Below are 122896 nucleotides of genomic sequence, written 5' to 3' on the forward strand. Positions count from 1 at the left end.
AGGAAACGGGCCAACGGTTCTAGGGCGATATTAAAAAGTAAGGGAGAGCGAGGGCAACCCTGTGGTGTGCCCTTCTGTAGGGGGAAACTAGAGGAAAGAAATCCGGGAGTATGAATTTCCACTTTAGGTTTGTCATAGATAGTATTAATGTATTCCTTGAAAGTGCCTGTGATCCCCACTCTATCGAGCACCATTTCCAACCATCTCCAGTCAATGTTATCGAAAGTCTTTTCGGCATCAATAGAGAATAAAGGAGGGAAAGATGGAGCTAGATTGCGGCCAGAGATTGTGTCCTGTGCCGCTTATACCGTTCGTATGTTAGTAACAGCTGCACGTTTTTTCATGAATCCCACCTGATGTTCACCAATAATTTTGTGAAAGTTAAAAAACTTTCTGGATGTGCTTTTGCAGAGTTTTGGGGGGTGCAGTTTCTGAAATGGGGTGCTTTGTGCTTTCTAACATACTGTCCCCTCAAATATACTTTAAACCTGAACAGGTCACTAAAAATATCTGATTTTGAAATTTTACAGAAAATTTGGGAAATTGCTGCTAATGTTTTAAGCTTTCTATTGTCTAAAAAAAAATTAAAGATAGTTTAATGAATGCCGCCGAATGTCACGAGAAAACAATCTGAGAATCAGCCGGATAGGTAAAAGCATCCCAAAGTTATTAATGAATATAGTGACACAGGTCATATTCAAAAAATTTGTCTCTGTCCTTAAGGCCATTTCAGGCTCTGTCCTTAAGGGGTTAATATAGCTTTTGGCTGGAATACCCCTTTAAGTTTCTCTACTGTTGGAGAAGGCCCCTTATCCAAGTTTATATGCTCCTTCTCCTCCCATACCTGTCCTTACTGATGTAATATGTTTTTTCTGTTATATATCTATGCCGAGACGTGCCTCGGTGAGCACCTATAGCTAAATTTATAAAATAAGAGTTAACATAAGACACTATTAGGAGGACTGCCTACTATATAAGAGACTATGGGGGATGGGCTGGCTACTATATAAGAGACTATGGGGAGGGCTGGCTACTATATAAGTGACTATGGGGGAAGGCTGGCTACTATATAAGACACTATTAGGAGGACTAGCTACTATAAAAGACACTATTAGGAGGACTGGCTACTATATAAGAGACTATGGGGAGGACTGGCTACTATATAAGACACTTGGGGACGGCTGGCTACTATATAAGACACTATTAGGGAGGGCTGGCTACTATATAAGAGACTATGGGGAGGGCTGGCTACTATATAAGAGACTATGGGGGAAGGCTGGCTACTATATAAGAGACTATGGGGGATGGGCTGGCTACTATATAAGAGACTATGGGGAGGGCTGGCTACTATATAAGTGACTATGGGGGAAGGCTGGCTACTATATAAGACACTATTAGGAGGACTGGCTACTATAAAAGACACTATTAGGAGGACTGGCTACTATATAAGAGACTATGGGGAGGGCTGGCTACTATATAAGTGACTATAGGGAAAGGCTGGCTACTATATAAGACACTATTAGGAGGACTGGCTACTATAAAAGACACTATTAGAAGGACTGGCTACTATATAAGAGACTATGGGGAGGACTGGCTACTATATAAGACACTTGGGGAGGGCTGGCTACTATATAAGAGACTATGGGGGAGGGCTGGCTACTATATAAGAGACTATGGGGAGAGATGGCTACTATATAAGAGACTATGGGGGAAGGCTGGCTACTATATAAGAGACTATGGGGGATGGGCTGGCTACTATATAAGAGACTATGGGGAAGGCTGGCTACTATATAAGTGACTATGGGGGAAGGCTGGCTACTATATAAGACACTATTAGGAGAACTGGCTACTATAAAAGACACTATTAGGAGGACTGGCTACTATATAAGACACTATTGGGGAGGGCTGGCTACTATATAAGAGACTATGGGGGAGGGCTGGCTACTATATAAGAGACTATGGCGGAGGGCTGGCTACTATATAAGAGACTATGGGGAAGGCTGGCTACTATATAAGTGACTATGGGGGAAGGCTGGCTACTATATAAGTGACTATGGCGGAGGGCTGGCTACTATATAAGAGACTATGGGGAAGGCTGGCTACTATATAAGTGACTATGGGGAGGGCTGGCTACTATATAAGACACTATTAGGAGAACTGGCTACTATAAAAGACTATTAGGAGGACTGGCTACTATATAAGACACTATGGGGGAGGGCTGGCTACTATATAAGACACTATGGGGGAGGGCTGGCTACTATATAAGAGACCATTGGGGGTTGGTAACTATAAAAGACACTATTGGGGGATGGTTACTATATTCAACACTATCGGGAGGGCTGGCTACTATATAAGAGACTATTGGGGGTTGGCTACTATATGGGACACTATTGGGGGCTGGTTATTATATTGGACACTATCGGGAGGACTGGCTACTATGTGGGTCTCTAATAGTAGGCCTGGCTACTATGTGGGGCACTATTATGGGATTACCTACTGGTTGAGGGATATAATAGGTAACTTTCATGTCAGGAAAATGACTGTAGAATAGGCAGTGTGAGGAACGCCGCACGCTGCTCTGACTGTGCCAGGAACGCTGCATGCACTCTTCATTAAACATCATGGTTGGCCCGCGACTTTGTCCAATTTTTTAATTTTGGCCCACTGTGTATTTGAGTTTGGCACCCCTGATGTAGACTGTTAGAATGGCTGCGACCACCAGAGGGCGCTGCCTCACAGTTTATATGTACACTGATATAATAGCTGCTGCCACCAGAGGGCACTGTCTCACAGTTTATAATATGTACACTGATATAATAGCTGCTGCCACTAGAGGGCGCTGTCTCACAGTTTATAATATGTACACTGATATAATAGCTGCTGCCACCAGAGGGCGCTGTCTCACAGTTTATATGTACACTGATATAATAGCTGCTGCCACCAGAGGGCGCTGTCTCACAGTTTATAATATGTAGACCCCAAACTTTCCACACAGGGGGACAGTTCACTGTCCCTAAAACCGTCGGAGGGCCGGACTATAAAAAAAACAAACTATAATCAAACCCCAGTGCAAAATGTCACAACCCCCCCCCCCCCAAAGTAAAAGCTTCCCTCTTTCTTTCCATCCATCACCCAGTCCCCCCTCAACCCCTCACCCCTCACCTCAACCGGGCTCCCCTCACTCCCCCTTCATCCCCTAAACCAGCCCCCTTACTCCCCCTACACACCCTCAACCAGCCCCCTCACCCCACTTTAAACTCCCCCCACTTTACCCCCTCAAGCAGCACTCAAGCAAGTATGTGGGTTACCCCCTGTATGTAGGATCCCCTGTTGTGCTCCCATATAGTAATAATGTCCCCCTGCAATGTCCCCCATATAGTAATAATGTTCCCCTGCAATGTCCCCATATAGTTATATTGTCCCCCATATATATTATGCCCCTGCAATGTCCCCCATATAGATATATTGTCCCCCTGCAATGTCCCCCATATATATTATCCCCCTGCAATGTCCCCCATATAGATATATTGTCCCCCTGCAATGTCCCCCATATATATTATCCCCCTGCAATGTACCCCATATAGTTGTATTGTGCCCCTGCAATGTCCCCCATATATATTGTCCCCCATATAGTTGTATTGTCCCCCTGCAATGTCCCCCATATAGTTATATTGTCCCCCTGCAATGTCCCCCATATAGTTATATTGTCCCCCTGCAATGTACCCCATATACAGTAGTTATATTGTCCCCCTGCAATGTCCCCCATATAGTTATATTGTCCCCCTGCAATGTCCCCCATATAGTTATATTGTCCCCCTGCAATGTACCCCATATACAGTAGTTATATTGTCCCCCTGCAATGTCCCCCATATAGTTATATTGTTCCCCTGCAATATCTCCCATATATATTGTCCCCCTGCAATGTCCCCCATATAGTTATATTGTCCACTGCATTGCTACAAAAAAAAAATATATATATATATTTATATATATACTCACCTAATACTGTCTTCATCTCTCCTGGCCCTTTTCTCTCCTCTTCAGCCGGTCAGTCGCCGGAGGGATCCCTCAGAGATCATTTCCAGGTTACATCCGGGGGCTTGGTGGTCCGTGCGGCACCGAGGAGGCAGGCGGCAGGGCAGATATCTTGCACTGCTCCGGGATCTGCGGTCCGTTGTGAGGTCCCCCAGTCTCCAGCAGCCGTTCCATGTGAGGTTCCCCAGTCTTCAGCAGCCGTTCCATGTGAGGTCCCCCAGTCTCCAGCAGCCGTTCCATGTGAGGTCCCCCAGTCTCCAGCAGCAGCCGCTCCATGTGAGGTCCCCAGTCTCCAGCAGCTGCTCCATGTGAGGTCCCCCAGTCTCCAGCAGCCGCTCCATGTGAGGTCCCCCCAGTCTCCAGCAGCTGCTCCATGTGAGGTTCCCCAGTCTCCAGCAGCCGTTCCATGTGAGGTCCCCCCAGTCTCCAGCAGCAGCCGCTCCATGTGAGGTCCCCCCAGTCTCCAGCAGCCGTTCCATGTGAGGTCCCCCCAGTCTCCAGCAGCAGCTGCTCCATGTGAGGTTCCCCAGTCTCCAGCAGCCGTTCCATGTGAGGTCCCCCCAGTCTCCAGCAGCAGCTGCTCCATGTGAGGTTCCCCAGTCTCCAGCAGCCGTTCCATGTGAGGTCCCCCCAGTCTCCAGCAGCAGCTGCTCCATGTGAGGTCCCCCAGTCTCCAGCAGCCGTTCCATGTGAGGTCCCCCAGTCTCCAGCAGCAGACGCTCCATGTGAGGTGCCCCAGTCTCCAGCAGCCGCTCCATGTGAGGTCCCCCAGTCTCCAGCAGCCGCTCCATGTGAGGTCCCCCAGTCTCCAGCAGCCGCTCCATGTGAGGTCCCCCAGTCTCCAGCAGCCGCTCCATGTGAGGTCCCCCAGTCTCCAGCAGCCCCTCCATGTGAGGTCCCCCAGTCTCCAGCAGCCGCTCCATGTGAGGTCCCCCAGTCTCCAGCAGCCGCTCCATGTGAGGTCCCCCAGTCTCCAGCAGCTGCTCCATGTGAGGTCCCCCAGTCTCCAGCAGCTGCTTCATGTGAGGTCCCCCAGTCTCCAGCAGCAGCTCCATGTGAGGTCCCCCAGTCTCCAGCAGCCGCTCCATGTGAGGTCCCCCAGTCTCCAGCAGCAGCAGTTCCATGTGAGGTCCCCCAGTCTCCAGCAGCCGCTCCATGTGAGGTCCCCCAGTCTCCAGCAGCAGCTCCATGTGAGGTCCCCCAGTCTCCAGCAGCCGCTCCATGTGAGGTCCCCCAGTCTCCAGCAGCCGCTCCATGTGAGGTCCCCCAGTCTCCAGCAGCAGCCGCTCCATGTGAGGTCCCCCAGTCTCCAGCAGCCGCTCCATGTGAGGTCCCCCAGTCTCCAGCAGCCGCTCCATGTGAGGTCCCCCAGTCTCCAGCAGCAGCCGCTCCATGTGAGGTCCCCCAGTCTCCAGCAGCCGCTCCATGTGAGGTCCCCCAGTCTCCAGCAGCAGCTCCATGTGAGGTCCCCCAGTCTCCAGCAGCCGCTCCATGTGAGGTCCCCCAGTCTCCAGCAGCCGCTCCATGTGCGGTCCCCCAGTCTCCAGCAGCAGCCGCTCCATGTGAGGTCCCCCAGTCTCCAGCAGCAGCTCCATGTGAGGTCCCCCAGTCTCCAGCAGCCGCTCCATGTGAGGTCCCCCAGTCTCCAGCAGCAGCCGCTCCATGTGAGGTCCCCCAGTCTCCAGCAGCCGCTCCATGTGAGGTCCCCCAGTCTCCAGCAGCCGCTCCATGTGAGGTCCCCCAGTCTCCAGCAGCAGCCGCTCCATGTGAGGTCCCCCAGTCTCCAGCAGCCACTCCATGTGAGGTCTCCCAGTCTCCAGCAGCCGCTCCATGTGAGGTCCCCCAGTCTCCAGCAGCAGCAGCTCCATGTGAGGTCCCCCAGTCTCCAGCAGCAGCAGCTCCATGTGAGGTCCCCCAGTCTCCAGCAGCTGCTCCATGTGAGGTTCCCCAGTCTCCAGCAGCTGCTCCATGTGAGGTCCCCCAGTCTCCAGCAGCCGCTCCATGTGAGGTCCCCCAGTCTCCAGCAGCCGCTCCATGTGAGGTCCCCCAGTCTCCAGCAGCCGCTCCATGTGAGGTCCCCCAGTCTCCAGCAGCAGCCGCTCCATGTGAGGTCCCCCAGTCTCCAGCAGCCACTCCATGTGAGGTCCCCCAGTCTCTAGCAGCCGCTCCATGTGAGGTCCCCCAGTCTCCAGCAGCCGCTCCATGTGAGGTCCCCCAGTCTCCAGCAGCAGCCGCTCCATGTGAGGTCCCCCAGTCTCCAGCAGCAGCCGCTCCATGTGAGGTCCCCCAGTCTCCAGCAGCCACTCCATGTGAGGTCTCCCAGTCTCCAGCAGCCGCTCCATGTGAGGTCCCCCAGTCTCCAGCAGCAGCAGCTCCATGTGAGGTTCCCCAGTCTCCAGCAGCCGCTCCATGTGAGGTCCCCCAGTCTCCAGCAGCTGCTCCATGTGAGGTTCCCCAGTCTCCAGCAGCTGCTCCATGTGAGGTCCCCCAGTCTCCAGCAGCCGCTCCATGTGAGGTCCCCCAGTCTCCAGCAGCCGCTCCATGTGAGGTCCCCCAGTCTCCAGCAGCAGCCGCTCCATGTGAGGTCCCCCAGTCTCCAGCAGCCACTCCATGTGAGGTCTCCCAGTCTCCAGCAGCCGCTCCTTGTAAGGTCCCCCAGTCTCCAGCAGCCGCTCCATGTGAGGTCCCCCAGTCTCCAGCAGCCGCTCCATGTGAGGTCTCCCAGTCTCCAGCAGCCGCTCCATGTGAGGTCCCCCAGTCTCCAGCAGCCGCTCCATGTGAGGTCCCCCAGTCTTCAGCAGCCCCTCCATGTGAGGTCCCCCAGTCTCCAGCAGCAGCCGCTCCATGTGAGGTCCCCCAGTCTCCAGCAGCCGCTCCATGTGAGGTCCCCCAGTCTCCAGCAGCCGCTCCATGTGAGGTCCCCCAGTCTCCAGCAGCAGCCGCTCCATGTGAGGTCCCCCAGTCTCCAGTAGAAGCAGCCGCTCCATGCGAGACCAACAATATCAATATACAAGGAGGCGATATCCCCATACATATTACCACCATACTGTTACTTGATCAACCAGTCTACCAAGACCAATGATACCAATAACAGTATACAAGTAGATACAATACAAGATATCACCATACATATTAGCATCATAATGACCGAATATGAGTATACTGATACCAATGTTACCAGTATACAAGGGGTAAACATTACTCCCATACCGTTACTGACCAAATCCAGTATACTAAGACCAATAATACCAACAGAACCAGTTTACAAGGGACAAATATCATCACATACCTCATACAGTGACCATATAGCGGTAGGTCCCAGTTCTACGCAGGCTCTACATACCATATAAGTGATTACAGTGCAGTTACATCTATTGACTCACAGGGGCATCTTCTCAGATTGCAGTCACTTACTTATGCTTTTCTTCTACATCCAGCCTGGCCATCATGAGAACTTCTCCCAGCCATGGTTCGTCTCTGCAGAATCTACCTGACAAATATTTGAGGCTCATCCCTTTACAAGTTCCATATCTATACTGTTCCTTCATATAGTGGTTGGGCCTAGCTCTGTGACCCCATATAGTATGGGGCCCCCTCTATGCCCCTATACAGTAATAGGCATCTCTGTATAGCCCCCATTTAGTAATAGGCACCTATTTGCATCGCCCATATAATATTAGGCCTTTCTCTGGAGCTCCCATATAGGATTCCACTCCTCTGTGAAGCCCCCATGTAGTATTAGACACCTCTGAGCAGTCCCTTTATAATAATAGGCCCCTATGTGCAGATCCCATATAGTATACAGTCTCTCAGTGCAGGCCCAGTATAGTGTTAGGTCCCTGTGTGCAGCCCCTATATTGTAGGTGGTCCCCTCTGTGCATCCCCTATATAGTACTAGGCTCCTTCTCTGCAGCCCCCTATAGTCGGTACTGCCCTCCGTGAACGGCTCCATATCGCCCCTTCTCATGAATATTCATCCAAGTGCTCTGCAGTGATGGGCCCCAGAGTGACATTCATGAGAAATGACTGTAGTGCCCCCCCCCCCCCCCACGCCATCAAAGTACATTTACAGATTGTTGAGGACGAAGCTGAGAAAATTCCCCTTTTTCTCAGTGTTTCCAGCCCTGTGGGAACATAGAAGCAGGTTAGAGTCTTTTGAACATGTGAAAAGTTGATTATGCGGCTGCGAGTTGTTACATGTGTCTCTTGGGGGCTTCTCTAATCTGCTCACACTGTGTCGTTGTTGTGTGGCGGCCATTGTTTGCAGTGGTGCTGTGCCTGTGGGATGGCGTGCCCCATAGTCTGTCAGCAGGTGTCAGAGTTTGCACTGGGACACCTGGCTATGTCTATGGGATGAGTGGGGTGATTCCTAATAGGACGGTCGGAGATCTGAAGAACTAGAAGAGGCTGATAGAATACCGGATCCTACTTTGGTGTCGGAGGTTCCTGAGCTGCCATGGCTTCATCCTAGTGTTGTTGGAAGCTCTCATTCACATGGGCGGGTGTTTTCCTAGGTAGAGAGCTCCTATGAGAGTAAACATCAGATCATACACTTGTCCTCTTGTCTGCTCCATCTGTGGTCGGCTCTTACAAAATCTCAGTTTATCTGCAGCTATTTCTGTGATTTTCTTGTCCGTTTAGAAGTTACATAAACAGTGTCCTCTGTGCAACGCTTCCTGCGGGTCCAGATCTACACCTTACACTAGAAACGCCCTTAGTTCAGCAGAATCACCGGGTGACTGTTTCCTGGACTCTCTGCAGTGAGTAGATACTTTCTGCTTCTCCGCGAGTGTTGACAGGATTGTCATGTTACTAGTCATGGCTTCATTGGTCGCAGATACATCTACACTTGGAGACCAGGGGCAGATGGACAACTCTTCTGTTGAGTCCACCACCTACAACTATGACGAAGAACTCGTCACCGAGTGCTCAAGAATTGAAGCCAAGAATTTTGGGGCCTCGGCAGTGCCAGTCTTCTTCTACATGGTCTTCATGCTCAGTATTCTGGGCAATGGCCTCATCTTATTCCTCCTCCTAAAGTTTGAGAACATTAGAACAGTGACCAACTTCTTCATTTTCAACCTGGTCCTCTCAGACTTGTTGTTCACCCTCCCGCTGCCCTTCTGGGGTTACTACTATGGTCACCAATGGATATTCGGGACGACATCTTGCAAGATGTTGGCTTCCATGTTCTTCATTGGATTCTACAGCTCTATGTTGTTTCTCACCACAATGACGGTAGACCGATATATGGCGGTTGTTCACGCCATCTATGCTGCCAGGACCAGGAATCTGTTATATGTCTACGTGGTCAGTGGCACAGTCTGGGCCATCAGCCTCTTTTCTGCCATCCCCAAATTCATCCTGTATGGGACAAGAGAGAACTTCTTATATGGGGAGTTGTGCGAGGAGACGGGACTCGCCATAGACGAGCTCAATAGCTGGAAGCTGGCGGGTTACTACCAGCAGGTGGTCATGTTCTTTGTGGTGCCTCTTATCATCATCTTGTACTGTTACACGCTGATCATCATCAAGGTGCAATATACCAAGATGAACAACAAGGACAAGGCCATCAAGCTGATCTTCCTCATCGTGTTGGCGTTCTTCCTCTGCTGGAGCCCGTATAACATCATCATCTTCATCAAGGCCAAGCAGATGTCTAAGGGAACCTCAGATGATGACTGCGACAACACCATTGACTTTGCATTTTTTATTTGCCGTAACATTGCCTACTTCCACTGCTGCATCAACCCGTTCTTCTACACGTTTGTAGGGACCAAGTTCCGGAGGCATCTGTCCCATGTGGTGGGGAAGTGGATCCTGTGCGGCTCTCGGTACAGACCGTCCAGCCTAAGCAGCAGGACCAGCGAATACTCCCCCCAGACCGTCTACGAGTGAGGACGACCCACAGGTATCACGGCTCCCAGGACTGAACCCCAACGCTTCATGTCGTTATAAGGGACGGATGGGACGTGATGTGCGGGGGACATTAGGGGAAGCTTAGTGTAATATATACTACATCTTACTTTCCATCACTGGATACACCATCAGCCAAAATATCCAGCTAAGTTTATTTTGGTGTATCTCAGTTTATCATGTGTGATACTGTCTGCTGAGCTACTGTATCTAGTCTTATCCTGTGTGATACTTACTGCTGAGCTGCTGTATCTAATGCTATCCTGTGTGATACTTACTGCTGAGCTGCTGTATCTAATCCTATCCTGTGTGATACTGTCTGCTGAACCTTCAGTAATAAGAGACAGCACCGGCACAGCAGAGGTTACCTTCTAATGAGTGATTCTCTTTACTAGCATGCAAAGGGTGACTACTTGCAGGTACATGGAAAGGGTAAAAGTCCATGTGGGGTGCTCAGCTACTGATACATAGTCTTCAACTTCATAACATCTTAAAGTAGAAAAGTACCGGCACTCACCACATTTGTAGCAATTCCAAGTTCCTTTATTAATTAAAGCAAAACTTCATAACAGCAGGTGAGATGCCAGTGAAAAACAATGTGTTGCTGGTTACAGCTGTTTCACGCTCTCCCAGTGCTTCTACAGACCCCTGTAGAAGCGCTGGAAAACCGCGAAACAGCTGTAACCGGTAACACACATTGGGGGACATGTATTAACAGGCGTACAGGGCTTTTTCGGCGGAAAGTGGCGATTTGCGCATTATTTTATTCCCAAATGGCCGATTTGCAAATAAAATATTCGCAAATCGGCACTTTCCGCCGGGTACGCCGGGGAGGGGTGTGAAGGGGGCGGAACGGAGGGTGCGGACTCAGAGTCCGCGCGATTCACCATCCATTCCGCCAAAAGATACGCCGAAAACCTACTCCAGTCCTTAGCAGTCCGCCTCTACATAAATCCCCGTAGCGCCGGAGATGCGGGGACATTTATAAGTCCGGCGTAAAAAACGCCGGACTTAAATGTCCCCCTTTGTTTTCGCTGGTGTCTCGCTTGCTGTTAATAAAGGAACTTCGGAATTGCTACAAACATGGTGAGTGTCGCTACTTTTCTACTTTAAGACGTCTGCTGAATCTAATCCTACCCTGTCCGATACTGTCTGCTGAGCTGTTATATCTAATTATATCCCCATACAGTAATAGGGCCCCTGTGTCCCCATATTGTATTAGTGCCCCCCATATAGTAATAGTGATGTAATAATGTCCCCTGTGCCCTTATGCAGTAATAGTAATGTAATATTGCCCCCATACAGTACTAGTGAGGTAATATTGCCCCCATACAGTAATAGTCTGCCCTGTCTGTCAGTACGGCAGTGCTCTGGCTAGTCGGGGTGCATTATGATGCTGTCCCATTCACAGATGCATTTAGTCTGTGAAATGTGTCTAGAATATGGACTGTTTCACAGACTGAATATAGCAGTGATCAGGGAACATAGAGATAGCCATTTGCCCTATACACCCATGGGCTGTAGCCAATCACTGCAAGACTTGCGGCTTGTCCTCTCTTGGTTCTTATTAGTTTGCAGCCTCAGGGACTGATGTAGTTAGAGCAATGTGATAAAAGCCGTCCAGGACGGCACGTACCACCACAGGTGACAATGCACAGGGATGCATTAGGCTCTGTAGAGTTTTACCCTGACCTGCAGAATTGTCTTAGAAAGGGTCAAGTCAAGAAAAGAGAAGTTTTGGCCTCTTCGGTGCATCTGAACCCAGCCTGAAACCATGCTCAAGGACCTAGAGGATTCAGCAGCTCAGGAACTGTTCTAGATAAAAACTACCCTTCACACAGGTCACCTCCTGCATCACCATTTACCACCTGCCACCATCTTTTACTGCAACCATTCAAGATCTGTGCCTTTATTGTATGGAAGTTGCTGAGTAAAAGTTACCTGTTGTGCTGCAACCAGCTATGAGTCCCGGTGTCTTGATCTATACTACATGCACAATATCACCTGCACCCACGTACCACAAGGGCCTGGTGCAGACCCCCTGCTGGACTCACGGGGGACCACCATAAGGTTAGGTGCTCCACCGTGCTGCACAACACTACTAATCCCAGCAACCCTGCACTGTAACTTTGCACCACAAGTATATTCTGCTATATATCAATCCATCACAACACCTATTATCTCTTGCGGTACCACAAATCCACAGCAGGGATCCTGATCTAGAGGCCAGGTGACGTATTAAAGTGTAACACCGCTGGTATTCAGTCATGTAAGCAGACATAGGAGGGGGCTGCTCTGTAAGGCTGTAGAATACGGTCTACAATGTGGATAGTGTCGGCCCATTCTATGCTAGGAGCCAGGTCACATGGCCATGGATTCCATTGGTTGTGCATTTGCCATGAGCCAGAATAGACCTGCACTTCCATGGTCGGGGCTCCTAGACTTTCATGCCTCCTCCTCAGTCCAAGTTTGCCAGTAGCCCCCGGATGAGGTTTCCGGCTTAGCTAGAAGATCATGTTGCATCTGTATTCTGATCCAAGCTTACAATATTAAAATATGGAACTGATTGGAGTAGAGTTTCTTCAAAGGACGGGGATCACTCACTTCTGAGACATCCTCCCCAGACAAGTCACCACTTCTGCAGAAGTCTAAGACATTGCTAGGTCACTGTGCAGCTGCAGGGAAGCCATCGCTGCGGCTGCTTCCCTATAAATGAGGAGAGGTTCAGAACATCCTGTGAGAGCTCAGCTATGAGAAACCGTACAGGGTAAAGAGTTATCACAACATCTCCCAGTGTGCAGTGCAGCAGCCTGCTCTGTGCGGTGATAATATAACAGGAAACCAGCAGAACTAGGAATAAAGAACACCTCTGAAATGTAAGGTAGGAGACCTCTAGGATTTAGGTTTCCAAGTTAGATGTAGACGGATAGAATTAACACAGCAGTGCAGTAATACAGACTGCTCCACCTGTAGTAAACCAACACTGCAATGCAGAACTACATACTGCTCCACCTGTAGTAACAATTCACTGCAGCACAGAACTACATACTGCTCCACCTGTAGTAACAATTCACTGCAGCACAGAACTACATACTGCTCCACCTGTAGTAACAATTCACTGCAGCACAGAACTACATACTGCTCCACCTGTAGTAACAATTCACTGCAGCACAGAACTACATACTGCTCCACCTGTAGTAACAATTCACTGCAGTGCAGAAATACATACTGCTCCACCTGTAGTAACAATTCACTGCAGCACAGAACTACATACTGCTCCACCTGTAGTAACAATTCACTGCAGTGCAGAAATACATACTGCTCCACCTGTAGTAACAATTCACTGCAGCACAGAACTACATACTGCTCCACCTGTAGTAACAATTCACAGCAGCACAGAACTACATACTGCTCCACCTGTAGTAACAATTCACTGCAGTGCAGAACTACATACTGCCTAACCTGTAGTAAACCAACACCACAGTGAAGAAATACATACTGCTCCACCTGTAGTAACAATTCACTGCAGAGAAAAATGACCTTTGAAAACTTGATTTTAAATAGATATAGTTATAACAGCAGCTAGGGGATAAATAGCCTGAAAGTGGTGGGGGGAAAACTGCCCCCTCCCAACTCAGATTGTATACTAGGGTAGATGTGCGCTCCATGGCCACCTTACTGCTAAGCTCATGGAGATGGAGGCTTCCGCTGCAGTCTGGTCTCCATGGGATTCATGATGGATAAGAAAGGAATATGGAGAACCGGCCATTATATTCCTGACCCTATATATATGCTTGGCTCATGCTATCTGGAAGATACTGCAATGCTTTCCCCCTTATGCTGGTGTATCTTGTCAGGTTTTTTTCTCTCGTTTTACCTAATGATCAATGTTTCTATGGCGTACACTGCAGTTCATGATGATCTTCTATGGACCTGCTATGGACTCTTTATTCATGTAAACTTATCGCAGGTGTCTTCTTGTAAACTCACTATATTGGACGCATTGTTTATAAAATGTATATTTCTTTAATGAAAATACAGCTGGAAGAATAGTACTGTACTTAAAAGATAACAATACATAAAAACCCTCACTATTCTATAGGAAGAATTGCATTTTATGGCCCTGGGGGTCCAGCAGGTGGACGGCAGGAAGGGAAGTTGATGCCAACCAATAGGTATCACTCTGTATGTTGTCTTCATGCCGCCCCCCTGGCTAAGAGATGGCAATGAGAACCAAAGCCCAATCCTCATAGTGGCCCAGAACAAAGAATAGGAAAGCAATGACGCCCAGGACTTCCCTGCAAGTGTGAACTGATCCCGATTCGGTCCCCAGACACCAGGCCAAGGAATGACAAAAACACAAAAAATTACATTATCACATTTCCCCTCTCCCTCTAAGACAGCCGCCTTCATCAGGGGACTGTGACAAATACTAAAGAAATATGTACAGGGAAAGAAAAATGGAGGCAATGTGTTATACTGTGCTAGGTATATAGTGTATATAGATGTCCAGCTGGATTCTCAGCTTCTAGCCCCTAGTGCAGGTCACCCCAGAGTTGGGGTACAGTAATATCCAGGTAGAGAAGCCAAAGCCAGCTTAGATCCCACAAAATTAGGGACCCGTCCTGTAACGGAAAACAGGTAAATCGGATAAAGGATCCAGCCTGTCATTGCCGCCCAGGATAATTATCCCTGCAGCCAGCACAACGGGGCTGTAACACAACGATTACATTGAAAAAGTGTTTCAGGAGTGTTTGCCCTCCCTTAGGCCCAAGGTGTTTGGAAACTTAAGACCACATATAAATACATCAACACAATCTATTTTGCCCCAGACTCGCTCACTTACAGGCCGTCCTGCATTACATGTTACAATACAGACCTTGTGAAACCCTGTTATGGTATAGGGCTCGCTACAGCCGTGCACCCTGGTATGGTATAAGGCCTGCTGTAGCCACAGACCCCGTTATGGTATAGGGCCCGCTGTAGCCACAGACCCCGTTATGGTATAGGACCCGCTGCAGCCGCAGACCCCGTTACGGTATAGGACCCGCTGTAGCCGCAGACCCCGTTATGGCATAGGATCAGCTGTAGCCATGGACCCCATTATGGTATAGGATCCCATGTAGCCACAGACCCCGTTATGGTATAGGACCCGCTGTAGCCGCAGACCCGTTATGGTATAGGGCTCGCTACAGCCGTGCACCCTGGTATGGTATAGGGCCCGCTGTAGCCACATACATCCTGTTATGGCATAGGACCCGCTGTAGCTGCAGACCCAGTTATGGCATAGGACCCGCTGTAGCCGCAGACACCGTTATGGCATAGGACCCGCTGTAGCTGCAGACCCCGTTATGGCATAGGACCCGCTGTAGCTGCAGACCCCGTTATGGCATAGGACCCGCTGTAGCTGCAGACCCCGTTACAGCATAGGACCCGCTGTAGCCCCGCACATCCCGTTATGGCATAGGACCCGCTGTAGCCCCGCACATCCCGTTATGGCATAGGACCCGGCGTAGCCCCGCACATCCCGTTATGGCATAGGACCCGCTGTAGCCCAGCACATCCCGTTATGGCATAGGACCCGCTGTAGCCGCAGACCCCATTATGGTATAGGATCCGCTGTAGCCCCGCACATCCTGTTATGGCATAGGACCCGCTGTAGCCCCGCACATCCCGTTATGGCATAGGACCCGCTGTAGCCCCACAGACCCCGTTATGGTATAGGATCCACTGTAGCCCCGCACATCCCGTTATGGTATAGGATCCACTGTAGCCCCGCACATCCCGTTATGGTATAGGGCCCCCTAGAGCATGGGTCTCCAAACAGCAGACCTCCAGCTGTTGCAAAACTACATTTCCCATCATGCCTGGGCAGCCAGAAGCAAAGCTTTAGCTGTCCAGGCATGATGGGAGTTGTGGTTTCACAACAGCTGGAGGGCCGCAGTTTGGAGACCCATGCATTATTCTATCAGGCCCATGATACACAGTGGCTACATGGCTAACACTATTCTAATAACTAGTAATAATGGAGATCTCTGCTATCAGAACCCTCAATAGTTCAAGGCCAGAAAATCCCTTTAACCCCTTCAGGACCCAGGGCTATTTACAGTATTCAGATCTGACCAGTCTCCGGAGGCACCGACATTTTATTGAAAATTGAGTTGACGTTTTCATTGTTGCCAGTCTGGGGTCATGTGACGCGGATCGATTTTTAATATTTTGTTTTATATACAATAAATCTATTATTGCACCTAGTTCACGACGTTGTCTGACTGCAGGCCAGCACCATTACCTCATCTATAAACCTTATGGCTCATGTGTCCCCATCTTTTTACTGGCAGCAGACTGGAGGCCTCCACCATCTGCACCTTGTGATCACTCCACAACTGATTGCAGAGGACACCCCCTCCCTGTCACCCTGACCGCAGCATCTAAAGGGTTAAAAGTGATGATCAGCACACAACTCTTGGATGTTGCCAGGTTCCTGTATGGGTTTTTCATCCTGGATATATTGTAACAAACCCTCAGCTGTGACTTATCTAAACAAGGTGGTCAGTGGCAGCAAGCAGAGATCTTGGCTGAGGAGCTGCGCCCCATAATCTGGATATTATATAATAAGGGGATTTGTGGAAATTAAATTATTTTAGGGTCCATTTACACGGAAAGATTCTCTGACAGATTATCTGCCAAAGATTTAAAGCCAAAGCCAGGACTGGATGTGAAAAGAGGAGAAATCTCAGGCTTTCCTTTATGACCTGATCTTTGTCTATAGTCTGTTTCTGGCTTTGGCAGATAATCTTTGTGTAAATGGACACTAACAAAGGGAAATCTACATAGACAAACCTGAGCGGAGCGCTGACAACTGTGAGCAATGAAGGGGTTAACAGGTCACAGACCCCTTCCCTTATAAATTGCCGGGTGAGCATGGCTCCATGGATGGGGGGGGAGTCCCCTACATCCATCTCTCTAGAGGCGATGACGCCGACAACATTGTGTGAAACTCATTTTATTTCCAAGAGGGAAAATGTGACAAAGTCCAAACCATGTGGAGGAATCGTGATCCTCCCTGCAGCTGATCTATGACAGGGCGAGAGTGCAGGCAGGGGTGCGGCCTGCAGGGGGCAGCGGCCTTACAGGTTCAGGAGCTTCTCATTGAGAGCGATCTGAGCCTGGGTGAGGTTGGCGAGATACGTGACCATGAGCAGATCCTGGAGGAAAGAGCAGAGGACGTGTAAAAGTACTGAACAACGGACATGCCCCCCCATTATCAGATGCAGGACCCCCACTCACATTTATGTTGCTGTTCAGCATAGACTCAAAGTCTTCGGGGGCTATCGTCGGTACTTGGTTGACCAGATCCATTAGAAAGCGCCCCACATTGTTGTCTGCAGCGACTTTACCCGACTGAAATAAGAAAAGACAATGAATATAACGTCTGAGGCGGCTGAAGAGGCGGGAATGGAGGGGGGCTCACCAGCACATCCTCAGCGTACTGCAGCACCGTGCTCAGGGAGTCCTGCAGGCGGGTGGCAGCGGAACCCACCTGCTGCAGGTCACTGGTCAGCCCAATGGAGCGGTTGGGGTTGAAGCAGGTTTTTGTGATAAGGTCGACTGAAAGGAGAAAGAAAAGACGTCAGATCTGTGTGCAGTACCCAACACCAGCCACTAGATGGAGCCAAACTCTACAGGACATCCATCACCTGATAGGATACGTGACGGCTCCCGACACTACTCACCTCCGATCCGCTCCGTGTCATAATACACTGACTGCACCGTCAGCGGCGTGAACATAACTCCCATCGTCTTACCGGGAACTCCCATAGGAGTGCTGCAAGGGAAGCACACAACTGAGCAGTCAGGAGGAGAGGGCAATGCTCTGCATAGAGGTCAGGGGTGCAATACTCTGCAGGATATATCACTATGTGTCAGGAAGTAGAGAGGACAGAGCAATGTTCTGCAAATCAGGGGTGTAATAATCTGCAGGATATATCACTATGTGTCAGGAAGTAGAGAGGACAGAGCGATGTTCTGTAAATCAGGGGTGTAATCTGCAGGATATATCACTATCAGGAGATAGAGAGGACAGAGCGATGTTCTGCAGATCTGTAGAGACGTCAGGTGTGTAATACACCGCAGGATATATCACTATCAGGAGGTAGAGAGGACAGAGCGATGTTCTGCAGCTCTGTAGAGAGGTCAGGGGCGTAACACTCCGCAGCATATCGCACCTGATGTAGGCCTTGATGTTCATGCGCCCCCCCTGCAGGCTGGTGTCCACGGTCAGGTGGATGGGGTTGGTGGCCTCGCGGCTGTAATACTCGTGGATGAGCACGGAATGTTCGGTGATGTCGTTTCCTGTGGCGTACCTGCAATACATCATCTGGTCACCATGTGAGGGGGCGCTGCAGACTCCCCAGCAGTGGGGGAGGGGTCACTCACCAGCCCAGGATCTGCTCCGTGGATGACACCTTCTTGTGCAGCTCGTACATGTTCTTGGCAAACTCCATGTCCACGGCCACCTGGAAAACATGAGACGTGAGCGCCCCCTGCAGGCACGGCCTCCCCTCCCCCCACCAGAACCGCAGGTACCTCATCCTCAGACTCATTATGGGGCACAGAGAAGCAGTTGGTCACCTCCACAGAGTGCTTGTCCACCGAGCCTGTGGGGGAGGAGCACAGGACATACAATGTATGCAGTCACATGACCATGTAACACGTCCTAATGTGATATATTGGAGTATTAGTCACAGCCGTCACTGTTACATTATACAGAGGCAAAGGGACTATGGTGGTCCTGCCCCCCAAAAGCTGGACCCCCCACCACCACATCACTGCAGTACATATGTCCTGCCCCCCAAAAGCTGGACCCCCCACCACCACATCACTGCAGTATATAACCCCCCCCACACACACACACTGCAGGATACACCCCATACACTGATCCCCTTCTCTACACCGCCCCCCTGTACACACTGCAGTATATATACCCCGCCCCCCTGTACACACTGCAGTATATATATATATCCCCCCGTACACACTGCAGTGTGTGTATATATATATATATATATATATATATATATATATATATATATATATATATATATATATATATATATATATATATATATATCCCCCGTACACACTGCAGTATATATTATACCCCCCCCGTACACACTGCAGTATATATTATACCCCCCCCGTACACACTGCAGTATATATTATACCCCCCCCCGTACACACTGCAGTATATATTATACCCCTCCCGTACACACTGCAGTATATATTATACCCCCCCCCGTACACACTGCAGTATATATTATACCCCCCCCCGTACACACTGCAGTATATATTATACCCCCCCCGTACACACTGCAGTATATATTATACCCCCCCGTACACACTGCAGTATATATTATACCCCCCCCGTACACACAGCAGTATATATTTTACCCCCCCGTACACACTGCAGTATATATATACCCCCCCCCCCGTACACACTGCAGTATATATATACCCCCCCCCCTTACACACTGCAGTATATATATACCCCCCCCGTACACACTGCAGTATATATATACCCCCCCCCCGTACACACTGCAGTATATATATACCCCCGTACACACTGCAGTATATATATACCCCGTACACACTGCAGTATATATATATACCCCCGTACACACTGCAGTATATATATACCCCCCCCCCGTACACACTGCATTATATATATATACCCCCCCCCCCGTACACACTGCAGTATATATATACCCCCCCCGTACACACTGCAGTATATATATATACCCCCCCGTACACACTGCAGTATATATATATACCCCCCCGTACACACTGCAGTATATATATACCCCCCCCCCGTACACACTGCAGTATATATATATACCCCCCCCGTACACACTGCAGTATATATATACCCCCCCCGTACACACTGCAGTATATATATACCCCCCCCGTACACACTGCAGTATATATATACCCCCCCCGTACACACTGCAGTATATATATACCCCCCCCCGTACACACTGCAGTATATATATACCCCCCCCGTACACACTGCAGTATATATATACCCCCCCCCGTACACACTGCAGTATATATATACCCCCCCCCCCGTACACACTGCAGTATATATATACCCCGTACACACTGCAGTATATATATACCCCGTACACACTGCAGTATATATATACCCCGTACACACTGCAGTATATATAAACCCCCCCCCCCCGTACACACTGCAGTATATATATATACCCCCCCCGTACACACTGCAGTATATATATACCCCCCCCCCGTACACACTGCAGTATATATATATACCCCCCCCCCGTACACACTGCAGTATATATATACCCCCCCCCCGTACACACTGCAGTATATATATACCCCCCCCCGTACACACTGCAGTATATATATACCCCCCCCCCGTACACACTGCAGTATATATATACCCCCCCCCGTACACACTGCAGTATATATATACCCCCCCATACACACTGCAGTATATATATACCCCCCCATACACACTGCAGTATATATATATCCCCCCCGTACACACTGCAGTATATATATATCCCCCCCGTACACACTGCAGTATATATATACCCCCCACCATACACACTGCAGTATATATATACCCCCCACCATACACACTGCAGTATATATACCCCGCCCCCCGTACACACTGCAGTATATATACCCCGCCCCCGTACACACTGCAGTATATATACACCCCCCCCCCCCGTACACACTGCAGTATATATACACCCCCCCCCTCCGTACACACTGCAGTATATATATAGCCCCCTGTATACACCGGTCGGTCCGGAGACTTATGAAGCGATCCCCTCCCAGGCCCTGACACCACACACTGCTCCCCATGCAGCGGGTCTCCTCCTCACCCAGCAGGGTCCCGATCACCCGGGCGGCGCCCTCATTCCTGCGCTCGTAGCTGTCCACTATAGAGGCCAGGACCACGGGATGAACCTTGACCACGGGCCCGTGCAGAGCCGCCGGCATCACCGTCACCGCCGGAGCCGCCATCTTGCTGCTGAAGAAAGAGCGACCAGGGGGCGGAGCCACGGCACCACATCCGCACACAGTATCTGATTGGTGGAAGCTGCGGCTGAACATGCCGCGCCCTGATTGGCTGCAACTATTACCGACGGCTACAGTTCACGAAATAGTGTTATTGTGTCTGCTGAGAATGTACCGTAACCCCGGGGGCGGGAACTACAAGTCTCAGCATATCACGGGCTCCCGGGACACTGACTTGTCCTGACTGAACGGAACAGTCTAGTACCGGCTGTGCGGAATAACAGCGCTCCGGGTGCACGTGGTGTGGAGCAAGTCACGTGATGTGTGCCCCGCCCCCTGTTACGGTTGCTAGGTGACGGCGGTGTACACAGACAGGAGAGAAGGAGCAGCATGGCTACCTACTACAGCGCCAACCAGGTACCTGATGGATGGGGCAATGCTCTGCAGAGTGGGGATGGGAAAATGCTCTGCAGAGTGGGGATGGGGAAATGCTCTGCAGAGCGGGGATGGGGCAATGCTCTGCAGGCTGAGGCTGCCAATGGGACTGGGGCAATGCTCTGCAGACTGAGGCTGCCAATGGGACTGGGGCAATGCTCTGCAGAGTAAGGCTGCCAATGGGACTGGGGCAATGCTCTGCAGAGTAAGGCTGCCAATGGGACTAGGGCAATGCTCTGCAGAGTGAGGCTGCCAATGGGACTGGGGCAATGCTCTGCAGAGTAAGGCTGCCAATGGGACTAGGGCAATGCTCTGCAGAGTGAGGCTGCCAATGGGACTGGGGCAATGCTCTGCAGAGTGAGGCTGCCAATGGGATTGGGGCAATGCTCTGCAGAGTGAGGCTGCCAATGGGACTGGGGCAATGCTCTGCAGAGTAAGGCTGCCAATGGGACTGGGGCAATGCTCTGCAGAGTGAGGCTGCCAATGGGATTGGGGCAATGCTCTGCAGAGTGAGGCTGCCAATGCTACTAATGCATAGCGCTGGAGATTACTGCTCGCGAGGTTACTTATTACCCGGGGTGTAGACATCTGGGACCCCCAGACTGCAGATTGAGGGGTGTTGGGCTGTTTTATAGAAGATCCCTATAGACCCCTCTAGGGGGCGCTATCACCTGTATGCTATATGGAATAACATGGCCGCTCACTGGGGTCTCTTCTTCTCGATCACAGTATAACAGCGCCTTCCGCTCCACCAAGCTACAGAACTGGAACGTCCCCAAACCCTACAAGGAGGTAACGTCCATGTCCTGTCAGTGCTGGGGACTACGACTCCCATCATGTGCTGCTAATTATAGGCTGTCAGGATGATGGGGGTTGTTGTTGTGTAACATTTATAACATTCTGCAGCGTTGTAGTTCACGACTCTCACCATGGCTGGACAATACTGCTGCTAATTTATTTTACAACTCTTTCTAAACTACAACTCCCATCATTGTAGTCATGGAGTTTTTCATTTTACAACATGTGTGAATGTTAGTTTTGCCATAGCATGCTGGGGGTTGTAGTTGTGCACCAGCAGAATCCCTCAGACTGTGGAATGCCGACCTAAGCAGCGGCCAGCAGGGGTCGGTGTAGTCATACATTATACTGTACCATGATGGGGGTTGTTGTATTTGTGACTGCTGATCTAAGCAGCGGCCAGCAGGTGGCGGTGTGGTCATACATTATACTGTACTATGATGGGGGTTGTTGTATGACTGAATGCTAATCTAAGCAGCAGCCAGCAGGGGGCGGTGTGGTCATACGTTATACTGTACCATGATGGGGGTTGTTGTATTTCTGACTGTTGCTCTAAGCAGCGGCCAGCAGGGGGCGGTGTAGTCATACATTGATGTTGTACCATGATGGGGGTTGTTGTATTTGTGACTGCTGATCTAAGCAGCGGCCAGCAGGGGGCGGTGTGGTCATACGTTATACTGTACCATGATGGGGGTTGTTGTATTTCTGACTGTTGCTCTAAGCGGCGGCCAGCAGGGGGCGGTGTGGTCATACGTTATACTGTACCATGATGGGGGTTGTTGTATTTCTGACTGTTGCTCTAAGCGGCGGCCAGCAGGGGGCGGTGTGGTCATACGTTATACTGTACCATGATGGGGGTTGTTGTATTTCTGACTGTTGCTCTAAGCGGCGGCCAGCAGGGGGCGGTGTGGTCATATGTTATACTGTACTATGATGGGGGTTGTTGTATGACTGAATGCTAATCTAAGCAGCGGCCAGCAGGGGGCGGTGTGGTCATACGTTATACTGTACTATGATGGGGGTTGTTGTATTTCTGACTGTTGCTCTAAGCAGCAGCCAGCAGGGGGCGGTGTAGTCATACGTTATACTGTACCATGATGGGGGTTGTTGTATTTGTGACTGCTGCTCTAAGCGGCGGCCAGCAGGGGGCGGTGTAGTCATACGTTATACTGTACCATGATGGGGGTTGTTGTATTTCTGACTGTTGCTCTAAGCGGCGGCCAGCAGGGGGCGGTGTAGTCATACGTTGATGTTGTACCATGAATCTGAGTTCTCGTCTCTTTCAGAGACCGTCCACCCATGACGGCTTCACACAGTTCATTTCCAATGACAGAGGTCACCTGCTTCCGGGGGTCCCCAGGTCAAAGGTCAGTTCATGGCTCCATCCCATCTGCTCTGCTCTCCAGTATCTTCTTCTATGGCTGCCCTCCCTTCCTCCCATCATGCTCCAGCTTTGTCTTTGTCTCCCCCTGCTGGCAGCCATGCTTCTGTCCTAACCTGAGTCTCACTGCTTTCAGACCAGTCCATGGGGGACGTTCATCGGCACCTGGGATATGCCCTCCAAAATCCCCCCCGCTAAAGTGAACCTGACCTCTCGCTCAGCAGACGCCTCAAGACGTCTCAATGACTGGATCAAGAAGTCAGAGTCCCTTGTTAGCGCCTGTAATGGACTGCAGCCAGACGTCACCGGGAAGGTGTGTGCTTCTCCTGGATACTGAAGGTCGTGCTGGGACGTGTAGTGTCACAGGCCTCCCACTGATTATGGCCCTCAGCATAGGACTTGGTCTTCCCTCTTTGGGGTGGCAGACGTCTAGGGGTGATGGGTATCTAAGCATCATGACACCTTATTTATGGATTTACATTTCTGGACCAACAGGTTCCCCATAAGATAGAAGAAGATCCCAAGCAGCTGAGCTGGGGCCCCAGTCAGAGGAGTGAGCGTCCTCCATGCAGCCCCCCCGGCACTGGGAACGGAGGCCGAAGCAGCCGCAAGGAGGAGCAGGGAGACAATGGGAGCAGAACATCCCCCCGTGAAGACCTAGAGGTGGACTCCTGATCCCTGGGGACATCCATGGGGCAGAGGCCGGGACCGGACATCCATGGGGCAGAGGCCGGGACCGGACATCCATGGGGCAGAGGCCGGGACCGGACATCCATGGGGCAGAGGCCGGGATCAGACATCTACATTAAACCTCTTATAATGTTAATGGACGGGAGTGATCGTGGGGTCACACACTACAGAGACCACCCCACATGTCATACAGGAAGCTGAGATATAGGGAGCTGTTTGGTAGTTTGTAGTGGTCGGCCGTTGCTTTAGCCATATCTATGACATACACTATGACGGCCTCAGCCTCTCCCCGTCACACCATCACTATAATAAACAGATCCATCAGTCCTTCCTGTATCACTCATGTAATACACCGCCATGGCCCCAGAGGGCGCTGCGTCATGTTACTGCTGCCATCTGGTGGCCACTGTCAGGAACCTGTTGTGTTTCATCACCCCAAGCCCTGTGTCCCCCTCCCCAGTACTGGGTAATAATGGGTTCTGTAGCCAGAAGTGTGGGAGCCGTCCCGCACCCCATCACATTCCTCACACATACAGTCATCCCTCCAGACAATGCAGCAAGTGTCCGGCCCTGGCCTGAAATTAGACGGCGTGATCCAACGCGGAGGAGGAGGAGGGAATTATTAGTATTTTCTTAAACAATATATTTTATTGAGTTATAGAGAAGAGGCTGGCCTCTCAGTACAATCACATGGAAGCCAGGAAGACAAAATGGAGACCACTCTCACCCTCTGGATATTCCTTCAGGAGCCGCACAAGATTGGGGGGGGGGGGGGGGAGGGGAGGACGGCATGGATCACCGGTGACATCGGAATACGTGGAGACAACTCATTCCCTTCTTAATTACTACAGAGAGTGGGGGGCTTAAAGGGGGGTCTGGCCACTTCCATCTGTGAAGCTTAAGGTGACCCTCGTACTGAGTCCTGCTACATGTCGTGCCAGCAATAGCAACGCCTCAGAACCTGGGGAGCTCGGACCTAAATGGCTCATAGAGACCAGACAGTTCACCTTTCAGCATCTGGATGGAAGTGGCCATACGTGAACATTCCCTTTAAGAACACAGACACAAGGAGGTGAAATGACGGCTGTATGACACTGATCGGACCTGGTTTAAAGGGGATCTATATATGGCCAGACAATAGCCGACCCCATGTGAAGGTGAGGGCATAGGCAAAGGTGAGCAGTCCCTTTAAATTCAGAAGTGGTAATACTGGAGATGAAGCCCCCCATGGGCAGTGTATCACCCCCATCTCTCCACTGCACTAGGCTACATTTGCCCTTTCTAGATTTCCCACACAAATTGTGGAATTTCAATTCCCTTCCCACAATAACTGGGGACAATGGGATCTATTGTGTGGATGACGGACACGGTCTGATTTCATGAGCTACCCCTCATATCACTCACCCGAGACCCTCCACCGCGGACAGACGGCCAGAGACTTGCTGCACGCAATGCAGATGCCGCCATCAATGGAACTTCCCTTTATTAGCCAAATAGTCAAGTGCCCTCTGTAACATGACCCCATGCAAAGCAATGGCAGCGCTGCAGAGGAGGGGCAACCTGTGTCCTATATACACTGGGGAGAAGAGAGAGACGTCTTTGGCACCAGCCTGGGGACATCCCATTTGTGGACCTAATGGGTTACATTATGAGAGAGTTTTTGGTGAGAGATGATGTGCGGTCAGGACGCGGTGATCATAGAGAGGCGATGCCGGCCGCTGACAGGAGGGTGAGAGCCAGCACAATGCAGCCCGACTGGTAAACTTCAGGAATCTTAAAGCCTTTGCCAAGGTCCCAGGCCTGCAAAAAAGAAGACGGTCACCACCTGGAACAAGGACCCCCCCTCCTATATATCACCCCCCACCACGCCCAGCGAGCCTCATGGGAGTTATACAGGTCCTTCTCAAAAAATTAGCATATAGTGCTAAAGTTCATTATTTTCCATAATGTAATGATAAAAAAGAATCTTTGATATAGTTTAGAAGCATTGCACACCAACTGAAATATTTCAGGTCTTTTATTGTTTTAATCCTGATGATTTTGACATACAGCTCATGAAAACCCAAAAATCCTATCTCAAAAACTTAGCATATCATGAAAAGGTTCCCTAAATGAACTATTAAAGGGGTAGTGCGGCGGTAAAGAATTATTCACAGAATAACACACATTACAAAGTTATACAACTTTGTAATGTATGTTCTGTCTGGGAATAGCCCCGTTCCCCGTGTCCCACCACCCCCGCCCGTGTACCCTGAAGTGTGATGTGCATTATACATTACCTGATCCATGTCGAGAGCCGTCCGCCATTTTGTGCCAAAGGTCATGTTCGGACGGACGGCTGAATCCCTGCCGCCGCCCCCCCCTCTGCCGCGTCACAACTGTGCTCAGCCGCGATTGGCTGAGCACAGTTATGCTCAGCTAATCGCGGCTGAGCATCGGATGACGCTGCTGAGGGCGGCTGGCATTCGGAACAGTCGGAGCTGTTCGCCGGCCGGCCGAAGAAGACGTCACTGACTGAAGATCGGAGACGGGTGTCGTCACGTGACAGGTAATGTATAGCGCACCACACTTCCGGGTACACGGGCGGGGGTGGTGGGACACGGGGAAGGGGGCCATTCACAGACATAACATACATTACAAAGTTGTATAACTTTATAATGTGTGTTATTCTGTGAATAATTCTTTACCGCCGCACTACCCCTTTATCATCTGAATCAACTAATTAACTCTAAACACCTGCAAAAGATACCTGAGGCTTTTAAAAACTACCAGCCTGGTTCATTACTCCAAACAGCCATCATGGGTAAGACTGCCGACCTGACTGCTGTCCAGAAAGCCATCATTGACACCCTCAAGCAAGAGGGGAAGACCCAGAAAGAAATTTCTGAACAAATAGGCTGTTCCCAGAGTGCTGTATCAGTTCCCAGAGTGCTGTATCAAGGCAGCTCAATGGGAAGTCTGTGGGAAGGAAAACGCTGCACAACGAGAAGAGGTGACCGGACCCTGAGGAAGATTGTGGAGAAGGACCCATTCCAGACCTTGATGGACCTGCGGAAGCAGTGGACTGAGTCTGGAGTAGAAACCTTCAGAGCCACTGTGCACAGGCGTGTGCAGGAAATGGGCTACAGGTGCCGCATTCCCCAGGTCAAGCCACTTAGGAACCAGAAGCAGCGGCAGAAGCGCCTGACCTGGGCTACAGAGAAGCAGCACTGGACTGTTTGCTCAGTGGTCCTGGGAAGAAGGAAATGCCAAAATGCCTGAAGTCCAGTGTCAAGTACCCACAGTCAGTGATGGTCTGGGGTGCCATGTCAGCTGCAGGTGTTGGTCCACTGTGTTTTATGAAGGGCAGGGTCAATGCAGCTAGCTATCAGGAGATTTTGGAGCACTTCATGCTTCCATCGGCTGAAAAACTTTATGGAGATGAAGATTTTATTTTTCAGCATGACCTGGCACCTGCTCACAGTGCCAAAACCACTGGTAAATGGTTAACTGACCATGGTGTTAGTGTGCTCAATTGGCCTGCCAACTCTCCTGACCTCAACCCCATAGAGAATCTGTGGGATATTGTGAAGAGAAAGTATGCCAAAATCATCAGTATTAAAACAATTAAAGACCTGAAATATTTCAGTTGGTGTGCAATGATTCTAAAATATATGAAAGTTTCATTTTTATCATTACATTATGGAAAATAATGAACTTTAGCACTATATGCTAATTTTTTAAGAAGGACCTGTATGTCTCTAGTTACAGCCAAAGCTGCATCAACAGTTCTGTTTGGCGCCTCCAGTGCCCCCTGCTGGTGCAGTTACACTGTGTGAGGTTCTGTTGTCATCTCCCACAATGCATCACAGCAGAGTACACTGTCTATGACCCCAGTACACAGTCTCTTCTTACCAGGTGTCTGACGCCGTTCCACGTGTGATACGCAAATGGGAAAGTGATTGCGAACTTGGCGGAGTAGATGAGCGCCGGACCCAGGTTAAGGGACTTTATAAGCTCCAGGTAGGAGGCGTAGTCCCCAGGCAGAACCAGGGCGGCCAGGCCGAAGAGGGACACACCTGAGGGGCAGATGAGAGGGGGTTATCTATGTGCCCCCTCCTCTGTGCCAGAGAAGGGGGCGCTGTACTCACCAGCGCTCAGGGCGATGCCGGTGCCTCTGTGTGTGATGGACATCATCATGGGCAAAGACCATCTGTGAGGAGCGAACAAAGCGAGAGGTCAGCCCCGGGCAAAGGCAGCGCGTCACGGGCAGTTACCATCAGCTGGAGCCGGGCTGCCCGTCACACCACGCGTGCTGCCCTCTTAGGAGATCTGACAGCCTGAATTACAGTAAGGAGGTCACATTAACATATAACCCTGCCGGCAGAAGAGAGAAATCCACACAGCAAGAAATCCAAGAGCCGCCATTATATTAACCCACCATGTTCTGTGCAGACTGATCACTGCTGCGCTCAGAAGGGCCATCTGCCTGCTTACTGAGGGATCAGGTTACAGCTGCCTATAGAAGTTAATGGAGAGGGGAGGTGGTAATGGAGGGAGCAGAGAAGCAGCTGAAAGGGTTATATCTTAGTGATGGATTCACTGCTTACACGGCTCAATAATGTCCTCCATGCTGCCAAGTGTCTGCTATAGGCAGGAACAGGATCTCCTCTCTTCTGAGGGTGTGCTATAGAGATATAGGGGAGCAGGATGCTCTCTCCTGATGGTGTGCTATTGAGATATAGGGGAGCAGGATCTCCTCTCTACTGAGGGTGTGCTATAGAGATATAGGGGAGCAGGATCTCCTCTCTACTGAGGGTGTGCTATAGAGATATAGGGGAGCAGGATCTCCTCTCGCCTGAGGGTGTGCTATAGAGATATAGGGGAGCAGGATCTCCTCTTCTGAGGGTGTGCTATAGAGATATAGGGGAGCAGGATCCTCTCTTCTGAGGGTGTGCTATAGAGATATAGGGGAGCAGGATCTCCTCTCTTCTGAGGGTGTGCTATAAAGATATAGGGGAGCGGGATCTCCTCTCTCCTGAGGGTGTGCTATAGAGATATAGGGGAGCGGGATCTCCTCTCTTCTGAGGGTGTGCTATAGAGATATAGGGGAGCAGGATCTCCTCTCTTCTGAGGGTGTGCTATAGAGATATAGGGGAGCAGGATCTCCTCTCTTCTGAGGGTGTGCTATAAAGATATAGGGGAGCAGGATGCTCTCTCCTGAGGGTGTGCTATAGAGATATAGGGGAGCAGGATGCTCTCTCCTGAGGGTGTGCTATAGAGATATAGGGGAGCAGGATGCTCTCTCCTGAGGGTGTGCTATAGAGATATAGGGGAGCAGGGTCCTCTCCTGAGGGTGTGCTATAGAGATATAGGGGAGCAGGATCCTCTCTTCTGAGGGTGTGCTATAAAGATATAGGGGAGCAGGATCTCCTCTCTCCTGAGGGTGTGCTATAGAGATATAGGGGAGCAGGATCTCCTCTCTCCTGAGGGTGTGCTATAGAGATATAGGGGAGCAGGATCTCCTCTCTTCTGAGGGTGTGCTATAGAGATATAGGGGAGCAGGATCTCCTCTATTCTGAGGGTGTGCTATAGAGATATAGGGGAGCAGGATCTCCTCTATTCTGAGGGTGTGCTATAGAGATATAGGGGAGCAGGATCCTCTTCTGAGGGTGTGCTATAGAGATATAGGGGAGCAGGATCCTCTCTTCTGAGGGTGTGCTATAGAGATATAGGGGAGCAGGATCTCCTCTCTTCTGAGGGTGTGCTATAGAGATATAGGAGAGCAGGATCTCCTCTCTTCTGAGGGTGTGCTATAGAGATATAGGGGAGCAGGATGCTCTCTCCTGAGGGTGTGCTATAGAGATATAGGGGAGCAGGATGCTCTCTGAGGGTGTGCTATAGAGATATAGGGGAGCAGGATCCTCTCTCCTGAGGGTGTGCTATAGAGATATAGGGGAGCAGGATCTCCTCTCTTCTGAGGGTGTGCTATAGAGATATAGGGGAGCAGGATCCTTTCTTCTGTGGGTGTGCTATAGAGATATAGGGGAGCAGGATCTCCTCTCTTCTGAGGGTGTGCTATAGAGATATAGGGGAGCAGGATCTCCTCTCTTCTGAGGGTGTGCTATAGAGATATAGGGGAGCAGGATGCTCTCTCCTGAGGGTGTGCTATAGAGATATAGGGGAGCAGGATCCTCTCTCCTGAGGGTGTGCTATAGAGATATAGGGGAGCAGGATCCTCTCTCCTGAGGGTGTGCTATAGAGATATAGGGGGCAGGATCTCCTCTCTTCTGAGGGTGTGCTATAGAGATATAGGGGAGCAGGATCCTCTCCTGAGGGTGTGCTATAGAGATATAGGGGAGCAGGATCTCCTCTCTCCTGAGGGTGTGCTATAGAGATATAGGGGAGCAGGATCTCCTCTCTTCTGAGGGTGTGCTATAGAGATATAGGGGAGCAGGATCTCCTCTATTCTGAGGGTGTGCTATAGAGATATAGGGGAGCAGGATCTCCTCTATTCTGAGGGTGTGCTATAGAGATATAGGGGAGCAGGATCCTCTTCTGAGGGTGTGCTATAGAGATATAGGGGAGCAGGATCCTCTCTTCTGAGGGTGTGCTATAGAGATATAGGGGAGCAGGATCTCCTCTCTTCTGAGGGTGTGCTATAGAGATATAGGAGAGCAGGATCTCCTCTCTTCTAAGGGTGTGCTATAGAGATATAGGGGAGCAGGATGCTCTCTCCTGAGGGTGTGCTATAGAGATATAGGGGAGCAGGATCCTCTCTCCTGAGGGTGTGCTATAGAGATATAGGGGAGCAGGATCTCCTCTCTTCTGAGGGTGTGCTATAGAGATATAGGGGAGCAGGATCTCCTCTCTTCTGAGGGTGTGCTATAGAGATATAGGGGAGCAGGATCTCCTCTCTTCTGAGGGTGTGCTATAGAGATATAGGGGAGCAGGATGCTCTCTCCTGAGGGTGTGCTATAGAGATATAGGGGAGCAGGATCCTCTCTCCTGAGGGTGTGCTATAGAGATATAGGGGAGCAGGATCCTCTCTCCTGAGGGTGTGCTATAGAGATATAGGGGGCAGGATCTCCTCTCTTCTGAGGGTGTGCTATAGAGATATAGGGGAGCAGGATCCTCTCCTGAGGGTGTGCTATAGAGATATAGGGGAGCAGGATCTCCTCTCTCCTAAGGGTGTGCTATAGAGATATAGGGGAGCAGGATCTCCTCTCTCCTGAGGGTGTGCTATAGAGATATAGGGGAGCAGGATGCTCTCTCCTGAGGGTGTGCTATAGAGATATAGGGGAGCAGGATGCTCTCTGCATTGTGGGAATTATAGGTAACTATACAGGGCTGCAGGGAGCTTCCTCCTATAGGGATCCTAGGCTGGTGCTATACCACACTGTATCACCCACAATGCAATGCTGGTAACTGTATGGAAGGTGATACATGCTCCAGTAACTATGGCAGACTATGTGTACCTGCTACCTATGCTATTGTCTAACCCTTCATGGTGAGTGTGGGCACTGGGGGCACACACACATTATACATGGCCTGGACCTGGGTGGGCTTGCATTATCGCTGCTTTATGTACTGGTCTTGAGGGGGAGGAAAAAAATAATCTAGGATCCAAAATTATCCCTGATGTAGATATAAAGGGGCGAGTATGGCCGGAGTCAGGGGTGGGGGCAGCGTTAGCACATTCTCCATGGGGGGGGGAGGGGGTTAGTGTAAGGAATGCTGCGCGGGGGCGCAAGCCCAATCCTCACCCCTTGTCTGCAGATAGCAGAGTTATTCATGGGGCCGGAGGGCTCTGGTATGTGAGCGGGTGGAGGAACAATGCCTGCCGCCGGCCGGCCAGATGCCGCTTGCTGAAGAGACAACTTTCCCCTGGCATGGAGCACTGAGAAGCCCACCTAGTGCCTGCCCAGGAATGTCCGCTGCTGGGGCCCAGATAAAAGGGGGATTTAAAGAAATAAGGTCTCACTCTCCCAATAATTCAGAGACCCCCCCCCCCCCCACCCCATCTATGATTAGGGGGCACCTCCGTGTCTATGAGTACCAGTACGCAACCCCCTCACCCCAGTTATAGCAGAGGATTCCGCGTCACTTATCAGGGGGTCATACAATCCAAACATTATCGGCAAATACATTAATACGGATGGGGGGGGGGTCCCTCTTCTCATTTGTCTATTAACTAAAGCTGAGACGTGGCCGGGACGCACCTCCATCCCCTTACAGGAAAGTCCTGGTCCTCCGCTATCAGAATATCTGACAGATCAGCTGATCATACAGCCATAGGGGTAAAGGAGGCCTCTCCACACAGATCAGCTGATCATACAGCCATAGGGGTAAAGGAGGCCTCTCCACACAGATCAGCTGATCATACAGCCATAGGGGTAAAGGAGGCCTCTCCACACAGATCAGCTGATCATACAGCCATAGGGGTAAAGGAGGCCTCTCCACACAGATCAGCTGATCATACAGCCATAGGGGTAAAGGAGGCCTCTCCACACAGATCAGCTGATCATACAGCCATAGGGGTAAAGGAGGCCTCTCCACACAGATCAGCTGATCATACAGCCATAGGCGTAAAGGAGGCCTCTCCACACAGATCTGATACTCAGGAGTCTGGGAAAGCTGAGACACCCCAATATGGCCGCTTTCCTGGAATCCTGAATATGACAATTGCAACCCGACAGAGACTGTATGGGAAGGCTATGTGACAGCCTGGGGGCAGCCATGCTGAATACTGCTCACTGCCGCCAGGTTTCACGGTTGGATCACCGCGTCTGGTGGTGGTTCTTACCCATAAATAGAGATGTGCGGAGACAATGGGCGGTTCAGGCGAGTGTTCTTATCCCAGAAGCGATCCATCTCCTGCTTGGCCGTCGTCCCCATGGGAACAGCACTGACAACACACAACAAGGGGTTAATACTGCAGAACATGATGACACAATGTCGCCTGTCAGTAAAGTTTATACAAAAGGGCTTTTTTTCTCTAATTTTGCAGTTGTCAAAGATTCTGCTTCTCTTCTATGGGGGCAGCTTAAAGGGGTTTCTGGGACTCTTCATGGATCCTTGCTGCTCATCTGGGGTGATGGGAGTCCAGATAGTCGGCATCAATGCTCTGAGAGCTGACCGTGTAAGCCTGCACAGTCACTGTGTGTAGGGGATTGCTCATATTATTGAATCTAAGGGCCCTATTCCACGGGACGATTATCGGTCGCATATTCGTTAACGATAAACAATCCAAACGACCGCTGTTACGAAAGACCTGAAATCGTTCACCCATTTACATGAAAAGATAATCGTTACTTATGATTGTTCCTGCGGTCGTCTTGTCGCTATTGCGTTCGTCACTACTGCGAACGACGTCTTATTCAATGCGAACGATTTGCGAACGAGCAACGACAAAAATAGGTCCAGGTCTTATTAAACGATCAGCGATTTCTCGTTTGGTGGTTAGTCATTAACTGCCATTCAACCGAACGATTATCGCTTAGATTCAAATGATTTAACGATAATCATCTGGTGGAATAGGGCCTTAAGGGCCAGGCTCCGCACCCAACCACCCCGCACCGGACGCGGGCCAGGCTCCGCACCCAACCACCCCGCACCGGACGCGGGCCAGGCTCCGCACCCAACCACCCCGCACCGGAGAGGGCCAGGCTCCGCACCCAACCACCCCGCACAGGACAAGGGCCAGGCTCCGCACCCAACCACCCCGCACAGGACAAGGGCCAGGCTCCACACCCAACCACCCCGCACAGGACAAGGGCCAGGCTCCGCACCCAACCACCCCGCACAGGACAAGGGCCAGGCTCCGCACCCAACCACCCCGCACAGGACAAGGGCCAGGCTCCGCACCCAACCACCCCGCACAGGACAAGGGCCAGGCTCCGCACCCAACCACCCCGCACCGGACGGGGCCAGGCTCCGCACCCAACCACCCCGCACCAGACGGGGCCAGGCTCCGCACCCAACCACCCCGCACCAGACGGGGCCAGGCTCCGCACCCCCCCCCCATCCCCATCTCCTCGAGGTCCTTCGCAGTAATTCTCAGTCTCATCACGTGCAGCGTGTCTGATGTCACACGGCCGGGGACAATGGCCGCCTGTTCTCAGCATCCCATGGCTGTGGCGGGGTTCACTTACTTTCGGAGGCAGAAGGTCGGCCGGAGCTGGGAGTACAGGCACTGCCGCGCTGTGTGTCTGGTATACAGGGAGAGAACACAGAACAGTCAGGATCATATACACACACAGTGGTCTCTGGGGGGCCTTAAAGGGCATGTCCACTCCAATCCCTCCAGTAATGGCCATTAAAATAAAGATATTGGAGGGCCCAATAGGTTGTCCCCTACACCCCCTCCCCCTTACTCTTCCTATCAAACAGGACACACAGGTGACCCCCAGAACTTTATAGGTGACCTTTAACCCCCGCCCCTCCCCCACTGACTCCCCCCTCTGCAGCCCCTCAATGCCGTCCTTCCTGTCACAGCAACCACATGACCCCCGCGCACTGGCTCCAACCCAATAGTGAGGACTCAGCCCCCCGATATTCCGACAAAAGTCACCTCAATAACAGAGCCGCCATCTTGCACTCGCTGTCAGTGACGTCACAAACCCATGACAAGCCGCTCCGCTCTTTAGCCTGGCCTGCCGCGCTCTGATTGGCAGCATAACAGAGGGGGCGTGGTTATTGTCGAGAGGGCTGATCTATTGGCGGAGATATGTCACGTGACTGTGAAGGGAGGAGGGAGAAGTTTGTAACCATGACAACCAACCTCGCGGATAACTTGTATAAAGTAACTGCGCGTTTTCCGAGAATGTATCGCAAGGCGGACTTGGATTCAAGGTTCAGCAAACAGTATCACACATCATGGGATTAGATACAGTGTCTCAGAAGATAGTATCCCACATGACATACTTAGACACCCAGCTCAGCAGTCACTATCATACATCATGGTTTTGAATACAACTGCATAGCAGACAGTATCACACAGGATAGGCTTAGATACAGCAGCTCAGCAGATAGTATCACACAGGATAGGATTAGATACAGCAGCTCAGCAGATAGTATCACACAGGATAGGCTTAGATACAGCAGCTCAGCAGATAGTATCACACAGGATGGGATTAGATACAGCAGCTCAGCAGACAGTATCACACAGGATAGGCTTAGATACAGCAGCTCAGCAGACAGTATCACACAGGATAGGATTAGATACAGCAGCTCAGCAGACAGTATCACACAGGAGGGGATTAGATACAGCAGCTCATTAGACGGTATCACACAGGATAGGATTAGATACAGCAGCTCAGCAGACAGTATCTCACAGCATAGGATTAGATACAGCAGCTCAGCAGACAGTATCACACAGGATAGGATTAGATACAGCAGCGCAGCAGACGGTATCACACAGGATAGGATTAGATACAGCAGCTCAGCAAACAGTATCACACAGGATAGGATTAGATACAGCAGCTCAGCAGACAGTATCACACAGCATAGGATTAGATACATTAGCTGAGCAGACAGTATCACACAGTATAGGATTAGATACAGCAGCTGAGCAGTAAGTATTACACAGGATAGGATTAGATACAGCAGCTCAGCAGACAGTATCACACAGGATAGGATTAGATACAGCAGCTCAGCAGACAGTATCACACTTGGTAGGATTAGATACATCAGCTCAGCACACAGTATCACACGTCAGGCTTAGATACACAGATCAGCAGTAAGAATCACACATCATAGGATTGGATACACTGTCCCCTCTGACACTGGCAGCAGAATAACACACAGCTCAGCAGAGTATCACACATCCCAGGCTTGGATACACTGCTCAGCAGGGAGTATCACAGATCCCAGGCTTGGATACACTGGCAGCAGAGTATCACACATCCCAGGCTTTGATACACTGGCAGCAGAGAATCATACATCCCAGGCTGGGATACACAGCTCAGTAGAGTATCACACATCCCAGGCTTGGATACACATCTTGGCACAGTATCGCACATCCCAGGCTTGGATACCCTGGCAGCAGAGTATCACACATCCCAGGCTTGGATACACATCTTGGCACAGTATCGCACATCCCAGGCTTGGATACCCTGGCAGCAGAGTATCACACATCCCAGGTTTAGATGCCCTGGCAGCAGAGTATCGCACATCCCAGGCTTGGATACCCTGGCAGCAGAGTATCACACATCCCAGGCTTGGATACACATCTTGGCACAGTATCGCACATCCCAGGCTTGGATACCCTGGCAGCAGAGTATCAAACATCCCAGGCCTGGATACCCTGGCAGCAGAGTATCACACATCCCAGGCTTGGATACCCTGGCAGCAGAGTATCCCACATCCCAGGCTTGGATACACATCTTAGCAGAGTATCCCACATCCCAGGCTTGGATACAGCAGGCAGACATTGGCTTCCTATAGCTGTGGTTGGGCACAGTGCAGCCAGTGTTGGGCCCTGCACCCACTCTCCTGGGATTGGCCGCCCGGGGGGGTGAGGGGGTTTCCGTCCCACCCTTTGGGGTTCTTAAGGCCGGGCCGGCTCTCCCTCCCTGACTCCACAGCGGCCGGGATCTGAGGGTATCGGGGTTCTCCTGTCACCAATGGAGTCGCTGACATCATGCTGCCTGCTGGGCCTTGTAGTGCTCTCAGCTCTGAGTAAGTCTATCACCCTGTGGGAGGCGGTCAGTCAATGTGTGGGCTCAGGTGTATACAAGGCTATGGCTGCCGGAGACCATCAGCATGGAGGCGGCGGCGGCTCCTGCTACATTGCTATGGTTTCCTTTATTATTGTCATCACTGTAATTAACCCTTGAATATCCAGATGATCTGTGACGTCCCCTGTACCTGCACATTGGGGTATCTGTGACGTCCCCTGTACCTGCACATTGGGGTATCTGTGACGTCCCCTGTACCTGCACATTGGGGTATCTGTGACGTCCCCTGTACCTGCACATTGGGGTATCTGTGACGTCCCCCTGTACCTGCACATTGGGGTATCTGTGACGTCCCCTGTACCTGCACATTGGGGTATCTGTGACGTCCCCTGTACCTGCACATTGGGGTATCTGTGACGTCCCCTGTACCTGCACATTGGGGTATCTGTGACGTCCCCCTGTACCTGCACATTGGGGTATGTGTGACGTCCCCCTGTACCTGCACATTGGGGTATCTGTGACGTCCCCTGTACCTGCACATTGGGGTATCTGTGACGTCTCCTGTACCTGCACATTGGGGTATCTGTGACGTCTCCTGTACCTGCACATTGGGGTATCTGTGACGTCTCCTGTACCTGCACATTGGGGTATCTGTGACGTCCCCTGTACCTGCACATTGGGGTATGTGTGACGTCCCCCTGTACCTGCACATTGGGGTATGTGTGACGTCCCCCTGTACCTGCACATTGGGGTATCTGTGACGTCCCCCTGTACCTGCACATTGGGGTATCTGTGACGTCCCCTGTACCTGCACATTGGGGTATCTGTGACGTCTCCTGTACCTGCACATTGGGGTATCTGTGACGTCTCCTGTACCTGCACATTGGGGTATCTGTGACTTCTCCTGTACCTGCATATTGGGGTATCTGTGACGTTCCATGTACCTGCACATTGGGGTATGTGTGACGTCCCTGTACCTGCACATTGGGGTGTCTGTGAGTTACCGCGGTCTATGAGGGGTGTATCGAGAGAACGGGGACAGCTGCTGCTCAGAACTGTATGATCATGGGGGCGCTGTGTGCATAGTGTCATCGTACACCACCAGACAAGGATGTAGTGTGCATAGTGTGATTGTACACTACCACATGGGGTCCTAGTGTGCATATGTGGTGTCCCACCTTGGGTGCTGCCATTGGTTACACCCTTCATAAAAGCCTGTACTTATTGTATACAAGTGGTGATATAGGTAGTGATAAAGTTTCGCCACTAGATGTCGCTGTTATAGATATATGTACACAGATGCTGCATGGCTGAAGTATGTAAAGGTTTATTGTTTATTTGTGTGTCACATATATCTGTGAACCAATGGGAATCTGTTCTTCTCTCCTATCACCTCTCTCTTTACTTCTTCTACTGCACTCTTCACCCACTCACAGCGCACTTTAGATACGCTGAGGAAGGAAGTCACATGGGTGGAGGAAGTGTATAAATCTTTTGTGTTGGGCATTGTAGAGGAAGGACACAAGCCAGACAGCTCTCTACAGTGGTCTTTCTCTGGGCCCTGGCCCTCTGCCGGGTCCCCCTACTCTCAAGCAAGTCAGCCTTAGTCAGGTCCCCGTATGGGTAAGAAGCAAGACATGCAGTGTTAGACTCCTGACAGGAGAGGACAAGTCAGAGACAACCCCAACCCACACCGTGGACTAGGAGAGTCACAGAGCAGGAGAGGAATCCACAGACAGCAGTAAGCTAGGAACTGATCCGGATAGAGCAAAGTTGCTAAGAGCCTAGGAATTCTATCTCACAGCGCGGTTGTCAGCTGGAAATCCTCAGCATTCCCCTCATCCCAGGTAACAAGGTCTGGGCCTTGTGTCACCCTCATAGGACGGGTCCCCCGACACTGATGGGCATTAGGTGGTGTGAAGACCCAAAGGTCAATACACGGGTACAAGTATTCTCTTCTTCTTCTAAGTATTCTTCTATCTCATCCTCCAACATCCCGGCAGAGCACAGTACTACTTGGGTTGGGACTCTCACGACATCCTCCTCTCTGCTTCTTTGTATCTCCCAACACGCTACTCAGTCAGCACGACTGTACCCTCTACTACCTTCCTATCGCAGATCTGGTTGCTGTTCTATCAAGTGTCTTATCCAGGAAACTATCAAGTGTATTATACCCTGTCAATGCAAAGCTGTATAACTCGCTGCACACAAGTAATTCTCAGGTAAAAACATATTTATGGTAAAGAGACTCTGTGATCCTTCACCCCACACCGACACAGTGTGCACTACATCCTTGGGACACTTCCCCTATCTGTGGGTGGCAGGGCCTATAGTCCGGGAGGGTCACTACACCGCTCTGGCCATCCGTGATCACACTAACCCAAGGGACCCCGTAGCAGCCCGGCAGGACACTGACCACAGGGGAACAGGGTACAACCGGCCTCCTAAAATAAAAGCAGGCGTGCCACCACACCTGTGTGCCCAACCGGCACTGGCGTCACAACATAACATCTAAGGCCCGGCTGTATCTCGGCCAACCACCACCGGAGGGGCGTCACACTTCACCACCTAGCAAGTGACCGGCCAATCATCCGGCATAACATCCCAGGGGGTCACCACACATAGTGTCATCATACACCACACAGGGGCGTAGTGTGCATAGTGTCATCATACACCACCAGATGGGGGCGCAGTGTGCATAGTGTTATCATACACCACCACATGGGGGCGCAGTGGGCATAGTGTTATCATACACCACACAGGGGCGTAGTGTGCATAGTGTTATCATACACCACCACACGGGGGCGCAGTGTGCATAGTGTTATCATACACCACCACACGGGGGCGCAGTGTGCATAGTGTCATCATACACCACCACATGGGGGCGCAGTGTGCATAGTGTTATCATACACCACCACACGGGGGCGCAGTCTGCATAGTGTTATCATACACCACACAGGGGCGCAGTGTGCATAGTGTGATCATACACCACCACACGGGGGCACAGTGTGCATAGTGTGATCATACACCACACGGGGGCGCAGTGTGCATAGTGTTATCATACACCACCACATGGGGGCGCAGTGTGCATAGTGTTATCATACACCACACAGGGGCGCAGTGTGCATAGTGTTATCATACACCACCACACAGGGGCGCAGTGTGCATAGTGTCATCATACACCACCACATGGGGGCGCAGTGTGCATAGTGTTATCATACACCACCACATGGGGGCGCAGTGTGCATAGTGTTATCATACACCACCACACAGGGGCGCAGTGTGCATAGTGTGATCATACACCACCACATGGGGGCGCAGTGTGCATAGTGTGATCATACACCACCACACGGGGGCGCAGTGTGCATAGTGTCATCATACACCACCACACGAGGGCGCAGTGTGCATAGTGTTATCATACACCACCACACGGGGGCGCAGTGTGCATAGTGTCATCATACACCACCACATGGGGGCGCAGTGTGCATAGTGTCATCATACACCACATGGGGGCGCAGTGTGCATAGTGTTATCATACACCACCACATGGGGGCGCAGTGTGCATAGTGTTATCCTACACCACCACATGGGGGCGCAGTGTGCATAGTGTTATCATACACCACCACATGGGGGCGCAGTGTGCATAGTGTCATCATACACCACACAGGGGCGCAGTGTGCATAGTGTGATCATACACCACCACATGGGGGCGCAGTGTGCATAGTGTCATCATACACCACACAGGGGCGCAGTGTGCATAGTGTTATCATACACCACCACATGGGTGGCGCAGTGTGCATAGTGTCATCATACACCACCACATGGGGGCGCAGTGTGCATAGTGTCATCATACACCACCACATGGGGGCGTAGTGTGCATAGTGTTATCATACACCACCACATGGGGGCGTAGTGTGCATAGTGTTATCATACACCACCACATGGGGGCGCAGTGTGCATAGTGTCATCATACACCACCAGATGGGGGCGCAGTGTGCATAGTGTTATCATACACCACCACATGGGGGCGCAGTGTGCATAGAGTGATCATACACCACCACATGGGGGCGTAGTGTGCATAGTGTCATCATACACCACCACATGGGGGCGCAGTGTGCATAGTGTTATCATACACCACCACATGGGGGCGCAGTGTGCATAGTGTTATCATACACCACCACATGGGGGCGCAGTGTGCATAGTGTTATCATACACCACCACATGGGGACGCAGTGTGCATAGTGTCATCATACACCACCAGATGGGGGCGCAGTGTGCATAGTGTTATCCTACACCACCACATGGGGGCGCAGTGTGCATAGTGTTATCATACACCACCACATGGGGGCGCAGTGTGCATAGTGTGATCATACACCACCACATGGGGGCGCAGTGTGCATAGTGTTATCATACACCACATGGGGGCGCAGTGTGCATAGTGTCATCATACACCACCACACGGGGGCGCAGTGTGCATAGTGTGATCATACACCACCACATGGGGGCGCAGTGTGCATAGTGTCATCATACACCACCACATGGGGGCGTAGTGTGCATAGTGTGATCATACACCACCACATGGGGGCGCAGTGTGCATAGAGTGATCATACACCACCACATGGGGGCGCAGTGTGCATAGAGTGATCATACACCACCACATGGGGGCGCAGTGTGCATAGTGTCATCATACACCACCACATGGGGGCGTAGTGTGCATAGTGTGATCATACACCACCACACGGGGGCGCAGTGTGCATAGTGTGATCATACACCACCACATGGGGGCGCAGTGTGCATAGAGTGATCATACACCACCACATGGGGGCGCAGTGTGCATAGTGTGATCATACACCACCACACGGGGGCGCAGTGTGCATAGTGTGATCATACACCACCACACGGGGGCGCAGTGTGCATAGTGTCATCATACACCACCAGATGGGGGCGCAGTGTGCATAGTGTCATCATACACCACCACATGGGGGCGCAGTGTGCATAGTGTTATCATACACCACCACATGGGGGCGCAGTGTGCATAGTGTCATCATACACCACCAGATGGGGGCGCAGTGTGCATAGTGTTATCATACACCACCACATGGGGGCGCAGTGTGCATAGTGTCATCATACACCACCAGATGGGGGCGCAGTGTGCATAGTGTGATCATACACCACCAGATGGGGGCGCAGTGTGCATAGTGTGATCATACACCACCACATGGGGGCGCAGTGTGCATAGTGTGATCATACACTACCACATGGGGGCGCAGTGTGCATAGTGTGATCATACACCACCACATGGGGGCGCAGTGTGCATAGTGTTATCATACACCACATGGGGGCGCAGTGTGCATAGTGTGATCATACACCACCACATGGGGGCGCAGTGTGCATAGTGTGATCATACACCACCACATGGGGGCGCAGTGTGCATAGTGTGATCATACACCACATGGGGGCGCAGTGTGCATAGTGTTATCATACACCACCAGATGGGGGCGCAGTGTGCATAGTGTGATCATACACCACATGGGGGCGCAGTGTGCATAGTGTCATCATACACCACCACATGGGGGCGCAGTGTGCATAGTGTTATCATACACCACATGGGGGCGCAGTGTGCATAGTGTTATCATACACCACATGGGGGCGCAGTGTGCATAGTGTCATCATACACCACATGGGGGCGCAGTGTGCATAGAGTGATCATACACCACCACACGGGGGCGCAGTGTGCATAGTGTCATCATACACCACCACATGGTGTGGAACCCAAACATTTTGACAAGTTCACTTAGCAGGATTTTGCAGTTTTTACCAATCGTGTTACCAGAAGTGGATGAGCCATATGGCAGGTAGATGACATTTTCATGTCAAACCATAGAGCTGTAAGAATTCGAGCGGCTGGCCTGCTCGCTGATGGCTTCCATGTAGACTTGTATGGACACTGGGTCACTATCAGGCTGTGTTCACACCTTGTATTTCGAAGCACAATGAGTCTCAGATTTCTCTGGCTTTGGGAACGTTTTGAGCAGTTGTTTTCCTGGTAATCGGTGATATATACAGAGCAGCTGCCAGAAAACGTCCAACAATGTGAGAAAACCAACAGAAAGGACTCAAAACCCGTCCTGGACTCTATTAGAGGGCGATGATGGTGACCGCTGGGCACGCTAGTTATTGCTGCGCTTCTCTGCCTGTGTCTCTGCTCCTAGTAGTGTCAAGGAGGTTCATGGATTATATATTATATATTACACTCATTGTCCGCACCTCCTGACAGCTCTAACATTTAATCAGGGATTTTTGCACAGAAAAAAGCAGTTATTAGACCAAACCCTGTCCAGCAATATATACTGCTCCACCTGCAACCAAAAATAGGGCTAATGCACACGTCTGCTAAAACCTGTCCGGGCACAGACTTTTAAACAGTATCAAAGCTCCTGACGTTATAATTAATTATGATGCTGGGAGCTCCGAGGGCCACTCCACAGGACACCGGCCGTGAATGGATGGGTTTTTGCGGACGGGTGCATTAGCCCATAGATTCTGCCCCACCTGTGCCCAAAAATACTGTCCCACCTATTCCCCCTGCACCTAGCAATACATACTGCCCCGCCTGCACCCCCTGTGCCTAGCAATACATACTGCCCCGCCTGCACCCTCTGTGCCTAGCAATACATACTGCCCCGCCTGCACCCTCTGTGCCTAGCAATACATACTGCCCCACCTGCACCCCTTGTGCCTAGCAATACATACTGCCCCACCTGCACCCCTGTGCCTAGCAATACATACTGCCCCACCAGCACTTCCTGTGCCTAGCAATACATACTGCCCCACCAGCACTTCCTGTGCCTAGCAATACATACTGCCCCGCCTGTACCCCCTGTGCCTAGCAATACATACTGCCCCGCCTGTACCCCCTGTGCCTAGCAATACATACTGCCCCACCTGCACCCCTTGTGCCTAGCAATACATACTGCCCCACCTGCACCCCTTGTGCCTAGCAATACATACTGCCCCACCTGCACCCCTTGTGCCTAGCAATACATACTGCCCCGCCTGCACCCCTGTGCCTAGCAATACATACTGCCCCGCCTGTACCCCCTGTGCCTAGCAATACATACTGCCCCACCTGCACCCCTTGTGCCTAGCAATACATACTGCCCCACCTGCACCCCCTGTGCCTAGCAATACATACTGCCCCACCTGCACCCCTTGTGCCTAGCAATACATACTGCCCCGCCAGCACCCTCTGTGCCTAGCAATACATACTGCCCCGCCTGCACCCCCTGTGCCTAGCAATACATACTGCCCCACCAGCACCCCCTGTGCCTAGCAATACATACTGCCCCACCAGCACTTCCTGTGCCTAGCAATACATACTGCCCCGCCTGTACCCCCTGTGCCTAACAATACATACTGCCCCGCCTGCACCCCTTGTGCCTAGCAATACATACTGCCCCACCTGCACCCCTTGTGCCTAGCAATACATACTGCCCCACCTGCACCCCGTGCCTAGCAATACCTACTGCCCTACCTGCACCCCTTGCCTAGCAATACATACTGCCCCACCAGCACCCCCTGTGCCTAGCAATACATACTGCCCCGCCTGCACCACCTGCACCCCTTGTGCCTAGCAATAGATACTGCCCCACCTGCACCCCGTGCCTAGCAATACATACTGCCCCACCTGCACCCCCTGTGCCTAGCAATACATACTGGCCCACCTGCACTTCCTGTGCCAAGCAATACATACTGGCCCACCTGCACCCCCTGTGCCTAGCAATACATACTGGCCCACCTGCACTTCCTGTGCCAAGCAATACATACTGGCCCACCTGCACCCCCTGTGCCTAGCAATACATACTGGCCCACCTGCACTTCCTGTGCCAAGCAATACATACTGGCCCACCTGCACCCCCTGTCCCTAGCAATACATACTGGCCCACCCGCACCCCCTGTGCCTAGCAATACATACTGGCCCACCTGCACCCCCTGTCCCTAGCAATACATACTGGCCCACCAGCACTTCCTGTGCCTAGCAATACGTACTGCCCCACCTGCACCTAGCAATACATACTGGCCCACCTGCACCCCCTGTCCCTAGCAATACATACTGGCCCACCTGCACCCCCTGTGCCTAGCAATACATACTGCCCCACTTGCTCCCACCAGGCTCAGTGGATTTTGCTTGTGTAATGTATATACAGTGTGTGTATATATATATATTTATATATGTGTGTATTTGTATTTTTTTTCTCCACAGCTCTCTCCCCAACCCTGGCAATTGAAGTTTACACTGCCCGGGAGGTACACGGCACTGTTGGCTCCAAGGTCCACCTGTCTTGCACATTCTGGTCAAGTGAATGGATCTCAGACGACATCTCGGTTTCCTGGCATTACCAGCCGGATAACAGCAGAGATACCTATTCGGTAAGAGCCATAGGCCGATGACAGAGGCAGCGCTACTCCCTGGCCTGTATTCACTTACTCAGCCTACGGAGAAGGATAGCCTGTGACTGTAGTGTCCCTTTAAATCCAACATAAAACTCTTTGTATATGGCAGATATTTCACTACAGCAAGGGACAAGCCCGTATAGACGACACAGGGATGTTCAAAGATCGTATAGAGTGGGTGGGCTACCCCCGGAGTAAGGACGGCTCCATCGTCCTCCACAATCTAGAGTATGGAGACAACGGGACCTTCACCTGCGATGTCAAGAACCCCCCGGACGTGGTGGGAAAGTCATCGTACGTTCACCTGCTGGTGTTTGACAGAGGTAAGAATCCATTACTGCTCCCTCAGCCTGCCATCTGCACATCTGGGGAGGCATTCTCCATCCTGTATAAGTGTGCACCCCATGGGGGGGGGGGCAATACCGGCTTATGTACTTCACCATACATAGGAGACCATACATGTCATTAAAATTAAGCTCCTCCCCCTCAGCCCCTGTCCGCGCTGGCATGGTCCTTGGCATCATTATTGGCGCTGCCCTGGGACTGGTGATAATCGTGGCCATCCTGGCATTACTCATACGTTACTGCTGGCAGAGGAGACAGATCCGGGTACAGAGGGAGCTCAGGTAGGTGCAGGCAGTGGTCGGGGCTCTGGGGGCTCGGCTACGTTACACACACACCCACCGACTCTCTCTCAGCACTCACCTCAATGTCTTTCTCTGTTTTCAGTGCCCTAGAAAGAGGAAAGCTCCACAAGTTATCCAAATTATCAAAAAGTGCCAGACAGGTGAGCCAAGTGTGAACGGCGTCCTACAAATGTATAATCCTGCGTAATGTCATATACTTCCATGACATCCACAGCTATAATACATCTTATATTATAGCTTTGGATGTGATGGTAGTATAAGATATATTATAGCTTTGGATGTGATGGTAGTATATCTTATATTCCAGTCACCTCCAGATCTACATTATATCTCATACTCCAGTCACATGTAGATCTACATAATATCTTATACTTCGGACACTTCCAGATCTATATTATACGATATAATATAGATCTGGAGGTGACAAGAGTATCTGATATAATGTAGCTCTGGAGGTGAGTACTGTATAAGATATAATGTAGATCTACATGTGACTGGAGTATAAGATATAATGTAGATCTAGAGGTGACTGGAGTATAAGATATACTATACTCACCTCCAGAGCTACATTATACCATGTACTCCAGTCACCTCCAGATTTATATTATATCTTGTAGATCTATATTATATCTTATACTCCAATCACATTCAGATCTACATTACATCATATGCTCGAGTCACCTCAAGATCTATATTATATCTTATGCTCCAGCCACATCCAAATCTGTATTATATCTTATGCTCCAATCACATCCAGAGCTGTATTATATCTTATACTGCACTCACCTCCTCATCTACATTACATCTTATACTCCAGTTACCTCTAGATCTGCCGTGTATCTTCCATTGTGGCCAGACAGCCCTAGGTTGGAGATCACTGCCCTAACCAGTCTCTCCTCCATCCTTTGTGTCTTCCAGGCCCCGCTCCTTTCCATGCTAGACCAATCCAGGAGCTTCAAATCCAGCGACAAGAAACCTAAAGGGATTGGAGACTCCCGCAAAGATAGGAAATAGCAATTAGCAGGCAGGGAAGGTACACATAAGGCAGAGTCGGAGTCCCCCCGCAGCTCCAAGGTGGTCTATACCATTGAGATGGAGCTGCGGGGAGACGAGGACGGGGATCAGCCCCGACGAGCCGCTGTAAAGTCTCCAAGCAAGAACAGCCTCAAAAATGCCTTAAAGAACTTAATAAAAAGTGACTCAGAGAAACACCCTTAATCTGTCCGAGAGCAGTGGGGACCTGGGCACGTCCACAGCGGGGTCACACCGCCCGCCCCCCCCCCTCTCCCCACTGGTCTCGCACTGCGGCTAATGCCTTATCATAACATTTCTGTGTAGACCATCGTGTATCGTACCTTTCCCTGCGGGAAACTAGCAAGAACCTTCTGAGAAACCAAGAATTACTATAGGACTCCTCCATGACACCGGGGGGCGCCATCTTATCACCCTAGGGGTGGCTGCAATGCGATGCAATGCAAACTCTACCCAACCAGAGCAGCTCTCAGTTATAACCAGGATCGGGGTGGGCCAGGACTAGTCACAGTGGTAGTCACCCACATCTGGGATTTGTGGTTCCCCGCCAATCAGGTGAGGTTTTATAATGAAGCCTGGTGAGGTCACCCACCTGACTGCCATTCCCACGCTTGTGTACAAGTATCGCCCTTTCCGCCTCTCTCTAGGGCGATATTTCTACAGCTTTAACCCCTTCACCACCAACCTAGGTGGGACGGGCTGTTAAGGCATTAATGACTTCCGTTAACCCCAAGGCTGCTGTATCGGCCAAATGCAACGTCCACTGGGGTTCAAAAGAAGACATTAATAACCGGTACCGTAAATCCCAGAAGATAGGCCCTGGTGGCTCCACCCATCCACAGGGGCATCTGGTAGGGTGATAAATGAATGTAAATATTATATACCCAGCATTTGTCTTTATATCATGATACCGTAAATCCCTGTATATAGGACCACTATAGCTTATCATCAGACAGTACTTGATTATCCCATAAATACCAGAATATAAACCCACCGTCAGTCATTGACCCCAAGACCCCAAGTTGTTAAGATACTTTATATACCACATATCCTAGAATAGTGTCAATCATTACCATCAAGGAGCCTGATTGGCTGTCTATACATAATCCTACCGATACCGTAAGTACCATAGTGGCAGTACAGTTCATCACACTCAAGGGCATCTGACACTGGTTACCATAAATATCAGTCTGTAAGCGCAGCAGTGTTTATCGCACTCCCGTGTTATATGTTACCGTAAATATCAGCCTATATGTCCAGCATAGTTTATCACACCCCATTTTGATATGTTACCATAAGTATCAGACTATAGGGATAGCATGTTCACTGCATCTCAAAATGATAAGTTACTGTAAATATCAAACTATAGGGCCAGCAGAGTTCATCACTCCAGTGTATACCTGTTACTGTAAATATCAAACTTTAACCCAGCATGGTTGGGTGCACTCTGCATTGGACAGTGCGATCCCCATTACCGTAAATCTCGGCCTATAAGCCCAGCATGGTTGGGTGCACTCTGCATTGGACAGTGCGATCCCCATTACCGTAAATCTCGGCCTATAAGCCCAGCATTGTTCATTGACTCCTCCCCAGGGGGTGATAATTCTGAATGGGATCCTGATTCCTCCGGCCTTCTTTAGTTCTCTGCAGGTCTCCAGTCTAAGTGTAGCGTTACTGTCAGGATATCTTAGTGTTTGCGTCTCGTCCTTCATAGTTCACGGTGCTGCATCATTCGCCAGTTTTGTGTCAGGAAACTGATCCAGAATGAAGTTTCCTGTTGATCTCCTTTGTGTATAGAGACGGTGAAAACCTCACAAATTCCTCTTCTTTTCTGTCTTCTGGCCCTTTGTGATTAAGAATTAACCGGATTGACGATCTTTTTGATGTTTCAGTATTTTTCTGAATTGTAGTGATGTGTAATGATAGAAGCCTATTCACAGCGTACAGAACAGACTTGACAATCAGTGAGGTTACTGGGCGTCTCTGACAGCAAAGCATCCTGGGACTTCCAGTATGGCCGCACAGCAAACACTTCCAGTGGATGATGTCTCCGGTGTGGTGTCCATCATCCTCTATGCTCACCAATCCGGGAATCAGCAACCATGTCCGACCCTTATATATATGTGTGTATAAGTGTATGTAAATACAGATGTGACCCCTGTACAAAGCCACAGCACACAGACATCCGGACCATTAATAGTTAATAAAAACTGACAACCTGAACACAGTCTCCTTGCTTCATTAAAGAGTCATCTAGAGGCCTGCAGAACATTGCACCCTCTACCTCTTCACTGAAGGTGATAGGAGTATTACACCCCTGACCTCTCTACAGAACATCGTTCTGCCCTTTCTACCTCCTATATACATAGTGATATTTCCTGCAGATTATTACACCCCTGACATGCAGAACATTGCTCTGTCGTCTCTACCTCCTGATACAGAGTGATATATCCTGCAGATTATTACACTCCTGACCTCTCTACAAATCTGCAGAACATTGCTCGGTTCACTTTTAGAAAGAGACAATGAACTTCTGTATTTTACTTTTACATAATTTTATTAATTAAACATGCTAAAATATTCCAAAAATGTGGTTATCCTATAAGAGTCCAAGGTGGAGTCTGGAAATGTGAGGAGTGGCCAAGGATGAATAGGAGAATAAGGGATAATCTTTGGGGCGCCCCTCGGTCAGCGTGGTCACAAAACAGGCTGACATCTGTGATAAATGAGTAAATCAGCTGTCTGCAACCTGGAACAGGCAGCCAGGTAATGCTGGGACATCAGGAGCGTCCAGGGTGCAGACAGCTTACATGGGACTGCACCAGGACTGATAACATTCTGAAGATTCTGTAGCTGCAAATGACAACCACTAGATGTCAGCAGAGTCCTGCAGTCATTTGAGGAGGACAGATGGAGCAATGAAGGATGCTGTGTCTTCCAGGGTGGACTGTCCGCATCAGGAGGAACACCACACCATTACTACAGGAAGACCCCAGCATCATGATAATCACTGTACCTACAAGGTAAAGCAGAAACATGGAGCAATACTGCCACACACTTCAAGTGGTTATCTATTATTGGCTTAGTCCATGGTGATGGTAGATGACAAGTGCAGGTTAAGATACAGGAAGCATGCAATGATCAGGGTAGGACCCCAAGATGGTCTATACATGCCGGTAAACAAGAACACAGCTGCCGTTACACAGACAGCTGCCAAAAAGCGGCCTTCATGTTGTATAAAAGTCTTTCATCTATCAGACTGACTACGCACAAGATGGCCAATGGGTGGTCTGCCTGAGGGTCACACTGGCCATGGACATAAGCATTCATTATAATTTAAGGTGGGGGAGGAAACAGTGATGTTTGAGGGACTCTAGATATAATGCCCCGTTTTTTTTTTTTCCATCTGGCTCATCCTTTATAGTGAAGGAAGTGGTGTGGTTGGAGGCCACACCATCATGGGCTGGGGTCCTGCTTCCTCTTCTGAAACCGGCGAAACTTGTTCTGAATGGCCAGTGCTGCCTTTTCTGTTTCCGGAGCATTCAGGTCAATATCAATTTCCTCCTCCACCTTCTCAGAGTTCCCAGCTTTGTCTGCCCAGAAGACACAACCAAGAACAATATTTAGAGATCAGCATAACCTGAGCAGCCTCGAGCCCGTCCGAACCCCGAAGTCACAGCATTTAAATACTGGTAGAAGAAGAAGTTTAATGCAGCTTCAGGGAGTCCTGGAAAACATCGATACAGCCTATGACCTATATATGAGTATATAATCGCTCCTATATACAGGAATATAACTACTATAATCCAAAAAAGGAGACAAAGAAGCTTGCACTCACCAAAAAACGCTGCGGTATAAGTCAGTTTTATTTCGTCTAGAAAGACACGAGTGGGGAGGGAAGTGAAGGCAGGGGCGTCCAGTGGCCACTGGACGCCCCTGCCTTCACTTCCCCTCCCCACTCGTGTCTATCTAGACGAAATAAAACGGACTTATACCGCAGCGTTTTTTGGTGAGTGCAAGCTTCTTTGTCTCCTTTTTTGGATTACCCGTATACTTTGTTATAGCTTTGCACCCCTATGCTGCATACCGTAGGCCTATTATCCTCACCCTATATATCCTAGCTTGTGGGTACACATGACATGACACTGGACTCTGGTGCTAACTCAGATCTTCTTCCTCAGTTGGATAACTACTATAATACTGCTCCCTATATACAGGGATATAACTACTATAATACTGCTCCTATATACAGGAATATAACTACTATAATACTGCTCTCTATATACAGGAATATAACTACTATAATACTGCCCCTATATACAGGAATATAACTACTATAATACTGCTCCTATATACAGGGATATAACTACTATAATACTGCTCCTATATACAGGGATATAACTACTATAATACTGCTCCTATATACAAGAATATAACTACTATAATACTGCCCCTATATACAGCAATATAACTACTATAACACTGCTCCTATATACAGGAATATAACTACTATAATACTGCTCTCTATATACAGGAATATAACTACTATAATACTGCTCCTATATACAGGAATATAACTACTATAATACTGCTCCTATATACAGGAATATAACTGCTATAATACTGCTCCTATATACAGTAATATAACTACTATAATACTGTCTCCTATATACAAGTATATAACTACTATAATACTGCTCCTATATACAGGAATATAACAACTATAATACTGCTCCTATATACAGGAATATAACTACTATAATACTGCTCCTATATACAGGAATATAACTACTATAATACTGCTCCCTATATACAGGAATATAACTACTATAATACTGCTCCTATATACAAGGATATAACTACTATAATACTGCTCCTATATACAGGAATATAACTACTATAATACTGCCCCCTATGGGGAGGAATATATTTGTACAGTAGACATGTCTCACCCTTCTCCTCGTTCAGGGCGGCTGGGTTTGGGGACGGGATGTCACTTTTAGCTCGTAGCTGGAAAAGAAAAACAAAGGTTATAATAGGTACAGAAGCCTGTAATAACGCCATCTTCCACCACACCCCCTGTACTAGTGGGGGAGTCATCCAGGGGATATACTATATGTCTGCTGTCATCTAGAGCTGTATATTAATAAGGAGAGAGGACAGAGATGAGACTGCACATCCCGAGGCCCAATGAGGACATTGTACAGAGACAAAAAGAGAGGTGACACTGCCCCATGAAGAGACATGTCTGAGCTGTGGGGGTCCTGGGGGTAGATGATGTATGAGGACAGGCCCCGGCACATGTGTCTCCTGTCATCATCCTCCAATGTGCTGGACATTAATCAGCGGCCATGGATGATGGCCATGTCCCTTTAAGCCCGGCTACCAAACACGGCTCTTCCCCCATCAGATGCAGAGAAATGTTTCCTGGAAGACATCTGCTGGATAGTAGACTTGCTGACCCATCACTGCTATGAGTGATCATCAATAACCCGCTCTATCATCAATATTCAGGAGCGCCGCTCCGGAGCAGAGTGCTGCCCACTTCTTCTATGTATTACTGAGAATTAACTTGTTGTATGCCACTGTGGCTCTTCTGGGAACATCAAAGACTTTCCTTCTGAAATGAGGTTTCCTTAAAGGGGCACTCTACCCTATAGACTCATCTAGAGTCACTGATTTCAGATATAAAACCTCGTTTTGGCAACTGACTAAGCTTAAAGATATTGAGAAAGCTGGGTGACAACCTTTCCAGGCATTGTGTTGAGGCTGTTCTGGTTGTCACCCAGCTTTCTCAGGCACAGATAAAGCTATGATGTGTACAGAGGGGAATGGCGACAATAACAGAAGGAGTCTCCAGCCATGTTAGAAGGAGCGAAGGGACTTATCGTGTGAGTAACGCTCTGCGGCCCCAGGAGACCGCGCTGAGAAGATTAATGGAAAATCCTCATCTAATAATGGAAGATTCAGGCGGCTCATGTCCTGAGGTCTCCAATTCACTTAAAGTGGAGAGCAGGGGGACACGGTGAGACCGAGGAGGCGGCCATGTAATCCTATCACAGGGATTAATTATCATACAAGGTGAGGAGGAGGATGGGAGATTCCTAGTGTGCGGTTACCCATCCTCCCCATGGTGGTCACACAGGTTATGGCTTATGTAACACAATCTACTCATACACAACCACCCCAGGCCCCAAGTGATCCGCAATGCGGCCCATATAACGGCCGGCACACAGAGGGTTACTGAGAGGTGATGACGCCGCATCCACAGCTCATCAACACAACAACATATGTCTCCATTACCGCTTTACTGTCACCCGATAGATTAGATGATTCTTACGCTATCACTTTATTGGATGGTTGTAAAATTATACAGGACAAGTGATGGCAACGTTTCCTGAGCAATATGGGAGCTATAAACCTCAACGGCTATATACTGCAGGTTTATAGTCCAATTCTACATGTATCCTGACCAATAAAGATGGTGGCACAAAGCCACAGGGCAACTCCAATATATACTCGACAACTACTATAATACTGCTCCTATATACAGGAATATAACTACTATAATACTGCTCCTATATACAGGAATATAACTACTATAATACTGCCCCCTATATACAGGGATATAACTACTATAATACTGCCCCCTATATACAGGGATATAACTACTATAATACTGCCCCCTATATACAGGGATATAACTACTATAATACTGCCCCCTATATACAGGGATATAACTACTATAATACTGCTCCTATATACAGGAATATAACTACTATAATACTGCTCCTATATACAGGGATATAACTACTATAATACTGCGCCTATATACAGGAATATAACTACTATAATACTACTCTTATATACAAGAATATAACTACTATAATACTGCTCCTATATACAGGAATATAACTACTATAATACTGCTCCCTATATACAGGAATATAACTACTATAATACTGCTCCCTATATACAAGAATATAACTACCATAATACGAACTGGAGAGAATGGAACGGCTGCACATCCCATCTATGGCTGATACTAATGCCGCTAGGCCTATATTAAAAATCAACACCAGAGTGTCTGTATATGAATTGATCAAGCCATATTGCCCCGTGTACCACCGCGCAGGTCCTCTGGTCCACACGGGTCCCTACGCTAACTCCACACCGTGTCGGTCAGCGACCGCCAACCCCGCAAAGCGTGCACATGCAGGGAAGGGAGGCCATGGAACATCTGTGTCTTCGGCAGATGAGTCTTTGTCTTGGTGAGATGTTGGGGGCTTCCTGTGTATAATGTGGCGGTGACGTGTGAGCGGTAATGATGGTAGTTGCGCTGATCACATCCGCTGGTGTATAATCTCAGTCTCTATTGAGTTCTGGGTCTCCTGCCATGTGGAGCAGCTGTTCGGTTCCTCCCGCTCAGCTTTTATATATACACGTCCTGTTTATGTGAGAAGCTGAGGCGTCGTGTTTCTGCCGCACTGACCGACGTTCCCGCTCTCATCTCTCTCCGCCAGATGCAGCATGTTACTCGCAGGCAATAAGGCTGCCGGGGCCCACAAATCCTTGAGTCACATCCCAGAAACCTTGTGCAGGAGGATACAATGGTACTGAACACTGCCAGGTGCCCTTATAAACCAAACGCTAGGAGGCGCAACTGCACCCTCTGAGGAGTGTCAGCCAATCTACTGAAGCTTCACCCTATGATTAGTAGGAGTCTGGCTTCTGAGACCCCCATAAGGCATAGTGGTTGGCCTAAGGACAGGCCCTTCCAATCACAAGTAACATGTCCTGATTTCTATAACATGACCTTAGGAGATGCCCCTGGCAGCAGCGCTCAGCCGCCACATGGACACTATTCACACGTGTGGTTGTCGCCGTATGGTCGCACCGCACTTTGCCGCAATGACCTGATTACTCAACGCCGATTCCACAGTCTAATTAATTCTACTGCTCAGAACTCACTGCAGGCAAATCAGCCTGAACGGTGACCCTGAGAGCCAGAGGAGGCGCCGAGCAGAGGAGTCCGGGGGTAATAAGGAGGAAATACAGGATTATACACGTCCAGAGAAGTGCTACTGTGCAGTGTCCACATATACACGTTATACAGGGATCGGATGTGTAACTACCTCTCTATATACATGATATACAGGGGGCGGGGCTGTGACTACCTCTCTATACACATGATATACAGGGGGAGGGGCTGTGACTCCCTCTCTATACACATGATATACAGGGGGAGGGGCTGTGACTCCCTCTCTATACACATGATATACAGGGGGCGGGGCTGTGACCCTCTCTATACACATGATATACAGGGGGCGGGGCTGTGACTACCTATCTATATACATGATATACAGGGGGCGGGGCTGTGACTACCTCTCTATACACATGATATACAGGGGGCGGGGCTGTGACTACCTCTCTATACACATGATATCCAGGGAGCGGGGCTGTGACTACCTCTCTATACACATGATATCCAGGGAGCGGGGCTGTGACTACCTCTCTATACACATGATATACAGGGGGTGGGGCTGTGACTACCTCTCTATACACATGATATACAGGGGGCGGGGCTGTGACTCCCTCTCTATACACATGATATACAGGGGGCGGGGCTGTGACTACCTCTCTATACACATGATATACAGGGGGCAGGGCTGTGACTACCTCTATACATATGATATACAGGGGGGTGGGGCTGTGACTACATCTCTATACACATGATATACAGGGGGCGGGGCTGTGACTACCTCTCTATACACATGATATACAGGGGGCGGGGCTGTGACTCCCTCTCTATACACATGATATACAGGGGGCGGGGCTGTGACTCCCTCTCTATACACATGATATACAGGGGGTGGGGCTGTGACTACCTCTATACACATGATATACAGGGGGCGAGGCTGTGACTACCTCTATACACAGGATATACAGGGGGCGGGGCTGTGACTACCTCTCTATACACATGATATCCAGGGGGCGGGGCTGTGACTACCTCTATATACACATGATATCCAGGGGGCGGGGCTGTGACTCCCTCTCTATACACATGATATCCAGGCTGATGTCAGCAGTAACAGCTGTAGTATAAGGAGTGTGGCTGTCTTGTCACTTGGGCTGGGTGTGGAGACACCTCCATGTGTCAGGCAGGGTGTGAAGCTGCTGTCCTTGGTGCTGACACTTGGATCCTCTCAGGAGATTCCTCCTTCTCCCGGTGACATCTCTTTCCTGCTCCTGTTTTCGTCAGTGAACCTCTTGGCTCTCGGCTTATGTCCAGCGGGGGCAACAAAAATAACGCAGAGGCAACATGGGGCCGAGATGAGGGACGCGGCTAACAATAACAGAGGGAATACTCTGCTCCTTCCAGGAGATCTGCCGTGTCCCTGGCCTCTCTGCAAGTTTCCTCTAAGATGACTAAGGAGCAATAGAGAAATCTTTATGGATCCTCGAGTCGTCTGCTTCTATCAGGCTCCTGATACTTTCGTTACATAGTTCTTAATGATGAAAGTCACTTTGTGTATCTGTGGACATTAGACAGGGGCCGTATGGATCTGTTATGGAGATTATCTCAGGGATACACATTATCCTTATATATACACACAGGATGCCCTCCTATATATAAACACATACAATGGCCAATTATATATATATACACATATACACACACACACACACGTGGTGCCTGCTCGACCAGTCCGGGTGACGCCACTTCTATGGTGGTTGGTCAGTGGAATACAGCTCAGCCAGTGACACCAGTGCTAGTTCAGCACACAGATGTGATGGTATATCTGCTTTAATGTATGGCTGGCTATATTGGTCCCCAATGGTCAGTGACCTGCCGGGTTGTGATGGGTCCCTTGGGTATTTATCACGGTGGTCCGGAGTGGAGATATGACCCACCCGGACTGTCGGTACTGCCACCCACAAGTCTCTGATAATACAGGATAGTAGAGTAATATGTGACTGATACAGACTAGCTCCCACTGAATCTCTACTGAGAGTTGCCAAAGTGCTGAGGTAGAAAGGTAGTGCTAGCTTGGTTGAGTGCTGAGTAGTGTGCTCTGCCGGAACTTTAGTAGAAGAGATACTTGAAAGAATACTTGGCTGTGGCTGTGTTTCGACCTTTGTCGCTATAACCGCCTTCTGCCCTGCAGTGTCAGGCTACCCGTCTTATGAGGGTGACACAAGCCCCAGTCCTAGTTACCTGAGTTTAGCAAAGTGTCCGAAATTTTCCGGTGTCACCTGCGCTGCGAGATAGAGTACATAGGCCCTTGGCTGCTTTGCTCTATCCAGATCAGTTCCTCTCTCTAGAATACTGTCTAGCACTTTTAGAGATGTTCACGGCGCAGGTTAAGATGTTCTCTGACTTGTCCTCTCTTTAGTGTTTAGAACTGCATCCTAAGTAGAAGTGTTGCTTTAAGAAAGAAAGTCTCTGAGTTCTCCATAAGTGTCTGTACACTACAGCTGGTCTGGGCCGGACAGGGAACCTGGCAGAGCAATGCTCCTGGCTAAGTCCAGCAGGGATGCCTGATCTATGTGTCCTACTCCTCAGAGAATCAGAGAAGAACTGACTAAGTGTGTACCTACACTTTCTCTGCTCATGTGACTACTTCCTACAGGGTGTATGCAACAGCTCCTGGGAGTGGTAGAGAAGAGAGTGTATAGAAGAGAAGAGGGTAGATATAAGTAGAAAAAAGGAACAGCATCTCTCATTGGTGTACAGAATCACAAGATACAATAATAACCCTTGACTTACCACAGCTGTGCAACATACATAAATATATAAAGTGACATCTTGTGGTAAAACCTGAGAAGGAACCTTCATGACCACTTTACTTTGTAGTACAGGACTTTTGAGGCAGGCACCCATACTGGAAACATCCATAGTGGGACACCACACACACAGAATGGCCTATACACACACACACACATACAGGATGGCCCCCTATACACATACACAGAGGATGGCCCCCTATATACACACACATACAGGATGGGCCCCCTATATACACACACATACACACACAGGAAGGTTCTTATACACACACATAAATAATGGTCCCCCCACACACACACACAGGATGGTCCCTATACACACACAAACACACACACACACACACACACACACAGGATGGTCCCTATACACACACACATAGGGTATAGCTGCAGTGCATGGACTGATAATTGATGGACGGATCCCCCGCTCAGCAGCGCCATTACCCATCACCACCAGACACTTGGATGGAGATTCTCTCCTTGGTTAATTACATTGTTTCCCCCCCATTTACAGGCTGCGGGGGGGGGGGGGGGGCTGCACAGCGCTCCAGTAATCCCATCCCTATCCGCCTGGTAATAGACTGGTAATGAGATAGGACACTGACTGGTGAATAATTCATCAGCGTCCTGTGTGTTCCCTCTGGGGAGGATTCATGATGCCACAGGCCTCCCAGCGACAGCCGCTTACTGGGTGTTACAGAGGCGTCTGATCACCCACAGGTCAGCGCACTGCTTTACTGCACTACAGCCATGTTGGCCTCCACTTCTGAGCTGCATAGATGACACTTGATCTATGGCCCATAAAGCATCTTGTATTATAATGGGCACGGGGGCTGTCACCCAGCTTCCTGCACACCCTGAATGGCTTCTGTATTGTCAGCACCTTCCATCTATAGCTGGGCTGTGTATGTGTCAGTGTAGACTGTCCTTCTGGCATTCTATTCTGGAATCAGAAGGCTCAGGATGAACAGCACTATACATAAGATAGGATGTGCGGGGGTCCTGGCATCCAGCTCTCCCTGTATAAGCCTCTGGTTTCTATAGACAGGAAGGTGCTGGACGGGCAGAGGCGGCTGTCGCATTAAACACTGTGCCCACATGAGCAGCACAACGTGACAGTGTGCCAGGGGGAAGAGCCGCCGTGCCGCTACCCGCTAATTAATCCTACGCTAATTACAGCTGAGGCCGACACGTGATCATTACCAGTGACGGAAGCCGCCCCCCTCCCCCATCATATAATATATCACTATAATTCAGCCCCTCCGATCCCTGATCCGCTCTCATCAGCCTCTTCTCTTGTCCTTCTGCAGTTTCCGTAGAAACACCGGTTGCTGCGGTAACAATAAAAGCCGCAATGCCATATCGGTTCACAACGGAGACCTTGAGTGCCACGGCAGTAATCTCCACTGTGGGGTCCTGATGGGAACAAAAATAACCTCACTGCCCCCCTCCCCCTCTCTGCCAATCAAACAACAAGCACTTAAAGGGATCTGTCACACCGAGCGAGACGTCAATATAGAGTCATGTGGGGAAAGATGCCGCACAACATGTCATTTATTCATATGAGTCTCCTCTATTCTACACCTAGGGGTCCAGTGGGCGGTCCTAATCAGTGACTGATTTATACTCACAGTAGGCCCACCCACTTGACTCCTGATGTTATATATCAATCTGCTGCTCAGCAACTCCGGCTCTATAACTGGATGCCGGGAGATTAGGTATATGTGAAGGATTGCTGTACCACAGTGCATTATGGGCGATATGGAAGCCCCGGCACTATAGGAGAAGTTGAGGTGGTTTCCAGGGACCACGGTTGTCATGTTCCCCCCCAGTCACTTCCTGGTGCCCCCCTGCTCTATATTACGTAATAGACTTATTACATTCCTGGGGCTTGGTCTATTACAGTCTGTTTATGAGCAGCGGTCTCGGGTGATTTGGCCGGAGCTCACCGCGCCGCTGCCAGGACTCCATCTACTTACTGACTGCAGCCATGATTATTCCTTTCTAGGAAATACAAAGTGATGGATATGATAGTGCAAAGTACTAGAGAGACGAACTACAAGTCTCAGGAGACCAGAGCAGTGTAAGCAGGGAATATAGAACACTTTTGGATTGGATTGATCATGTGTAGATAAAGCTGACAAGTCGCCCTGTCTGTAGGAGGCGCCATTCACCTTACTTCCCCACCAGTAACAGTGCATCGGGGGGTAAACCAGGCGAGCATCACTAAGGGAACCATCTATATCCCTCCCATCCTCTATATCCCCTCCTCTGCATGGAGCCAATCAATAACCAATTGTGTCTGTGGCCTGACAATCGCCACCATTAACCATCTCTATAGGTCATGTATGGGGGGGCTGAGAGGAGCGGACCCCCGCGATAAGTGATTGAGCGAGGTCCCGCCGGATCTGTCATTAATTACACCCAGCAATAAGCGGCTCTGCAGCCAATAAAGCAAAAAATATTAGAAGGAGACAAAGCGAAATGAGATGGCGGCCCCGGTGCTCCGCTCTACCAAGGTTTATTGATCCTAGCTGAATTGGATTGTAATTGGCGGATGATCTATGGAGAGTCATGTGTAATAGTGAGAGCAGACATATAGAGGTGTGCAGTCACAGGGCCAGACCCTCCTCAGTGCCGTCCACAGGGTCCGCGGTCACAGCTCAGCCCTCCTCAGTGCCGCCACAGGGTCAGACCCTCCTCAGTGCCGCCACAGGGTCAGACCCTCCTCAGTGCCGCCACAGGGTCAGACCCTCCTCAGTGCCGCCACAGCGTCAGACCCTCCTCAGTGCTGCACACAGGGTCCGCGGTCACAGCTCAGCCCTCCTCAGTGCCGCCACAGGGTCAGACCCTCCTCAGCGCCGTCCACAGGGTCATACCCTCCTCAGCGCCGTCCACAGGGTCCGCGGTCACAGCTCAGCCCTCCTCAGTGCCGCCACAGGGTCAGACCCTCCTCAGCGCCGTCCACAGGGTCATACCCTCCTCAGCGCCGTCCACAGGGTCCGCGGTCACAGCTAAGCCCTCCTCAGTGCCGCCACAGGGTCAGACCCTCCTCAGCGCCGTCCACAGGGTCATACCCTCCTCAGCGCCGTCCACAGGGTCCGCGGTCACAGCTAAGCCCTCCTCAGTGCCGCCACAGGGTCAGGCCCTCCTCAGCGCCGTCCACAGGGTCAGGCCCTCCTCAGCGCCGTCCACAGGGTCAGGCCCTCCTCAGCGCCGTCCACAGGGTCAGGCCCTCCTCAGCGCCGTCCACAGGGTCAGGCCCTCCTCAGCGCCGTCCACAGGGTCAGGCCCCCCTCAGCGCCGTCCACAGGGTCAGGCCCTCCTCAGCGCCGTCCACAGGGTCAGGCCCTCCTCAGCGCCGTCCACAGGGTCAGGCCCTCCTCAGCGCCGTCCACAGGGTCAGGCCCTCCTCAGCGCCGTCCACAGGGTCAGGCCCTCCTCAGCGCCGTCCACAGGGTCAGGCCCTCCTCAGCGCCGTCCACAGGGTCAGGCCCTCCTCAGCGCCGTCCACAGGGTCAGGCCCTCCTCAGCGCCGTCCACAGGGTCAGGCCCTCCTCAGCGCCGTCCACAGGGTCAGGCCCTCCTCAGCGCCGTCCACAGGGTCAGGCCCTCCTCAGCGCCGTCCACAGGGTCAGGCCCTCCTCAGCGCCGTCCACAGGGTCAGGCCCTCCTCAGCGCCGTCCACAGGGTCAGGCCCTCCTCAGCGCCGTCCACAGGGTCAGACCCTCCTCAGTGCCGCCACAGGGTCAGGCCCTCCTCAGCGCCGTCCACAGGGTCCGTGGTCACAGCTCAGCCCTCCTCAGCGCCGTTCACAGGGTCCGTGGTCACAGCTCAGCCCTCCTCAGCGCCGTTCACAGGGTCCGTGGTCACAGCTCAGCCCTCCTCAGTGCCGTTCACAGGGTCCGTGGTCACAGCTCAGCCCTCCTCAGTGCCGCCACAGGGCCAGATCCTCCTCAGTGCCGCCACAGGGCCAGACCCTCCTCAGTGCCGTCCACAGGGTCAGACCCTCCTCAGCGCCGTCCACAGGGTCAGACCCTCCTCAGCGCCGTCCACAGGGTCCGTGGTCACAGCTCAGCCCTCCTCAGTGCCGTCCACAGGGCCAGACCCTCCTCAGCGCCGTCCACAGGGCCAGACCCTCCTCAGTGCAGTCCACAGGGCCAGACCCTCCTCAGTGCCGTCCACAGGGACCGCGGTCACAGCTCAGCCCTCCTCAGTGCTGCCACAGGGTCAGACCCTCCTCAGTGCCGCCACAGGGCCAGACCCTCCTCAGTGCCGTCCACAGGGCCAGACCCTCCTCAGTGCCGTCCACAGGGCCAGACCCTCCTCAGTGCCGTCCACAGGGCCAGACCCTCCTCAGTGCCGTCCACAGGGCCAGGTCCTCCTCAGTGCCGTCCACAGGGCCAGGTCCTCCTCAGTGCCGTCCACAGGGCCAGGTCCTCCTCAGTGCCGTCCACAGGATCCGCGGTCACAGCTCAGCCCTCCTCAGCGCCATCCACAGGGTCCGTGGTCACAGCGACCCCCCTTACTGACATTAACTGGCTCTGCAGTCACAGGGTCAGGCCCTCCTCAGCGCCGTCCACAGGGTCCGTGGTCACAGCTCAGCCCTCCTCAGTGCCGTCCACAGGGCCAGACCCTCCTCAGCGCCGTCCACAGGGCCAGACCCTCCTCAGTGCAGTCCACAGGGCCAGACCCTCCTCAGTGCCGTCCACAGGGACCGCGGTCACAGCTCAGCCCTCCTCAGTGCTGCCACAGGGTCAGACCCTCCTCAGTGCCGCCACAGGGCCAGACCCTCCTCAGTGCCGTCCACAGGGCCAGACCCTCCTCAGTGCCGTCCACAGGGCCAGACCCTCCTCAGTGCCGTCCACAGGGCCAGACCCTCCTCAGTGCCGTCCACAGGGCCAGGTCCTCCTCAGTGCCGTCCACAGGGCCAGGTCCTCCTCAGTGCCGTCCACAGGGCCAGGTCCTCCTCAGTGCCGTCCACAGGATCCGCGGTCACAGCTCAGCCCTCCTCAGCGCCATCCACAGGGTCCGTGGTCACAGCGACCCCCCTTACTGACATTAACTGGCTCTGCAGTCACAGGGTCAGGCCCTCCTCAGCGCCGTCCACAGGGTCCGTGGTCACAGCGTCAGACCCCCCTTACTGCCGATCATAGGCTCTGCAGTCACAGGGTCAGGCCCTCCTCGGGGCCCAGTCATGGGGGCCATAAGTCAGACTATGTCCAGCTCTGTATAGTCTATTTATAGACACACCGCCCCCTCCCCTGCCAGTATTAATGGGTCACATAAGCCCCAGCCCAGCGCCGTACTGGAATCCTCTCCAGCAGGATAATGACAGCGCAGGGAAGCCCGGGTCCTGATGATGATGATGGTGGCTGCTGCGGGAATAGAGATCAGTGCAGCATTAACCCTGCATTACTCTACCTGCTCATAACACACATTACTGTACTGCTCCTCCATACCACCACCAGGGACCTCACAATGACTGTACTGCTCCCCCACACCACCACCAGGGACCTCACAATGACTGTACTGCTCCCCCACACCACCACCAGTGACCTCATAATGACTGTACTGCTCTCCTGCACCTCACAATGACTGTACTGCTCCCCCACTCCACCAGGGACCTCACAATGACTATACTGCTCCCCTGCACCTCAAAATGACTATACTGCTCCCTTGCACCTCACAATGACTGTACTGCTCCCCTGCACCTCACAATGACTATACTGCTCCCCTGCACCTCACAATGACTGTGCTGCTCCCCTGCACCTCACAATGACTGTGCTGCTCCCCTGCACCTCACAATGACTATGCTGCTCCCCTGCACCTCACAATGACTATACTGCTCCCCTGCACCTCACAATGACTGTACTGCTCCCCTGCACCTCACAATGACTGTACTGCTCCCTTGCACCTCACAATGACTGTACTGCTCCCCCACTCCACCAGGGACCTCACAATGACTGTGCTGCTCCCCTGCACTTCACAATGACTATACTGCTCCCCTGCACCTCACAATGACTATACTGCTCTCCTGCACCTCACAATGACTGTACTGCTCCCCTGCACCTCACAATGACTGTACTGCTCTCCTGCACCTCACAATGACTGTACTGCTCTCCTGCACCTCACAATGACTGTACTGCTCCCCCACTCCACCAGGGACCTCACAATGACTGTACTGCTCCCCCACTCCACCAGGGACCTCACAATGACTGTACTGCTCCCCTGCACCTCACAATGACTGTACTGCTCCCCAGCCCGGCCCCAGCTCTCCTCATCCCCAGGGCTTCATACAGCTTAATAATGTAAGTATTCCCACTCCTTAGTGTGCAGCCTCTCTCCATTCATCTCTATCACTCCTTACCCCTCCCTCCTGTCTGCTTTCTTCCTTCCCTCTCTCTTTTTCCATCTCTCCCTCCTCTATCCCATGTTCTCTTTCCCATTCTCTCTTTCCTTTTCTCTCCACCCTCTCTCCTCCTCTATGTTCCCACCAGCTCTCCTCCCTCCATCTCTCTCTTTTCACTTATTCCTCCATTTCCCCCTGCGTCCCTCTCCTCCTCCTCCTCTCTGCAGCCCTTTCAGTTATTTCCTCTTCTTCTTTGGCTCTCCTCTTTCTTCTGCACCCCTCTCCTTGTTCCTCCCTCCTCTTTCCACCATCTTTTTTCCCCTCCTTTACCCCCAGTGTCACCTCTTTCTGTCCTTTCCCTTCACCTTTCTCTCTCTCTCTCTCTCTCTCGGTACTCTTTTCTCCCTCCATCTTTCTCCCTCTAGTCTTTTCTGTCTCTTCTTTCTTTCCCGTCCCATCTCTCCCCTCTCCCCCTTTCATTCTCTCTTGGATTCTACGTCTTTACCTTCATCTATCTCTCTGTTCTTTCTTTTCGCTTCCCTCCACCTGTCTCATTCTCTTCCATCACCCTCTCTCCTCCTCTCTTTGTCCTCCTCACCTTTCCTTCCTTCTATCCTCACTCCATCCTTCCTTCTATCCTCTCTTCCTTTCATCCTTCCTTCCTTCGCTTCTGACTCCCCCCCCCCATCACTCCTCATCTCTATTGCAGTCATCTTCTCTATCTCTCTGTATTTATACCACCCCTGCAATGTCCCCGTCCTCTGACATAGGGAACAGGATAATATTGCAGCTGTCTACTGCCCCCAGATGGAGGGGCAGGCACTGCAGGCAGGGATTGTTATAGGATTATTGGGAGATGCATAGTATTGTGTGACGTAGTGTTTGTCTCTCTCCTGTCTGGCACACAGTATGGTATATATCGGCTGATCTGTCAGACATTGGCTCCTATGTACTATAGATGGAGAAAAGCCCAGACTGCGTGCCTCCCCATTCCCACTCACTATGCCAAGACTGCAAAATACTCTGTGCTGCTGGGAGCCCTGCTCCTCCACAATGTAACTACCTCTATGAGCTCCCACAAGATAAACACATACATGTCCTTAAATACTCTGTGCTGCTGGCAGTAGTACAGAATGTATCTGGAGTACAGAAGAGGTGATGGGAAGTTCACGCTAAAGCAGTAAAAAATAGAAATAATCTGAACTGCATCCAGCAGAAGAAAAATAAATATCCAGAAATAGAACGGCCTGGGAGGGCGCAACCAGAACCCTGGGACTGGGACAGCGCAACCAGAACCCCAGGCCTGGAGGGAAGGCGCACACCCAGAGCCCCCCGGCCTGGAGGGAAGGCGCTCACCCAGAACCCCGGGCCTGGAGGGAAGGCGCACACACCCAGAGCCCCCTAGCCTGGAGGGAAGCCGCACACCCAGAACCCCGGGCCTGGGATGGCGCAACCAGAACCCCCTAGCCTGGAGGGAAGCCGCACACCCAGAGCCCCCCAGCCTGGAGGGAAGCCGCACACCCAGAGCCTCCTGGCCAGGAGGGAAGCCGCGCACACCCAGAGCCCCCCAGCCTGGAGGGAAGCCGCACACACCCAGAGCCTCCCGGCCAGGAGGGCCAGCGCGAACCCAGAGGCCAGCGGCCTGGAGGGACGGCGCACACCCAGAGCCCAGCGGCCTGCAGGGAAGCTGCACACCCAGAGCCCCCCAGCCTGGAGGGATGGCGCACACCCAGAGCCCAGCGGCCTGGAGGGACGGCGCACACCCAGAGCCCAGCGGCCTGGAGGGAAGCAGCGCACACCCAGAGCCCCCCAGCCTGGAGGTACGGCGCGAACCCAGAGCCCAGCGGCCTGGAGGGAAGCCGCGCACACCCAGAGCCCAGCGGCCTGGAGGTACGGCGCAAACCCAGAGCCCAGCGGCCTGGAGGGACGGCGCACACCCAGAGCGTCCAGTGCAGACATTTATCTGCTGTTTCTACAGCTATACATAAGATGTCTCCAGTAACTTTACTGCCACAACTTGGTTTCAGTATAGTAACAGCATGCTATCAATTAGGTAGCGCCCGCACTGGCAGCACGTCAGGCTCTCTGGTGACAGCGCCACTTGCTGGCTGTCAGGTACACAGCACCTGTAATAATTGATTCTGTGCCTTTAAGAGCGCTGACACAGGTTAGATGTGTGCAGCGGCCATGTCATACAATTGCATTTCTGTCAGGCTCCGGCTTCTGTGGAATAAGTGATGTGTTTCAGCATGGACGCCTCGCCACCTTGTAGCCTGCAGAACAGGTATTTACATGGAATGTAATATTAACCCTTCACCTGCCATCATGTCATTCTATTCTGAGACTAAGGAAACCGAGCAAAAGCTGCAAGAGCTGAGACTATAGAGGTGGAGGCATCTCCTACATCCTGACCGGGACGCACATAGTACTAAACACTCTAGATCAGGATAGAACATGTCTAGAGCCGCTGACAGGATCGTGGCCATAGCTGCCATCTAGTACAGAAGGAGGGGAGAAGAGTAAGCCCAGGAGGAGGAGGAGGAGAGAAGGGTAAGCCCAGGAGGAGGAGAGGAGGGTCAGCCCAGGAGAAGAAGGAGAGAAGGGTCAGCACAGGGTGAGAAGGAGAGGAAAAGGGTCAGGCCAGGAGGAGGAAAGGAGAGAAGGGACAGCCCAGGAGAAGGAAAGGAGAGAAGGGACAGCCCAGGAGAAGCAGGAGAGGAGGGTCAGCCCAGGAGGAGAGGAGAGGAGGGACAGCCCAGGAGGAGAGGAGAGGAGAGAAGGGACAGCCCAGGAGAAGGAGGAGAGAAGGGACAGCCCAGGGGGAGGGGAGGAGAGGAGGGACAGCCCAGGGGGAGGGGAGGAGAGGAGGGACAGCCCAGTTGGAGGAGGAGAGGAAATGGATTCAGGCCAAGAGGAGGAGAGAAGGGTCAGCCCAGGAGAAGGAGGAGAGGAGAGAAGGGGAGAGGAGAGACGGGTCAGCCCAGGAGAAGGAGGAGAGGAGAGAAGGGGAGAGGAGAGACGGGTCAGCCCAGGAGAAGGAGGAGAGGAGAGAAGGGGAGAGGAGAGAAGGGTCAGCCCAGGAGAAGGAGGAGAGGAGAGAAGGGGAGAGGAGAGAAGGGTCAGCCCAGGAGAAGGAGGAGAGGAGAGGAGAGGAGAGAAGGGTCAGCCCAGGAGAAGGAGGAGAGGAGAGGAGAGGAGAGAAGGGTCAGCCCAGGAGAAGGAGGAGAGGAGAGAAGGGTCAGCCCAGGAGAAGGAGGAGAGGAGAGGAGAGAAGGGTCAGCCTAGGAGAAGGAGGAGAGGAGAGGAGAGAAGGGTCAGCCTAGGAGAAGGAGGAGAGGAGAGTCAGCCCAGGAGAAGGAGGAGAGGAGAGGAGAGGAGAGAAGGGTCAGCCCAGGAGAAGGAGGAGAGGAGAGGAGAGAAGGGTCAGCCCAGGAGAAGGAGGAGAGGAGAGAAGGGTCAGCCCAGGAGAAGGAGGAGAGGAGAGGAGAGAAGGGTCAGCCCAGGAGAAGGAGGAGAGGAGAGTCAGCCCAGGAGAAGGAGGAGAGGAGAGGAGAGAAGGGTCAGCCCAGGAGGAGGGAGAGAAGGGACAGCCCAGGAGGAGGAGAATGAGGAGAGAAGGGACAGCCCAGGAGGAGGAGAGGAGAGAAGGGTCAGCCCAGGAGGAGGAGGTGGGGGGGGGGGGATTTAGCACAGGAGGAGGAGAGTAAACATTTTAGCCACAAAGATGAAATATAGTGCACTTAGTTGCTTAGGCTATGGTAACACATAGGGGGAAATATATTAAGGTCTCTGTGCCTTTTTTTAGGTGAATAATTGGATTCTTCACCCATCTTTGGTCTAACTTCTATTTATGAACCAGTATTTCACGGGTGAATATTTTTTTAGATGCGACTTTATTTTAAACCTGCTAGTTTTGACTTTTCACCCCAAAGTTCCCATAATCCAAGATTATCGCCCAATTTAACATTTGCGACTTTTTAAAGAGCTGCAGAAACAGGTGCAGGCCTATGTGTGGTCAGTACCAGGGGAATATGCTTGAGCAATTTTTGCACCTTTTTCTGCAACTTTTTCTTGGATGCAGTCACTATGGCAGTGCTACGTTTTAATGAATCAGTCACAAGATATTAAAACAAAATATCCACCGATCCCTCATTAGTAGAGTCACATAAATTAAGCCTCCTCAGTAAATGTCTCCCATAGTATTTCCAGCTTGGTCAGTATTTTTTCAACCAAAACAAGAAGTGGAACTGACAGGGCAAAATTATAATTGATAGATTTGCACCGTTTTTGTGTTTTTAACCCACTTCTGGTTTTGGATGAAAAAAAAAAAAAAAAAAAAAAAAAAAAAGACTGACGGAAATACTATGTGTGAACATGGCCTATGATCAATGTTTGATGCAATGTGGCAGTGTATGTTTTATGCTGTTGTATTCTTAGACTTTATACAGCCGTGTTGTGGTGTGCAGTATATTTCTCACACACTTGCAGACGGTGGCTGAATATTGCATGGCCCGTGTTCAGCGTTTTCTGAGCACAAGCTGTTGTTGATGTCGACACCTTCATGTATTATTTTACATTGTTTTTGTGTCTAAACCTCTGCCTGGATGTCGGTTTTTGGCCCCAACCTACAATTTTATGCATTTTTTAAACCCCTTCTGGACGCGACCTAGTTTACTATGTAATGACGCGATGACTTTTTTGTTTTTATATCTCTGAACTTCTAATGCCTTAAAAGATTTATATTTTCCCAGCGTGGTGGTATGAGGGCTTGTTTTCTGCAAGGTAGTGGTTTTAGGGTATGTCTTATTTAGCACGGGGAGGGGGGATAGAAAACAACTGATATTCCATTAGGCTGGAAACACACACAGCTTTTTTGGGGGGAAAACGGCCACTGCAGTTCTTGTGCCAAAACCAGAAGAGGATCCAACAGAAACGAGAAGTACACGTCCTCCCTTTATATTGTCCTTGCCATTTGAATCCACTTATGGTTTTGGCACAAAAAATTTATCCAAAACACGGCTGTGTGTTTGTTGTTGTTTTTTTTAGAACATTTACCCTGTGGTGAATAACTCACTTAAAGTGTGTGTGTTTTTTTCTTATACTGCAGTGTAATGTTCTGTTGGAGGGTAGAAAGGGTTTGCAAAAAAATCCTGTTTGTCAAAGTTGAAGGTGGACGACAATGCATCAAGGTAATACCAATCCATGTCACAGAAACGTCTGCCTTTAGGAAAGATGTAGGTGTAGGGCCCACTCCTAGGTATCTGGTCCCCGCATTTTATAGGTTGTTACATCAGCGTCACACCTGACTGTGGTCTATCCGGTTGGGGTTGTTTAAGAGCCAGGTGGTAAGGGGTTAAGAAAACAAGGTTTAGTGGTTCAGAAAACATAGGGGTTTAAGCTTCTAATAAGATTTCCATTGTCTTACTTGTATAGATCAAGGCCACGGTCACACTACGTATTTTATCATTAAACAACAGCTGTGAACTTGTGAGACATGTCAAACAACGGCCGATGTTCATACAACGTCGGGCTCAAATGTGTGAACAGTGATGCGGTATCTGAGGTGCAAACAGAGCACCTAGTGGTCACTGGCAGTACTGCAGTCACAGGAGAATACCAGAGGAATAGGGGCCATACAGACCGTCACTTCCTCTCCCCCCAAAGGGGAGTCACCTACTTACCATATAGTAACTTTACCTATAAGTAACCCCTGTATATAAGGATGCTGCAATGTAGCACTTCAACAGTCCTGTGTATAAGGACACTGCACAGTACTACTTCTCCATCTACAGGGGTAACACTGCTATGTCACTATACAGAGATAACACTGCTATGTCACTATACAGGGGTAACACTGCTATGTCACTATACAGGGATAACACTGCTATGTCACTATACAGGGATAACACTGCTGTCACTATACAGGGGTAGGTCACTATACAGGGGTAACACTGCTATGTCACTATACAGGGATAACACTGCTATGTCACTATACAGGGATAACACTGATATGTCACTATACAGGGATAACACTGCTATGTCACTATACAGGGGTAGGTCACTATACAGGGGTAACACTGCTATGTCACTATACAGGGATAACACTGCTATGTCACTATACAGGGGTAACACTGCTATGTCACTATACAGGGATAACACTGCTATGTCACTATACAGGGATAGGTCACTATACAGGGATAACACTGCTATGTCACTATACAGGGATAACACTGATATGTCACTATACAGGGATAACACTGCTATGTCACTATACAGGGATAACACTGCTATGTCACTATACAGGGATAACACTGATATGTCACTATACAGGGATAACACTGCTATGTCACTATACAGGGATAACACTGCTATGTCACTATACAGGGGTAGGTCACTATACAGGGGTAACACTGCTAGGTCACTATACAGGGATAACACTGCTAGGTCACTATACAGGGATAGGTCACTATACAGGGATAACACTGCTATGTCACTATACAGGGGTAGGTCACTATACAGGGATAACAATGCTATGTCACTATACAGGGATAGGTCACTATACAGGGGTAACACTGCTATGTCACTATACAGGGGTAACACTGCTATGTCACTATACAGGGGTAACACTGCTATGTCACTATACAGGGGTAACACTGCTATGTCACTATACAGGGATAGGTCACTATACAGGGATAACACTGCTATGTCACTATACAGGGGTAACACTGCTATGTCACTATACAGGGATAGGTCACTATACAGGGATAACACTGCTATGTCACTATACAGGGATAGGTCACTATACAGGGATAACACTGTTATGTCACTATACAGGGATAACACGCTATGTCACTATACAGGGGTAACACTGCTATGTCACTATACAGGGGTAACACTGCTATGTCACTATACAGGGGTAGGTCACTATACAGGGATAACACTGCTATGTCACTATACAGGGATAGGTCACTATACAGGGATAACACTGCTATGTCACTATACAGGGGTAGGTCACTATACAGGGATAACACTATGTCACTATACAGGTATAACACTGCTATGTCACTATACAGGGGTAGGTCACTATACAGGGATAACACTGCTATGTCACTATACAGGGGTAACACTGCTATGTCACTATACAGGGATAACACTGCTATGTCACTATACAGGGATAACACTGATATGTCACTATACAGGGATAACACTGCTATGTCACTATACAGGGATAACACTGCTATGTCACTATACAGGGATAACACTGCTATGTCACTATACAGGGGTAGGTCACTATACAGGGGTAACACTGCTAGGTCACTATACAGGGATAACACTGCTAGGTCACTATACAGGGATAGGTCACTATACAGGGATAACACTGCTATGTCACTATACAGGGGTAGGTCACTATACAGGGATAACAATGCTATGTCACTATACAGGGATAGGTCACTATACAGGGGTAACACTGCTATGTCACTATACAGGGGTAACACTGCTATGTCACTATACAGGGGTAACACTGCTATGTCACTATACAGGGATAGGTCACTATACAGGGATAACACTGCTATGTCACTATACAGGGGTAACACTGCTATGTCACTATACAGGGATAGGTCACTATACAGGGATAACACTGCTATGTCACTATACAGGGATAGGTCACTATACAGGGATAACACTGTTATGTCACTATACAGGGATAACACTGCTATGTCACTATACAGGGGTAACACTGCTATGTCACTATACAGGGGTAACACTGCTATGTCACTATACAGGGGTAGGTCACTATACAGGGATAACACTGCTATGTCACTATACAGGGATAGGTCACTATACAGGGATAACACTGCTATGTCACTATACAGGGGTAGGTCACTATACAGGGATAACACTATGTCACTATACAGGTATAACACTGCTATGTCACTATACAGGGGTAGGTCACTATACAGGGATAACACTGCTATGTCACTATACAGGGGTAACACTGCTATGTCACTATACAGGGATAACACTGCTATGTCACTATACAGGGGTAACACTGCTAGGTCACTATACAGGGATAACACTGCTATGTCACTATACAGGGATAACACTGCTAGGTCACTATACAGGGATAGGTCACTATACAGGGATAACACTGCTATGTCACTATACAGGGATAACACTGCTAAATCACTATACAGGGGTAACACTGCTAGGTCACTATACAGGGGTAGGTCACTATACAGGGATAACACTGCTATGTCACTATACAGGGGTAGGTCACTATACAGGGATAACACTGCTATGTCACTATACAGGGATAACACTGCTATGTCACTATACAGGGGTAACACTGCTAGGTCACTATACAGGGATAACACTGCTATGTCACTATACAGGGATAACACTGCTATGTCACTATACAGGGATAACACTGCTATGTCACTATACAGGGGTAGGTCACTATACAGGGGTAACACTGCTAGGTCACTATACAGGGATAACACTGCTAGGTCACTATACAGGGATAACACTGCTATGTCACTATACAGGGGTAGGTCACTATACAGGGATAACAATGCTATGTCACTATACAGGGATAGGTCACTATACAGGGGTAACACTGCTATGTCACTATACAGGGGTAACACTGCTATGTCACTATACAGGGGTAACACTGCTATGTCACTATACAGGGGTAACACTGCTATGTCACTATACAGGGGTAACACTGCTATGTCACTATACAGGGATAGGTCACTATACAGGGATAACACTGCTATGTCACTATACAGGGATAGGTCACTATACAGGGGTAACACTGCTATGTCACTATACAGGGGTAGGTCACTATACAGGGATAACACTGCTATGTCACTATACAGGGATAGGTCACTATACAGGGATAACACTGCTATGTCACTATACAGGGGTAGGTCACTATACAGGTATAACACTGCTATGTCACTATACAGGGATAACACTGCTATGTCACTATACAGGGGTAGGTCACTATACAGGGATAACACTGCTATGTCACTATACAGGGATAGGTCACTATACAGGGATAACACTGCTATGTCACTATACAGGGATAGGTCACTATACAGGTATAACACTGCTATGTCACTATACAGGGGTAGGTCACTATACAGGGATAACACTGCTATGTCACTATACAGGGGTAACACTGCTATGTCACTATACAGGGATAACACTGCTATGTCACTATACAGGGGTAACACTGCTATGTCACTATACAGGTGTAACACTGCTAGGTCACTATACAGGGATAACACTGCTATGTCACTATACAGGGATAACACTGCTATGTCACTATACAGGGATAACACTGCTATGTCACTATACAGGGGTAACACTGCTATGTCACTATACAGGGGTAACACTGCTATGTCACTATACAGGGGTAACACTGCTATGTCACTATACAGGGGTAACACTGCTATGTCACTATACAGGGGTAACACTGCTATGTCACTATACAGGGATAGGTCACTATACAGGGATAACACTGCTATGTCACTATACAGGGGTAACACTGCTATGTCACTATACAGGGATAGGTCACTATACAGGGATAACACTGCTATGTCACTATACAGGGATAGGTCACTATACAGGGGTAACACTGCTATGTCACTATACAGGGGTAACACTGCTAGGTCACTATACAGGGATAACACTGCTATGTCACTATACAGGGGTAACACTGCTAGGTCACTATACAGGGATAACACTGCTATGTCACTATACAGGGATAACACTGCTAGGTCACTATACAGGGGTAACACTGCTATGTCACTATACAGGGATAACACTGCTAGGTCACTATACAGGGATAACACTGCTATGTCACTATACAGGGGTAACACTGCTAGGTCACTATACAGGGGTAGGTCACTATACAGGGATAACACTGCTATGTCACTATACAGGGGTAGGTCACTATACAGGGATAACACTGCTATGTCACTATACAGGGATAACACTGCTATGTCACTATACAGGGGTAGGTCACTATACAGGGGTAACACTGCTATGTCACTATACAGGGATAGGTCACTATACAGGGATAACACTGCTATGTCACTATACAGGGGTAGGTCACTATACAGGGATAACACTGCTATGTCACTATACAGGGATAACACTGCTATGTCACTATACAGGGGTAACACTGCTATGTCACTATACAGGGATAACACTGCTATGTCACTATACAGGGGTAGGTCACTATACAGGGATAACACTGCTATGTCACTATACAGGGGTAGGTCACTATACAGGGATAACACTGCTATGTCACTATACAGGGGTAACACTGCTGTCACTGTACAGGGGTAACATTGCTAGGTCACTATACAGGGATAACACTGCTATGTCACTATACAGGGGTAACACTGCTAGGTCACTATACAGGGGTAACACTGCTATGTCACTATACAGGGATAACACTGATATGTCACTATACAGGGGTAACACTGATATGTCACTATACAGGGGTAACACTGCTATGTCACTATACAGGGATAACACTGCTAGGTCACTATACAGGGGTAACACTGCTATGTCACTATACAGGGATAACACTGCTAGGTCACTATACAGGGGTAACACTGCTATGTCACTATACAGGGATAACACTGCTAGGTCACTATACAGGGGTAACACTGCTATGTCACTATACAGGGATAACACTGCTAGGTCACTATACAGGGGTAGGTCACTATACAGGGGTAACACTGCTATGTCACTATACAGGGATAACACTGCTAGGTCACTATACAGGGGTAACACTGCTATGTCACTATACAGGGGTAACACTGCTATGTCACTATACAGGGATAACACTGCTATGTCACTATACAGGGGTAACACTGCTAGGTCACTATACAGGGATAACACTGCTATGTCACTATACAGGGGTAACACTGCTATGTCACTATACAGGGATAACACTGCTATGTCACTATACAGGGGTAACACTGCTATGTCACTATACAGGTGTAACACTGCTAGGTCACTATACAGGGATAACACTGCTATGTCACTATACAGGGATAACACTGCTGTCACTATACAGGGATAACACTGCTATGTCACTATACAGGGATAACACTGCTATGTCACTATACAGGGATAACACTGCTGTCACTATACAGGGATAACACTGCTGTCACTATACAGGGATAACACTGCTGTCACTATACAGGGATAACACTGCTGTCACTATACAGGGATAACACTGCTGTCACTATACAGGGATAACACTGCTGTCACTATACAGGGATAACACTGCTATGTCACTATACAGGGATAACACTGCTATGTCACTATACAGGGATAACACTGCTATGTCACTATACAGGGGTAACACTGCTATGTCACTATACAGGGATAGGTCACTATACAGGGATAACACTGCTATGTCACTATACAGGGGTAACACTGCTATGTCACTATACAGGGGTAACACTGCTATGTCACTATACAGGGGTTGAGCAGAGAGATAGAATCAGCTGAGGTAACTGTGAGGTAACTGTGAGGTAAATGTCGCAGTCAGTCAGTAAATTGTGAGGCGCGCGCTATGTCTCCCGGTGTCCTGTGCTGAAGGGATTATCAGGAAGAAACGGAAGTAATACCGGAGCCGGGACGCAGTAATATACCGGAGCCGGGACGCAGTAATATACCGGAGCCGGGACGCAGCTCACTCATCTCTCTCGGAACCGCAAACTATTGGAGTATCTGGTCGGTATTAACCCTTTCCAGGAGAGCTGCGTCGCCCGGCAGAAGTTCCTCACAGTGAGTGTTCCCGCGCTCCTCTCCCTCACCGCTCTCTATGGCGGCGTTCACACCTGGTATAGCCGCTCTCTCTATGGCTGCGGTTGCACCTGTTATTGCCGCTCTCTATGGCTGCGTTCACACCTCTCTCTATGACTGCGGTTACACCTGGTATAGCCGCTCTCTCTATGACTGCGGTCACACCTGGTATATCCGCTCTCTCTATGGCTGCGTTCACACCTGTTATTGCCGCTCTCTATGGCTGCGTTCACACCTCTCTCTGTGGCTGCGTTTCCACCTGGTATAGCCGCTCTCTATGGCTGCGTTCACACCTCTCTCTGTGGCTGCGGTTCCACCTGGCATTGCCGCTCTCTATGGCTGCGTTCACACCTGTTATTGCCGCTCTCTATGGCTGCGGTTCCACCTGGTATAGCCGCTCTCTATGGCTGCGTTCACACCTGTTATTGCCGCTCTCTATGGCTGCGTTCACACCTGGTATTGCCGCTCTCTCTGTTGCTGCGGTTCACACCTGTTATTGCCGCTCTCTATGGCTGCGTTCACACCTGGCATTGCCGCTCTCTATGGCTTCGGTTCCACCTGGTATAGCCGCTCTCTATGGCTGCGTTCACACCTCTCTCTGTGGCTGCGGTTCCACCTGGTATTGCCGCTCTCTATGGCGGCGTTCACACCTGCTGCAATGCTATGTGACCAGCATACCGGAGCGCTGGGCGGCACTCACCTCGCTCATGGTGCCGGTGTTCTCCGCGCTGCAGCCTCCGGGATCCGCTCTGCCTCCTATAGATGCGATGTATATCCATATATACCGGGGCTCCGCTGGGTGACTGACAGCTCCCTCAGCCAATCACAAGCCTCTCACTCATTTGCTGCATTTCCAAAAAAGGGCGCTGAGTGGCTGCGCGTGAGTGACCCGAGCCGGCAGCTTAACCCCCTGAGTGCCGGAGCCGGCGTCCCTGAGGAGAGAGGGGGGGGGGGGGGCTGCGGCACGGCGGGGGTTAATGCCATATCTGTACTGACAGTGATGGGGAATGGAGAGGTAAGGGTTAATGGACGGGCTCCAGAGATGATGGAGAGGAGCAGAACAGCTGGAGGGGCAGATGCTGAGCCTGGCACCGTCATGTGCCCATCTCTCCGAGGAGGGGGAGGGGGCGCTGCCAGGCGGGAGAGCTGATGAGCACTGCTGTGTCCTGGCAGCTCCAAGGGAGGGGGGAGGGGGGTAATGATCGGCCAGAGGATCAGCTAAACTTACCGGGCACTGCCTCATTATAACAGGGGTCACAGGACTGGTAGGAGATGAAGTCACAGGACTGGTAGGAGATGGAGTCACAGGACTGGTAGGAGAGTCACAGGACTGGTAGGAGATGGAGTCACAGGACTGGTAGGAGATGGAGTTATAGGACTGGTAGGAGATGGAGTCACAGGACTGGTAGGAGATGGAGTTATAGGACTGGTAGGAGATGGAGTCACAGGACTGGTAGATGGCGTCACAGGACTGGAAGGAGATGGAGTCACAGGACTGGTAGGAGATGGAGTCACAGGACTGGAAGGAGATGGAGTCACAGGACTGGAAGGAGATGGCGTCACAGGACTGGAAGGAGATGGAGTCACAGGACTGGTAGGAGATGGAGTTATAGGACTGGTAGGAGATGGAGTCACAGGACTGGTAGGAGAGTCACAGGACTGGTAGGAGATGGAGTCACAGGACTGGTAGGAGATGGAGTTATAGGACTGGTAGGAGATGGAGTCACAGGACTGGTAGGAGATGGAGTCACAGGACTGGTAGGAGATGGAGTCACAGGACTGGTAGATGGCGTCACAGGACTGGAAGGAGATGGAGTCACAGGACTGGTAGATGGCGTCACAGGACTGGTAGGAGATAGAGTCACAGGACTGGAAGGAGATGGGGTTATAGGACTGGTAGGAGATGGAGTCATAGGACTGGTAGGGGATGGAGTTATAGGACTGGTAGGAGATGGGGTTATAGGACTGGTAGGAGATGGAGTCACAGGACTGGAAGGAGATGGGGTTATAGGACTGGTAGGAGATGGGGTTATAGGACTGGTAGGGGATGGGGTTATAGGACTGGTAGGAGATGGGGTTATAGGACTGATAGGAGATGGAGTCACAGGACTGGTAGGAGATGGAGTCACAGGACTGGAAGGAGATGGAGTCACAGGACTGGTAGGAGATGGAGTCACAGGACTGGTAGGAGATGGGGTTATAGGACTGGTAGGAGATGGAGTCACAGGACTGGTAGATGGCGTCACAGGACTGGTAGGAGATAGAGTCACAGGACTGGAAGGAGATGGGGTTATAGGACTGGTAGGAGATGGAGTCATAGGACTGGTAGGGGATGGAGTTATAGGACTGGTAGGAGATGGGGTTATAGGACTGGTAGGAGATGGAGTCACAGGACTGGAAGGAGATGGGGTTATAGGACTGGTAGGAGATGGGGTTATAGGACTGGTAGGGGATGGGGTTATAGGACTGGTAGGAGATGGGGTTATAGGACTGATAGGAGATGGAGTCACAGGACTGGTAGGAGATGGAGTCACAGGACTGGAAGGAGATGGAGTCACAGGACTGGTAGGAGATGGAGTCACAGGACTGGTAGGAGATGGGGTTATAGGACTGGTAGGAGATGGAGTCACAGGACTGGTAGGAGATGGAGTCACAGGACTGGAAGGAGATGGAGTCACAGGACTGGTAGGAGATGGAGTTATAGGACTGGTAGGAGATGGAGTCACAGGACTGGTAGGAGATGGAGTCACAGGACTGGTAGGAGATGGGGTCACAGGACTGGTAGGAGATGGAGTCATAGAACTGGTAGATGGGGTCACAGGTCTGGTAGGAGATGGAGTCACAGGACTGGTAGGAGATGGAGTTATAGGACTGGTAGGAGATGGAGTCACAGGACTGGTAGGAGATGGAGTCACAGGACTGGTAGGAGATGGAGTCACAGGACTGGTAGGAGATGGAGTCACAGGACTGGTAGGAGATGGAGTCACAGGACTGGAAGGAGATGGGGTTATAGGACTGGTAGGAGATGGAGTTATAGGACTGGTAGGAGATGGGGTTATAGGACTGGTAGGAGATGGAGTCACAGGACTGGTAGGAGATGGAGTCACAGGACTGGTAGGAGATGGAGTCACAGGACTGGTAGATGGCGTCACAGGACTGGAAGGAGATGGAGTCACAGGACTGGAAGGAGATGGGGTTATAGGACTGGTAGGAGATGGGGTTATAGGACTGGTAGGGGATGGGGTTATAGGACTGGTAGGGGATGGGGTTATAGGACTGGTAGGAGAGTCACAGGACTGGAAGGAGATGGGGTTATAGGACTGGTAGGACATGGAGTTATAGGACTGGTAGGAGATGGAGTTATAGGACTGGTAGGAGATGGGGTTATAGGACTGGTACGAGATGGGGTTATAGGACTGATAGGAGATGGAGTCACAGGACTGGTAGGAGATGGAGTCACAGGACTGGTAGGAGATGGAGTCACAGGACTGGTAGGAGATGGAGTCACAGGACTGGAAGGAGATGGGGTTATAGGACTGGTAGGAGATGGGGTTATAGGACTGGTAGGGGATGGGGTTATAGGACTGGTAGGAGAGTCACAGGACTGGAAGGAGATGGGGTTATAGGACTGGTAGGACATGGAGTTATAGGACTGGTAGGAGATGGAGTTATAGGACTGGTAGGAGATGGGGTTATAGGACTGGTACGAGATGGGGTTATAGGACTGATAGGAGATGGAGTCACAGGACTGGTAGGAGATGGAGTCACAGGACTGGTAGGAGATGGAGTCACAGGACTGGTAGGAGATGGAGTCACAGGACTGGAAGGAGATGGGGTTATAGGACTGGTAGGAGATGGGGTTATAGGACTGGTAGGAGATGGAGTCACAGGACTGGTAGGAGATGGAGTCACAGGACTGGTAGGAGATGGAGTCACAGGACTGGTAGGAGATGGAGTCACAGGACTGGTAGGAGATGGGGTTATAGGACTGGTAGGAGATGGAGTCACAAGACTGGTAGGAGATGGAGTCACAGGACTGGTAGGAGATGGGGTCACAGGACTGGTAGGAGATGGAGTCATACAACTGGTAGATGGGGTCACAGGACTGGTAGGAGATGGAGTTATAGGACTGGTAGGAGATGGAGTTATAGGACTGGTAGGAGATGGGGTTATAGGACTGGTAGGAGATGGAGTCACAGGACTGGTAGGAGATGGAGTCACAGGACTGGTAGGAGATGGAGTCACAGGACTGGTAGGAGATGGAGTCACAGGACTGGTAGGAGATGGAGTCACAGGACTGGAAGGAGATGGGGTTATAGGACTGGTAGGAGATGGGGTTATAGGACTGGTAGGAGATGGAGTCACAAGACTGGTAGGAGATGGAGTCACAGGACTGGTAGGAGAGTCACAGGACTGGTAGGAGAGTCACAGGACTGGTAGGAGATGGAGTCACAGGACTGGTAGGAGATGGAGTCACAGGACTGGTAGGAGATGGAGTCACAGGACCGGTAGGAGATGGAGTCACAGGACTGGAAGGAGATGGGGTTATAGGACTGGTAGGAGATGGAGTCACAGGACTGGAAGGAGATGGGGTTATAGGACTGGTAGGAGATGGAGTTATAGGACTGGTAGGAGATGGGGTTATAGGACTGGTAGGAGATGGAGTCACAGGACTGGTAGGAGATGGAGTCACAGGACTGGTAGGAGATGGAGTCACAGGACCGGTAGGAGATGGAGTCACAGGACTGGAAGGAGATGGAGTTATAGGACTGGTAGGAGATGGAGTCACAGGACTGGTAGGAGATGGGGTTATAGGACTGGTAGGAGATGGGGTTATAGGACTGGTAGGAGATGGAGTCACAGGACTGGTAGGAGATGGAGTCACAGGACTGGTAGGAGATGGAGTCACAGGACCGGTAGGAGATGGAGTCACAGGACTGGTAGGAGATGGGGTTATAGGACTGGTAGGAGATAGTAGTATTATATCTGCGCACACTATTGCACACTATTAGCACACTATTAGCACACTATTGCACACTATTAGCACACTATTGTACACTATTAGCACACTATTGCACACTATTGCACACTATTAGCACACTATTACACACTATTAGCACACTATTGCACACTATTAGCACACTATTGCACACTATTAGCACACTATTGCACACTATTGCACACTATTAGCACACTATTAGCACACTATTGTACACTATTAGCACACTATTGCACACTATTAGCACACTATTGCACACTATTAGCACACTATTGCACACTATTAGCACACTATTAGCACACTATTGCACACTATTAGCACACTATTAGCACACTATTGCACACTATTAGCACACTATTGCACACTATTAGCACACTATTGCACACTATTAGCACACTATTGCACACTATTAGCACACTATTAGCACACTATTGCACACTATTAGCACACTATTGCACACTATTAGCACACTATTGCACACTATTAGCACACTATTGCACACTATTGCACACTATTAGCACACTATTGCACACTATTAGCACACTATTGCACACTATTAGCACACTATTGCACACTATTAGCACACTATTGCACACTATTGCACAATATTAGCACACTATTAGCACACTATTAGCACACTATTAGCACACTATTGCACACTATTAGCACACTATTAGCACACTATTGCACACTATTGCACACTATTAGCACACTATTGCACACTATTGCACACTATTAGCACACTATTAGCACACTATTGCACACTATTAGCACACTATAGCACACTATTGCACACTATTAGCACACTATTGCACACTATTAGCACACTATTGCACACTATTGCACACTATTAGCACACTATTGCACACTATTAGCACACTATTAGCACACTATTGCACACTATTAGCACACTATTAGCACACTATTGCACACTATTAGCACACTATTAGCACACTATTGCACACTATTAGCACACTATTGCACACTATTAGCACACTATTGCACACTATTGCACACTATTAGCACACTATTAGCACACTATTGCACACTATTAGCACACTATTGCACACTATTGCACACTATTAGCACACTATTGTACACTATTAGCACACTATTGCACACTATTAGCACACTATTTCACACTATTAGCACACTATTGCACACTATTAGCACACTATTGCACACTATTAGCACACTATTGCACACTATTAGCACACTATTAGCACACTATTAGCACACTATTGCACACTATTAGCACACTATTGCACACTATTGCACACTATTGCACACTATTAGCACACCAGTAGACCATATTGTAATATTAATTGCACACCAGGAAACAGTTATCTTGCTTCTTTCTTATTTTATTCCAATACACAGAAAATGGCTGCGCAGTTCGGCACATGCATCCTTGTATAACACTTCATCCATAGAACATATACCATAAGGGACGTTTCGGTCTAGTACGACTGGTATCTGCAGGGTAAATATATATTGCAATAAGTATACATTATATTGGAGAAATTATACAATTGTCACATCCTAATTACATCATAAACATATTATGGCCCAGAGACAGTTTTAGAATAAATCAAAACGTCTAGATGGTTGGAGTGGCATCACAGGATATCTCATATTTGGCCAGGTTTAACATGTTGGTCGTGATTAGTATACACATATATTACGCGGTTTCTCTACAGTAGTTCTAATGGTATACTGTAATATAAGTTGTATCACTATGTCTGAAATATATGATCCATATGGTGGCTATCCAAGTTAGTACATAAAGCACAATGTTGTTATACTCACACATTGGTGGGTGGTAGGAATAAAGGAATGCCTGGAAGGATGAAGAATGAATATAGAGATAAGTCTCCTGTGAAGAAATCAGAAGTGAGAGGGAGAAAAGAGTCTATGTACGGATGGTGCGGTCTTACCATGTGTCTTAGGTGTAGCAGTCGCGGCCGGAGCGGTCATTCCTGCGTGACGTCTCCGCGTCACCAGTCGGCACATAACGCGCGTCCTGGTGACTTGTGCGTTCCAACTGATTCTGACATGCGCACTCGTGATGTTGTGGCTGAATCGCCACCTATGTGTTGATAAACAAATGCAAATATATAAATAAAGGTAATTACAGGGGAACTATGTGTCTGAACTCTATGTCATCATCTTATATAATCATGTTTGTATGTAGATTAACGTTTATAAGCTGATACTAGTGTTTTGTAATGGAAAACAGTATATATGATGAATGTAATAATGTAATGTAGTATATAGATAGATAATATTATTACCAATAATACCAGTATATAGGAAATATCACCATACATATTACCGCCATACTGTTACTAACCAAATCCTGTATACTGAGATCAATATTGCCAATAATACCAGTATACAAGGGGCAAATATTATATAGTCATATAGAGGTAGCCCCAGCTCTACACAGGCTCTATACACCATATACATTACCGTGCAGGTATATCAAGTGACTCACAGGGGACGTCTTCTCTGATTGGAGTTCTTCCCGTTTCATCTTCTCCATCTGTCCTGGGCTGTCATGAAAACTTCTCTGAGCCACGAATCCACAGAATCTGCCAGACAGACATATTAGGCTCCTCACTCACCATCCTCATCTCTATACACACTGCACATCTGTATGGGGCCATTTACACCTTCATTTAGTGGGTAGGCTGACTCTATGTGACCCCCTTATAGTATATGCCCCCCTCTGTGTCGTCCACTATAGTACATGCCCTATTGTATACACCCCCCGTGTAATCCGCCTTATAGATGCCCCCCCTCCCCGTGTTATACTACTACCCCTTTCATCCTCCTGCCCCTCATCATCATACTACAACCACCTCCATCATAATAATACTACCCCTTCATCCTCCTGCCCCTCCATAATCATGCTACTACCCATATCATCCTCCTGCTCCTCCATCTTTATAATACTACCCCCTTCATCCACCTCCATCATAATACTAATACCCCTTCATCATCCTCCTGCCCTTTCATCATCATACCACTACACACTTCACCATCCTCTTGTTCCATCATACCACTACACCCTTCATCATCCTCTTGTTCCCTTATACCACTACACCCTTCATAATCCTCTTGTTCCTTCATCATCATACCACTACACCCCTCATCATCCTCTTGTTCCATCATACCACTACACACTTCACCATCCTCTTGTTCCATCATACCACTACACCCCTCATCATCCTCTTGTTCCATCATACCACTACACACTTCACCATCCTCTTGTTCCATCATACCACTACACCCCTCATCATCCTCTTGTTCCTTCATCATCATACCACTACACCCACCATCTGTATTTAAAACAAAAAACGCTATATTCACCTGTATGGTTTCCCAGCACTCCTGTCCCTGCTTGCATGAACAATGCCACCTGCGCTGGCGAGGGCGGGGCTTCCCACGACGGGGGGCGGGGCCTCCCGGGACATGGTTTTGCCGGGGCTGTTTCCTCAGAAGCTGTTTCCTCAGAAGCTGCCATAACAGGGGCTTATGAGGATGCAGCACTGGAGGCTGCCGGAGATGCAGGTGATGCTGAGGCTGCTGGCAGGGCCGCGGAGGTGCCAGTGACTTGCTGCTCAATGCTATCTGGAACAGACATATTTAGCGCGGAAGCTGTAAAACTGTAGGAGGCTGCTGAAAGGGGGCTCCGGTGATGATCTCAAAGGTATTCGGGCTGCACGGGACTTGTAGTGCGCCGCTAAGTGGACTTGAAGTCACAGAGAGGATTAGCAAGATGGTGACGTTGGAACTTCCAGTGAGGGTCTCTTGTCTTTTCTGGTTCTGCCGATAGGTGTAGCTGACATGTTGACAGGCTTTTACTAAGGACCCCCCGGTCTTTAGTGCAGTCTTCCCTTGGTTGTGTTGGCGGCATAGATATAAAGTGGTGGCATAGATATAAATTGCAGGATACAGTTCCGAAACAATAAAGATGGCTCCCGCACTTTGAGTCTCACAGCTAGGACAATTATCTTCGGGGCACTTATTTTCTGGGCAATGGTGGTTTTGGTGGTTAGCAATTTGTAATCCGCTTTGGCGGTTGAAAGTACACAGTTCCTGATGATCTTTACACAGTATAACACACACTGTACACAGTTCAACACACACCGAGGTTTGAATCCTGTTTGTGACGCCAATTCTGTGGTGTACGCTCGACCGGTCACTTGCTAGGTGGTATCAAAAAGAAATTTGGCCCAGGCACCGCTTTTCATCGGAGTGCCGACCTTTTCCAGATCACACTTGCTAGGTGGTAACGTGTGACGCCACCTCTATGGTGGTTGGTCAGAATATAGCTCAGCCAGATGTTAGGTTGTTGTGACACCAGTGCTGGTTGGGCACACAGGTATGGGGGCACACCTGCTTTTATTTAACAGGGCCTGGCTATATCCTTGCCCCTGTGGTCAGTAACCTTCTGGGATGTGAGGGGGTCCGTTCGGTGCTTATCATGGTGGTCCGGAGTGGAGTTATGACCTACACGGACTATTGGTACCGCCACCCACAGAAAGGGGAGATGACCCAGGCCCCAGACCTTTTACCTGGGATTAGCAGAGTGGTCAGAATTTTCCGATTACACCTGTGCTACGAGATAGAGTACCTAGGCTCCGAGCAACTTTGCTCTATCTGGATCAGTTCCTTTCTTCTGCTGGACACTGTCCTGCACTTTTAGACTGGTTCTCGGCATAGGTTGGGGTGATCCCTGACTTTAGTGCAGTCACCACTGCATAGTGTGTGGAAGTGCTTGTTTCAAAAAAGTGTTAAAGTGTCTCATGTGAGTCCGCGTACTGCAGAGACCAAGGTGTGGCTACACTTCTTCTCCTCATGTGACTTCCTTCTACAGCAGTTATAAGGTGTGCTGTGAGTGGGTGAGAAGAAAGAGAAGGATAGGGATAGGAGGAAAAGAGAAAGAACTCCAATTGGTGCACAGATCCTAAAACAATAACCTTTAGTTACATCCAGACACATAATACACATAACAGCGACATTTAGTGGCAAAACATGGGTACTACTTCATTACCACTTCTACTTAAAGTACAGACTTTTGTGAAGAATATAACACCCATGGTGGGACACCAAACTTTCTCCTGGGGGACCCATCATCTTACTGGGGAAACCTACCTACCTACTGGGAGACCTATCTTCTTACTGGGGAAACCTACCTACCTACTGGGGAAACCTACCTACCTACTGGGGAAACCTACCTACCTACTGGGAGACCTATCCAATTAATGGGGAAACCTACCTACCTAATGGAGAAACCTACCTACCTACTGGGGAAATCTACCTCCTTACTGGAGAACCTGCCTGTTTTGGGGGAAGGGTGCTGATTCTTTTGGGTGGGGCACACTGGTTCTGGGCCACTCCTTCAGTATTACGGGTCTGAGTCTCCTCCAGTAGTAAAAATGGCAGTCATGTCACGTCCGGTTTATACCCATCACTTCTTTCACGATTCCGCTCCCTGTATGGCGATAGCTTAGTGGTGTAGCCGAGAAGATGTGGTTGTCAGGACGGAGTTGTCATGTCTCAGGTGTGTAGGTGTCCAACCATGAGACCTGATCCCAGGTGAGTCCTGTCTAATCTGTTACCTGGAGGACATTTTCCATTATAACCTTACTGATTCCTGATATATATCTAACTCATCCTTGGAAGCTATAATGTACACACATTTCTACAAAGCGTCTACAGAATCTTGTTAAACATCATATATATATATATATATATACAGTATATATATATATATATATATATATATATATATATAGAAAAGTACAGCCATGGCTGTTGTATATATCATTCATGGAGAGCTGGTGTATGATGATGTCACTGTAATATATCACTTATATGTGGGGAGCGGTGATGTCACTGTAATATATCACTTATATATGGGGAGCAGTGATGTCACTGCTGTAATATATCACTTATATGTGGGGAGCAGTGATGTCACTGTAATATATCACTTATATGTGGGGAGCGGTGATGTCACTGTAATATATCACTTATATGTGGGGAGCGGTGATGTCACTGTAATATATCACTTATATGTGGGGAGCGGTGATGTCACTGTAATATATCACTTATATGTGGGGAGCGGTGATGTCACTGCTGTAATATATCACTTATATGTGGGGAGCGGTGATGTCACTGCTGTAATATATCACTTATATGTGGGGAGCGGTGATGTCACTGTAATATATCACTTATATGTGGGGAGCGGTGATGTCACTGCTGTAATATATCACTTATATGTGGGGAGCGGTGATGTCACTGTAATATATCACTTATATGTGGGGAGTGGTGATGTCACTGTAATATATCACTTATATGTGGGGAGCGGTGATGTCACTGCTGTAATATATCACTTATATGTGGGGAGCGGTGATGTCACTGTAATATATCACTTATATGTGGGGAGCGGTGATGTCACTGTAATATATCACTTATATGTGGGGAGCGGTGATGTCACTGTAATATATCACTTATATGTGGGGAGCGGTGATGTCACTGTAATATATCACTTATATGTGGGGAGCGGTGATGTCACTGTAATATATCACTTATATGTGGGGGGCAGTGATGTCACTGTAATATATCACTTATATGTGGGGAGCGGTGATGTCACATGACTCATGTCGGTGATATATATCCTTCCATAAGTTCAGCTGACGGCAGCTATTACAGGTGGCGGGTGATGTACGGGGTGAGCGGTCAGGGTCACATAATGAACAGGTTCTTTTATCATTGGATTTGCAGTAATTTCTGAGCCGCTTCCAATGAATTATTGATTTTCATGATCTGTAAACAGACAATAAAGGTGCAGAGATTAAGGGTCTCAATGTCACCAGCTGGAAGACCCCCGGAGCCTGGAAGAGCTTCACACCAGTTCTACCAGGACCCCCAAGAGTGTACAGGGTGATCAGTGGGATCAGGAGTGTACAGGGTGATCAGTGGGATCAGGAGTGTACAGGGCGATCAGTGGTATCAGGAGTGTACAGGGTGATCAGGAGTGTACAGGGTGATCAGTGATATCAGGAGTGTACAGTGTGATCAGTGGTATCAGGAGTGTACAGGGCGATCAGTGGTATCAGGAGTGTACAGGGTGATCAGTGGGATCAGGAGTGTACAGGGAGATCAGTGGTATCAGGAGTGTACAGGGTGATCAGTGGTATCAGGAGTGTACAGGGTGATCAGTGGTATCAGGAGTGTACAGGGTGATCAGTGGGATCAGGAGTGTACAGGGCGATCAGTGGGATCAGGAGTGTACAGGGCGATCAGTGGTATCAGGAGTGTACAGGGGGATCAGGAGTGTACAGGGTGATCAGTGGTATCAGGAGTGTACAGGGTGATCAGTGGTATCAGGAGTGTACAGGGTGATCAGGAGTGTACAGGGGGATCAGGAGTGTACAGGGTGATCAGGAGTGTACAGGGGGATCAGGAGTGTACAGGGGGATCAGGAGTGTACAGGGTGATCAGGAGTGTACAGGGGGATCAGGAGTGTACAGGGGGATCAGGAGTGTACAGGGGGATCAGGAGTGTACAGGGGGATCAGGAGTGTACAGGGTGATCAGTGGTATCAGGAGTGTACAGGGTGATCAGGAGTGTACAGGGGGATCAGGAGTGTACAGGGGGATCAGGAGTGTACAGGGCGATCAGTGGTATCAGGAGTGTACAGGGGGATCAGGAGTGTACAGGGGGATCAGGAGTGTACAGGGGGATCAGGAGTGTACAGGGGGATCAGGAGTGTACAGGGGGATCAGGAGTGTACAGGGCGATCAGTGGTATCAGGAGTGTACAGGGGGATCAAGAGTGTACAGGGTGATCAGTGGTATCAGGAGTGTACAGTGGGATCAGGAGTGTACAGGGAGATTAGTGGTATCAGGAGTGTACAGGGTGATCAGTGGTATCAGGAGTGTACAGGGAGATCAGTGGTATCAGGAGTGTACAGGGAGATCAGTGGTATCAGGAGTGTACAGGGTGATCAGTGGTATCAGGAGTGTACAGGGTGATCAGTGGTATCAGGAGTGTACAGGGTGATCAGGAGTGTACAGTGTGATCAGTGGTATCAGGAGTGTACAGGGCGATCAGTGGTATCAGGAGTGTACAGGGTGATCAGTGGTATCAGGAGTGTACAGGGGGATCAGTGGTATCAGGAGTGTACAGGGGGATCAGTGGTATCAGGAGTGTACAGGGTGATCAGGAGTGTACAGTGTGATCAGTGGTATCAGGAGTGTACAGGGTGATCAGTGGTATCAGGAGTGTACAGGGGGATCAAGAGTGTACAGGGTGATCAGTGGTATCAGGAGTGTACAGGGTGATCAGTGGTATCAGGAGTGTACAGGGGGATCAGGAGTGTACAGGGTGATCAGTGGTATCAGGAGTGTACAGGGGGATCAGTGGTATCAGGAGTGTACAGGGGGATCAGGAGTGTACAGGGGGATCAGTGGTATCAGGAGTGTACAGTGGGATCAGTGGTATCAGGAGTGTACAGGGTGATCAGTGGTATCAGGAGTGTACAGGGCGATCAGTGGTATCAGGAGTGTACAGGGAGATCAGTGGTATCAGGAGTGTACAGGGTGATCAGTGGTATCAGGAGTGTACAGGGTGATCAGGAGTGTACAGTGTGATCAGTGGTATCAGGAGTGTACAGGGGGATCAGTGGTATCAGGAGTTTACAGGGGGATCAGGAGTGTACAGGGTGATCAGTGGTATCAGGAGTGTACAGGGGGATCAGTGGTATCAGGAGTGTACAGGGGGATCAGTGGTATCAGGAGTGTACAGGGGGATCAGTGGTATCAGGAGTGTACAGGGTGATCAGGAGTGTACAGTGTGATCAGTGGTATCAGGAGTGTACAGGGCGATCAGTGGTATCAGGAGTGTACAGGGTGATCAGGAGTGTACAGGGCGATCAGTGGTATCAGGAGTGTACAGGGAGATCAGTGGGATCAGGAGTGTACAGGGTGATCAGTGGTATCAGGAGTGTACAGGGGGATCAGTGGTATCAGGGGTGTACAGGGTGATCAGTGGTATCAGGAGTGTACAGGGTGATCAGGAGTGTACAGGGCGATCAGTGGTATCAGGAGTGTACAGGGTGATCAGTGGGATCAGGAGTGTACAGGGAGATCAGTGGTATCAGGAGTGTACAGGGTGATCAGTGGGATCAGGAGTGTACAGGGAGATCAGTGGTATCAGGAGTGTACAGGGAGATCAGTGGTATCAGGAGTGTACAGGGTGATCAGTGGTATCAGGAGTGTACAGGGTGATCAGTGGTATCAGGAGTGTACAGGGTGATCAGGAGTGTACAGGGTGATCAGTGGTATCAGGAGTGTACAGGGGGATCAGGAGTGTACAGGGTGATCAGTGGTATCAGGAGTGTACAGGGGGATCAGGAGTGTACAGGGTGATCAGTGGTATCAGGAGTGTACAGGGGGATCAGTGGTATCAGGAGTGTACAGGGGGATCAGTGGTATCAGGAGTGTACAGGGGGATCAGTGGTATCAGGAGTGTACAGGGTGATCAGGAGTGTACAGTGTGATCAGTGGTATCAGGAGTGTACAGGGTGATCAGTGGTATCAGGAGTGTACAGGGGGATCAGGAGTGTACAGGGTGATCAGTGGTATCAGGAGTGTACAGGGGGATCAGTGGTATCAGGAGTGTACAGGGGGATCAGTGGTATCAGGAGTGTACAGGGTGATCAGGAGTGTACAGTGTGATCAGTGGTATCAGGAGTGTACAGGGAGATCAGTGGTATCAGGAGTGTACAGGGTGATCAGGAGTGTACAGTGTGATCAGTGGTATCAGGAGTGTACAGGGCGATCAGTGGTATCAGGAGTGTACAGTGTGATCAGTGGTATCAGGAGTGTACAGGGAGATCAGTGGTATCAGGAGTGTACAGGGTGATCAGGAGTGTACAGTGTGATCAGTGGTATCAGGAGTGTACAGGGAGATCAGTGGTATCAGGAGTGTACAGTGTGATCAGTGGTATCAGGAGTGTACAGGGTGATCAGGAGTGTACAGTGTGATCAGTGGTATCAGGAGTGTACAGGGCGATCAGTGGTATCAGGAGTGTACAGGGGGATCAGTGGTATCAGGAGTGTACAGGGTGATCACTGGTATCAGGAGTGTACAGGGGGATCAGGAGTGTACAGTGTGATCAGTGATAGTAAATACTTCCCGCAGTGATTCCTGTGAGGATTCCGGAGCCTTGGGCTAAATTTGGGCAGGAAAATGATGAAATATGGAGATTTAGGAGAGGAAACTTCCAGAAGGGGGAAAGTTTCTTAAAGGGATAAAAAAAAATCTAATCAAAAAGGGTGCCAAAAAGTTGTATAGATATGTAAATTACTTCTGGTAAAAAAATATCTAGTCTTCCAGTACTTGTCAGCTGCTGTATGTCCTGCAGAAAGTGGTGTATTCTCTCTGATCTGACACAGTGCTCTCTGCTGCCACCTCTGTCCATGTCACGAGCTTTCCAGAGCATTTGCAGTGAATGTGGGCGATCCAGTTCTATGGAATTCACCACGGCTGACTGACAGACAGACAGACGGGCAGGACAATACAGAGATGAAGTGACACCCGCATTTTAGTCAGTGGACCATGGTTGTGTACTGACAACCTCACCAAAACAATAAATCATAACTGCAATTTCCAGAGTGTTGTCAGCTGAACACTATAGGCGTCCTATATATTATATAGGCAAAGTATTGGGACACTTCCATATTACATCTACAGGGCCTCTAGGACATCTCATTATAACCAACGACCATGGATGTTACTGATGACCATGGACGTTACTCATGACCATGGACATTACCGATGACCATGGATGTTACTGATGACCATAGAGGTTACTGATGACCATAGAGGTTACTGATGACAATGGGCGTTACTGATGACCATGGATGTTACTGAAGAACATGGACGTTACCGATGACCATGGATGTTACCGATGATTATGGACGTCACTGATGACCATGGACGTTACTGATGACCATGGATGTTACTGATTACTATGGACGTTACCAATGACCATGGATGTTACCGATGATTATGGACGTCACTGATGACCATGGATGTTACCGATGACCATAGCTGTTACTGATGAACGTGGATGTTACTGATGATTATGAATGCTTTCGATGACCATGGACGTTACTGATGACCTTGGATGTTACCGATGACCATGGACACTACCGATGACCATGCATGTTACCGATGACCATGGACATTACTGATGAGCATGGATGTTACCGATGACCATGGGCATTATTAATGACTATGGATGCTACTGATGATCATGGCTGTTACTGATGACTATGGATGGTGTCGATGACCATGGATGTTACTCATGACCATGGATGTTACTGATGACCATGGATGTTACCAACAACAATGAATGTTACTGATGACCATAGATGTTACTGATGACCATGGATGTTACAGACAACAATGGATGTTACCGATGACCATGGATGTTACCGATGACCATGGACGTTATTGATGACCATGGACGTTACTGATGACCACTAAGGTTTAGGGATGCATCTTATTTTCTCCATCCAGGAGCTGCAGGGTTAAGTAGACGGCGACCCAGAATTAGTGAGAACATTCCAGTGTCCTCCAGGTTGAGCTCGGGGTATGAATATTACATGAGCTGTGAGAGTAGTGATCTGGAAGGCCGCCCCGTGCACAGTCATCATGGAGAGGTGTAATACCCCCATTATCCGCTTATAGACAAAGCACAAACTCTCCGCACAACATTTATTTTTCATGAATTCCAAGTTGCTGAAAGACATTGAGAAATTCCAATAATCCAAAGGCAGCACCGATCATCAAGCGGATACACAGTAATGTAAGAGGGAGGTCTGTGTAATCCAGAGGCAGCACCGATCATCAGGCGGATACACAGTAATGTAAGAGGGAGGTCTGTGTAATCCAGAGGCAGCACCGATCATCAGGCGGATACACAGTAATGTACAGGGGAGGTCTGTGTAATCCAGAGGCAGCACCGATCATCAGGCGGATACACAGTAATGTACGGGGGAGGTCTGTGTAATCCAGAGGCAGCACCGATCATCAGGTGGATACACAGTAATGTACAGGAGGTCTGTGTAATCCAGAGGCAGCACCGATCATCAGGCGGATACACAGTAATGTACGGGGGAGGTCTGTGTAATCCAGAGGCAGCACCGATCATCAGGCGGATACACAGTAATGTACGGGGGAGGTCTGTGTAATCCAGAGGCAGCACCGATCATCAGGCGGATACACAGTAATGTACGGGGGAGGTCTGTGTAATCCAGAGGCAGCACCGATCATCAGGCGGATACACAGTAATGTACGGGGGAGGTCTGTGTAATCCAGAGGCAGCACCGATCATCAGGCGGATACACAGTAATGTACAGGAGGTCTGTGTAATCCAGAGGCAGCACCGATCATCAGGCGGATACACAGTAATGTACGAGGGAGGTCTGTGTAATCCAGAGGCAGCACCGATCATCAGGCGGATACACAGTAATGTACGGGGGAGGTCTGTGTAATCCAGAGGCAGCACCGATCATCAGGCGGATACACAGTAATGTACGGGAGGTCTGTGTAATCCAGAGGCAGCACCGATCATCAGGCGGATACACAGTAATGTACAGGAGGTCTGTGTAATCCAGAGGCAGCACCGATCATCAGGCGGATACACAGTAATGTAAGAGGGAGGTCTGTGTAATCCAGAGGCAGCACCGATCATCAGGCGGATACACACTAATGTACGGGGGAGGTCTGTGTAATCCAGAGGCAGCACCGATCATCAGGCGGATACACAGTAATGTACGGGGGAGGTCTGTGTAATCCAGAGGCAGCACCGATCATCAGGCGGATACACAGTAATGTACGGGGGAGGTCTGTGTAATCCAGAGGCAGCACCGATCATCAGGCGGATACACAGTAATGTAAGAGGGAGGTCTGTGTAATCCAGAGGCAGCACCGATCATCAGGCGGATACACAGTAATGTACGGGGGAGGTCTGTGTAATCCAGAGGCAGCACCGATCATCAGGCGGATACACAGTAATGTACGGGGGAGGTCTGTGTAATCCAGAGGCAGCACCGATCATCAGGCGGATACACAGTAATGTAAGAGGGAGGTCTGTGTAATCCAGAGGCAGCACCGATCATCAGGCGGATACACAGTAATGTACGGGGGAGGTCTGTGTAATCCAGAGGCAGCACCGATCATCAAGCGGATACACAGTAATGTACAGGAGGTCTGTGTAATCCAGAAGCAGCACCGATCATCAGGCGGATACACAGTAATGTAAGAGGGAGGTCTGTGTAATCCAGAAGCAGCACCGATCATCAGGCGGATACACAGTAATGTAAGAGGGAGGTCTGTGTAATCCAGAGGCAGCACCGATCATCAGGCGGATACACAGTAATGTACGGGGGAGGTCTGTGTAATCCAGAGGCAGCACCGATCATCAGGCGGATACACAGTAATGTACAGGGGAGGTCTGTGTAATCCAGAGGCAGCACCGATCATCAGGCGGATACACAGTAATGTACGGGGAGGTCTGTGTAATCCAGAGGCAGCACCGATCATCAGGCGGATACACAGTAATGTACGGGAGGTCTGTGTTATCCAGAGGCAGCACCGATCATCAGGCGGATACACAGTAATGTACGGGGGAGGTCTGTGTAATCCAGAGGCAGCACCGATCATCAGGCGGATACACAGTAATGTACAGGAGGTCTGTGTAATCCAGAGGCAGCACCGATCATCAGGCGGATACACAGTAATGTAAGAGGGAGGTCTGTGTAATCCAGAGGCAGCACCGATCATCAGGCGGATACACAGTAATGTACGGGGGAGGTCTGTGTAATCCAGAGGCAGCACCGATCATCAGGCGGATACACAGTAATGTAAGAGGGAGGTCTGTGTAATCCAGAGGCAGCACCGATCATCAGGCGGATACACAGTAATGTACGAGGGAGGTCTGTGTAATCCAGAGGCAGCACCGATCATCAGGCGGATACACAGTAATGTAAGAGGGAGGTCTGTGTAATCCAGAGGCAGCACCGATCATCAGGCGGATACACAGTAATGTACGGGAGGTCTGTGTAATCCAGAGGCAGCACCGATCATCAGGCGGATACACAGTAATGTACAGGAGGTCTGTGTAATCCAGAGGCAGCACCGATCATCAGGCGGATACACAGTAATGTAAGAGGGAGGTCTGTGTAATCCAGAGGCAGCACCGATCATCAGGCGGATACACAGTAATGTACGGGGGAGGTCTGTGTAATCCAGAGGCAGCACCGATCATCAGGCGGATACACAGTAATGTACGGGGGAGGTCTGTGTAATCCAGAGGCAGCACCGATCATCAGGCGGATACACAGTAATGTACAGGAGGTCTGTGTAATCCAGAGGCAACACCGATCATCAGGCGGATACACAGTAATGTACAGGAGGTCTGTGTAATCCAGAGGCAGCACCGATCATCAGGCGGATACACAGTAATGTAAGAGGGAGGTCTGTGTAATCCAGAGGCAGCACCGATCATCAGGCGGATACACAGTAATGTAAGAGGGAGGTCTGTGTAATCCAGAGGCAGCACCGATCATCAGGCGGATACACAGTAATGTACGGGGGAGGTCTGTGTAATCCAGAGGCAGCACCGATCATCAGGCGGATACACAGTAATGTAAGAGGGAGGTCTGTGTAATCCAGAGGCAGCACCGATCATCAGGCGGATACACAGTAATGTACGGGGGAGGTCTGTGTAATCCAGAGGCAGCACCGATCATCAGGCGGATACACAGTAATGTACGGGAGGTCTGTGTAATCCAGAGGCAGCACCGATCATCAGGCGGATACACAGTAATGTACAGGAGGTCTGTGTAATCCAGTGATAATGTTACGGTATATGGTATTGTATTATAGCACAGTATGTCTATATCATGTTATTGTACGGTTATATTACAGTGATAATGTTTCGGTATATGGTATTGTATTATAGCACGGTGTGTCTGTATTATATCATGTTATTATACAGTGTTATATTACAGTGATAATGTTACGGTATATGGTATTGTATTATAGCACGGTATGTCTGTATCATGTTATTGTACGGTTATATTACAGTGATAATGTTACGGTATATGGTATTGTATTATAGCACAGTATGTCTGTATTACATCATGTTATTGTACGGTGAGTTATATTACAGTGAATAATGTTACAATATATTGTATTATATTTTATGTATGTCTGTTCCTCCATGTTTTCCTCAGGCGCTCCATGACTAAAGGATTGTCCTTCACCTGTCCCTTCACCCGCTCCTGCCCCGTCACCAAAGCCAAGCGGAGAAGGTGCCAGGCCTGCCGCCTGCAGAAATGTCTGGAGGTGGGGATGAGGAAAGACAGTAAGTTCCCCCTCCCCAGACCTCACGTCTCTTTGCCTCCGTCTCATACGCTAAGTGACTCCTAATGTACTGCCAGACGCGTCGCTGTGAAGCAATTACTAGACAGAAGGTCAGATGTCACCTCCACTCCCTCCCCAGCCAGACTCCATGATGGTTATAGTCCGCACAAGCATCCTAATGGTTCATAGTACCCGGAGGACCTGCCAGCAACAGTGGGCAGCATGGGCAAGGACATGCCGCACTGCCAAGGTTATTATTGTCAGGGATCCTGCTGGAGAGGGGAGAGGGTGTAAGGGGGTGCGGGACCTATAGGGAGAGGGTGTAATAGGGTGAGGGGCCTATAGGGAGAGGGTGTAATAGGGTGAGGGGCCTATAGGGAGAGGGTGTAATTGGGTGAGGGGCCTATAGGGAGAGTGTGTAATAGGGTGAGGGGCCTATAGGGAGAGGGTGTAATAGGGTGAGGGGCCTATAGGGAGAGGGTGTAATTGGGTGAGGGGCCTATAGGGATAGGGTGTAATAGGGTGAGGGGCCTATAGGGAGAGGGTATAATAGGGTGAGGGGCCTATAGGAAGAGGGTGTAATAGGGTGAGGGGCCTATAGGGAGAGGGTGTAATAGGGTGAGGGGCCTATAGGGAGAGGGTGTAATAGGGTGAGGGGCCTATAGGGAGAGGGTGTAATAGGGTGAGGGGCCTATAGGGAGAGGGTATAATAGGGTGAGGGGCCTATAGGGAGAGGGTGTAATAGGGTGAGGGGCCTATAGAAAGAGGGTGTAATAGGGTGAGGGGCCTATAGGGAGAGGGTGTAATAGGGTGAGGGGCCTATAGGGAGAGGGTGTAATAGGGTGAGGGGTCTATAGGGAGAGGGTATAATAGGGTGAGGGGCCTATAGGGAGAGGGTGTAATAGGGTGAGGGGCCTATAGGGAGAGGGTATAATACGGTGAGGGGCCTATAGGGAGAGGGTGTAATAGGGTGAGGGGCCTATAGGGAGAGGGTGTAATAGGGTGAGGGGCCTATAGGAAGAGGGTGTAATAGGGTGAGGGGCCTATAGGGAGAGGGTGTAATAGGGTGAGGGGCCTATAGGGAGAGGGTGTAATAGGGTGAGGGGCCTATAGGGAGAGGGTATAATACGGTGAGGGGCCTATAGGGAGAGGGTATAATACGGTGAGGGGCCTATAGGGAGAGGGTATAATACGGTGAGGGGCCTATAGGGAGAGGGTGTAAGGGGGTGCGGGACCTATAGGGAGAGGGTGTAATAGGGTGAGGGGCCTATAGGGAGAGGGTGTAATAGGGTGAGGGGCCTATAGGAAGAGGGTGTAATAGGGTGAGGGGCCTATAGGGAGAGGGTGTAATAGGATGAGGGGCCTATAGGGAGAGGGTGTAATAGGGTGAGGGGCCTATAGGGAGAGGGTGTAATAGGGTGAGGGGCGAGGGGACCTATAGGGAGAGGGTGTAATAGGGTGAGGGGTGAGGGGTCTATAGGGAGAGGGTATAATAGGGTGAGGGGCCCATAGGGAGAGGGTATAAAAGGGAGAGGGTGTAATAGGATGAGGGGCCTTTAGGGAGAGGGTGTAATAGGGTGAGGGGCTAATAGGGTGAGGGGCTTATAGGGAGAGGGTGTAATAGGGTGAGGGGCGAGGGGACCTATAGGGAGAGGGTGTAATAGGGTGAGGGGTCTATAGGGAGAGGGTGTAATAGGGTGAGGGGTCTATAGGGAGAGGGTGTAATAGGGTGAGGGGTCCATAGGGAGAGGGTGTAATAGGGTGAGGGGCCTATAGGGAGAGGGTGTAATAGGGTGAGGGGCCTATAGGGAGAGGGTGTAATACGGTGAGGGGCCTATAGGGAGAGGGTGTAATAGGGTGAGGGGTCTATAGGGAGAGGGTGTAATAGGGTGAGGGGCCTATAGGTAGAGGGTGTAATAGGGTTAGGGGCCTATAGGGAGAGGGTGTAATAGGGTGAGGGGCCTATAGGTAGAGGGTGTAATAGGGTTAGGGGCCTATAGGGAGAGGGTGTAATAGGGTGAGGGTGTAATAGGGTGAGGGGACCTATAGGGAGAGGGTGTAATAGGGTGAGGGGCCCATAGGGAGAGGGTGTAATAGGGAGAGGGTGTATTAGGGTGAGGGGCCTTTAGGGAGAGGGTGTAATAGGGTGAGGGGCCTAAAGGGAGAGGGTGTAATAGGGTGAGGGGCTTATAGGGAGAGGGTGTAATAGGGTGAGGGGTGAGGGGACCTATAGGGAGAGGGTGTAATAGGGTGAGGGGCCTAAAGGGAGAGGGTGTAATAGGGTGAGGGGTCTATAGGGAGAGGGTATAATAGGGTGAGGGGCCCATAGGGAGAGGGTGTAATAGGGTGAGGGGCCTATAGGGAGAGGGTGTAATAGGGTGAGGGGTCTATTGGGAGAGGGTGTAATAGGGTGAGGGGCGAGGGGACCTATAGGAAGAGGGTATAATAGGGTGAGGGGCCTATAGGGAGAGGGTGTAATTGGGTGAGGGGCCTATAGGGAGAGGGTGTAATTGGGTGAGGGGCCTATAGGGAGAGGGTATAATAGGGTGAGGGGCCCATAGGGAGAGGGTGTAATAGAGTGAGGGGCCTATAGGGAGAGGGTGTTATAGGGTGAGGGGCCTAAAGGGAGAGGGTTTAATAGGGTGAGGGGCTTATAGGGAGAGGGTGTAATAGGGTGAGGGGTGAGGGGACCTATAGGGAGAGGGTGTAATAGGGTGAGGGGCCTATAGGGAGAGGGTGTAATAGGATGAGGGGTCTATAGGGAGAGGGTATAATAGGGTGAGAGGCCCATAGGGAGAGGGTGTAATAGGGTGAGGGGTCTATTGGGAGAGGGTGTAATAGGGTGAGGGGCGAGGGGACCTATAGGGAGAAGGTGTAATAGGGTGAGGGGTCTATAGGGAGAGGGTGTAATAGGGTGAGGGGCCTATAGGGAGAGGGTGTAATTGGGTGAGGGGCCTATAGGGAGAGGGTGTAATAGGGTGAGGGGTCTATAGGGAGAGGGTATAATAGGGTGAGGGGCCTATAGGGAGAGGGTATAATAGGGTGAGGGGCCTATAGGGAGAGGGTGTAATTGGGTGAGGGGCCTATAGGGAGAGGGTGTAATTGGGTGAGGGGCCTATCGGGAGAGGGTGTAATTGGGTGAGGGGCCTATAGGGAGAGGGTGTAATAGGGTGAGGGGTCTATAGGAAGAGGGTATAATAGGGTGAGGGGCGAGGGTGTAATAGGGTGAGGGGTCTATTGGGAGAGGGTGTAATAGTGTAAGTGACCTATAGGGAGAGGGTGTAATTGGGTGAGGGGCCTATAGGGAGAGGGTGTAATTGGGTGAGGGGCCTATAGGGAGAGGGTATAATAGGATGAGGGTCCCATAGGGAGAGGGTGTAATAGGGTGAGGGGCCTATAGGGAGAGGGTGTAATAGGGTGAGGGGCCTATAGGGAGAGGGTGTAATAGGGTGAGGGGTCTATTGGGAGAGGGTGTAATAGGGTGAGGGGCCTATAGGGAGAGGGTGTAATAGGGTGAGGGGCCCATAGGGAGAGGGTGTAATAGGGTGAGGGGCCTATAGGGAGAGGGTGTAATAGGGTGAGGGGCGAGGGGACCTATAGGGAGAGGGTGTAATAGGGTGAGGGGCCCATAGGGAGAGGGTGTAATAGGGTGAGGGGCCTATAGGGAGAGGGTGTAATAGGGTGAGGGGAGAGGGTGTATTATGGTGAATGTATAGGATGCCTAAAGGGTTAGGGTGTAATATAGTGAGGGGCCTATAGAGATAGGGTGTAATATGGTGAGGGCAGTGGGGGCCTATAGGGAGAGGGTGTAATATGGTGAATGTATAGGATGCCTATAGGGTGAGGGGCCTATAGGGATAGGGTGTAATAGGGTGAGGGGCCTATAGGGAGAGGGTGTAATATGGTGAATGTATAGGATGCCTATAGGGAGAGGGTGTAATATGGTGAGGGCAGTGGGGGCCTATAGGGAGAGGGTGTAATATGGTGAGGGCAGTGGGGTGGGGACCTATAGGGAGAGGGTGTGTTATGGTGAATGTATAGGCTGCCTATAGGGAGAGTATATAACAAGGCATGTGAGCTCCTGGAGACACATAACCTGTATGCTCCCCGGCACAGCCAGCCCCCTGCTCTGTACTGATGAGGGACACCGCCATGACACCTCTATAATAATCCTATAATATTCTGGCCATTACATCCCAGTCATGTTGTAAGGATTCCTGAGTCAGACATTGATGTGAAGGTAAATGCTTCCAGCAGGGGGCGGTGGAGAGCGCCTCTGCACATCCCAGCTTATCCTGACAGCATCATTAACCCCTGGGCTGCTGTGAGGGAGGGAGGGCTCCCCAGTATAATCCGCACTCTGGTGGCGCATTCATCATTTCAGGAACAGATCTATAAATAGCCCCCTCCCCCGCCCATCACCATTTATTCCTTTCATGTTGTTTCAATAAACATTATCCTCAAAGAACAGAGAGAGAACAAGGCTGAGCCCCCCCGGGAGAGAGGAGCGGGCGGGGAGACTCTGTGATGGGCCTCAGGGAGTGGGGGAGCGCAGGATCATTAGAACCTTATTATGGGATTCTCATGCAGAATAACCCCGCTCACCGCCCAAACGTGTGAAATATTAATCTGAGGGTTTATCCCAGGACACTTCCCATCCCGAGACATGTTATATAATGATTACATATCTGTATGTTATAAGGATGGACAGAAACCATGATATAAGAACCATAATAAGGATATAAAGTGTAATCCTGGGAACAACAGCAATATAATATAATGTAATAATAATAATAGTATGGCTCAAACCGACTGCAAAAACGACATTAATGACATGGTATAAAATAATCATATCCGAATAATAAGAAGTATAAATAACCATAGTATAGAGTTATAGCAGCAACATATACAATAATCATATTATATTCATAATTATATAAAGAACAGAAAACATAACTAATACTTGGTATGTAATTATCCAAAGAATCCTGACTACAAACTAACTATAGTATAATATACTAGCAATTATGTAATATACTAACAATATTATACTAAACTAACAATATTATAATAAACTAACAACAATATTATACTAAACTAATCATATTATACTAAACTAACAACAATATTATACTAAACTAACAATATTATAATAAACTAACAACAATATTATACTAAACTAACAATATTATACTAAACTAACAACAATAATATACTAAACTAACAATCCGACATGGAGAGAGGAGCGGCTGCACATCACACCTATGGCTGATACTAATGCTGCTGAGCCTATTTTAAAAAAACAACTTCAGGATGTTGGAATATGAAATGATCAAGCCATATCGCCCCGTGTACCAACGTGCAGGTCTCCTGGTTCACACGGGTCCCTACGCTAACTCCACACCGTGCCGTCAGCGACCGCCACCCCCGCAAAGCATGCACATGCACAGCCGCTCCTCTGTCTCCATGTCAGATTTTGCATTTCTCTCCCCTTTCTGGGCAGCTGGCACACCCCTTTAAAAGACCCATATGACCTATAGGGATGGCCCTGCAACCCCCATGTCACAGGACCAAACCCAAAGTGCCCTACCCCCAAAAAAAGTCCCAGCCAGCACCACCGGCGGGGAAGGCTGCCCCCAAACAACACAAGTATGGATATGGTATTACACTCACCAAAACTGCTGCAGACAGAATGGGAAAACCATGGAGGTCCTGTCATGTGAGCCCAGGTATATGCTCTGCTGACTTTGCATTCATTGAGGATCAAACCTAAAATCATCGGTCACCACCCGCGCATCGCCATGTGGAATAGCGGTGCGCGGCGGGCGAACTACCATTTGAATATATCATACATTACCTTTCCAGGCTGCAGGTCTTCTCCTTCTCCCAGTCCCGTGCGGCAGCATCAGCTTCGGAGCAGCCTGTCTGAGCTGACAGACCGCTCAGCCAATCACTGGCCGGGACTGCTGAATGGTTTGTCAGTTCAGACAGGCTGCTCTGAAGCTGCTGCAGCGCCGGACCGGGAGGACAGGTAATGTATGAAACAAGGGCTGCAAGGACATCGGTAACGATGTCCATGCAGCCCTCGCTAAACGATTGTCGGGCCTTGAAATAGGCCCAGTAAACGTTTACATCGTTGATCGGACCCTGGTTGGCCCATGGAATACCACCCTAAGATTCGGTGTTGCTCACCTTTTGCGGCCGTGCTTCGAGCACGACACTTATTGGTTTTTTTACGTCATTCCAATAAAGGTGTATATAATTTTTACACTACAACTCCTTCCATCCATCGGACTACTACCCATGGCTAGGCCGCTCTGCGCCTGAACTCCGGAGACATCCTGCATCGTGCCTCCGATGAGTGAGATCTTACTTTATACCAAATATAATATAATAAAAAATAATATGAGTAATCAGGAGGACTATAATCAATGAAAAAAAATAAAAGTAAAGTAGAACTGATAGTGTAGCCATGCTGCCATAGCGGTAACAGTGATGGTGACTATAGGCTGATAGGAATAATGATAATAATATTTTATGGATGACTTTTCCAGCACTTTGTGATTTTTTTCTTACTGTGTCGGGAATATTTGCTTACATTTGGTATAGCGACAATTAGAGAGATGATTGGTTGGAGGGGCTGGGGGTGATATAACGCTCCGGCAGCCATCACATCCTATGGCCCAGCTCCTCCAAGCCTAATAATAACCATATATAAGTACCATATAAGTGATCAGCGGAGTGCGAGGATAATAATATCTATAATAATCCTTATAGCGGTGGCGGTGTGTATGGGGTCGCCGCAGACGTGAGGAGACGTCCGCTTTGTGATGAAGTGTTTGGATGACACCAGGTGATTATGAAGAGTGATGGCAGCTCTGGAGGACACATTCATCACTGGAGGCCGGGGGATATTGAGCTGAGGATCGACTGGTCATGACTGATCTCAGGCAGTATTAATACACATGACAGCCCCTGAAATCGATGGTGGGTAACCCCTTACCTCCCACACAGCTGCTTCATCATTACAGAACCTCATAACCTTCTCAGCACAGAGTCCTGTCTCTGTTCCCTTCTCCCCTCTTGTTCCTCTACCTGTACACGCTATTGTCTCTTAAAGGGCATGTCTACCTTGTGTCCTTGTGTATGGGACTCCCCTCCAGTGTATGAGCCAGGTATGTGCTGTGTGACCTCGGCCTTTGCACCCATCCTCTGCCAACCCAAGACCCCGGACTCATGTCTGCCACCTCTCCTCAGGCCTCACCTATACCCGGACCAGGGGGCCTCTTATATAACACCCTCAGATGGGGCCCAAACTGGTGAGAGGGTGCAGCAGGTCTACACCCAGCGCCCCATATACAGAGACCGGACAAGAAGAAGCAAGGGAAACAGACTGCCAAACCTCTTCATGTCTGACGTCATATAGGACAGAAACTCAGTAATCCACAGTAATATCAGTGATGTCATCCAGGGCGGGGCTGTGACTACCTCTCTATACACATGATATACAGGGGGCGGGGCTGTGACTACCTCTCTATACACATGATATACAGGGGCGGGGCTGTGACTACCTCTCTATACACTTGATATACAGGGGGCGGGGCTGTGACCACCTCTCTATACACAGGATATACAGGGGGCGGGGCTGTGACTACCTCTCTATACACAGGATATACAGGGGGCGGGGCTGTGACTACCTCTCTATACACATGATATACAGGGGCGGGGCTGTGACTACCTCTCTATACACTTGATATACAGGGGGCGGGGCTATGACTACCTCTACACATGATATACAGGGGGCGGGGCTGTGACTACCTCTTTATACACATGATATACAGGGGGCGGGGCTGTGACTACCTCTCTATAGACATGATATACAGGGGGCGGGGCTGTGACTACCTCTATATACACATGATATACAGGAGGCGGGGCTGTGACTACCTCTCTACACATGATATACAGGGGGCGGGGCTGTGACTACCTCTCTATACACATGATATACAGGGGGCGGGGCTCTGACTACCTCTCTATACACATGATATACAGGGGGCGGGGCTGTGACTACCTCTATACACATGATATACAGGGGCGGGGCTGTGACTACCTCTATATACATGATATACAGGGGGCGGGGCTGTGACTACATCTCTATAAACATGATATACAGGGGGCGGGGCTGTGACCACCTCTATACACATGATATACAGGGGGCGGGTCTGTGACTACCTCTCTATACATGATATACAGGGGGCGGGGCTGTTTCTACCTCTCTATAAACATGATATACAGGGGGCGGGGCTGTGACCACCTCTATACACATGATATACAGGGGGCGGGGCTGTGACCACCTCTATACACATGATATACAGGGGGCGGGTCTGTGACTACCTCTATACACATGATATACAGGGCGCGGGGCTGTGACTACTTCTCTATACACATGATATACAGGGGGCGGGGCTGTGACTACCTCTCTATACACATGTTATACAGGGGGCGGGGATGTGACTACCTCTCTATACACATGATATACAGGGGGCGGGGCTGTGACTACCTCTCTATACACATGATATACAGGGGGCGGGGCTGTGACTACCTCTCTACACATGATATAAAGGGGGTGGGGCTGTTACTACCTCTCTATACACATGATATACAGTGGGCGGGGCTGTGACTACCTCCCTATACACATGATATACAGTGGGCGGGGCTGTGACTGCAGAGGCAGGTTGTCAGCAGTAATAGATGAATTCTGTAGTATACAGCATGTGATATGAAAGGTCACGTAGGTAACTTCAGTATGTGATAGGGGGATGATAGATTGTAGATGGAGTTCCCCTTTAAATATATGTCATCTCTCCATGGTGTGTGATTTGCAGTGATTCTGTCGGAGGATGCATTGATGGCGCGACGTGAGCTGAGAATGAGGAAGAAGCAGGAACGTCTGAAGAGGATACCGCGGGTGGAGGAGGCGAAATCCCTAAAAGAGGTGCAGAATCAGCTGATCTCAATCCTCATTGACGCTTACAGGAAACACTTTGATACCAGTCTGGAAAATTTTGTGGATTACAGGGTGAGGGGCGCTGCGTGCTGAACCAGTGTATCTAATCCTGCTGAACCAGTGTATCTAATCCTGCTGAACCAGTGTATCTAATCCTGCTGAGCTGCTGTATCTAATCCTGCTGAACCAGTGTATCTAATCCTACTGAACCAGTGTATCTAATCCTGCTGAACCAGTGTATCTAATCCTGGTGAACCAGTGTATCTAATCCTGCTGAGCTGCTGTATCTAATCCTGCTGAGCTGCTGTATCTAAGCCTCTAATGCTTGTATTAAAGCTAATTACATCCATATGCGCAGTCATGTATCTCTAATCAATAACTGGATTACATTGGGCATCAGTCATTTATTATTAGTGTGAGGTGACCTGAGGGTCTGTAGAACAGCAGGAGGGGGGACAATATATGTCATGGTGCCGCCCTCCATATCTGCCACCCGCTCACCCAGCACGACCTTTGAGCTTGTGTGATATCGTGTAGAAACCTTCATCGGTAATCAGTAACCCAGGAGCAATTTCTTGGCAGGAAGATTGAGTACAAATCGGTGGCACTAGGCGACCACAGCCAGATGGCACAGGATCCTCCATCTCCTCTATGTGACTTATTAGCTGGAGATTGGGAGATAGCCTGACCCCGTTTGCTGTTATAACAGATGGGAATCTCCACCCGACTTAAAGGGGAAAATCATCTGACTTTTTAATGTGTATTTTCAGCAGCAGATGTTGTGTAGAGCTCCGCATGTACGGGAATCCACAGAGATGCCCTCTATTACCGCACACTGGCAGGATTTCAGGGTAGTGCCATGGTCAGTGGGAGCGGCCATTGTGCTGTGAGATTGTCTGTGTGATACATTCAAGAAAATCTCCATCTAGTGGATGACAATCAGTATTACATGTATATCTTTTTCAGCCACAGCCTATTGTAAAGGCCGAATAGGAGAACTTTAAGCAGAATGGGTCGTCGTCCTCTCGGGAGTCTAGTCCGGGGGCCGTGGATCAGTCCTTCACCTCTCTGGCTATTTCATTGAGGGAGACTGAAGGAGATGCCACATTTTGCAGACCTCAGCACTTACATGATTCACCAAGTCATCAATTTCGCCAAGGAGATCCCGGACTCCTCATAGTCTGCACAGAGAGAGTAGTACAAGGCAGAGTCATATCATAGATGGCGGCTTTATCCAGCTCTAATGTCCCAATATTTCTTGTACCCTAAAGGGAATATCCATTCTGTACAGAAGACCTAGAATTACATAATGTGCCTGAACAAAATTATAATCTTAAGAAAAATTGAATGATTTTTCTGATTTAATCTCACAGCCAAAAATATACTGAGAATTTGTGATTTCCAGTCAGGGCAGGAGGCCATGTCAGTGATCACAATTATTAGGATTGCTTGGGTAAAGTATAATGCTTGTACTCAAACTTGTGGTACGAACAATTCCGTGCAAGACATTGAGTCCCTGGTGCTATCAGCAAGAAGGCTTAAAGTGTCACTGTCGTGAATTTTTTTTTTTGCAGAAATCAATAGTCCAGGCGATTTTAAGAAACTTTGTAATTGGGTTTATTATCCGAAAAATGCATTTTTATCATGAAAAAGCAGTTTGAAGCTCTCCCCCCTGTCTTCATTGTTCTCCTATGGAGAGAGCTAAAGAAAAGACCAAAACAGGACAACAAAGAGTTAATCTACAAATCCCTCACGGGATATCTCCTGTGACAGTCACCAGTGACCTGTCTGAGCTCGGATTACAGCTGTCACCCAGCTCTGTGCCTGTAATCCTCTGTTATCTGCTTTCTGCTGCCGGCTAACTCCCTCCTTCCTCCTCCCCCCTCCCCTCTCCCTAGAGCAGACAGGGGACGTCTCCTGCAACAAGTCACAATTTTCAGATTTTTCAGAGTGGATGAAAAAGAGGAAGGAGGGGGGGGACCTGGGAAAAGGCTTTTTGAATGCAGATAATGGCAGATTTGGCTAATAAACCCAATTACAAAGTTTCTTAAAATCGCCTGGACTATTGATTTCTGCAAAAAAAAAAAAAACGACAGTGACTCTTTAAATTGTCACTTGGACAAAGGCTGAGGTATAACTGCTCTCGAGCTTGGACTCACCCACTAGGAATCAGGTGGATTCATCAGCAGAATAGTGAGTGCAGCTCTGCCCAGACGGTCTAGCAAATCCCCCCCCCCCCCGCCCTCTTACTTGCTCGCTGCAAATGCGTGTAATAGCGCCAGCAGCAAGCAGGGAACGAGGAGCAAGTGAGCGCTGGCCCCGTGTAATAGGGGCTTAAGTGACACAAACCCCACTTACGTGCTGCAACACAAAAAAGGGTTAAAAGGAAAAGAGAAGGAGATAGCTAGTGCACTGATAACCCCTGGCCTCTGGGTTATCAGAGCAGTGAAGCAGTTATTCAATATGCTGTGTGCATTGGGCGTCCGTCTTCCCATCGACTTCAATGCATTGCATTGCACTCAGTAAAATCTCAGCAAAAACGGACGTTCTTTTAAATATGAAAATCGGCCACCTTTTCAATATTTTTGACGATGTGTGAACATAGTTTTACAGTCTTCAACCTGGAGACCAACATATGGGAGTGCGGACATCTGAAGCTGAACATAGAACCTGGCACCATATGTAAGTAACTGGAGGACCATATTCCTATTATACAATAATAGAGGGGGTGAGGGGGCTTCCTTCCTGGAGGAGACAGTGTGATTACAGACAGCACAGTAGGTTTCATATGACATCACCCTTAGCCTATGTTCACACTGATGGCCGATGGCAACAAAGGACGTAGTTTTTGCGGCGTGGAACAATACCTTAGTTTCAATGGGATCCCGGCCGAAGTGTACACACATCGTATACGCTCCGGCCGGGATCCCGTGCGGCCCCGCAAATAACTGACATGTCAGTTTTCTGCGGCCGCAATTCAATGAATTGCGGCCGTAGGAAACCCTGTCAGTTCACACAATGAAGCGAGCGGCTCCGGACGCTTGCTTCATAGTGTGCAGGGGAGGCTCTGATGCGGGCGCGTGCTGATGCGCCTGCATCAGAGCTCTGCGGCCGGACAGATCATCCGGCCAGTACTTAAGTACCGGCCATGATGATCCGAACAGACAGCGGGTGTTCCGTGACCCGGCCGGGGTCACAGAACGACCGGATGTCCACGTTGTGTGAACATAGCCTTATACTTTTTCTCTCCCGTATCGCACATAGCCAAGTTCCATGTACTTGGAGAAGCTCCTGCGGTTGCCCATCATCCTCCGCAAACTGAAGCTTCACGAGGCCGAATACATCCTGATGCAGGCACTGGCGCTCTTCTCCCCAGGTATATAGAGCAGAGACTCAGGTGTATACAGCACATGGTGCCAACTATACACTGGGTGTGGTGGGCTGGGAACCGGGCGTAGGTGGAGACCACCATGTGAGATCTTACAGTCTGGTCTATTATATATCCCATCCTCTCTCTACAGACCGGCCGGGCGTCATTGAACACAACCATATTGATAAGATCCAGGAGACGATAGCCATGACCCTGAAGTATTACATCGATTACCACCACCAGCTCCCGGGCAGCAGGTAACACACTGGCATAGTGAGGAGGGAATATATCTCATAGTCTGGACACATCCACAACATTCACACATTGTGTCTGAAGTCATTGGGGTTCAGTGTCTTGTGCCCCCAGTCCTTAATAACCTGATAATCTCCTCCTGCGCCATAACCTCTCCCCCTGCCCCATAACCCCTCCCCCCACCCCATAATCTCTCCCCGCCCCGTAACCCCTCCCCCCGCCCCATAATCTCTCCCCGCCCCGTAACCCCTCCCCCCGCCCCATAACCTCTCCCCCCTCCCCATAACCCCTCCCCCCGCCCCATAACCTCTTCCCCCGCCCCATAATCTCTCCCCGCCCCGTAACCCCTCCCCCCGCCCCATAACCTCTCCCCCTGCCCCATAACCTCTCCCCCTGCCCCATAATCTCTCCCCCTGCCCCAGGCCCTTCTCTCAGATAATGGACGCCATCTCGGCTTTGTGTCCTGGGACGCTTCTCTCCTGTACAGTTACTGCTGGCGGGAATATTCTGCATTATCCTGATCCATTCCAGCTCAGCGGGCAGTGATATGTGGGGGGGCTCTGTGTGCCCGAGACCCCCACCCTTAATGTCAGCCCCCAGTGCTGCAGTATCATAGTTATATCTGTGTTTAGGTAGATAAGTAAGTGTAATAAGTGACCATATGTGGTGATACCAGTTGGTGCAGGGATAGCTGGGTGCAGTAGTGCGTTGTCCTGTGGTGAGTGGTGACGCTAGCGCCCCCTGTGTACCACACACACTCCTATCAATACGCTGTGTGTCAGATATTTGGTCCCATCAAATCCAGCAAATTGCAATAAAAAGTCATCAAAAAGTTGCATATATGCAAGAAAGCTACCGATGGAGGAATAAGAGGGAGACAAAGGATGATTACAATTACTGTTATATCAGTGATGTCATCCGGGGGGGCGGGGCTGTGACTACCTCTCTGTACACATGATATACAGGGGACGGGACGGCGCTGTGACTTCCTCCCTATACACATGATATACAGGGGGGCGGGGCTTTGACTACCTGTCTATGCACATGATTTACAGGGGGCGGGGCTGTGACTACCTCTCTATACACATGATATACAGGGGGTGGGGCTGTGACTACCTCTCTATACACACAATATACAGGGGGGGGGGGCTGTGACTACCTCTATACACATTATATACAGGGGGGGGGGCTGTGACTACCTCTATACACATGGTATACAGGGGGCGGGGCTGTGACTATCATTCTATATACACATGATATACAGGGGGCGGGGCTGTGACTACCTCTATACACATGGTATACAGGGGGCGGGGCTGTGACTACCTCTCTATACACATGATATACAGGGGGCGGGGCTGTGACTGCCTCTATACACAGGATATACAGGGGGCGGGGCTGTGACTACCTCTCTATACACATGATATACAGGGGGCGGGGCTGTGACTACCTCTCTATATACATGATATACAGGGGGCGGGGATGTGACTACCTCTCTATACACAGGATATACAGGGGGCGGGGCTGTGACTACCCCTCTATACACATGATATACAGGGGGCAGGCTGTGACTACCTCACTATACACATGATATACAGGGGGCAGGCTGTGACTACCTCACTATACACATGATATATGGGGGGGGGCTTTGACTACCTCTCTATAATATGATATACAGGGGGGGGGCTGTGGGGGTGGGGGGCTGTGACTACCTCACTATACACAAGATATACGGGGGCGGGGCTGTGACTACTTCTCTATAATATGATATACAGGGGGCAGGGCTTTGACTACCTCTCTATACACATAATTATACCACTAATTCCACCTGTATAATAGAAAAATTACCAAATTACCCCAGTCTAAACCTGGGTTATATCCAGTCTACCGTTTAACATCAACACCTCTATAAATATATTTTATACAAAAGAACCATAATGAGGCTAGTTCACATTTAAAACCAATTGCTTTATTATAAAATAACAACACACAAAAAGAATTGCAATAATAGAATAGACCAGCAGATGGCAGTGTGCCAATATATTAAAGCCATAAAGTCCCAAACACTCACCCATGTCTGTTGCTCTGTACCTGCCACCAAATACCCCTCAACGATGTTTCGCGTTGGTTTGCTTCCTCAGGAGGGTGTGGCTTAACCCCCGTCTAACCCCATTATTTATATGGCGCCAGGTGCCGGGTCATACGGGTATCACATCACTTCCGCTTCCGGCACTCAGCGCTGGAACGCACGTCCGCTGCGTAGAACGCATGCGGACATGCGCACTGCGCATTTTGAGGCCGCTTTGGAAGGATGCCCGTACCTGGATCCCGGCTCCTGGCGCACCACCATTGGAATCAGGTAATCAATGAAGTGCATGTTTAAGCTCTCATGTACCCAGATATAAAACAGAATAATGCATATAGGACCTCAGAGTTATATACAGACACTATTCTAAATACATAAAGGTGATATCCACCAATTGAAGTGCTAAAAAATTTGATAACTCAAAACATTGAAAAAAATCGCATGATGTACTAGTGTGAATAGTGTTGTAGTCAATGTGCAAAAATTACTATTATTTATAATAAATAAAGTGCAATGTTAGTTAAGGTGCAAAAAAGGTGCAAAATTCACAGTCAATAAAAATCACTACAGTTCAAATAACTATATAATCAACCACATGATCCCTTATTTATATACACACTTACTATAAATAAATATATATATATCTCATACCCCCACCCCCTTAACCACTACCTACACCCCCCCCATTAAATTAAACCACATCCATACACTCTAATTATCCAATACCAAATATCGTGTCTGTATAACTCCTATTATTTCACTGTAGTCCATATACCATGTCCATCAACTCTCATTCATTATTCATACAATATTTTTTCTTTTTTCTTTCTTATCTACTTCTTTTCTTCTATTTTTTTCTTCATTTTTAATTTATTGAATATATCTACGGTAGATTGATCACATGACGTTTTCCAAATACAGTGGTGCCTTGGATTACGAGCATAATTTGTTCCGGGACTGCGCTTGTAATCCAAATCCACTCTCAAACCAAAGCAATTTTTCCCATAAGAAATCAGAGAAATGCAGACAATTGGTTCCACACCCCAAAAATAATGATTTATTATTCTGAATAACATGTAAAACTAGTAAAACAAACATTCAGAAACAGCAGAGTATGTGATATTATAAGTTACTGTACAGTAATGGAGATCATGGGAAACACAAGGGCTGACAGAGACTGCAGGGAGCATGAAGGAATGAGCAGGACAGATGTGCGCACATACATGCAGCACTCTCTGTCCGGGGAGAGAGGGGTTACAGCTATGGAGAGATTACCTCCACAGTCCTGTCCCCTGATGCAAGCCCCAGCCTGAAGTAGATCTGCTATAATTTGGAAGGTGAGAGAGATTTCTAGGTCAGAGTACAGGGCTGTAGACCCCGCTATGCAGATCATGCCCCTCCTCCACTCCCCCTCCCACCCAGCACAGGGAGCACTTACACCAAAGCAATGCTCTTAAACCAAGTCACAATTTTGAAAAACTGTGAGCTCTTAAACCAAAACGCTCTTAAACCAAGTTACTCTTAAACCAAGGTACCACTGTAATTCATCATCAATGACTCCAAGGTGAATATCAAAATTCTCATATATCAGCACCCAAAAAAAGGTCACTAAAAATACACAAAAAGACAAAGGTTAAAACAAGAATTCTAAAAACTGATATTACAGGAATGATACAAAACTTCTCTGTTCATTTAAACCCATAGGGTGCAGCGTACCAAGAGTTGTAAACACCTACCTTCTTTTTGGGCCAGAATCCTTCTCATGTCTCCCCCTCTGATGCCACCATTGATCCTTTCTATCTTCTCACTTTAAAAGACTTTGGGTCACAGTTGTGGAATATTTTTAGGTGCCTTGGTGTGGTTTTGCGTTGTCCAAAGTCCTCCTCATCCTTTGCAGCCATGATCCCTCTCACATGTTCCCTTGTCCTTATCCTTAGTTCTCTAGAGGTTAAACCCACATAGGCTTTTCCGCAGCCACACGTGGCGTAATAGATTACACATGTTGTGCTACATGATATGGAATCACCAATTTGAAAATCTCTCATCCCATCTGCAGATTTAAAGCTCGCTGCTCTTACTATATTGGCACATGCCACACATCCACCGCATGGATAACAACCCACTCTTTGGGTGCTGGCACCGCCAAAAGGACATTTCCTCTTAGGTGCGTAATGACTCCGCACCAAGAGGTCCTTTAAGTTTTTGCTCCTGCGAGCTGTCATCATAGGAGAATCAGACACTACTGCGTCAGTGCACAATACCGGCCTGTGTTTGTTCATCATTTCTCTCATCTTTTCCAAGTCTGTATTATATGTAGAAATAAAAGATGTTATACAGGAGAGGAGAAGCCATAACCATCACATAATGTATATACAGGAGAGGAGAAGCCATAACCGTCCATATATAAGAAATGATGTGTGGTGTAATAGGTAGTATAATCTACCTTGCGATATTACCTCGTTCTTGCAGCGTTTTTTCAAGATGAGCTGTCCTTCTAAGATTAGAGAGACACATACTCACAATAGATGCTTTCCATTGTTTTATTTTTCTTTTTCATATGCAAGGTATATCGCAAACGTAGCTCACAGGCTGAGTTATTTCATGAACACATGCCAAACACCATGGCCTCCCGCCGGAGGCGGGAGGCCATGGTGTTTGGCATGTGTTCATGAAATAACTCAGCCTGTGAGCTACGTTTGCGATATACCTTGCATATGAAAAAGAAAAATAAAACAATGGAAAGCATCTATTGTGAGTATGTGTCTCTCTAATCTTAGAAGGACAGCTCATCTTGAAAAAACGCTGCAAGAACGAGGTAATATCGCAAGGTAGATTATACTACCTATTACACCACACATCATTTCTTATATATGGACTGTTGTATTACCGGATCTGTGGAAGTCTGGACATGTGTGGATTTGGATTAGGATCCTAGAAAGTGCGATGTTGGTTGATTGTTTAGAGAAGCCATAACCATCACATAATGAATATACAGGAGAGGAGAAGCCATAACCATCACATAATATATATACAGGAGAGGAGAAGCCATAACCATCACATAATGTATATACAGGAGAGAAAGCCATAACCATCCCATAATGTATATACAGGAGAGGAGAAGCCATAACCATCACATAATGTATATACAGGAGAGGAGAAGCCATAACCATCACATAATATATATACAGGAGAGGAGAAGCCATAACCATCACATAATGTATATACAGGAGAGAAAGCCATAACCATCCCATAATGTATATACAGGAGAGGAGAAGCCATAACCATCACATAATGTATATACAGGAGAGGAGAAGCCATAACCATCACATAATATATATACAGGAGAGGAGAAGCCGTAACCATCACATGTTGTATATACAGGAGAGGAGAAGCCATAACCATCACATAATGTATATACAGGAGAGAAAGCCATAACCATCACATAATGTATATACAGGAGAGGAGAAGCCATAACCATCACATAATGTATATACAGGAGAGGAGAAGCCATAACCATCACATAATGTATATACAGGAGAGGAGAAGCCGTAACCATCACATAATGTATATACAGGAGAGAAAGCCATAACCATCACATAATGTATATACAGGAGAGGAGAAGCCATAACCATCACATAATGTATATACAGGAGAGGAGAAGCCATAACCATCACATAATGTATATACAGGAGAGAAAGCCATAGCCATCACATAATGTATACAGAGGAGAGGAGAAGCCATAACCATCACATAATGTATATACAGGAGAGGAGAAGCCATAACTATCACATAATATATATACAGGAGAGGAGAAGCCGTAACCATGACATAATGTATATAAAGGAGAGGAGAAGCCATAACCATCACATAATGTATATACAGGAGAGGAGAAGCCATAACCATCACATAATGTATATACAGGAGAGGAGAAGCCATAACCATCACATAATGTATATACAGGAGAGAAAGCCATAACCATCACATAATGTATATACAGGAGAGGAGAAGCCATAACCATCACATAATGTATATAAAGGAGAGGAGAATCCATAACCATCACATAATGTATATACAGGAGAGAAAGCCATAACCATCACATAATGTATATACAGGAGAGGAGAAGCCATAACCATCACATAATGTATATAAAGGAGAGGAGAAGCCGTAACCATCACATAATGTATATACAGGAGAGAAAGCCATAACCATCACATAATATATATACAGTAGAGAAGAAGCCATAACCATCACATAATGTATATACAGGAGAGGAGAAGCCATAACCATCACATAATGTATATAAAGGGAAGAAAGCCATAACCATCACATAATGTATATACAGGAGAGGAGAAGCCGTAACCATCACATAATATATATACAGGAGAGGAGAATCCATAACCATCACATAATGTATATACAGGAGAGTAGAAGCCGTAACCATCACATAATGTATATACAGGAGAGTAGAAGCCATAACCATCACATAATGTATATACAGGAGAGGAGAAGCCATAACCATGACATAATGTATATACAGGAGAGGAGAAGCCATAACCATCACATAATGTATATACAGGAGAGGAGAAGCCATAACCATCACATAATGTATATACAGGAGAGGAGAAGCCGTAACCATCACATAATGTATATAAAGGAGAGGAGAAGCCATAACCATCACATAATGTATATACAGGAGAGGAGAAGCCATAACCATCACATAATGTATATACAGGAGAGGAGAAGCCATAACCATCACATAATGTATATACAGGAGAGGAGAAGCCATAACCATGACATAATGTATATACAGGAGAGGAGAAGCCATAACCATCACATAATGTACATAAAGGAGAGGAGAAGCCATGACCATCACATAATGTATATACAGGAGAGGAGAAGCCATAACCATGACATAATGTATATACAGGAGAGGAGAAGCCATAACCATCACATAATGTATATACAGGAGAGGAGAAGCCATAACTATCACATAATGTATGTAAAGGAGAGGAGAAGCCATAACCATCACATAATGTATATAAAGGAGAGGAGAAGCCATAACCATCACATAATGTATATACAGGAGAGGAGAAGCCATAACCATCACATAATGTATATACAGGAGAGGAGAAGCCGTAACCATCACATAATGTATATAAAGGAGAGGAGAAGCCATAACCATCACATAATGTACATAAAGGAGAGGAGAAGCCATAACCATCACATAATGTATATACAGGAGAGGAGAAGCCATAACCATCACATAATGTATATACAGGAGAGGAGAAGCCATAACCATCACATAATGTATATAAAGGAGAGGAGAAGCCATAACCATCACATAATGTATATAAAGGAGAGGAGAAGCCGTAACCATCACATAATGTATATACAGGAGAGGAGAAGCCATAACCATCACATAATGTATATAAAGGAGAGGAGAAGCCATAACCATCACATAATGTATATACAGGAGAGGAGAAGCCATAAGCATCACATAATGTATATAAAGGAGAGGAGAAGCCATAGCCATCACATAATGTATATAAAGGAAAGGAGAAGCTATAACCATCACATAATGTATATAAAAGAGAGAGAGAAAGCCATAACCATCACATAATGTATATAAAGGAGAGGAGAAGCTATAACCATCACATAATGTATATACAGGAGAGGAGAAGCTGTAACCATCACATAATGTATATAAAGGGGAGGAGAAGCCATAACCATCACATAATCTATAAAAGGAGAGGAGAGAAATCCACAACCATCATGCCATGGCCCGGGTTGCTGGAATTGGTGTTGGGCCTACTGGTGGGTTCCGATGTTTTAGGGCTACATGTCATGGTGGCCAGGAGCGGTAACACCCACCCCCGGACACACGAGGTGAGGTGAGGTGAGGTGTGGAGTGTAGGTGCAGGTGCAGCGGTAGAGACTCACTTTAAGCAACGTCCAAATCTTTAGTTAGAAAAGGTGCAAAAATCAACAGTAGCAATGGGACCGGGTAAATAGGTGAGTTAATAGAAGTATAAACAGTAGAAAGTGTCAGGGACCACATCGGAGCGCTCCTTGCCAATTTAGTAAGAACTCTGTCGGGATGTGGTGAAGTGTCTCTGTAGTGTTCTCTAGTAATCCTTGTACTCACATGTATATATGATCTCTGCATATGTGACCACCATCTGCCCCTCTGTTTAGGGTTTCCGACCTAAAGGGGTAGTACGAGTCCCAGGTCTCTTGTCACTGGGTGGAGCTAGCTAGTAGTATCCTTCCTACTCAGTCAGTAAATAGCGTCCAACTAGCACTGTGCTGTACTGCAGGTGCAGCTTTTATAGTCCTCTCCTTTCCTTAGGTGGTTGACTGTCCTGTGATTAAGTAAATCCACGGCGTAGGCAAGGGATGAGACTCCCTTGTCTCCGGCTGCCCTGGGGGGGGTTTGTTCTAGCAACTCATTAAGGTTGGGTCACTAGCTGGAGAACAGGTGTAGCACGTCCTGAAGCCTGGGGCACTTACTAACTGAAACTGAAGGAAGAACATACAATGGAGGGTAAGGGTGTGTTACGCTGAACCTGTATTGGTTGGAGTAAGGTACAGCAGCTTACTGTCCTAACTGTCACACTGTAGACAAACACTTTTGCCTAGGTGTAAGAAAGAAGAAAAAACATGTAGTGGGACACTACATACTCCCCCACTTAGAAACAAGCTGTCCCCAGCCATACATCTGGAGAATAGTGGAGAAAGTGGCACAGCAAAGGTCAGCAATACACAGTAGAAAGCATAAACTTATGTAAAATAAAAGAAATAATGAAATAGTCCATAGTACAGGGCACAAAAGTATACCAGGCAATGGTGAGATCATCCATGGTAATAGAAAATAACGCTACTAGGCAATGGTGAGGTCATCCATATTAGGGCACATGCTTGGTAGGGTGAAACAATAGTAACACCAGGCTGTAGGTGTGGTAGCATCTCCCTCCATCAATGCGGTGGCCCACAACACTGTATAATAAAGGCTCTGGGTTGTACACAGTCCTTGGTGGGGTAAACAGCAAGGCACCTAGAGGGGGGATAGTTACAGTAGTCTTTCTCCATCTGTACAGTGGCCCACAACACTGCACAACAGAGGCTCTGGTGTCATACACAATCCTTAGTGTAACAAATAAAACAGGAGCACCTTGGCTGTAGGTGCCAAGGAGTCCTTCAGACATGGCTGTAGTTGTGCGAGAGTCCATCCTTATTAATACAGTGCCAACTGTGTAGAATAAAGGCTCTTTCTAGCAGAAACAGTCCATTTTGAGCTCCATATAGCACACAGGCCATGGTATAACCCGATGTGAGGCCGCTCCTTTCTCACAAGAAAGAGGAGGAAGGGGAAAGGGAAGAGTTCTCAGCAGAGCTGGGCACATGGGACTTAAACGATGTTACAAGGGGTTGAACAAAAAGAAATGCCCAACAGGGTCTTAAAGGGAAACTCCAGGTAGAGGTTAAAAAAATGAAACTTCTGCAGAAGCATAAAGAAATATTTACCTATCTATTCCAGTTTTGAAACTACCAAAAATTCATTTGTTTTGGGGGGTTTTGTTCTGTTTGGTGTTTCTGTATTTCCTGGTTTATCAGTTGTACACAGTACTACAGGTTCCAGAATGCAATGCTTTGCCTCAGCTGTTCATCACAGTCCTCAACCCTGCCCATTCCCCGCCCAAATATGTTGCAGAACATCTAGGCAGTGTTCACACTTTGCAGTTTTATTATGTTACTGAATTATTTGCAGTAATTTATGATTTCATTGAGGTCCCACCCACATAGCACGCTGTATTCTCTACCTGTAACACCACACAGCACGCTGTATTCTCTACCTGTAACACCACACAGCACTGTATTCTCTACCTGTAACACCACACAGCACACTGTATTCTCTACCTGTAACACCACACAGCACGCTGTATTCTCTACCTGTAACACCACACAGCACTGTATTCTCTACCTGTAACACCACACAGCACACTGTATTCTCTACCTGTAACACCACACAGCACACTGTATTCTCTACCTGTAACACCACACAGCACGCTGTATTCTCTACCTGTAACACCACACAGCACTGTATTCTCTACCTGTAACACCACACAGTACACTGTATTCTCTACCTGTAACACCACACAGCACACTGTATTCTCTACCTGTAACACCACACAGCACACTGTATTCTCTACCTGTAACACCACACAGTACACTGTATTCTCTACCTGTAACACCACACAGCACACTGTATTCTCTACCTGTAACACCACACTGTATTCTCTACCTGTAACACCACACAGCACGCTGTATTCTCTACCTGTAACACCACACGGCACACTGTATTCTCTACCTGTAACACCACACAGCACACTGTATTCTCTACCTGTAACACCACACAGCACTGTATTCTCTACCTGTAATACCACACAGCACACTGTATTCTCTACCTGTAACACCACACAGCACTGTATTCTCTACCTGTAACATCACACAGCACACTGTATTCTCTACCTGTAACACCACACTGTATTCTCTACCTGTAACACCACACAGCACGCTGTATTCTCTACCTGTAACACCACACAGCACGCTGTATTCTCTACCTGTAACACCACACAGCACACTGTATTCTCTACCTGTAACACCACACAGCACGCTGTATTCTCTACCTGTAACATCACACAGCACGCTGTATTCTCTACCTGTAACACCGCACAGCACGCTGTATTCTCTACCTGTAACACCACACAGCACGCTGTATTCTCTATCTGTAACACCGCACAGCACGCTGTATTCTCTACCTGTAACACCACACAGCACGCTGTATTCTCTACCTGTAACACCACACAGCACGCTGTATCCTCTATCTGTAACACCACACAGCACGCTGTATTCTCTACCTGTAACACCACACGGCTCTCTGTATTCTCTACCTGTAACACCACACGGCGCGCTGTATTCTCTACCTGTAACACCACACAGCACGCTGTATTCTCTACCTGTAACACCACACAGCACGCTGTATTCTCTACCTGTAACACCACACAGCACTGTATTCTCTACCTGTAATACCACACAGCACGCTGTATTCTCTACCTGTAACACCACACAGCACGCTGTATTCTCTACCTGTAACACCACACAGCACCCTGTATTCTCTACCTGTAACACCACACAGCATGCTGTATTCTCTACCTGTAACTCCACACAGCACACTGTATTCTCTACCTGTAACACCACACAGCACGCTGTATTCTCTCCCTGTAACACCACACAGCACGCTGTATTCTCTACCTGTAACACCACACAGCACTGTATTCTCTACCTGTAACACCACACAGCACGCTGTATTCTCTACCTGTAACACCACACAGCACACTGTATTCTGTACATGTAACACCGCACAGCACGCTGTATTCTCTACCTGTAACACCACACTGTATTCTCTACCTGTAACACCATACAGCACGCTGTATCCTCTACCTGTAACACCACACAGCACGCTGTATTCTCTACCTATAACACCACACAGCACTGTATTCTCTACCTGTAACACCACACAGCACACTGTATTCTCTACCTGTAACACCACACGGCACGCTGTATTCTGTACATGTAACACCACACAGCACACTGTATTCTCTACCTGTAACACCACACAGCACGCTGTATTCTCTACCTGTAACTCCACACAGCACACTGTATTCTGTACATGTAACACCACACAGCACACTGTATTCTGTACATGTAACACCGCACAGCACGCTGTATTCTCTACCTGTAACACCACACTGTATCCTCTACCTGTAACACCACATAGCACGCTGTATTCTCTATCTGTAACACTGATATTGGAATAAAGTAAAGAACTTTTAGAATTTTTTTTTACTTTTATTTCCATGCACATATTATGATCAAGCATCTGTTATCTTTGAAGTTGAGCCCCACAATAAGGCTCTGATCTTCTCGAGCATCATTTACTTGTGTTACTGCATCATTTTTGTGAATACGCTGCAGTACTGCAATGACACTCCAACATGTGTGAACACAGCCCTAATTTCACTGCACACTTCTGCACAATTAGAGAAATCAGTGCAACACCTGCTTCTGGCCGGTCAGAGATGGTGAATTGCTCAGGGGATTGGGGGATCCAGCCCCGCCTCCTGTGACATCACGCCCTGCCCCCAGTCTGCATCATCAGCCTGTCCTCAGCAAACACACAATGTGAGACAGAGGCCTGGAAGATTTGTCTCCTAAGGAGGGAGAGCAGAGGGATCAGGAGACAATGTGGATTGGCACAGGGGCCATTTTTCTTCACTTCCTGGATTTCTATCAGCTACCAGTGTGGCAGAATCGTACAGATACAGTAATACATTGTATAGACACATATATTTAACTTTTAATGTACTTTTAATAGACAACAAGTTTTTCTTATCCGGAGTTCCCCTTTAACTTCAGACTTTGCTCAGCAGACGTCTTTTCTTTTTCTTTCTTTTTTCCCCAGCAATAATAACAGCGATGGTGCTACACCAGAGCCAGAAATGGCTGCTGTCTGATGGGCGGTTTGACCCTTCTGGATGGAGCCAGGTGCGACGGCCTTCCAGCCCCAAACTGATTACAGGCCACACAGGTGATCACCACAGGAAGCAAGAGCACTTGAAGCAGGAGCAATGGGAATATTGGCGGTACATGCCGTCTGGAGCTGCCCTACTGTCTCCCGACATTGGTTCGTGAGGCTGCAGGCCCGGAAACCTTTTGTGCATGATCCCGTGGACAGGAGACAGCCACAGCCCATAGGCCTCTCTCACTCGTCACAGGGGTGTGTTCTACAATCTCGCCCTCTCTGAAATTGTGACGGATAGGAGGCAGATAGTTCATTCCCCCGAATATGAATCTAGAAGTAGGATACAGCCGTGTACCTTGTCAAAATGAAGATCGGAGGCTCGTCATGAGTATCGGGCGCTCTCACCGCCGGATATATTCCTTTTCCAAGGCAGCAGTAAACGTCGGTCTCTCCAGTTGAGGGGTATCCTTGGGTGCTCACTTCTCTGCCAAATGACGGGAAGGCCCCTTGGCAAACTTGAACTCCATCGGCAGTTCCCCTAGTGCCTCATACTCGTCAGCGAAGGCTGAGGTAGCGGAGTAGCAGTAGGAGGTCTGGTATGAGGGTACAGTGTCCTGCAGCTGCTGGAGAGAAGTCGGCACCGGATCGGTCTCATCGTCCTCATCTGAGGTGGGGAACTCAAAATCCACCTCTTTCCCGTCTGGCTCCCATGGCTGGAACCTCCGCAGCCTGCCTGTCTGCATCAGCGAGGGATTCTCGACCTCCAGCTTCCGGCCTACCGGATGATATAGTGGCGGCATCGGGCCAGTGACTGCAGATGCCAGGGGCTTATAAGGGGCAGATGCCATCTTACAAGCATGTGTGTGGGGGCAGTCACTTACAGTAGGCAGATTTACACAGCTTCCACGTGTTCCTATGGGGTTGGTCTTCGGCAAGATGGCTGCCACTGGTGATCTCAGCGTAGGGGGAAGCAACTTTCTCTGTTCTTTTGGTTCCACCTGTGACATAGTTTTGTAACTTGGTGAGAACACAGTCTCTTTGGCGGGAACTCTTTGTGGCATGGCAAAGTCTCTGTGAGG

The 122896-nt window shown here is 49.2% G+C and overlaps 7 protein-coding genes across 12 annotated transcripts; 4 read left to right on the forward strand and 3 right to left on the reverse strand.

The window, feature by feature from the left end:
- Positions 1–8853: 8853 nt before the first annotated feature.
- Positions 8854–10238, forward strand: LOC138771372 (C-C chemokine receptor type 3-like). The gene has a single exon (XM_069951019.1). The coding sequence runs from the start codon at positions 8854–8856 to the stop codon at positions 9931–9933; it is 1080 nt and encodes a 359-aa protein (XP_069807120.1). The 3' UTR covers positions 9934–10238.
- A 6703-nt stretch (positions 10239–16941) lies between these two features.
- On the reverse strand, positions 16942–21111 carry EIF3F (eukaryotic translation initiation factor 3 subunit F). Its single transcript, XM_069951414.1, has 8 exons — positions 20865–21111; positions 18541–18611; positions 18391–18470; positions 18180–18317; positions 17688–17779; positions 17426–17562; positions 17242–17355; positions 16942–17159 (listed from the first exon to the last, which is right to left on the reverse strand). The coding sequence occupies exons 1-8, from the start codon at positions 21094–21096 to the stop codon at positions 17082–17084; spliced, it is 942 nt and encodes a 313-aa protein (XP_069807515.1). The 5' UTR covers positions 21097–21111; the 3' UTR covers positions 16942–17081.
- CFAP126 (cilia and flagella associated protein 126) lies at positions 21105–24631 on the forward strand. 2 transcript variants are annotated; one of them, XM_069951415.1, is made up of 5 exons: positions 21109–21417; positions 22165–22227; positions 23520–23600; positions 23751–23927; positions 24110–24631. In XM_069951415.1, the coding sequence occupies exons 1-5, from the start codon at positions 21391–21393 to the stop codon at positions 24287–24289; spliced, it is 528 nt and encodes a 175-aa protein (XP_069807516.1). In that variant the 5' UTR covers positions 21109–21390; the 3' UTR covers positions 24290–24631. The 2 variants fall into 2 exon arrangements, with proteins under 2 accessions (XP_069807517.1, XP_069807516.1); XM_069951416.1 differs by lacking the exon at positions 22165–22227 and having other exon boundaries at positions 21105–21417.
- Positions 24632–24932: 301 nt separating this feature from the next.
- On the reverse strand, positions 24933–34946 carry SDHC (succinate dehydrogenase complex subunit C). The gene is made up of 6 exons (XM_069951417.1): positions 34857–34946; positions 34438–34494; positions 33090–33191; positions 28435–28496; positions 28199–28362; positions 24933–26104 (listed from the first exon to the last, which is right to left on the reverse strand). Exons 1-6 carry the CDS (start codon positions 34874–34876, stop codon positions 26000–26002), a joined length of 510 nt encoding a protein of 169 aa, XP_069807518.1. The 5' UTR covers positions 34877–34946; the 3' UTR covers positions 24933–25999.
- Positions 34947–35635: 689 nt separating this feature from the next.
- On the forward strand, positions 35636–47282 carry MPZ (myelin protein zero). Its single transcript, XM_069950532.1, has 6 exons — positions 35636–36964; positions 45227–45393; positions 45527–45740; positions 45908–46043; positions 46147–46204; positions 46983–47282. The coding sequence occupies exons 1-6, from the start codon at positions 36910–36912 to the stop codon at positions 47076–47078; spliced, it is 726 nt and encodes a 241-aa protein (XP_069806633.1). The 5' UTR covers positions 35636–36909; the 3' UTR covers positions 47079–47282.
- Positions 47283–49634: 2352 nt separating this feature from the next.
- Positions 49635–76940, reverse strand: PCP4L1 (Purkinje cell protein 4 like 1). 2 transcript variants are annotated; one of them, XM_069950506.1, is made up of 3 exons: positions 76775–76940; positions 52049–52106; positions 49635–50689 (listed from the first exon to the last, which is right to left on the reverse strand). In XM_069950506.1, the coding sequence occupies exons 1-3, from the start codon at positions 76781–76783 to the stop codon at positions 50553–50555; spliced, it is 204 nt and encodes a 67-aa protein (XP_069806607.1). In that variant the 5' UTR covers positions 76784–76940; the 3' UTR covers positions 49635–50552. The 2 variants fall into 2 exon arrangements, with proteins under 2 accessions (XP_069806607.1, XP_069806606.1); XM_069950505.1 differs by lacking the exon at positions 76775–76940 and adding an exon at positions 76528–76749.
- LOC138771066 (nuclear receptor subfamily 1 group I member 3-like) lies at positions 75797–106770 on the forward strand. 4 transcript variants are annotated; one of them, XM_069950503.1, is made up of 5 exons: positions 75797–76056; positions 82454–82556; positions 96397–96527; positions 105409–105602; positions 106497–106770. In XM_069950503.1, the coding sequence occupies exons 3-5, from the start codon at positions 96404–96406 to the stop codon at positions 106521–106523; spliced, it is 345 nt and encodes a 114-aa protein (XP_069806604.1). In that variant the 5' UTR covers positions 75797–76056; positions 82454–82556; positions 96397–96403; the 3' UTR covers positions 106524–106770. The 4 variants fall into 4 exon arrangements, with proteins under 4 accessions (XP_069806604.1, XP_069806603.1, XP_069806602.1 ...); XM_069950502.1 differs by lacking the exon at positions 82454–82556 and having other exon boundaries at positions 106497–106769; XM_069950501.1 differs by lacking the exons at positions 75797–76056; positions 82454–82556 and having other exon boundaries at positions 96395–96527; positions 106497–106764.
- The last annotated feature ends 16126 nt before the right edge of the window (positions 106771–122896 follow it).

Source organism: Dendropsophus ebraccatus, chromosome 13, assembly GCF_027789765.1.
Source record: "Dendropsophus ebraccatus isolate aDenEbr1 chromosome 13, aDenEbr1.pat, whole genome shotgun sequence".
NCBI lineage: Eukaryota > Metazoa > Chordata > Amphibia > Anura > Hylidae > Dendropsophus > Dendropsophus ebraccatus.

What these genes read in the sequence shown, in the direction of transcription:
- LOC138771372 (XM_069951019.1), top strand. Translation starts at nt 8,854, where the DNA reads ATGGCTTCATTGGTCGCAGATACATCTACACTTGGAGACCAGGGGCAG.
- EIF3F (XM_069951414.1), bottom strand. Translation starts at nt 21,096, where the DNA reads ATGTTCAGCCGCAGCTTCCACCAATCAGATACTGTGTGCGGATGTGGT. An exon ending in ATAATGAGTCTGAGGATGAG is followed by an intron (nt 18,471 to 18,540) that starts GTACCTGCGGTT and finishes CATGTTTTCCAG; the next exon opens with GTGGCCGTGGACATGGAGTT. An exon ending in AGTACGCTGAGGATGTGCTG is followed by an intron (nt 17,356 to 17,425) that starts GTGAGCCCCCCT and finishes TTCTTATTTCAG; the next exon opens with TCGGGTAAAGTCGCTGCAGA.
- CFAP126 (XM_069951415.1), top strand. Translation starts at nt 21,391, where the DNA reads ATGGCTACCTACTACAGCGCCAACCAG. An exon ending in TCCCCAAACCCTACAAGGAG is followed by an intron (nt 22,228 to 23,519) that starts GTAACGTCCATG and finishes CGTCTCTTTCAG; the next exon opens with AGACCGTCCACCCATGACGG. An exon ending in CGGGGGTCCCCAGGTCAAAG is followed by an intron (nt 23,601 to 23,750) that starts GTCAGTTCATGG and finishes CACTGCTTTCAG; the next exon opens with ACCAGTCCATGGGGGACGTT.
- SDHC (XM_069951417.1), bottom strand. Translation starts at nt 34,876, where the DNA reads ATGGCGGCTCTGTTATTGAG. An exon ending in CCGCACATCTCTATTTATGG is followed by an intron (nt 28,497 to 33,089) that starts GTAAGAACCACC and finishes CGCTCCTCACAG; the next exon opens with ATGGTCTTTGCCCATGATGA. An exon ending in GGAACGGCGTCAGACACCTG is followed by an intron (nt 26,105 to 28,198) that starts GTAAGAAGAGAC and finishes TCTTTTTTGCAG; the next exon opens with GCCTGGGACCTTGGCAAAGG.
- MPZ (XM_069950532.1), top strand. Translation starts at nt 36,910, where the DNA reads ATGGAGTCGCTGACATCATGCTGCCTGCTGGGCCTTGTAGTGCTCTCA. An exon ending in TGTAGTGCTCTCAGCTCTGA is followed by an intron (nt 36,965 to 45,226) that starts GTAAGTCTATCA and finishes TTTTCTCCACAG; the next exon opens with CTCTCTCCCCAACCCTGGCA. An exon ending in CCTGCTGGTGTTTGACAGAG is followed by an intron (nt 45,741 to 45,907) that starts GTAAGAATCCAT and finishes CCTCCCCCTCAG; the next exon opens with CCCCTGTCCGCGCTGGCATG.
- PCP4L1 (XM_069950505.1), bottom strand. Translation starts at nt 76,605, where the DNA reads ATGCCAGGTGTGAACGCAGCCATAGAGAGCGGCAATAACAGGTGTGAA. An exon ending in AGAGAGAGCGGCAATACCAG is followed by an intron (nt 52,107 to 76,527) that starts GTGTGAACGCAG and finishes TTTCTTTTCCAG; the next exon opens with CTACGAGCTAAAAGTGACAT. An exon ending in CGCCCTGAACGAGGAGAAGG is followed by an intron (nt 50,690 to 52,048) that starts GTGAGACATGTC and finishes TCTTCTGGGCAG; the next exon opens with ACAAAGCTGGGAACTCTGAG.
- LOC138771066 (XM_069950503.1), top strand. Translation starts at nt 96,404, where the DNA reads ATGACTAAAGGATTGTCCTTCACCTGTCCCTTCACCCGCTCCTGCCCC. An exon ending in GGTGGGGATGAGGAAAGACA is followed by an intron (nt 96,528 to 105,408) that starts GTAAGTTCCCCC and finishes TGTGATTTGCAG; the next exon opens with TGATTCTGTCGGAGGATGCA. An exon ending in AAAATTTTGTGGATTACAGG is followed by an intron (nt 105,603 to 106,496) that starts GTGAGGGGCGCT and finishes TATCTTTTTCAG; the next exon opens with CCACAGCCTATTGTAAAGGC.